Source organism: Podarcis raffonei, chromosome 1, assembly GCF_027172205.1.
Source record: "Podarcis raffonei isolate rPodRaf1 chromosome 1, rPodRaf1.pri, whole genome shotgun sequence".
In the NCBI taxonomy this organism is placed as follows: Eukaryota; Metazoa; Chordata; class Lepidosauria; order Squamata; family Lacertidae; genus Podarcis; species Podarcis raffonei.
The window spans coordinates 75,530,270-75,674,448 of NC_070602.1; the positions used below are offsets into that span (position 1 = coordinate 75,530,270).

General features: G+C 41.7%; 1 protein-coding gene across 1 annotated transcript; it reads right to left on the reverse strand.

Moving 5' to 3' along the window:
• Positions 1–12,287: 12,287 nt before the first annotated feature.
• On the reverse strand, positions 12,288–73,009 carry MUC5AC (mucin 5AC, oligomeric mucus/gel-forming). The gene is made up of 49 exons (XM_053394490.1): positions 72,903–73,009; positions 69,167–69,292; positions 65,810–65,881; positions 64,913–65,174; positions 64,350–64,464; positions 63,255–63,345; positions 61,975–62,084; positions 61,538–61,754; positions 60,847–60,972; positions 59,207–59,324; positions 58,172–58,310; positions 56,076–56,186; positions 55,158–55,227; positions 54,690–54,827; positions 53,636–53,800; positions 52,711–52,805; positions 52,136–52,262; positions 50,290–50,542; positions 49,337–49,389; positions 48,849–48,949; positions 48,077–48,228; positions 47,822–47,960; positions 47,602–47,715; positions 46,860–47,042; positions 45,095–45,334; positions 44,321–44,477; positions 43,262–43,390; positions 42,008–42,158; positions 40,366–40,412; positions 40,031–40,264; positions 31,014–38,756; positions 30,571–30,791; positions 28,357–28,528; positions 27,951–28,201; positions 26,830–27,013; positions 26,179–26,374; positions 25,139–25,317; positions 24,491–24,560; positions 24,186–24,289; positions 23,360–23,391; positions 22,735–22,912; positions 21,676–21,780; positions 20,482–20,522; positions 19,108–19,230; positions 18,893–18,988; positions 17,321–17,440; positions 16,064–16,115; positions 14,528–14,639; positions 12,288–13,641 (listed from the first exon to the last, which is right to left on the reverse strand). Exons 1-49 carry the CDS (start codon positions 72,973–72,975, stop codon positions 13,350–13,352), a joined length of 14,379 nt encoding a protein of 4,792 aa, XP_053250465.1. The 5' UTR covers positions 72,976–73,009; the 3' UTR covers positions 12,288–13,349.
• Between the last annotated feature and the right edge of the window lie 71,170 nt (positions 73,010–144,179).

Below are 144,179 nucleotides of genomic sequence, written 5' to 3' on the forward strand. Positions count from 1 at the left end.
AGAGCAGGAGGGGTGTTTGTAAACCATCTATCCTGCCTGCCCACCCTGTTGAGTGCCAGAAATCCAGGGCTAGTAGACCCCCCAGAAAAGAGATGTCCACTGCATCCCCAGGCAATTGGTTCCATTCTTCAATTGGAACTCTTTAGAACTTCTATTCTTGAAACAAAATCTATCCTCCTGTCACTTGGAACTAGTCATGCTCCCTGGGGCAGCTGAAAGTGAATCTTTGCCTTCTTCTACATGACAGTTCTTCAGGTATTTAGAGAGCGCCATCATATCCTCCTTTAATAGTCTTTTCTCCAGATAAAGCCATTTCTATCAACATTTCCTCATAGGTCTTTTTTCCTTACTGCTGATCATGTTGAGTGCAGTTTTCCAATCAGCTGTGGCTCCGCCTGATGGAATTATCCTCTAACCTACAATTAACCAGTTTCCTTAACCAAAATACCACAGGGAACTTTCTCAAATGGTTTGCTGAAATCAAGTGAAATTACGTCCAAAGCATTCCAACAGCCCACTAAGCTAGTAATAAAGAAAGAAATAAGAATAGTCTGGCAGAATTTGTTCTTGGCAAATCCATGCTGGCTTCTACTAATCACTGGGTTGTTAACAAGATGCTGGCAAACTGACTCTTTTATAATTTGCTATGCTATGAAAGACTTTGCAGTATAAACAGTGACACAAATTCAGTTCTCAGATCTGCTAGTGAAATTCCGTTAAAGCAATCAACAGTTCAATATGCTGATGACAGGCAAGAGAATTCTATATAAAACCAGTATCTCCATCTTGATGCTGCAAGGGTTAACAAAGTCCTCCCTAACTTTGCCTTCCCCAATCCCCAATGTCTACTGAAATACAACATGAGGCAGAAAGAAGGGGAGACAGCAGGAGAGGAAACTACTAATATATGTTTTATCCAACTCTAATTCTTTTGTCCACCCATGTCCATTATACTGCAGCTGGGTTTACAGTATCCTGAACATCATTCCAGATTGGAATTATGGCCTCTTAAAATTATGTCTTAATGGAATGCACATGCAATTTATAATTTTTGGGTGTTGGGGGCAGAATATAGCATTTAGAAGAACCTTGTCACCTGGTGAAACATTCTTTGGGGTGTAACCATTCAGTTAGCATCATCTTAGCTAATATTTGCACATTAAGGGGGAAATAATGGAATGGGTATGCATGTATGTATGTTGCTTTGTTTGCTCTGCCTTGTAGGATTAGGTAGCTATTCAATAGTGTAGATAAATGTTCCAGGGTAACATTGCTAAAAATGCCTAGATTCTCCAGCTCAGGGGTGGGGAACCTGTGGCCCTCCAGAAGTTGTTGGACTTCAACTTCCATCAGCCTGAGACAGCATGGTTATGAAAGATGAGAATTATAGTCCAGCAGCACCTGGAGAGTCACAGATTGCTCATCTCTGCCCTACATGAGTGCACCTCAGCCTAAATGCAACAAATCAAGGATTACATCAACTTCACTGCAGTAGGATCCATTTTGTGGCTTTAGTTCATAGCATGTGCAGAATGTTTTTCTGCCAGCTATAATCCAGAGTAGTATGTACACCTTCTCTTGGACAAGCATTGGAAATAACCTGGAATCCATGCCAAGATAAGAAGATGCAACCCATTCACTCAGAGGGTTTACCTGTGAATTGTTACCTGGGGAGATCAGTCTCAAGCCCCCTACATACAGGTGGACTCTTACTAATTCCAGATGACAGCCAAGGTGTGCCAGTTTTGCATGTTAGCTTGTTATTGCGGATATTTTTAAAAATGCTTTTTGTCAGAGGATCTTGGAAGACTGGCATCCTGAAGACAGGGAGCAGATATTGATGTGCCAACTTCCTCCTTGCACAAGAAAGGATTAGCTACCCGGATATAGAGCAATAGTTACAAAACTATTCAACATTTTTGGTAACTGTAGTTGAATTAACTTCACTGATATTAAATGATCGATTAATAGATCGTTTGCTTTGTATTAAAGAATAAATAAAATTATGCCTGCTGTTGATTAGAATTTGGAAGGGTATGTTACAAAAAAGTTTTGTAGTGAAATATTAGGCTGCCTTTGTTGGCAAGAAGTAAGTTACTTAAGTCCATTGAATTTAATGGTTCTACTCTCTCAAGGGTTGAAGAGACCTGACAGAGGAATACAAGGTAATGTGTTCTTGGTAGTAATCTGGTCCCAGGTTTTTCAGGACATCACATGACAATAGTATGATCTTTACCTTGGCCCAGTAACATATCAGCAGCCAATGAACTTCTTTCAATGCAGGTGTTACACATGGTCAATAGGAAAACCCCTTTAACAGCCTTGCTGTGGCATTCTGTATTCGCTGCATCTTCCAGACCAATCTTAAAGGGAAAGCTCACATACAGCTCATTGCAGTAATCCAATTTGGAGATTACCAATGCCTGGGCTACCATGCCCAATCCTCCTGCACATGTTACTTGCAAGAAGGGGGCATCATCTGGTTGCCAGGGGATGAGGCCTCACTCCTTGCTCCACCCCTATCATTGGGCACAATGACTGATCCTAATCTGTAGATCTCCACAGGTGAACATACATTGCAGGGAGTAGGACTGGAAGACCCCAAGGATCTATTTCAGCTCTACCATTCTATAATTCTGTGAACATGTTGTCTGCAGTGAAGAAGCCTACATGTTGACATCCTCAAAGGGCAAACTGCTAGTATTGGGCAGTGTAATTTTACTCCTGGCAAGCTATAACAAAGCATTTCCATAAACTCCACTTTGCTGTAAAATATAGCATGTGGATAATAAGATAATTGCCATAAAGAATGCCCAGTGTAATCATTTGTGCAGAGCACCTTGTTTCATGTGGAGTTGTGTGAAACTAAGTCTGCTTATATCCTCCCCTTCTTTGAAGAATTTGTTCTGTATCACTGTGCTGGGAAGGCTGTGAAAAATAAAATGTCACGCAGGCGGATTTTATTTATCTTGGAGGCGGTGTGCTGACATCCTTGTATCTCAGAGACACTTTTGAAGTGACATTTCTTGATCATTGCTGGTGGCTAAAATAATGATTTCATTTACAATTGGAATTCTTCTCTCTTGATCCCCGCCAAGCCTGAAGAAAGGTATCTTTCCTAGAAATCATGACAGGGAAGGGATCAAAGGCAAGTTGCTTGGGGAGCCCTTCAGCCAGGAACAATACTTGAAAATACAGAAGTTTGATGGGAAATGCCCACTCAAGGCCACCCCCTGCACAACTTTTTGTACATGTGTTAATAATCATAATCATAATAATAATAAATTTTTATTTATACCCCGCCCTTCCTGGTTCAGAAAACCGGGCTCAGGATGAAAAACAACAAATTTAAAACACTTAATTGTAATACAATATAGAAACAGCATAAAATACAGTATAAAAGCATGAATAACAATAAAACTCAAAGTTCAAAAATCAATATGGGGGAAATGTGATGGGAGGGGAAGAGAAGTCTTGAATGTGCAGCAGGGCTGGCCTTTTCCATAGGAATTTTCCCAGGCTGTCCTCATGCCTTCACCTTCCACAGTGCTTATTTGTTTTTTGTTTTTGTTTTTAAAAATCTATCTTGCCTTTCTGCCTCAATAAGAGGCACTCTAGGCAGCTCCTAAGTGAACCATAACAAACAAACAAGCAAAAATTAAAAATACATTCAAGCCAAAATGGGGTGGGGGAATCAAAGCAGAAAAAAACTACCCATACTCAAGCTTTTTCTGCTTTTTTTTTAAGGAACCATTTTACGTTTTTATTGTAATGTATTATTTTTATCTGTGCTGTAGATAAAGTGTGAGTCACTTGAAGACTTTTGTGTGCAGCATGCAATAAATATAGAAATAGTTGATATAAACCAAACACTAATGTTGTAGCAAGCAAAAAAGTCAGGAGTAAAACCAAAAGACTTGTGGTTACAAATAACATCAGATTGGGAAATAGGGGTTCAACCTGTTTCAGAGGGAGTCACTCCATTTGAGGACTCGGATTTGCAACTTGAGGGTACCTCTTGGATTCAGCCCTGAACCCAGATGCGTAGGTTTCAGCAGCGGCCAGGAGCACTTTTGAACAGTTGAGGCTTGCTGCCGGTGCACCAAGCACTGTACTCCTGTTCCTGGCGATGTCAGACCTGACCATGATGACACACACCTTACTTATAATAGAGGCAGCTTCTGCCACTGAGCCTAGTCTCGAGTGAAGCACTGTGACTGCATCTATGTCACAGTGAGAGGTTAGAACCAAAGAGGGTCCTACTTCAGAGAAGCTGTAAAGTGCAAGTATTTTCTTATCTGACCTTACGAGGCAGCAACTGAGAAGGAATCTTTACTAATTATTAATGCTGTATAAAGGAACACTGTTATTGCAAAGGCAGGGGGATAAGATGACATGAAGAATGAATTCATTATCACACAATCTCTGTTAGTGAGCATTTCAAGTTTCATTTCATGGCCATGGTCTCAATTTAAAACTAAAAAGTGGGTAAAATACAGGACCATAAGAACTAATATGAATCTTGCCATTCAGTGGGACATTGCTTGCATCCTGGGACTCTGACTGCTACCGAAGTGTGAGGAATAAAGTTCAGTGCCTGATTTATTGCTCCCCCTCCTCTTCCGCCCATGGTTGCCACATATAGCTCATTTCCATAGCTCATCTCATCATCTTTTCACCTGACAGTCGTATTTTGAGAAGGATTTCATGTGGATCCTGGCTGACGCACTCAGCCTTGGTAACATGGCACAGTGTACAAGCACGTCACACTGTGATGCAGCCAGCGCCACACCTCAAATAGGCTGGTAGGCATGAGGCAGGAGGTCTGTCTGCTTCTTTTGTGTGATTTCTGTTTGCCCAGTTTACTGCTACCTAGTCAAGCTGAAGTTGATTAAAGAATTTCAACGTAAAGAGAAGCTGATGTTTCTCTTGGCTTCTAGATAATGAAAGGAAGGATAAAGTTGTCATCCAGGGGTGCCTGGTACCCACCGGGACTGGTAGGGTGAAAGGCAGAGAGATCAACAGTGGGTGGAACCAGGGCTAACTACAGGCAGATCCAGCTAATTCTGGTTTTGTCTGCATCCTCCTCCCTGCTGAGTTCTACATGGGCAAAACTGAGACTAGGGAGGAGGAAGCTGTCAGCCTGGTTGTAAGTAAGAAGGCAGGCAAGAGGGACTAGTTAGAACAGACTGAGGTTGGTGGAGCAGTGCCCCATTTGCTCTAATTGCTGTTACTGGTAATTGTGGTCCACTGGTCCATTGCTCCATTACTGAATAGGTTTTCACCCACATTCTGACATGTTCCTGAGATTTGCAAAGAATTTCATAGCAACAAGATACTCAACTCCCATAGAATTTGTATGCTTCCCTTTTCCTTCAAGACTACACCCGCTCAGAATTTGTTTTGTTTTTTCAAAACAAGGGCCATAACTCAGTGGCTGAGCATCTGTTTTGCATGCAAAAGATCTCAGGTTCAATTCCTGGCATCTCCAGCCGGGACTGGGAGCCTGGGAGAAACCCCCGTCTGAAATCCTGGAGAGCTACTGCTAGTTAGAGTAGACAGTACTGACCTAGAAAGACTAATGATCTGACTAAGTATAAGGCAGTTTCCTATGTTCATCAGACTGAGGGTAGATTTATGCTGCTGTTTTTTCATGGTGAGCAGACATAATTTCTCAGTTTGGCCACAAGTGAACTGTGTGGCATGTTGAGCTATTCATAGGACCTCAATCTGGCTGGAACTTTGCCAGAATACCATGGGGAAAAATGATCATACAAATTCACTTTCAACAGTGGTTCTCTGGGGAGTAGAATCGTATCACACAGTCATACCCTTCAACATGCTGAGTCCCCAAATAGGGATACACATCTTCCTGTCCAGGCTCCTGTGTGAGTTGTATGCCCCGTGTTAGGTGACAGAGCCCAGAAGATGCACTTTTTTTCAGCACTGTGCTCTCACAATGTCCCAAAACTTGCATTCTGGTGCACCATGTGAGATTGTGGCCCTGAAAAAAGTGTGTTTTTTTTTCCTGGGCAAAATCTTGGCACAAAATCACGAGAGATCCAGACCCTCCAAGTCTCCCTATTTTCCAGGGACAGTCCTGGATTTACAGAAGCTGTCCCGGTTTTTTATTTGATTCTGGAATGTCCCACTTTTCCTTAATATGTCCCTATTTTCATCGGAGAAATGTTGGAGGGTACGGAGATCACGTTGCCCAAAATGACCGTTGTTCTCTAGCGGGGGGGACGGGGACGGACAGGGTGCCTCGGTTTTTTCCAGGACACTTGTGGGGTATGCATAGTACTGGCTGATGGGGCAGTGTGGGTGAGCCATCCTTTCTCACTATGAGTCACTGCCAGTTACGAAGAGGAAGAGGGGTGAAGTAGCAGGCAGCTCAGTGTGGTGCTGGGGCTTAGAGACAACCCACTGCTCCTGCTGCTGCGCCGGCACTGTGTCAAATTCCCTGTAACTGGCCACAATGCACAATATTAAGAAGCCAGGTGGGCAGTGCCACAATGGCGGCCTCTGCTGGTACCACAGGAAGCATATTCAATGTAAACCAGCTCTTAGTGACAGACGGCTGGAAAAAGGAGAGCTGTACTGAGTCAATGCCAATATAGTAGCAAAACTCCCTAAAATTTTAGGGGTGGCAGTCCCCAGAAGGATCCCGGTAACACTTTGCAGCTAATGAAGGTGCTTTTGTCAGCCCTCCCAGTAAAAAGAGCAACAGGTAGAAACAACCAAGTTGGAACTGAGCACTTTGTATTACATGAATGGTCTCTTTTGTTAAGTAATACATAGTACCTAGCAATAGATTGTGGACTGGATGCCAGGGAATAGGTTTTGGATGGCTACATGGCACTGCTGTCCTACAATTGTAAGCAATGTGATATCCTTGGGGAAGGTAATTCAGGGTTATTTTAACTAGGGTTTCAATTTTTAATTGGTCTAATTGGTTGATTCTTTAAATATTGATGTTGTTGATTTTTTTTGACGTACCAATAGCACGAAATAATAAAGTTTAATTAAATAATAAAGTTTAATTAAAAACGGGAGGCAATTAACTGGCAAAGTCAAATTTTAATGGGTGGGGGTGAACATTCAGAGCACACATCTGTTGTTCCAGCTATAGTAGTTCTGACCATTAACTGTGATACCTAATAAAAATAAAACATTGTCACAATGGGCCCTTTCTTCTGACAAAGATTAGCAACAATTTTCATTTAATTAGTAGTAACTACCAACAATACCTCAAAAAGGCATGTCTCTTAAAGTCTTGGTAATGTACAAATTTAATCTATTAATGAACTGATCAGTTTATTAAAAGGCAGATTATTAATCAACCTTTTTTTAAAAAATCACAGCATAATTTTCTGCAATAATACAAGTGGTGTCAAATCTCATATTTACAGATATTTCGCTCTCATATTAGTTATATCTCTTACTTACAGGTGGTTCTAAGTTGTTGCCGAATATCTGACAGGAGGGAATTCTAAAGGGCAGCTGCCACCACACAAAAAGACCATTTTCTCTATCACACGAAACAGACTTCTCAATAAGGTGGTATCTGCAGGAAGCTCTCTTCTGCAGGGGGCAGCTATCACTTGGGTGTCTGAAAGGGGAATGATCTTTTAGGTGGTTGTTACCTGAAGTAGACACCTTCATTTGTCCTAATCCAGGATCACTTCTCCACCATCCATTTAAAGCACCCTTAAACAACTTTAACAGCCATGGCTTTCCCCCCAAAGAATCCCGAGACCTGTACTTTGTTAAGGGTGCTGGGAATTGCACCCTCCAGATGTTGTGGACTACAACTCCCATCATCCATGACCATTGTCCATGCTGGCTGGGGCTGATGGGAGTTGCAGTCCAAACTTCTGGAGGGCACTACATTGGGTATTTCTGTCCTAATAGTTTCAGTTTCTTGGGCTGCTAGAACAAAGATCTTTTATGAGTTTTCTGACAGATATATTAAATGTCACAAGAAACTTCATACTGATGTAAATACTGATACAGGAGCTGGTCACACACAGTCTTCCAATGTCATGGAAAAGAAATCTGAGAAATAATCGTTTGGGTAAGCAGTAGCTTTTAAACTGATTGCTAAAGCAAACAAATTGCAACACCATGAAAAGGAAACAGGTGGTTTTATTGTGCAATACTGGAATGGTAAGTTAAAGCACGACAGTGCCAGTGCTCATGGTACTATTGCCACCTCGGGGAGATATTCCCTTTTGAAAAGCCAACAAATATATATATATATTGCATACTCATACATTCAAAGTCTTAGAAATGCTCTGTGTCCGTGTCCTGATGTTAACTTGTCAGGTGACTGTGCATTTGATGGCAGTGTTCATCTTAATGTTGCCAGCAGTGATCAACAACTGTCTAGTTTTGTCAGTGCTGATCTGCACTTTTGGAAGGAGAGTTCACTCATATAAGAAAGCCAGTGGCCCTTCTAGTCCAGCATCCTGTTCTCCCAATGGGATTTTAAAGCAGCAAGGACTATAAATCAACCTTATTATTATATTTCTCATTCCAAAAACCAAAGAAAATGAGCTTTTCCCCTTTGTTATTTTTTGTTATTATTTTTGCTTCCTTTCCCTAGCCTTAATAATACCTTATGAGTTGTGTTACTTGTTATTGAAATGATAATAATAAAATAAATTGGAGCTGCAAACAGTGGGGCTTACTTCTGAGTAAATGTGCATAGGATTATGCTCCACACTGTTTGTTTCTTTTCCAAAGAAAAGCAACATGACACATGGTTTTAACTGTCTTAATTTCCTGAGAATAGAGTACTATCAACCCCCACTTTCCTTATTTTGCAGAGAGCGTGTTTTTTTCTTTGTAGATGGCTTCTCCATTTTATAGAAAATCTAGGCCAAAAACAGAGTAAGGCTACATATAACGAATGTTACAGGACAACCTTATCCCTCGATGGCTGGATGAGTGGGATAAAATGATGTACAATTACCTCTCTGTTGTCCTATGCTGGTGGAGAGGAGTGCTGCTGGTGTGTGTGTGTTTGTGTGGAAGGGGAGTGGGTTCTGCACAGGCAAGCAATAAACTACCACTAGTTGCCTCACACATAGAATCAATGAATTGTAGAGTTGGAAGGGGCACCAAGGGTCATCTAGTCCAACCCCCTGCAGTGCAGGAATTTCAACTACGGCATCCATGACAGGTGGCCATCCAACCTCTGCTTAAAAACCTCCAAGGAAGGAGAGTTCACAGCCTCCTGAGTGAGTCTGTTCCTGTGTTGAACAGAAAGTTCTTCCTGATGTTAAGTTGGAACCTCCTTTCTTATATCTTGAATCCATTGGTTCACTGTCTGCCTGTTCACCTGCATCTCCCCAATGTACCAGTGTAACCAGAGCACAAACTTTTCTTTTTTTAAAAAATGAATTCACTCCAATCCACATAGTGTGTCAGGAAATAGGTATCTACATGCCCATAATAATATGTAATATTTTGCCTTCTAGTGTTTGCTCTGCATAAGTACAATTGGTTAATAGTAAGCTGACAGGTAAATCATAGTTGTTGCATATACCATTGTGCTGCTTGAACTAAAACTTCCATGATTAAGTTGGTTCTCCCCCCACAAAGAGGAATCAGATAATATTCAGAGAGCTGCTGCCTGTTTCAGATACCTTTCTTTAAAAATGAATACACAGCTTATGAGAAATCATGGGTAGCTGCAGAATCTTTATGCAAAAGCCTTGAGCATGAGATTCAGTTGTGCTCAGTCACAAGACCAATGTGGCTTAAAAACAAAGCTTTTATCCCACTACATTCACATACTTCCTTTTTGCCAAAAAAGTCAAGGTAGCCTTTACAGCTTTCCCTGCCCCCATTTTATCATCATAACCTTGTGAGTTGGGTTGGGTTGGGTTGGGTTGAGAGATAGTGGCTGGTCCAAGGTCACCCAGCTTCATGACTGAGTGGGAATTTGAACCCAGGTCTCCCAGCTCCTAATCCAAACTGCAACCATTGCACAACACCAGCTACAATGTGGAACACAATTTAGAACTACTGTTAAATCAATTTCTTTGGCGATAATTGAGTTGTTCTGGGTATCTGCTAGTGTAATGAGATTATGTCTATTTAGAAAATAATTATTTTGCCTAGTAAACCATTGGTTTTGAAATCTTGGCCCTGTTTTTTTGCTGATCTCCCTCAAATGGCTGTTCAGTACCAAGGATTACACTGAGAAGATATATGTGCTGTCTGGAATAGACCTTTTCTATCAGACTTTGGTTTATTAAGTTTAATATATAATTGAATCATAAAGCGGTCCGCTTTCAGACAATTCTTTTTGAAATGTGACACTGTGGTAAATTGTGTATGCACTGCCCTCTAGTGCCCTTCCACCAGCATGTGATGGAAACATCTTTTGGAAATTTTTTGCTTGATATGTACAATGCACTAACGGTATTCCTAACTCCTTTCACCAGAACAGCTCAAGAGCTGTTTGTTAAAAACAAATTGTACATTTAAAACTTTTTTAAAAAAATATTCAAAATTATAACAAGACATGTTATCCAAAAACATATCATCCTTGTTCCCCCCCATTTTTCCTCCCTCCCCCCCCAAAACCCACCCATCCCCACCCCACCCCCCGACTTCCCTCAGTTCCAGTCTTTGGTTTCTCTAAGAATGCTGTTTTCTGCATGTTACAAAGTTGTATAGATACTCAAACTATTTAGCTGATTATTATCAATAAAAAGTTTGTGAATGTTTACTCAAAACCTGACAAGGAGTCCAGTTCGCTTTGTTGCGTCTTCAGATACTTTGTAAAGGGTTCCCATTCATCCTTAAAGTCACAGTTATCCTTGTCCCATAGCTTATATGTCAGTTTTGCCAGCTCTGCATAGTCCATCAATTTTTCTTGCCATGATTCTTTAGTTGGGGTTTCTTCAGTCTTCCATCCATGTGGTACCAGAACTCTCGCAGCCGTTGTCGCATACATGAAGATGTTTTTCAACTTTTTTGGCAGGTCTTTCCCTACAATCCCCAACAAGAATGCTTCGGGTTTTTTAACAAATGTTAAATGGAACATTTTCTTCAATTTGTTGTATATCATTTCCCAAAATTTTTTAATTACCTTACAATCCCACCACATATGATAAAATGTCCCCTCCTTTTCCTTACACTTCCAACATATATTTGAACTAGTTTTGTACATTTCCCCTAACTGCACTGGTGTTATGTACCACCTGTACATCATCTTCATGTAATTCTCCTTCAATAGGGAACAATCTGTAAATTTTAAATCAGTTTTCCATAATTTAACCCAATCTTCCATCATAATGTTGTGACCTACATCTTGTGCCCATTTAATCATAACTGATTTTACCTCTTCATCTTCCGTCTCCCATTCTAATAGTATGCTGTATGCGGCCTTCAGTAGTTTCACTTTCACTTCAATCACTTCCGTTTGAAACCTAGATCTAGTATAACTAAATCCTTTCTTGCTGTCTTCTTTATGTGTTTCATATAGTTGTCGATAATGCAACCAACTCGGAAAGTACAGTTAAAACATTTAATGCATTTCTTCCTACAACTGTATCTGGATTGACATCTGGTCTGTGTTGCCTAAACCCAAGACACCTTGCTTGTGACTAAGGACACATCAAGGCTGCCACTGTTTCACAGGTAGAATTAAATCACATACTGGATTTGGCACTATTTCACATCAATTCTGCTTCCCAAAAATGTTGGTCTTTTTGCAGTAAGGAAAGTGAAAGGAAAATGCTTTGGAAACTGTGCGATAATAATGGCTTGCTGGGATGCTTCATAACCTCCACAGAAACAAATGAGAATGAATCCTAATGCTGCATAAACTCCATGAGAACTTTGTGCAAGCAAATCAGGATGGATGCTCAATAAACAGAATGTTTGGAAATCAGCAAGAACTCAGCAGCAGACAGTATGTACTCCAAATAAACTTCTTAACTTTCAGTATAAGATGCAAGCTTCATCAGTTCACAAAGATCTTTAGTTGTTTTGGTGTGGTCTTTTTTTTAATGCAGTGGCTTTTAAATTGCTACATTTGGGTGAGCAGTGACCAATATGCGAACTGGTCCAGTTGACATCTGAGCTATGGGGGTCTGGCATAACAGCTATGGCAGAATTGTGATCACGTGTACTGCTATGCCAGGATTGTGGTCATTATACTTCTGAGGGAAAACTGGCTGCTGGTTAAACTGAATGACACATTGAATTGGTGTACATCACAAAGGCAGATCAGAGTGGTAAAAAAATAAACTGAATGACACAACAGGTGCAAAATGCTAAAATTTTATTAATCATTGAAACTGTTCTCTTTAAGAAACAAATAAAAACAGCAAAAGGTAAAGATATCCCTCAACCAGGCATCATTTGACAGATGGTGCTAATACAGAAGAAAATAGTCTATTTTCCAGAAACAAATAAATAGTAATGGTACAACGTTAAAAAATAATTCATTGTCCTAGAACAGAATTTATATTATTGATATTTACTACTTTGGTTTAAAAAGTTCTTCATATGACAATTCGGCAAATATATCTATATATCTTATGTTCATTTTGTAAACATTTATATTTTAAAAAATCCAGATCTTCATACAATTAATATGCTGATGATAGCATGTAAACAGTCTTCTTCAGCAGCAGCCATACTTCATGGGGAGTTTTTTTGTACAAAAATAGATCTACAAATAATATCTGAGTATTATAGCCCCACAGCCTTTGAGAGGTTGAAGTTTGTAGAAAAAGGAACTTGGGAAAAAAACACAAAAAAGGCTGACCAAGTTATGAAAGTGAGATCTAACTTTTGCAAAGGTGATAGAGAACAGACCATGTTGACCAATGGAACTGTAATGGAACTGGACACTATGAGTAGCTCTTTCTGCTCCAAAGTTATGGCTGGCTTGTGCTACTTGGTGGAGGAAATTCTTCTGGGTGTATTAGAAATGCCAGTGTCTGTACCAATGCTTTGTTAATATTGGCATCATAACTTCACAAGAGTTCAAGCTAAAATCCTTTTTTTGTCTCCCACCCTAACCTTTTATCATGCCAAATACTTTCCTCTCCAAGTTATTTGTAACTGCACAGTGTAGTCTCACAAAGGCCTTGCCCCAAGAAAAGTGTCACCTAGAACTTCTAATTGTTTGGCACCCCAAAGAAAAGAAAATACTTTTCTGCCAAGAGTAGATTTAGAAGAAGAGAAATTCATCTGTATGTTCAAGTTGCTGCCTTGGATACTTTTTATTTCAAAACAGCAAGATTCATTTTAATTTATCTTCTGTTAATTATTGGTGTTGGTCATTTAAAAAATGTCTAGGTCAGTCCTGGCTCCTGTTTTTATTTCTGGCCAAGCTGCTGTTCTTCTTGCTGCTGCTGCTGCTGCTGCTGCTCTTCCTGCTGCTGTTGCTGCTGTTCTTCCTGCTGCTGCTGCTGCTGTTCTTGCTCTCCTGGTGTTGGGCTGGGCTTCACATCACATTGATTGCTCACACACTCACATGAGTCAACATGGATGTATGAATATTCAATGGTGGAGCGATCAGGGCACATCAGTGTCACTTGCCTCTTGCTGGTTTTGCTTTCCTTACAGCATGCACATGTGTGATCCAATGTGTTAGCCTCAGAAGAGTATCTAAGAGAAAACAAAGAAGGCTTTAGCTGCTGCAGAATCAAGTCCACCACTCACACCCACCCGCAGTGCCATCATTCTGCTTTTGTTTGTATTGGAAACAATCAGTCTGACATGATTCATTTAGAATAGTTTGAGTACTGGTGTCCACTTAATTCTATTGCCTGCTGTCACACCTAAGTTTGCATTAGAGATAAATTGAGTTTTTGGGGAAGAATTTTTAAATACTGGGCCTACAAGTACCATTGTTTGAGTAAACAATCACTCTCAATATTATGGCCCACCTCAAACTCCACAACAAACTTATATACAAATGGTAAGATCACAATATAATCTATCACACTGCCTCCATGCTTTGAAAAGTGGGTATCTTCCCTGGACCAATCTCCCTCTATCAAACCATTTAATATTAACAAGTCCCTCTGCCTTACAACTTGGGCTAAACAAAGTTCTGAATAATTACATCTATGATCTTTAGACAGACGGGAGGTACCTCTGGCTAAGAAAATATCTGGTTCCAGAATCTGATTGTAATGGGTGTACAAATTTACATTGTTTACTCCCATATGTGCATTAAAATCCCCTGCAGTGATAAACACTGCAGTAGGATATAGGGATTCCAAAGATTCTATATAGTTCTCTAGGTCTATCCAGATAGTATTTACAGTAGTTTTGTTTTTTGTTGTTTTTTGACAAGAAAGTGAATTGCCTGATGTCACCTGTCAAATGAGTACATAATTGAGCTCAAAAATGAAGTGCTCTGCTTCCCAGCACAATTTTCCATGTCTTGCTAACCTGGACTTTAACTGAATGACCCCTGGACTATTTATTGGGTTTTAGAGTTTTAGAGTTCCCCGGGGGAGGCAGCAATGCCCACTTTTCTACTTACATTGAAGAACTGCCACAGTGGCCTTCGCAGTACCGTAATTCGACAGGTTCAGTAGCTTCACATCCATTATGTCTGATGAGACTTGTGATGTTCTTTGGAATACAATCTCCCGCTGTGAGAGGGGAGAACAACCAAAAACAAAAACCATCATAACTGTGTGCTCACAAATACTGCCTAACAGAAGACTGAGTAGGGTAAGGTGGTGTGTGAGTGCACATGTGCAAACTGTCAAAACTGGCAAGGAAAAATGAATTGTAGGTCCAGGGCTTTTTTCCCAGCCGGAACTCACTGGAACTCAGTTCTTGCACCTCTCAGGTGGGCACCATTGCCATTATAAGAGAACAAGGGAGGCATTCAGGCTGAGTCCTGGCACCTCTTTTTCTAGAAAAATAGCGCTGGGTAGGTCCATCATAATAAGAACCCACTTATTAGAATCATCAGAGATCGCAAAGAAAGGACAACAACAAGATGAAGAAAAATAATAAAGGACTTCCTGGATTGAACTGGATAGAACTGATTAATTAATGCAGTAAAATAAGTGATGTCTGGACTCATCCGGAATTTTGGACTCGTGCGGAGCTTGATATATGGGTACCCCAAAAAAATTTAAAATTTGGCTGTATAATTTGGAACCAATGTGATTTGAATAATGTGATGTGATTGGCCTGTTAATAAAAATTATTTTAAAAAAACCATAATAAGAACCCACTTCTTGATGCACTGGAATGTCAGGATGGGAGGAAAGAACTTGATAAACTCCTGAACTGATCTAGCCTAATGCCACTAGCATGTTTTGACAAAGAAGCCTGTGCTATACATTTGACCACAAAGACTTCTCGCTCCACAGTACTAGTCTCGATGTTCACACCTATGCTGCAAAGGTGCAGAGGAAAATCTTAGCACTTTCTCTCTGCACAGATAATTTATTGGCTCACTTCCTGTCTGACCGTAGCAAATATAAGCAAAAACACAGTCTACTGCAGGGGTGTGGAACTTTTTGTAGAGGGCCTTTTCCCCTCAAGCATAATCTGTTGGAACTACATATTGGTGGTAGTGGGCCAGAGTCAAAAGTGGGTAGGGCTTGAGACAAAGGTAAGGGAGGGGCACAGCTTTCCCTCTCTTTCTAACACACTTTTCATTCTCTCTCTCTCCCTTCTTCTCCAGAGCGATCTCAGCCCTGAATGGGAAGCCTGGACTTTGAAAGTCATCTAATCTTCCTTGCTGTACTATACTGTATTGTTTTAATTAGTGTTTTTATGGAGCAGTCGAGTAATTTCGTTGTCCCTGAGAGGGGGCAATGACAATAAAGATATTATTATTATTATTATTATTATTATTATTATTATTATTATTATTATTAAACCCTTTCCCCTATTTTTCTCCTCCTTGCCACCCATGTGAAATTAAGTTATGGACCACATGAAATAAGGACGTGCACAGGTAGTGCCACAGATTACCCACCCCCTGCTCTCGTACATTGGGGGGGGGGGGCGTTTTGGTGTGCAGGCTTATTTTAACAATTTTGTCATAACTTACGTGGAGGTCCGCACACCTTGCAGCAGCCATCTTCACTCAGTCTCACATTCTCCTGAAAAACCAAAATGGGTTAGATGAATTTACAGATAACCTAAACGATTATTATTCTCTGAACAAATGCAGTTTCTTTGTGGCCATGAGAGACCTTCACCATTGCCAGGACTCCCTGGAAAAGTGTGCACAAAGGCAGGTAAACAATATTTGGGCCCATAGACTCCAAAGCACATTGTCTCCCACAATACAGTTAATACCTTCTATTAATTTTAAGCACTGTAATTGGGATGCTTGAAGATTTTTACTGGGCTGTATTTTTAAGCACTAATGCAAAGATTAGAACACAGATAGCATTCTTTTTTTTTGCAGTTTTCTGAATTGTGATGCATTTCTGCACTTAAAACCATGTAAAATGTATATTTCAGGTTAGAATATGTACAAAAATGTTTATGTGCACATTTGGGGTAAACTAATCTCTCAATGAATAATTCATCACCTGTTTATTAGAAGTTATACCTTAAATTTCTTACTGTGCACAGCATTGCCAACTATTATACAATTCTGTGTAGTAATGCTCCTACTCTCTCCTGCTTGGTATTTTGCTTCATCTTATTTACTATCCTTTGTCTAGGTTCCTTTAGTTTTGATTTATTGTTGTATTATGGTATCATTGAAAATTTATATTTTTTATGAAATGCATACAAAAGTATGTATTTCAAGGGGAAATGTATACAATATTTTGTGGGGGAAATGCATATTTACATGTGTTTAATAATGATGACAATGATGATAACAACAATAATAATAACCCACTTTTTAAAAAATTCCCTCCCCGCAATAATAATCCACTTGATACAGAATCAGGATGAAACACTTATTAAAGAATACATGTGAAACTGACATGGAACAAAATTAGACTATTTATACAGCCCTAAACAACAATTATATAACTACACGAGCATTTCATTTAGCATTTACAGTATCTAGTGAATCACACTTCTCAGATTGCATTAAATAAAGTAGGGAACTGAAGAGATATATGAACAGGAACTTGATAAGGGCCCAAGTCTGACTCTGTTAATTTAGACTTGGTTTAGGACCCTTGCCTATCATAATAATTCCAAACTACCTAAACAAACCCATATGATTTATGCATTTTTAAAAAAAAACATACCCTCATCCAGCTTTCTTAGATAAACCCTGATCTCACTGAGTAGATAATCTAACAGACACAAAGACTTTTGATCATATTGGTAAACTTACAGGTGGGCAGTTAAGTGGAGCGCAGGGTCTTTTGGTAGGGACAGGAATATACTGGTCCTCAATCAATTCACATTCATAAGTTGTGCAGTTGTTTCCTGGATGATGCCAAATCTCCCCAGGCTGAAAAAAGTCAGAGTTATAGTTATGTTATTAGAAGCTGACACGTGATTTTTATGTCCTTCAAAGGGCTTTGATTGTATCACTAAGATAATACAGATAGGGTAAAAAAGCAAAGGAAATTTATGATAAATTTACTATAATAAGGAAAGGTCATTATGAAAACTATGTGGGAAAGAATATAGCTTTCATATTCACAGCTAGGTTTGCTTGCCTCCACTCAGCTCTACTGAGCGACCTTTATCAAACTCTAACAGAACATGTCCTCTGCTTTTGCCATCTGTTTTCATCATTGTGCATATTACACAGATGAAGGAAGGAAGAAACCCCATGTGGATTTGTTGATACAATTGAGTGCCTTCTTTCATTGCTTCATGGTCTCTGGTTGTCTCAAATGCACAAATACACACATTCTCTCTCTCTCCATGCCTATCTTCATGACAAACTGCACTGTGAAACAGTTTGGCATCACTTTGCTAAATGTGACTTCATTGGCCTCCCTGACACAAGGATTTGACCATATATAAACCCTTTAGCTCAGGCACGTGGAGTCGGAATTCTGCCCCCAGATACTCATGACTGCGTTCTGTCAAGAGAAACAGATTGTGTGATCAAATATCTGAAGGCATAGCTTGGTCACATGTGGCATCTTACTTTCAAGCATTCTCTCTGGAGTGGGATGGGTTCAAGTGGTGGATGACCACATGCTTCCCACACTTTATGGGGAGGGTGGTAGGTCAGTGGCAGAGTTTCAGCCACAGACTCAATCCCATGCATCTCCAAGTAGGGCTGAGGGAGAGCCCTGCTTAAAAATTTGGGTGTTTTCCCCTTAAGAAGGTTGGGAGAGAACATAGGCTGAGTGGTACCGAAAAAGGAAAAGAAATTCTGGAGAGCCAGTGAGTTTAGACAGTTCTGAGCTAGACAGACCAATGGTCAGACTCGGTAGAAGGCAGTAGAAGGCTCCAGGTTCAATTGCTGGCACCTCTCAGGGATTTCAGGTTGCAAGTCTAAGACTTAGGAGAGTCCTTTCTAATCAGACTAGGCAACACTAGGCTATATTCATTAATAAAGCTACAATAAAAACTACACTTCAAATTAAAATAAGGCATTGGTATCTCCTTCACAGAATGTGGGGAGTCAACGCAACATTGGCTATATGGGCCAACCATCTGATAGGGCAGCTTCTTTTTTCTCCCTTTTTACTATTTTTATATAGCACAAAGTTTCACAAGCCAAAAAGATTTATACTAAAGATTTGCACTCAAAACATCCAATGGAGCAGAAAAAGGCAATGGTAGGAAAAGATAACTATGGGAATTTAAATGCAGATCTATTAATTATTGCTTCAGTTAATATCATTCATGGCCTCTAGTAAGCTTCCACTCCAAGCATGAGAAACACAAGTATGACAGAACATGAGATTGCATGTATGGGTATTCATAAAACATCAGCTACCTTGATAACCTGAACACTGGATCCCTCTTTTATAACACATGCTACCGCTGAGCATTTACCACAGCATTGTCCAGGGATTTCCTTGTATTCTTGGGCCTGTATTTGAGAAAATATGGAAAGAGATTCATAAGATCAAGGAGGTGAAATAGCTAGGTTTGCAGATAAATTCCTGAAAAGCTGGCAATTTGCAAAAACAGTTTGTAACACTAACTTACCACTGGGCAGTTTTTGTCACATGCTTGTGACACACATTCCACCGTGTTTATTTGGCTTTCTGGATCTTGCTCAACAGAACATCTGCACGTTTCACAGAGGCCTCTTGGAACAACTGCTCCAGGCTAAAGAAGGGCAGAGGAGAAATGGTCCTAAATAATTCTAAACTGTTTTCATAAATCAGAAATATCACAAATGTATGCAACTGGTCTTCCTCCACCAACAGAAAGCCCAATGACCCAGCATAGGCTTCCATGAGTGTCATGAGCACGGAAGTGATTCAGTGATTCTCTCTCCTGCTATAGCTTCCTGCACCACCTGCCATGTTGTTCTGTGGGGATCCCCAACCCTCTGAAGCATATTTGGGGCTTGGGAGGGGGGCAAGTGACACACTAGGAGGGGTAAAAACTGTAATTTGCTTTTCTTTCTGTTCTGCTGACAGAAGCACCCACTGGATCATAGAGCTTTCTGTCAGTGAAGGATCACCAATTGGATGCAGCTTCTTCATTTAATCTTGAGTATACAAGCTCATTTAATTCTAAGAATGCTTGAAAATGTGTGGATTGTCTTGCTTCATCTAGCTCAGGATTCTTTGAAAGAACCCCAGCAACCAGCAGGCCCCTTTTCAACTTATGAACCAAGGTGGTTTTTTCTTTCTACCGGGATGCATAAATGTTTCCATGAAAGGGGTATATTTATCTATGGGTTGTGGAATGGATTTGGAATTGTTAATCTGGGATGAAAAAGAAATGTAGGGTTTCTAGTCCCTTCCTTTTGATCTGAACTGATAGGCAACTTATTTAAAGGGGGGGAAATTCTGCACCTTAATGCAGGATACACTGAGAATTCTCTTGGATGCTAAAGTATTTCTACTGTGAAAGCTTATAATTCATAGTTTGAATCAAAGGAAGATATGCAGGGTTTTTCCAGTAACATCATAACTTCTAAAAGCTTTTCATGGAGGGCTAAACACACTCACTATTAATCCACATCAATCAGAGGCACCAACTTCTGCAGCACATTGAGGGCAAAGATGCAATGTCCTGACATTGCGAGCACAACATCACACAACATGCCGACATTGTTTCATGCCCAACTCCACCAATATGGGGGCCCGGCCCCCTCAACAACAAAAAGACACCGAGGGGGCCCACAGTGCCTATGGCATCAATCATTTTTGTGCAGATCATTTTCTTAATAAATAATTTTATTTTATTTTTAAAATAATGCTTTATGTATATTTCTTTATTGATTTGTGTAATCTAGTTTTGCTTTATTCAGACGTGGACTGTTTTTGTGAGCAAGTGATTTATACATTTACCAAACAAACAAACAAATTATTGCTTCTAGCATTCATTATTATAAAATGTACTTACTTTGTAGAATATGTCTTTGTCAATACAGCCGGGTATTTTCACTGTAAAACAGAAAGGTGCAATGGAATGAATCTTAAAATTTTCTTTTCAGTGATAAGAATGGAATATTGCTGTGTATGCTACAGAGTATGCATTTTAAATGCATGTAAAACACATTCTCAGCCACAGGCTCAAATAATTCTGGAAATGGTAATTTGCCAAGGATTCTGGGAATTGTAGCTCTGTGAGAGGTAAACTAATGTTACCAGGATATATAGTGTGTCCAGAACCTTTGAAGGCAAACAAGGAAGTACCAATGTAGCTGTGATTCAAATGGTTTCTTGATGAGTGTGCAATGGGTTCTTCCAGTAGAGTTGTTTGAGGAATTCAGTCTTTTAGGAAGTCCAATACAAACTAACCTGATGTGCACCACTCATACTAATGCACAGATCAGAATTTAACTATCCACCAGATTTCAAACTTCACTGAAAGCCACAATGCAGTTCTCAGTAATTTGAATATTTCAAAAGATACATTTAAATACATATTTTGAGAGAAATATATATCCTAAATAATATATGGTTTGGGAGAAAATTTGTTTAGTAAATGTAAACAGGTATTTAAATTTGAACATTCATGGTGATTTCATCTGAAAATGCAGGTCAGCATGGAAATGGGATGGTATGGGTTTATGGGTACACACATGTGAAACTGATGTGGGCAGGAAGTGGATGGATCCACCCTAATGTCTACTCCTAGTAACCATGCCAGGATCAAGTACACAAGCAGTAAGGATTCAGCTTGAGGTTCTGCAAACCCTACCTTATGCAGGTTTGCAGAAATGTGTGTGTATATGTTACAAAATATCCTTTCCCAAAAGAAAATCTTACAAAATCCCCCTATTGCAAAAGAAGCCCCAACAAAACTGGGACTTGCCAGCAGCAGCTTAATTGACCAGCTTCTCAGCAGATATGAGATATATAACAAATTAAGTATTTGCTTCTTCAGAACAATTTCAGGATTCTTGCAACAGGAAATAAAAACAGTTGAAGAGGCAAAATGGCCACTGGAATGCCAGCTCATAGCATGGGAGGTGGGGATGGAATATGACTCATCTGGAGGGTGGGGAGTTGTAGAGAGAGAGGAAGAGAGAGGGAAGGGGGAGGGGAGAGAAGTTTCAAATACTCCTGAGAAATGTCATGTTTCAGTTCTTACCACAAGTGGCTTTAATGCAGCAATCTCCTGGCAGCTTTTGTTGTTTTAATTCATATCCTACTGGACAGGTCTCAACAGATTCAGGACAGTAACTAGTGTTGCATACTATATAAGACAAAAAAAAAGAAAAAGCCATGTAAGAAAGTCAGGATATTTTCATTATAACAAGAACATACAGGGCATTTTTCAACACTCCAGTTATGTCCAGAGAAACATCTGCTTCCATTATAACAAGAACAAGAATGTCTGAAGAAGAGGTGTGAATCTCTACAGGATGTTTTCAGGCTCCAACTCCTAGCCCCTGTGGCCAATGGAGATGCAGTCTAATAACAGCTGGAGGGCCACAGGTTGCCCAACTCTGCCCACCAGCACTCATGTAGCATGGATAGATTAACCACTATGCCACATGATTTGTGGCACAGGGCTTCAGTCCAATTGTAAGACCTCCTGTGGTGTAACTAACGGGAATTTACCTAAGTGGAAAAGGTACCCATTTGGAAGTGGTTGCTTTGAGCTATTTAAGCATCCAATATTGCAGAAGCAGAAGGAAATTAAGCATAATGGACCTTTTCCCTTTTGCCTCCTCCCTCTTCAATCCCCCGTACCCACACAAGCCTCTTAAGCCAACAGGCTGAGAAGTGATAGCCTCTTCTACTAGACAGCATGGGATATGTGGAGTAGTCACCTTTAAACTCACCAGGGGAAAGGACAGGGTATGTATGTATGTATGTATGTATGTATGTATGTATAAAGAAGATTGTGTCATTTGCAGTTTCAGTAGGAGGAAAGAATCACCCAAAAATGGGCAGAGAAAACTAACATTGGTACAAGATTTCTCCAACTGATTCTGGGCATTTCCACCCTCTCACTCAGATAACATTGCCCATAGTATTTAGCAGTCCCCCCACCATCAGCCCCGGAAAAAGGCTTTTTAGGAGGTTGCAGGAGGTAGAAAGGAAGGGAAGGGGAAGATCGGTCGTGTGAGCTGTCTTCCGCTCATGCAGCACTGGATTGAAGCATGATATATTTTGTTTCAAACAGGCAAGAGATTGTACTTACCACATTTCATCTGAGGACAGCATTTATCTTCAGGTGTTGTGACACTGACAGGCACAAAGCCTTCAAATTCACAACGTTCTGGGACAGGTGTTGCACATATCTTTGGTGTACACTGCACTTTAAGAGTATATTTTTCACAAGTACACTCCTGGCAGTTGCTGATCCAGCTTGCTCCAGGCTGCAAAAAAATAATTTTAAAAATTGTATTTAAAAGAAAATAAGATACATCATCCCTAAATTTGCCTTGTCAGAGATCATGTCAGAAAGAGTGCCATCAACATATATCAAGGCTGTAAATACTTAGCTGAATAATCAGTTTAATTACTTACTCAATTATTTTTTACAAAAAGGGTGCCTCCAATTAATCGGCTGATTAAAGCCATAATAATTACTGTACAATCAGGGGACGGGACGGGACCATAGATGCATCTTAAAAGAGGCACTCTGTACTGGGTGAGACCCCTCACCTTCTGTTCTACTCAATTCACTACATCATAGTTGTAGCGCCCCCTAGGCTTGGCACCCAGCACAGGGGAACCAGTTGTGCTGCCCTGAATTGGCCTCTGCTCCCAACACCTTCTGAGGTGACCCATCCACATTTCATGAAGTACATATTTTTAGTTACCTCTTTGGGCATCCCGTCTGGTCCAGTACAACCTGAAAGAAATGTAATAACAGAGATTTTTTGCACTGCTGTTCCTCAAGAGTCCTGGAGCAAATTTAGCTACCTGAGCAAACAGGCCACAGCGCCATCTGGCATTGTTATCTGGGTCAAAGGGCAGTGGAAAGGTGCTGGGACTGTGAGGTGCTGCCGAGACTGAACTGTACCAGAAAGAACAACAAAAGTTCTTGTGGTGCCTTAAAGACTAAACAACTCTGTGGGAGGAATTCAACATAGTGCTAGTTAAGTCAGCATAAGCATTTCTTGACTCCTTCAGAGCCAGATGCAGGGTTGCATGGAGGGAGGAGAAACAGGGAATGCCTTGCTGCATTGGTGGAAGACCTTGTGCAGGCTTCTGCTAGCACGGCTCATTCGTTGAATCCTGCCTGTCATTTATAATTATTTAAGCTGCTGCAAGATTCTTCAGCTATTTTTGTTGCAACAGACTAACATGACTATCCCTCTGGAAGTTGTGGGCATGAAAGTTGTATCTACAATAGCCGGGGATGTCATGTTTGAAGGATACATGGAAATTCCTCATTGTATCAAGACTCTATTTCCTTCTGAAACTCGTGCAAGGTGACCACTGATCACATAGCATTCTCTTGAGTGATTATTACTGCTTATTGAGTTACTCCTGTTGTTTCTGGAAATCACTTTCTCTTGGGTTTCTAAGGGTGCTTCTGTCTCCCTGCTGAAGCTACCTAGATTAGGCTGACCTGAATTGCAGCTGAGGAACCCTCCACTCCATATAGTGTTGCTGCAGTGTCCTTGAAACAAAAACACTTACCACATTGTTCTACACAGATATCATTGTAGGAGTTGAAGAGCTTGGTTCCAGGAGCACAGAAGCAACCTTCAACTATGCCAGTGCCATTATGCTGACTAGCCCTGCTGCAGAAAGAAAGCATGGGTTACGGTCATACAGCACCCTTTTGCATTGTGAAAATTCAGTCTGTGCCTTGAATCATCAGCACTGTTAAGAGCGTGATGACTCTGAACTGAGTTCAAATCCAGCATGCTATTGACTACATAACACTGGCTCCAACAACTGGAGTGAAACAGACCTAAACAGAGATTCCGTTCTTTCCTTACCTATTATCACATGTGGGAGGGTTGATAGGGCCACATGGGTCATATACTTTGCCTTCAGGACAGCTGTATGCTAAACATGGTGAGAAAAATAAACCAAGGTGAACATAAAGACATACTTTGATACACTTTACATTTACAGCTACTGCAGCTACAGTATGACTTTCCCCACACTCTTTCTCTCCTTTTACTGGTAGTTAATGGCATGGGAGGGTCTCTTTGTTAAAAAGAAGCAAACAGAAACCAACACCCTAAAATTCTAGCCACATTTCAACATGTTTAGTTGCCATATATTCTGCTTCTATTCATATAATTGTTTTTATTAGATATGCTTCCTGTGAACATGATGGCACATTCCTGTGATCCTAAAGACAGAACACTATACTTAAATGAACCAGAAGGGCCCAGACTCTAGATCTCATTTGGACATCTGCCCTCTTAAAGCCTCAGTAAATGTATAGCTGAAGAGGTTCTCAAAGGCTGAGAATGTCCTCTCATCTTTCTGTATTTTAGTCATTAAACTACAATTCCCTAAGATGGATCTATTTACAAAAATAAAACTGACACATGCAAAGTATTTAATAAACAAGGCTCCCATGGCTGTATAATTTGTGGAGAAACTGTGGCATTGATTAACACTCCAGTACTTACGGCATGAACCATTAGTCTTCGCTCTCCAGTCAATGCAAACACCTTTAGAGGCACAGAGTGAAGCATATATCTCTAAGCCTGAACACTGCATGGTGGTATTGACTATGTGGCAAGAATCAAAGGAGCAACCTTGGTGGAAGGGCTTTGGAGGTATGATTTGATGGCAATCAGAGAAGACTCTGTAAAAAAAAATCACAAAGACATGATAATCAGGAAAGACTCTGTAAAAGATATCATAAACACTTGACATGAACATACATTTTTGAACATGACTATTTTCACTTCTGGGATTTGAAGAGCTGGAAAACAGGATTTTTAAAAAAGGTTTCTCAGGACTGAATGTTCATCATGGTATAGAATTTCACGCACATGAAATTCAGCTTTCACTAATTTCAATTATATTCACAACAGAATTGTAGCTTTCTGGAAGAAAGATGTGGTATGGTGCAAAACAAGTCTGCTTTAAATGCACAGCAAATGAGTTGATTGCATCAAAGGTCTCCCAGGAGCCTTTTAAAAAAAGGGTTGTCGCAAACTAACTTTCAAACAAAGTTTCACAAGCCAAATTTCCAATAACAGCAACAAGAATATTATAACTTAGGGTTGCCATACACCCGGAATTTCCCGGATATAGCTGGGATTCGGTCAACAACGTTTGTATCCAAATTTTCACTTTTTGAAATATGGCAACCCTATTATAACTGTAAATTGATTTTTTTCAGTGAATTTGTGGGTTTGATATGCAGGCTTGAAGAAATGTGAAGCTAGATGTGTTAAGACACCCTCCGCCCCGCAGACCTTTATAGTAAGAGGTAGGGCTGTCTAGAACTTGAGCTAAAGGGCCTTTTATATAGCTGTGCTCTTGTACAGAGAAATCCTATGCATGTTGGCTCAGAACTACATCCCACTCTATTCAGTAGAGCTGACCCCGAGAAAGTTGTGCATCAGACTTTAACATTATTTCCCCTTCTCCTTCCATAGGATACTTTTATTATATTATCTAAGCAGGAAGCATACATTAGAACAATTTTCCAACTTACTCGCTCAGAATTATATCACAAACAGGGGAAGGTTTGCAAGGTACTGCTGGTGTTGGTGTGACAGGAAGTACTGTTTTGTTTTTGCAGTAGTTCTTCTTCTCATCATCGACTTTCCAATGGGGAGCCATGTAGGGACAACTAGTTATCTCGCCAGTTGGTAAGCGACATTCATCTTTTCTGTCATTTGTACAGGTACCTGGGGGAAAACAAAACAGAATCAGAACAGAATTGAAGGTAGAGAGTTTTATATATTTGCAACAAACTACGCAGTGTTTTGCATTCAGTGCGATGCTAGAATCACTGAAATACATAACATTTAAATCATGCTATTGATTGAAGAAACATTCTCCTTTCTTTTGAAGCAAATGTTGTGCTATTCCATTCTGAGTTTTCTCCCTCTCCTTCTCAAAATTTCCAGCAGTATCCAGGATACCTGGCATCCAGGATTTGGGGGGAAATAAATGAGATTTTGAGGAGGAGGGGCAGTCAAACAGAGAAACCAAGGTGCTTTTTGAAAACAACAAAAGTGAAACTAAAATGAAAAACATGGTTCTGACTTAACTTTAAATTGGTAATTGGTTCCAAAGAGTGAACCAATGGTTGACGGAACAACATGGATTTTCACGGGAGTAAAGCATTATTTTCCCTTACCACACTGTCCTTCGGTGTTGTTGCCAAATTTGCTATATGGAAGTTTTATTGAGAAGATCAAACCGCTGAAGGTGATGACAGCCCCAAGCTCAGGAATCTCAACTACCATGTTCACACCAACCATGGAGACAAAAATGCCGTCTTTCTGGAAGCCTGGGTTGACAATCTTACCATCGAAGTAGATCTGTAAATGAGATTAATGTTGCAACAATGAGGAATTCTCTTTGCTTTGCTATGCTTTTTTAAAAAGTAATTTATCTACTTTTGTAGATATGTTGTTAAATTATTTATTATGGAATTTATATTCCACTTGCTCTACAAAAATAAAGTACATGAATTGAATCTACACAAACAGCACTTCTGCATCCACATAAGATGTTTGACAATTTCCCCTTCTTGTGATAGCCTACTGTGTCTCAAGGAATACCACTGCACAGGGTCCCCTGAATGTCTAAGAAGGAAAGGAGGAGTGTGATTGTGTTAGGAATTGTGAGACTGAAAATCACTTTGAATCCCAGTCTTGCTGTGCTATTTAATATGTACAATGCTGCTTTTCACAGCTGACACACAGTTCAGATTTTTGTTCACAAAACGTGTTGTTCACATTTTATCTGACTCCTTGTGTCCCTAAACTAATCTAATGTAAGTGAGTTGACTTGCACATAGCCTTTTTACAGTTGGCCATAACTAATCTAGGAGAGATTTCACTCTGTTGAAGATCAATAACATTTTCTAATAAGAATGAGACAGCAATGTTTTAACTTCAGAAATCTACATTTCTGATCTTGCAGTAAATTTCTGAGTACTCAGATGGGGGTAGAAATATAGGACAGGCTTACCCATGCATGTTCATCATCTGAAGACTCAGTCCTCATGTAACCCAGGGACTATAACCCCCATCAACCTCAGGCAGGACCAGATGAGTGAAGGCTGCTATACAGTACACCTACTGAAAATTCTAAGACATAGCTAATCATTTACTCTTGAGTGTGGGCTTTGTCTTGGGTTTCCCTTTACTCACTAAAGTAAATATGCCTAGCTCCTTTAGTCCTGTTGCATTTTCTATAAAATAATACATCAAAAGAAGCAATTCAAGTAGTGTACATATTATTATTTTTTACCTTGTTAGCTTCCACACCATCAAAGAGTTTGCGGGTTAGCACTACCACTGAAGTTTTGTAGTAAACAATGATAGACTGAGGGCATGAAAGTCCATCTTCAGCATCACAGAAGTAATTATCAATTAGAATCCTGAAGTTGTCGTATTTAGGTGTAATCTGCTGCACCAACACATATGTGCAGTTGTCCAGGAAAGTGTAGTACGTTCCATCAAATGTGATATAGTGAGGATCACCCCAGCCGCTACAAACACCTGATAAATTAGAGGGGGAGATGTTAACCATTAGGACTTAAGTTAGACTTTAAGAAAAGCATAAACAATGACTCAAACAAGAGTATGTTTGAGGTAATGTTTGCACCATGAAAACGGAGTCATGAGTGCTTCTTTAGAGATTTATTTTCACTCACATTCACATTCATAGTGATAACAGCAGCCATCTTCACTGAAGACTTTGATTGGTGGGTACCCATTTTCACAAACAATATTCCTCACTGGTGGACACTGTACTTGCTTTACAGAAATTTTATTGTTTCCCTCACAAGTTGATACGGTGCAGTTCGATACCCATTTGTCGCCAGTCTGTGAAGAGAAAGACATTGTTGCCACTGACACATAAAGGTAGGCCCAGCTAAGCTTTATGTACAGTTTTATATATAACTGATAGGCACTTCTTCTTTGGTTCCTGCTTATTTATACCATTTATACATGTACAAGTGAATGCATCCTACTTCAGAAATCTCCTGGTATCTAGTTTTCTTCAGCACCAACCAATCAGAGGTTAACCATAGAAGCTTTGCACCTACATCAAGGATGGGGAACCTGTGGCTCTCAAGATGTTGCTGGACTCCATCTCCCATCAGCTAGCATGGTCAATGGTCAGGGATGGTTGCAGTTGTAGCCGAATAGAATCTGGAGGGCTAAAGGTCTCCAGCACTTGGTCATTTTGATGCTGCCAGCTGTCAAATATTGTCCGGTACTAAACACTATTGCCTATTATTGAACTATCATTATCAAATATTTGTGGTGGTATCCAATGCACGTGTTCCATGAGTGAAAGGATTTCTACTTGCACACACTACCCCCCTCTCCTCATCCCATGGTCACCTTCCCCAAATCCCTCCAGGTCAGCAGGTAGGGGTACGGCAAGAGAAGAGGGAGGGAAAGTACTGTTGTGCAGCCAAAAGTCATTGCACTGGCAGAATGAGTGTGCTGAATACTGCCCTTTACACCACTGGAATGACAGTTATTGAATATTATTAATAAAACACATTGGGTTGTATCCAATTAAACTTTAGAGTAGTCCCATTGAAATTAATGGACCTATATTAGTCATATCTATGAATTTTGGCATGTGTAGTCTGGGTCTACTATGCAAAACTCCTTAATCCTGCTATATTTTTTGTTGAATTACTTACGTTCTATGTACAAAGTCATAAATAATTTCTGGTTCCTTGGTTTATTCCACCTGTCTTAGTTTGTTTTTGTTTTGTTTAACATCTCCTCCAAGGCTGTATCAAGTGATTTTAACACAGGCTACTGCACATACCTTTTCTGCCCCATTGGCCCCCAGCAAATACTCTTAAATATTAAATACTATTGCATATCAGCTACCACGGCACAGTTAAATAACAAATATTGTTTGGTGAATATTCAGCAAATTTCCAAGAATACCCTGTTAATAATAATAACAACAACGTAGTCCTGTAAATGCCTCTTTGGAAGTAAGTCCCACCGAAACACATTTCCAGCTATGTGTGGACTGGATTATAGTCTAAGTGACATTAAGATTTGCAGAGGAGAATTGTGAGAGGGATTGTTTGAAGCAGTTGATTAGGCAGTTAATGGTCCAGATTATCATAATTTTCACCACATTATATGCATCGTAACAAATTCTTCTGATTTGCATTGATTTCTGATTTACACTGAATCAAGCAGAGCCACTCAAGGCCACAGAGTCTGGGCATTCCCCTGCTAAAGTATTCTTGTGAGGTCCAAGCACTTCCAGGCACCTGGTTATGAAGCCTCAGCCTATGTATCTCCTCAGCCCGACAACCGCTTGTCACATGACAGATATTAAAATACCTGGATAGTCACTGGGCAACCTAGGCAACCCATTTACTGGATTTCCCAAGAGCACCTCTGGCTTGGACTTTTTGAATGCACATGCTAAACCCTCATCATGGGGGGTGGGAACACCTTAGCAAATATTATATTAAAAGCCCCCAAAGTCATGACATGTGGGGGAATCATGCAGAACTGATCTAGAGGCAATATCTTCCTACACAATAAAGAGAGAAAATCCACCACTATTCCCACACCTGTACTGCACAAATAAGAGGGCTCACTTGATACAAAGTTTGAAAATGTCCCCACCCCCAGGACTGGAGCACTCAGGTTCGGAGCTGGTAAAACTTCATGGATAACTGGAGTTACACCCCTACACAGCATTCAGGTGAATGCAAACCTAACCACGAACCAGCCAAGAGATAAGCACTGCGAAGAAGTAAGGCTAATCCCTTTTGCCCTATTGAGTATTTCCAGGTACCCAACCTGTAGCTTTCTGTGCATCAACTTCCAAATGGAAAACATTATTTCAAATCAAGATGAAAAGAGATTGGTACCTTTAAGGGTGGTTTAGCATCTGGGCATCCAGGTTGCTCAGTGGTGGTAGTGGTAGTGGCAATGGTAGTGGTGGGGGTGGGGGTTGTGACAACAACTGTCGGAGTGGGTTTTGGTGTTGTTAGTTTGCATGGACCTTTGGATCTCTCAACAGAACATGTTTTACTACAAACAGCAGTGAAAAGGCAACCATCACTGTCTGTTTTATTGTAAATCGTATCACCTACAAAAGGGAATCAAAGAGTTAGACTGTAAATATTTCTAACATACAAAGTAGTAGCACAAAATAATGAAAGAATAATGAACAATGGGCTGTATTAAAGAAAGGAGGGTTTAGCAAAAATGTGGAAAAAATATGCAAATGAATACATAAGCAATATTATTTTTATAATTTTAAGTAAAAAATGATGTGCAAAGTCCATAGAAATCTACATTGGTTACTTACCACGTCTGTAAATGGTTTCATTAATCTTGCAGAAACAGGCAGTTGGTGTTACTGGTACTGTCGTGGTTGGTTTGGGAGTGGTGGTGGTTGGGATGGTTGTAGGTGGGCAACGTGGGTTTACTTCACAGCACAACACCCGTATCTCATAATTCAAGCACTGCCTGAATTTCCCAATTTGCTCATCATTCTTGCAAACCAGTCCAGAATCAACATTACACTCAACTTTCTGACCAAGCTGGTCAAGGCGGAGGTCAGGGTGATTTTCAGCCCTGCACTGGATGTTTGATGGCTTGGCACAGATTTTCCCTCCTACAGCCCGAATTTTGTTATACGTCTCAATGTCACCCCCGTTAGGTCCAGATGTGGGATAGTCAACATCAAACCAGTCGGTCCACTGACATATAGGTCCACAAGTTGTTGTTTCTGGAGAGGTGGTAGTCGTCTCAGTAGTGGTGGTGCTGACAGGCACAGTGGTTGTGGGCAAGGTGGTTGTGCTTACTGGCCGAGGTGTGGTGGTTGTCGTTGTTGGTTGTGTTGTGGTGGTTTTGGGTACTGTAGTTGTTAATGGTGTTGTGGTTGTTGTTTCTGGAGCAGTAGTGGTTGGTTTGGGAGTGGTGGTGGTAGTGGTGGTTGGCTGTGTTGTGGTGGTTATGGGTGCTGTAGTTGTTACTGGTGTGGTGGTGGTTGTTTCTGGAGCTGTCGTGGTTGGTTTGGGAGTGGTGGTGGTTGGGATCGTTGTAGGTGGGCAACGTGGGTTTACTTCACAGCACAACACCCGTATCTCATAATTCAAGCACTGCTTAAATTTCCCAATTTGCTCATCATTCTTGCAAACCAGTCCAGAATCAACATTACACTCGACAACTTGACCAACCTGGTCAAGGCGGAGGTCAGGGTCATTTTCAGCCCTGCACTGGATGTTTGATGGTTTGGCACAGATCTTCTCTCCTGCATCACGGATCTTGTTGTATGTCTCAATGTCACCCCCGTTTGGTCCGGAAGTGGGATAGTCAACATCAAACCAGTCGGTCCAGTGACATATAGGTCCACAAGTTGTTGTTTCTGGAGAGGTGGTAGTCGTCTCAGTTGTTGTGGTGGTGACAGGCACAGTGGTTGTGGGCAAGGTGGTTGTACTTACTGGCCGAGGTGTGGTGGTGGTGGTGGTTGTCGTTGTTGGTTGTGTTGTGGTGGTTCTTGGTGCTGTAGTTGTTACTGGTGTGGTGGTGGTTGTTTCTGGAGCTGTCGTGGTTGGTTTGGGAGTGGTGGTGGTTGGGATGGTTGTAGGTGGGCAACGTGGGTTTACTTCACAGCACAACACCCGTATCTCATAATTCAAGCACTGCTTAAATTTCCCAATTTGCTCATCATTCTTGCACACCAGTCCAGAGTCAACATTACACTCGACAACTTGACCAACCTGGTCAAGGCGGAGGTCAGGGTCATTTTCAGCCCTGCACTGGATGTTTGATGGTTTGGCACAGATCTTCTCTCCTGCATCACGGATCTTGTTGTATGTCTCAATGTCACCCCCGTTTGGTCCGGAAGTGGGATAGTCAACATCAAACCAGTCGCTCCAGTGACATATAGGTCCACAAGTTGTTGTTTCTGGAGGGGTGGTAGTCGTCTCAGTTGTTGTGGTAGTGACTGGCACAGTGGTTGTGGGCAAGGTGGTTGTACTTACTGGCCGAGGTGTGGTAGTGGTGGTGGTTGTCGTTGTTGGTTGTGTTGTGGTGGTTTTTGGTGCTGTAGTTGTTACTGGTGTGGTGGTGGTTGTTTCTGGAGCTGTCGTGGTTGGTTTGGGAGTGGTGGTGGTTGGGATGGTTGTAGGTGGGCAACGTGGGTTTACTTCACAGCACAACACCCGTATCTCATAATTCAAGCACTGCTTAAATTTCCCAATTTGCTCATCATTCTTGCACACCAGTCCAGAGTCAACATTACACTCGACAACTTGACCAACCTGGTCAAGGCGGAGGTCAGGGTCATTTTCAGCCCTGCACTGGATGTTTGATGGTTTGGCACAGATCTTCTCTCCTGCATCACGGATCTTGTTGTACGTCTCAATGTCACCCCCGTTTGGTCCGGAAGTGGGATAGTCAACATCAAACCAGTCGGTCCAGTGACATATAGGTCCACAAGTTGTTGTTTCTGGAGGGGTGGTAGTCGTCTCAGTTGTTGTGGTAGTGACTGGCACAGTGGTTGTGGGCAAGGTGGTTGTACTTACTGGCCGAGGTGTGGTAGTGGTGGTGGTTGTCGTTGTTGGTTGTGTTGTGGTGGTTTTTGGTGCTGTAGTTGTTACTGGTGTGGTGGTAGTTGTTTCTGGAGCTGTCGTGGTTGGTTTGGGAGTGGTGGTGGTTGGGATGGTTGTAGGTGGGCAACGTGGGTTTACTTCACAGCACAACACCCGTATCTCATAATTCAAGCACTGCTTAAATTTCCCAATTTGCTCATCATTCTTGCACACCAGTCCAGAGTCAACATTACACTCGACAACTTGACCAACCTGGTCAAGGCGGAGGTCAGGGTCATTTTCAGCCCTGCACTGGATGTTTGATGGTTTGGCACAGATCTTCTCTCCTGCATCACGGATCTTGTTGTACGTCTCAATGTCACCCCCGTTTGGTCCGGAAGTGGGATAGTCAACATCAAACCAGTCGGTCCAGTGACATATAGGTCCACAAGTTGTTGTTTCTGGAGGGGTGGTAGTTGTCTCAGTTGTTGTGGTGGTGACTGGCACAGTGGTTGTGGGCAAGGTGGTTGTACTTACTGGCCGAGGTGTGGTGGTGGTGGTGGTTGTCGTTGTTGGTTGTGTTGTGGTGGTTTTCGGTGCTGTAGTTGTTACTGGTGTGGTGGTGGTTGTTTCTGGAGCTGTCGTGGTTGGTTTGGGAGTGGTGGTGGTTGGGATGGTTGTAGGTGGGCAATGTGGGTTTACTTCACAGCACAACACCCGTATCTCATAATTCAAGCACTGCTTAAATTTCCCAATTTGCTCATCATTCTTGCACACCAGTCCAGAATCAACATTACACTCAACTTTCTGACCAACCTGGTCAAGGCGGAGGTCAGGGTGATTTTCAGCCCTGCACTGGATGTTTGATGGCTTGGCACAGATCTTTCCTCCTGCAGCCCGGATCTTGTTATATGTCTCAATGTCACCCCCGTTAGGTCCAGATGTGGGATAGTCAACATCAAACCAGTCAGTCCACTGACATATTGGTCCACAGGTTGTTGTTTCTGGAGAGGTGGTAGTCGTCTCAGTTGTTGTGGTGGTGACTGGCACAGTGGTTGTGGGCAAGGTGGTTGTGCTTACTGGCCGAGGTGTGGTGGTGGTGGTTGTTGTCGTTGTTGGTTGTGTTGTGGTGGTTTTTGGTGCTGTAGTTGTGACTGGTGTTGTGGTTGTTGTTTCTGGAGCAGTAGTGGTTGGTTTGGGAGTGGTGCTGGTGGTGGTGGTGGTTGTTGGTTGTGTTGTGGTGGTTTTTGGTGCTGTAGTTGTGACTGGTGTTGTGGTTGTTGTTTCTGGAGCAGTAGTGGTTGGTTTGGGAGTGGTGGTGGTTGTTGTTGTTGGTTGTGTTGTGGTGGTTCTGGGTGCTGTAGTTGTTACTGGTGTGGTGGTGGTTGTTTCTGGAGCTGTAGTGGTTGGTTTGGGAGTGGTGGTGGTTGTCGTTATTGCTTGTGTTGTGGTGGTTTTGGGTGCAGTAGTTGTTACTGGTGTGGTGGTTGTTGTTTCTGGAGCAGTAGTGGTTGGTTTGGGAGTGGTGGTGGTTGGGACTGTTGTAGGTGGGCAACGTGGGTTTACTTCACAGCACAACACCCGTATCTCATAATTCAAGCACTGCCTGATTTTCCCAATTTGCTCATCATTCTTGCAAACCAGTCCAGAATCAACATTACACTCAACTTTCTGACCAACCTGGTCAAGGCTGAGGCCAGGGTGATTTTCAGCCCTGCACTGGATGTTTGATGGCTTGGCACAGATCTTCCCTCCTGCAGCACGGATCTTGTTATATGTCTCAATGTCACCCCCGTTAGGTCCGGAAGTGGGATAGTCAACATCAAACCAGTCGGTCCACTGACATATAGGTCCACAGGTTGTTGTTTCTGGAGAGGTGGTAGTCGTCTCGGTAGTTGTGGTGATTGGTACAGTGGTCGTGGGCAAGGTGGTTGTGCTTACTGGCCGAGGTGTGGTGGTGGTGGTGGTTGTCGTTGTTGGTTGCGTTGTGGTTGTTTTGGGTGCTGTAGTTGTTATTGGTGTGGTGGTGGTTGTTTCTGGAGCTGTAGTAGTTGGTTTGGGAGTGGTAGTGGTGGTGGTTGTCGTTGTTGGCTGTGTTGTGGTGGTTTGGGGTACTGTAGTTGTTACTGGTGTCGTGGTGGTTGTTTCTGGAGCTGTAGTGGTGGGTTTGGGAGTGGTGGTGGTTGGGATGGTTGTAGGTGGGCAACGTGGGTTTACTTCACAGCACAACACCCGTATCTCATAATTCAAGCACTGCCTGATTTTCCCAATTTGCTCATCATTCTTGCAAACCAGTCCAGAATCAACATTACACTCAACTTTCTGACCAAGCTGGTCAAGGCTGAGGCCAGGGTGATTTTCAGCCCTGCACTGGATGTTTGATGGCTTGGCACAGATCTTTCCTCCTGCAGCCCGGATCTTGTTATATGTCTCAATGTCACCCCCGTTAGGTCCAGATGTGGGATAGTCAACATCAAACCAATCAGTCCACTGACATATTGGTCCACAGGTTGTTGTTTCTGGAGAGGTGGTAGTCGTTTCAGTTGTTGTGGTGGTGACTGGCACAGTGGTTGTGGGCAAGGTGGTTGTGCTTACTGGCCGAGGTGTGGTGGTGGTGGTGGTGGTTGTCGTTGTTGGTTGTGTTGTGGTGGTTTTTGGTGCTGTAGTTGTTACTGGTGTTGTGGTTGTTGTTTCTGGAGCAGTAGTGGTTGGTTTGGGAGTGGTGGTGGTGGTGGTTGTTGGTTGTGTTGTGGTGGTTTTGGGTGCAGTAGTTGTTACTGGTGTGGTGGTGGTTGTTTCTGGAGCTGTAGTGGTGGGTTTGGGAGTGGTGGTGGTTGTCGTTGTTGGTTGTGTTGTGGTGGTTTTGGGTGCAGTAGTTGTTACTGGTGTGGTGGTGGTTGTTTCTGGAGCAGTAGTGGTTGGTTTAGGAGTGGTGGTAGTTGGGATGGTTGTAGGTGGGCAACGTGGGTTTACTTCACAGCACAACACCCGTATCTCATAATTCAAGCACTGCTTGAATCTCCCAATTTGTTCATCATTCCTGCAAACTAGTCCAGAGTCAACATTACACTCTACTATCTGATCGAGTTGGTCAAGGCTGAGGTCAGGGTGATTTTCAGCCCTGCACTGGATGTTTGATGGCTTGGCACAGATCTTGCCACCCGCATCTCGGATGTTGTTATATGTCTCAATGTCACCCCCGTTTGGTCCAGAAGTGGGATAGTCAACATCAAACCAGTCGGTCCAGTGACATATAGGTCCACACGTTGTTGTTTCTGGAGAGGTGGTAGTCGTCTCGGTAGTTGTTGTGGTGACTGGTACAGTGGTCGTGGGCAAGGTGGTTGTGCTTACTGGCCGAGGTGTGGTGGTTGGTGTCGTTGTTGGCTGTTTTGTAGTGGTTTTGGGTTCTGTAGTTGTTACTGGTGTGGTGGTGGTCGTTTCTGGAACTGTAATGGTTGGTTTGGGAGTGGTGGTGGCACTGGTGGTTGTCACCATTGTAGTCCTTTCTGGTGTCATTCTAGGCAAAGTCGTGCTTACTACCACAGGTGTGGTGGTTGCTTTTGTTGTTGTGATGAGACTGGTGGTTGTTTCCGTTGTTTGTGTTGTGGTGGTTTGCAATTTTGTAGTTGTTCCTGGCTTCGTTGTTGTAACTTCAGTTGTCGGCTTAGTTTTCGGTGTTTCAGGTTTTGTAGTAATTAATGGTGTTGTCCTTGTTGTGACTTTTGTTGTTTGTAGAGGTTTAGTTGTGATTGATGTTGTTCCATTTAGTAGCGGTGCTTTTGATGGCTGTGTAGTTGTCTGAGTTTGTGTAATAATAGTCTTTTCTTTGGTAGTACTTATTGGTGTTGATGCTGTTGTGGTTGTTTTGCTGGTGGTCGTTGTTTGTGAGGTTGTAGTTAAAGGCTTTGTAGTTGTTAGCGGTCTGGTTGTTGGACATGGTACAATTATTTTTTCACAGCATTCAATTCTTATCTCATAATTATAGCAAATTGGTGGAAGTTGTTCTTTGTTGTAACATATGAGTCCTTCTGTTTTACTACAAGTAACTTTTTGCTCTAATTCATTTAGTGGTGTATCAGGATATCTTTCTGCTCTGCATTCAACATTTTTTGGTGCCTTACAGACTTTGTATCCTTTGGCTCTTATATTCTTAAATGTATCAAAATCTCCATCATCTGGTGCGGATCCTGGGTAACTTATATCATACCACTGTGACCATTCACAAACTTCCTTTGTGCATTGTTCAGGTGTCGAAGGGGCTGTTGTTGAAATTGTTGTCGTTTCTAAACTTTTTGTTGTCTCTGGAACAGTTGTTACTGTTGTTGGTGACTGTGTTGTAGTTGGAGGTGTTGTGGTTAGTGTTGTTGCTTCAGAAGTAGTTGACACTGTGGTTGTACCTTTTGTTGTAATGTGCGAGGTTGTTGATGTAGTTGTTGACACAGTTGGATGTGTTGTTTCTTTTGTTGTGGGTGTGGTTATAATTTTAGTTGTAGAAGGTGTTGTTTCAGTTGTAGTTTCTGGAATTGTAGTGGACGTTGTGGCTGTAGTAGTTGTGGTTGTAGATTTAGTAGTAGAAGGTGTGGTTGTGACTGTTGTTGTTTTTGGCTTAGTTGTCACTATTGATGTAGATGTTGTTTCTGGAGTTGTACTAGTAACTGTGGTAGTTACTGAAACAGTACTTGTGCTTGCTGTTGTAGTTTCTGGAGTGGTGGTCAAGCAGTCAGTATAACAGCAGTATACTTTGATCTGATAGTTATAACACATCTGCAAGATTCCTGACTGTTCTTCATTTTTGCAGACAAAGCCAAATGTCACATTGCACTGCACAGTTTGTCCAATTTCATCAATAGATTTCTCTGGATATTTCTCTGCCCTGCATTCTATACGTTCAGGTTTTTGGCATATATCTTTTCCTGCAGCCTTAATGATGTCGTATGTTTCAAAATCCCCTTTGTTGTCCAAAGTGGGAAAGTGCACATCGTACCATTCAGTCCATTTACATGTGAGTTTACAAGGTGTTGACCGTGGTATTTCTGTTGTGGTTGTTGGGGTTGTAGTTGAGATGCTAGTTGTTTCGGTTACTACAGTTGTGGTAGGTGGTAGCTTTGGTGTTGTTACAGGAGTAGGAGTTGTTACAGGAAGAGTAGTTGGTGTTGTTGTGTGCGTAGTCCCAGGTGTCGATGCAGTAATGCCACATGGTTCAAAGCTACAACACTGGATTTTGATTTGATAATTGTGGCAGCTCATTGGATGCTGATCCTTGTTGTAACAGATTAGCCCCACTGTTTTACTGCATTCTACTTTCTGGCCCAGTTCACTTAATGGAGTATTGGGAAATTTCTCAGCTCTGCAGGCAACGGCCCTTGGAGCTCTGCAGACTTTATATCCTTCTGCTCGTAGTTTTTCAAAAGTATCAAAATCTCCATCATCATCTCCAGAGCCAGGCTGGCTCACATCATACCACTGTGACCACTGGCATACTTCCTGAACACAAACGGATGTTGTTACAGGCACTGTGAGGGTAAAAAGATAAAATGGCACATTAGTATTTTCATGCTTATTTAAACTTTTAAATGTTAAGCATGTACAGTAGAAGCTGTGTGTAAGAAGGAAGTTTCCTTGAGGCTCTTCTAGACTGCCACCATTTCCAGGCGGGATTCAGTTACATACCAGCAAATTTATTTGGTGCAATTGATTTGGTGCTATTGAGCAACAAAGTCACTCCCTTCTAAAACTGGGTTACTTGCATAAGAGACTGGGAAATGCCCTGGAAAAGGGTAGGATAACATTGGCTCAAAACCGTGTTATCTAACCTCCCTGGCAAACAAATCAGAATGGATGCTCAAGAAACAGGTGGTTTGGAAGCAACCTTTGAGGGTTTAACTAAATCAGTTCATCCGACCCATCTGGACTGAACCAATCCATTGGACCCCTCTGGAACTAGTTGCTGAGTAACACAGGCTTTTAAATATCTCTATTTTCTTTTGTAAGAACAAAATGTAAAATCAAAATGTTCGAGTGAGGAAATGAGAAGGAAAAGTGATATGGGCTGCTGGGACTGGAGCTCCTCAGAGACCTGAATCAAGAAACTGGGTAGCAGCTGATTGAGATGGGAGGAAAACTGAATGAAGCACATATGAGATGGGTGGGAGCACTATGAATAAACAGGGTACTGCAAGTTGCCCAGAAATTAGTCAAAGAGAACCTGGAGTGAAGCACCTCTATTTTTCTCCTCAGCTCTTTGGGAGATTGGAAACACATCACAGGAGGGACCACAGCTTATTGGCTTACTTAAAAGTATCCTATATACATTTACTTACAAGTAGTTCTTCACACCAGTAAAAAATGCTTATTGTTTTCAAAAACATTTCATTGAAAGATTTAAACTACAGAGGCACAGGTCATATTTTGCATTGCTGGAGCTGGAGAGGTAGCCCTCTCATCCGGGCTTCCCAGAAAACACCCATCCCTTCCTAGATTGATTGGAATGGCTGGTATTCATTTCCACCAGCTCAGAAAATGCTAAGGGTAAAAACGCCCATGCAGTACCATTCCAAGAGTACCATTCCAGGAGGCAGTACTATGTCTCTGCCATAGCAATGTACCATACAGCTATGCAAAAGATGGTAAAGAAACTACAGAAATCCACAGACAACGTTGCAGGGTAATGCTCTTGAAATTTATACTCTACTACAATCTACTAATTCCAATGTGCTGGAGATGGGTTTCACTGAACAGGGTAGGGAGGGAGTGAACCATATGATTGCACTATCATCAGAGTTTTTACCTGCAGTAGTGGTTGCTGGTGAAGAGGTACTGGAAAAGTTAAAGACGGTAGTGGTTGGTGCAGTGGTGGTGGTGGTTGTGGTTGTGGTGGGTGTTGTTGTGCATGGGAAGATATTCCTCTCTATTGTTCCATTCTTACTGCAAATCGCAGTGATGCACCCTCCAATGCCATCTGTTGTGTTGTAGATGACATCCCCTGGCTTGCTAATCTTCCCTTCATAGATGCAGTGGCATTCTGTCATTCAAAAGAAATTGTCAGCATTAAACTTCTTAAAATGTAAAAGGCTGTTCCAAATCACTCACAATTCATATTAAAACTTAGCACTGAGAACATACCAAGTTCATCGTATCGGCACTCTGGTTTGCCAGCCATGGAACAATAGCTAAAAGGAAAGGAAACACATTTGAAGGTAGTTAATTTTCTTTAGTGAGCAAAGAAGACACTAACAGCCCTCCTTATATTAGTTGTTGGCATACGTCTGCCTCAAGAGACAATGGAGTGTGCCCTCGGGGGCATATACAACCAGTATAAAAGAATGTCTATGGAGGTGAAATTCTGAATAAACTACTACACTTGGATTGAGAAAGCAATTTTAGGCTTTGACTCTAATTGGTTTTACTCATTTACTCAGAACTAAATTCCATGACATCCAGTAGCAGATTGTGATCTACTGGTAGACCATTGAACGTCTGTGGTAGATCACTGTCAGATCATGGGCTCCCCCCAAAGAAGCTCCCCTAAAGAAAGCATTCCTCCTCCCTAAAAAAGCTCAACAACTTAGACCAGAACCCCCCAAAAGGTGGTAGATCACTGCCGGTTTCTAACTCTGAGAGTAGATCACAGTCTCTCGGGAGTTGGCCACCCCGGCAGTAGAGCTTCCATTTTCCAGGTGAGTGTGTGAAAGACTGCATCTTACTTGCTGTTGGAAGGAAGTTCCATTGAAATAAATGGACTGCACTTCAAAGTAAATGGAATTAAAATTGAATCATTTATCTTTTTGGTTCCACAGGGAACATCCAATGATTAACTCTAATTTTCTTTTTGTAAAAGCAGATACCCCCTTCCCCCCAACAATTGGTATATTAGCTGTTGTTTAGAAGGTGGGGCTAACTGATGATTCCCAGGTAAGGTCCTCCCCCTATTGTGTGGGCAGGTGGTCCTTCCCCCTACTTGGCCTGATCACCTTGGCAACGCCTCCCCAGGCGGGATTGGGCAACTGGCTGAGGTAGGCGGAGACCTCCAGGTATCCCACCTGGAGAAGGCGAAGCCAAGCCTGTGCTAATGGTGCCACATAGGGTCCACGGGGTTGCGCACGACCACACAAAGGGCTTACTTAATGTGGGGAGCGGTCATTCCTAAAGCTGATTTGGTTGGTTATTCATTCTACTAATCAGCATGGACAATGGCTGTGTACATAACAAACATTTAAAGCAAATCTCCCCCTGAAAGAATCTTGGGAACTGTGGTTTACCCCCAGAACTAAAATTCCCAGCACACTTAACAAACTACAGATCCCACGAATCTTTGGGGTTGGGAATGTGCTTTCAATGTGCTTTCAATGTATGGTGTGTACACAGCCCTAAATATCAGAATCTGTCCCTATATAAAAGGAAGAAGCACAGCACGTAGGATAGTAGAGAATCCTCACCAGAACCTACAGAAGAGGAGAAAGAAATTAGCTGAGTGAAAGTGAAGAAAAGAGCAGTAGTAATTTCACTAGAGCCTTCAGGCAAACTTTCTTTCTACCACAGTAGAAGTTCAAAAAGAGGTGGGCAGGAGAGAAGAATGGAACCCATATTATAATGTAGTAAGACATGCTGGAGCAGATTAATCCTAAGGAGAACATTACCAAACTTTGCCTTCTCAAACCTGTTTCTGCAGTATGAAATAGAGCATGCTATGCCTCTGCCACAACTTTAAACATTTTTACATTCACATTCTCATTCTCATTCTCATCATTTGAAAGACAAGCATTACCATGATTCACAGCTCTTTTGTGAAGGCATTTTTTCTCCTGGTTTATAGTGGTTTCCTTTGCCATCAAAGCAGCCACATGCTGGAAGATCAACACACTGCATCTCATCTTCATCAAAATAGGGCTTATCAGTTGGACACTTTGGATAGCAGCCTGTGGTAAGAAAGAGAGCTTTTACCATAGCCTGCACAAATGTTAGCCTTTAAGCTGATTTTGCGTATGGTGCTGTCACACCATAAACCAGGGATGAGGAACCTTTGGCCTCCATACATTGTTGGACACAAGCTCACACCAGTCATAGCCAGCATGGCCAAGGGTCAGGAATGATGGGAACTGTAGTTCAACAACATCTGGAAGGGTCACAGGCTGCCCATCCCTGCCATATCTTGATCTCAAGCAACTGTCATTTAGCAAGGCTGGGGCTCAGGAGAAGAGGCCATGGATGCAGAGGGAATCTTTTGACCAAAAGGAAGATTGACCTCAAGACCAGCTTTAGACATTCCTGCCTCCTTGGGTGTTCTAGCATCAAAGGAGCACATGATGCCTGCACCTCTCCACCTTGAAGAAGTTGCCTTGTCTTCCTCGAACTCTGGTCTCCAGCTTAGAGGCAAGAACTGAACCTTGGTCTCCCCCAAGCTTCCAAAGTGAATGGCACCTAGTGGCTGGGCCTCTTTTAACTGTAAGGGCTCTATGCATCAGGGAAGAAGTTAGCTTCCCAATCAAAGCAGCAATCCTACTTAAGACTCAGTCCAGGATAGTTGGGTGCTGGAACAACAGTCCAGCCTAGACTGTTTGTTTGCTCATATGTTTGTTTGCTCATTTGCCTTTTTGGACCCCAACCTCTGCTTTACTTGACTCTGTTTATCTGGACCTACTCTCTACTTTGCTAGAATGACCTCAGTGGAACCTGATCTGTGTTTTACTTTGCCTGACCCTGAACATCAGAATCTGACCTTGCCCGCTGAAACCCAATCTCTGCCTGATCTGGCTTTGCTTCTGGATCCCAGACAGGGACCAGCAGTATGTGACCTTGAATTTTCTGTGTAGCACATGCCTCCACTGGGCTAGATCCTGTCCCCTGGACTGGGACAAAACAGTAACTTCCCTTTCCCTAAACCAAACTTCCCATATTCACAAAGCATCAAGCATTTTGTTTTGGGCAACCACAGTTTTTATAACAATTAATATAAAATGAAGCTTTTAAGTTTCATGTAATCATCATTAGTAGATCAAGGGTAAGGCTACAATCCTTGTACCTTCCAAGCCTTGTAACTCATGGAGGCATTTTCCACTTGGGTTTCTGCAAGTCTTCATACAAGGAGAGCCACAAGGCTGGTAGTGCCACTCACACTCCTCTTTTGGATTATAGTAATCACAGAACAGAGCTGCAAAAGGAGGAAAGGGGTTTTTTTAATGTTACTTTCAAGCAAAGTGCATTAATTTCATAGCACTCAATACCTATCCTTGCACTGTATGCCAGTCATTTCTCATTTCTATGTTCAGTGATCTGGTAAGCAATATTAGTTGCTTGTTTTTCTAGTGTTATTATTCACTTCATCAGTCAGGAACACCATCAAATGAATTTTGTGAGCAGGGATGTCAGGAACAGACCCAGTTCCCCTCCTGCTACATCTTCTCCCCAGCTGGTAGGAGGTAGGATCAGAGATGTTGGACTGGGTGGATCACAGGTAGGATTGGGTGGTGAATGCTGGGCCTGGTGAATGGCTACGCTCCCTCTGCCAAAATATAAAAGATCTATGGTCTTCTAAACATGTTACTGTTTTTTTTTTATATATTATGTTATGTATTCTGCGTTTTTGTACTGTAAACCACCCTGTGATCTTAGGATGAAGGGCAGTATATAAATTTAATGAATAACAAGGCAGGCAGCTAGTAGCAGCAGCAGTACTTGTTCCAGGGAAAGTGTTCCTATTTTCCTTGACCTCATGGTCACAGGCAGCTATGCATTGACAGCACGGGAGACAGTAAGGAGGGGATTGGACAGTAAGGAGGGGATATGCTGAGATTTAGCACATTCTGAAGACATTTAGCTCTTGCAAAGTTAGGATAAATTCAAATGTTCATGATATGAATGTGACAAGCAGGAATCATGTTGTGATCGCGTCACTGCATTCAAAATGAATGCAGAAATTGGATTACAAAAATATGCAAACGTTCAGCAATGCTCCAACCTACTGCATGCCATCCTACCACATACCATATATGGTGCTAAAAATATAGAAACATTAGCCTACTCCTTGTTCTCACTAATCTATCTTTTTGTTATTACTTTAAAAGGAATGGGCAGTACTCACGGCAGATGTTTGGAGTTCTCCAAGAAATGCAACTGCCAGCTTCATTGCACGCCTGAGCATAGGCGGCTACAGCAGTACAGAAGCATTCACAGTCTCCCCCAGTGTCACAAGCACAGGCATCAGAGATGCAGGCTTCATAATATTTAGTTGGTTCAACCTGTTAGAGAAGGAATACACATGGTTTGATTTGTGGTTCAGTCTTGGCAGGCCATGGTCAGAGAGGGAGGGTGCATTTTCTGATTTTTTTCAATTACAGTTCTCGTTTCTCTGACAAAGTCAGCATGGAAAATTTGTGACATCAGTCATTGTTTTTATTTTCAAGTTGCACATTTTGTTATAGCAACAGAATTGCATGCAGAGGCAATTTGTTGTTAATAATAAACATGAATGCTTCCGAAACGTCAAGCGGACGTGAAAAGGTTATGTATCATCTACCATTAGTAATTGTCAAGGAAGTAATTTGTCATTGAAGCAAAGGGTATTTTTATGCATCCACAGAAGAAAAAGTAAAATTGGTTGGCAACCCCCTAAATATTAATTATCTATTAAATGTGTTAATATCAGGCATTTACTGTGCTGGGGAGCCTAACCAATCTGGGGCTCACATTTAATTTTTTCTTATCTGAATTATTAGCTGACAGAATGACAACACATTTTTATGTTGCTCTTATGCAGTGGTTGGTACAGCCTGTCCCAAGAGCAGGCACATCAAGTCTTAAGCTTGGAGCTGTTCAAGTGTCCTATACATTCTTTTAAAAATGCATTTGCCCATACCTGAGAGTGGCAGGAAGCAAACACTTTGCTGTTAATGATGCTACATTGCTTCTGGGCCCAAGAACTCCTATATGGGTTTGTAGAACAAGGATCTCTGCTGCCCGGGGCATCTGGGCAAGTGGGAGACACCTTCCAGCTGTTACCAAACTCCAGTACGTCTCCTACAACAGACTGGCTCCTGGTGGTGAAGTCGTTTATGTCATTGCCATCATAGTTTCCACAGAGGCCACAAACTTGACCCTGCAGAGAGACAAGCACAAGTTAATGAGGAGTGGAAAATTTATTTTCCTGGGATTAGAGACCCTGCATTTTCAAAATGGAATAATACTTTGGTTATTTATAGTGACTGTCATACTTTGTGGGCTCTCCCACTCACGAGGACTTTTCAGTTAACTTCTGCAGAGGAAGCTGATCAGCATGTACATGCATGGATAGATTGACTGTCCCCATTACATGAACTGATAATTTCATGTGCTCAGAGATCCTATGTACACATCAAACACATGCAGTACACTGAATTAGCACACCTATTTAAGCATAGCCTCATAACATATAAAGTATATTAAAAGTTATATTTTAGGCTTCTACAAGAACAATTGCTCCAACAGTTCCTTTTTTTTAGCAGAAAAAAATGGCATAGCCTGATTCCCCACCCACTCTCAATATTTATTATTATAATTATTATTTAAAAAAATAATTTCATTCAAAAAGATTCTTTAAAAAATACTTCTTACCATAATTACAAATAAAAAAGCAGAAACTTGAGTGATTTGTTTCTGCATCATTAGGGAGTCCTTGAGAGCAGAGGTGGTAATCCCCTTGGGTTTGATTCATTCACCCTTGGTCAAGCCTCCTAAGGCTGCATTGCAGTGATGGATGGGACCAAAAGTAGATGCAGCCCCTGCACGTTCTCTCTCTCATACACAGGCACACAAGGGAATTATTACCACTCACTTTCCTGTGTATCAAATGATCAATTTGATGACCAGAGGAAGGGCAGTTTCCATCACTATCAGGATGTTGTGCTTGTCCAATTTGGGATGGCCAGCATTTACATTTGAATGTGAATGTCAACCCTAACCATATTTTGGATATTGACAATCACAGCATATATTTTGCTGCATTATTATGAAAAAACAAACGAACCTTTATATACTATCACAGTGGAAACCAACATAGTGCCCTTAAGATGTTGTTGAACTACAACTCCCATCAACCCCAGGCAGCATGGGCAATGGTCAGGGATGATGTCAGGCACCATGTTGTCTATCACTGTCCTGTAACCAGTCCTATGCGCATTGATCATGCAAGAAAAAATAGTTCTGCGATAGAAATGATAGCTAGAATGTAAAGAGAGCCATGCTGGATCTGGCTGATACAGTCTAGCATTCTTTTCTCACAAGGGCCATCCAGACGCCCATGGGAAGCTCACCATGAGATCACATAAAGAATAATCAATAGCAATTTCTGGAGTCATACTTCATCATAATATGAAGCTAGTACATTGTCTTGTACTTTGTTTTTAATGTGACCAGTTTCTCATTACTATCAATAGTTCTTCATACAGACAAAGAACCTATGTTAAACTACTATGAAGAGGTCAAGTAAGGGGATTCATCTGATAAATCAACTGACTGGAATATTTAAATGCTAACGTTAGCTCTTAATGTTTGTCCTTTACAGAATTTCCTGGAAGAATGTTGTAGCACTTCTCTTTCATTACACACACACCCCTATATAATCTGATCTGGCATCCTCAGCATACCTTAAATTCGTCATTGAGTTTGATGAACATACTGGTTTTCTTGTCCCACAACAGGACCAGTCCAGCTGTGGTGTCAATCACCATGTAGATTCCCATGTAGCGGACCTTGAATGGCACTTCACCTCCACCAGAAAGCCTCTGTACCACTGTAAATTTTTCATCAGCGAGTATCAGCTCATAGTTCTGAAAAATGAAAAGCAACAATAAGTTGTAATTCAGCAACTTCTCTTTCAAGTAATTACAACTTATTACTAAACTGAAAACTATGGAGAGACCTGGTCTGAATAGAGATATTGGATTCTTGTCTCATTACACATGCTAAAGCTATTTTTGGTCATCTGCATACTATCCTTTGCTTTTTCCTGTAGGACTAATCCCAGTCGTTAACAGTGTCAACAGGTTTACCATACCCATCGAGTCAATCACCCATCTCCTACTACCCTTCTAAAAAAACCCACCCCACCTTCCCACTATATATAAGGATCTTCTGTTTCAGTGTATCTGAAGAAGTGTGCATGCACACAAAAGCATATACCCAGAACAAACTTAGTTGGACTCTAAGGTGCTACTGGACAATTTTTTATTTTTTTTATTTCGGCTACATCAGACCAACACGGCTACCTACCTTTACAACTTAGTTACTTTGCACTCCATGATTTCCCCATTTGTAGATTTAATATAACCCAGTTCTGTCCAGGTGCACAAGTCATATTTTGCGTTCATCTTGCGTGAACCTACTTACCCCCATGAAGACTTTAATGGCTTTTGAGCAGGTTGTCCCGGTGGTGCCACAGGGGATGTTCTCCGTGATCACTCTGAAAGTCCCTGCATTTGAATTGTTTTTACCGCAATGATCCTGTGGAGAAGAGGGTTATATGGTGTTCGTGAACACAGCTTGCCATATCAAGACTAAAGACTCTACATTTCAAAAAAGCAAGTGCTTGGGGAGAAAAGTATTATACCTGGACCAGTGTGTATTCACAGTCTCCACTGAAGCTATAGCGTTTGCCATCAAAAGTGATGTAATGACCATCTCCATAAACAGAGCATGTTGCCAGGCAGGATTCAGTGGAGCACTCCCACTTTCTGTTCTTACATGTACTGCACAGACAGAAACATGGTTAAATTTCACAGTGGGGGTTTTGTTTGATTCCCCCCCCCCATTTAGATGGAAGAGTTCAATACTTTTAGTTCAGCTTATAACAGGAGATACGTACCAAGTATTACATTTCACCTTGATGCTGTCCCCGGGCTTGTATGTGGCTTCATTGTGAATGCATGGACACTCTTCAGCAGCTACACACCCACCTTGGCCATCGGACACCAACTCCTTGGGACACATGCAGCCAGAGACGCACTGTGTGCTGTACTGTAACAGAAGATAAGGCAGCAAAAGATGTTACTTGACAAATCAATAGGTGAGAAACAAAAGTGACTAAGATACTAGACAGAGTGAAATCAGTGTCTGTCTCCAGTGGTGCATTACCAATGAAGAGTCAATTAATTAGCAAGCTATGCAAAACTGCTTCAAGTTTACTTTTTCAGAGGAGTTTAGGTGTGGAGAACTTTTCTTGAACTCTTTGAGAGAATGTTATTATAAATCACTAGATTGTGACTTGGTATATTGATACCCTTGATTTTTTAAAAAATGTTGGGTGTCCCTTGATTTAAAAAAAAAAGTTGGGTGTAAGAGTGATTCACAAGTCATAACATGGTGGTTAAACTGGTTTACCATGCCCTGCGCCTCCCTGTCTCTACCACTGAAGTACCTTCTGATGGGTTCTGTAGGCTAGCTTTCGTCATTGCCTCTGATCACCCATCAGCATGACTCCTATTTTGTAACAGGAGACCATGATGAATGCTGAGCGGTGCTGACAGTTTCATAAATTCAGGAAAAAAGTGATAACTGCAGTCATCATGGGAACAATGTAATACATACATTGAACAGGTAATTTAGATAAGAAATGGTTATAATGTAGTCACACTTACGCATCCCATGTCAAGGGTCTGACAGCTCTTCTGACACTCGGCTCCAGTGGCTCCTACTGTGGCATTAGTGCAGTCAAAGTAGACCATGGGAGCAAAACATTCTGAGAGAAAGGAGAGCTAGATGAAATCTCAGTTTGAAATTAGACATTAATCACCAAAACAGTGAGTGTATGTCATGAAAACTAGTTCAGGGCACACCATTATCAACACCTCACTTAAAAACACACATAAAAGTCTTTGTACAACGACAACATTATACTTTCACTGCCAATTTTAAGACAGAGGATGGTGGCTATCTTGGCTATGGTGCTTAGCAGATAATAGAAACTTGCATCACTCAAGGTTGTAAAACAACTCCACATCTGTACATTGGAGGGAGCCTATTGGATATTTTCAACCAATTTGCGGAGGACTCATGGTCCAATTGAATATTTCAGTTTTACAAGGTCTCTGGAACTACTATTATCTTTTTCTGTGATTTGGCTTACCTGGTTGTGGTTTCACTTCTCCAATGCACTGAAGCTTTCCCTGTGTGCAAGTGCTGCAAGAGATGAAGAATGTTTCTTACTTAAAAACTGAACCAGTTTTATGAAGAGCAGTTGTTTGCCTGGCTAAAGGACAGCAACAACAAATCCTTCATGGTGTGGAATGCTGAATTGTCACCTTGTGATCAAAAGGAAAATGTTTCCCTTAAAATAGCCTGTTAAAATGCTTTAAGAATTCCTCCTTGGTGGATCTGGACTGGGGTGAGGCATTTTTATCAGGAGTGGACAGACCTCAGAGATCCACAGGGCACCTGTGGTGCTGTTGCCAGTCTCAAGTTCTCTCCTCACCCTCCACCAGCCATTACTAGAAAGCCTGTTTTTAACAGATGCGATAGTTTAATGGTGGGAGATATAGGATAGACAAAGGGAAGCACAAAGCATAGTTAAACTATGGAATTAATTACCAGATAACATAGTGATGGTTCACAACTTGGAAGGCATTACAAGAGGATTAGACAAATTCATGGAGGACAAGGCCACCCACAGCTACTAGTCATGATGTCTTTATATTGCCTCCAGAATTGCCTCTGAATAATGTTGCTAATGAGCATGAGCTGGGTTGCTATTGCATTCATAAGTTGCTTGTGAGCTTTGCACAGGCTTCTGGTTGGCCATTATGAGAATAAGATGTTGGACTAGGCAGGCCTTTGGTCTGATCCAGCTGGGCTCCTATATTTTTCTCACATAAATAAGAAACTTTGGGGCATTTAGAAATGTGTCACAAAGGCACCTAATATCTAAGCACCAGACATTACAAAATTAAATTGACTGAATCTTCCAAAAAACAAAATTTAAAAAATCATAATTAAGGGCAGCTTAGAAGCATGGTTCTATGGAAAGAAATTTTGGCTATTCCCATCACCTCATAACAATGCTTATTTCAAACCATCACTTACCATATGACACCATTTTCATGGATAACTTCTCCAGACAGTAGAGGAGTCCCTTTGTAGTAGCAGGGGCAGCTGGTAGCAGGTACACATTTGCCACTCTCATCCATATACATCCCTTCTTCGCAGGTGCATCCATCCACGGAGGTAAACTTAATGTTGCAAGTGACATCAGGCTCACTCAGAGATCGGCAGGTGGGTTGGCAGGAAGTAATGTTGTAACGGTAAACCAGGGTTTTGGGACACATTTGGTATTTGGCTTGAGAGAGGGAAAAGAAAAGAAGTTGTTCCAGAGGTTATCTAAGCGCTACTGTGGCTATAAATTACTAGACGTCGCAGGGTACAATGTATACTCAAAAACATTGGCTGTGTGTGTTTAGATGCATATCTGTATATCTAGATGCTGGGCTCTAGTCCCAGAGGCTGGAGAAGCTTAGGATGTCTGCCTCACCATCCAGGTGTGATGGGATGTTCTGGGTACAGTGACGTATGCTGCTTTGTGCATAAAGACTGTATGAACGACTGCTTGGGTGCCTTGAATTAAATTTAACTTGCAGAAGGGAAGTTACTATTTTGTATGGGTTTATGAAAAGGAGCCTGTTCAAAACGTGACTGATCCATGTAATTTATTGGCCTTTGAATCAAGCTATGTGATTCCAGATTCATCTTTAAATCACAGCTTTGAAAACTACTCATTTGATAGTTTGTGTGTTTTTCTATCTTTTCCAAAAAATATGTCTTTTACTCCTAATTTCTAATCCAGTGCTGTCAAGAATTCTTTGGTGTAACTAGAGAGAGAAACTAGCACATGCTCCATTATTCACATAAGACTGTAAGGTTTTTTGGTTGTGATTTGCCTCCCCATGGCAAACAATAACTTTATTTCCTTCTGAACTTTCTGCAGCTCCCATAAGCCTCATCTGTATCTGCTCACCAGATTAAGACTTTCAGGAAACTACTGGCACCACTTTGGGGTTGTCACACAAACAAAGCATAGATGCTTGAAATTCCTTCAAAATCTTGTCCAGGATAATTTTGAAACTACAGCTGCTACTAACTGGCAAAGATCGGGTCCACATAAAAACCACCTCCTTGAAATGAGTTGTTTTGATTCATCAGTATTTCAGGCTGTGAAGGGGATCAAAATTATCTTGAGAGGGAGCAAATTGAACCAGGCGGCCTTGTTCTGATGTGCAGTTGGGGAAATTCAAAATGGCAGCCAACAAAAAAACCTGCCTTCTTTGCCACTTACTAGCAGGCAGCAGTTGAATTTCTATAGAAAAAAACCACACATCTACAGATGAGCAGATGTTTCTCTCTAGCAGCTCATTTTATTTGAGAGATGCAGTGGCTGAAGCAGATGCATCAAAAATAAAGTCACAAAAATGAAGTGGTGTTCTAAACAACTGCAGTATATTTTTAAACCCAAAATGCCAAGACTACTTTTTTAAAACATTTGGGTTTCTTTCTTCTTTTTAAAAAAGAATCAGTTATAATATGCATTGTTACATTATGTATTATGCACCCTGCACCCTCCCCAAACCTGTTCTTGAGGGTTGGGGGAACTCCAAGAACACATTTAGGGGGTGTCCAGGCAGGGCGGGGAGAGAAAAGAGAAGAACTTTCCATCTTGCGCTGACAGAGATTCACTTAGCACCATGTTGGATACTTAAAAGTAAGCTCCATTAATTTCATTGAGACTTACTACTAAGAAAACTTGCAAAATAATTCAGCGACACTGAAAAAAATCCAAAAATGTTGGGGTGAATAATGGTTTGGAGTTCTATTTGAAACACTTTGACAATCTCCTCTGGTCACTTGCTTTTTGGTTTACAAAATCCTCATAACTTACTACAGATGCTGGTTCTCCATCCGCTCAGCAGCACTCCCTTTGCAGCACAGGCTCTGACATAGGAGGAAAGGGCAGCACACATACAGTCCTCACTCCTTTCACAATTGCAGGTATCAAACATACAGGTCTAGGGAGACAGAGAATAGCCATTAATATTAACTCCCCCCCTTCAGGGACATTTGCTCTTAAACCTTCACATGAAGAACTCATCTATGAATTTAATCTAAAAATATGTCTTTATATTTCACACTGCTTGCTTTAAACTACTGAGGACCTGGGAGTTTCTTGAGAACCAGCTGCTTAAATGTTAACCTCTGTCTCAGAAGTTGGCAAACTACATGGCCAACCACACAGAGTGGAATGAGGAGATGTTTATATTTAGTAGTGAAGCGAGAAATGAATATGTAGGATAACATGATATGGGGATTGATAATATACATTAATGACAGAAAGTTTGGCAGAGAGTATACTGAAGCCCTGACATTGTTTATCCACTCTAACAGGTTTAATTCCCACCCCAGGAGTTATGTTCAGATTCTCATTGGCACTTCAAAGAAAGAGAATGTACAAAGTACCGTGTGGAAAACACTAGGATCTACTGCAGAGTGGCACTTCTGAAAGGGTCCATTGCTGTCCGTCAGCAGGCCGCACCAGTGCGAAGCATATTTTTCTGTACAAGACAAAGGGCAATGTGGTTTTATACATATTACTGCAGAGATAGGCAATGTGTTTCAGCCCAAGGAACACATTCCCTTCTGTGCAGCCTCTCAGGGACCTTACGCCAGTGGTGGGCAGGGCAGAGCTACAAACTTCACCTTTGTACAATAGTCTAGTTCCTTCAGACTCATGCATCCCTCTATATCCACCACCCAAGCATGTAAGAATCACTATCAGAGTTCGAGGACCTATTCCAGCCAGTCAATGAGAGAAAATACTGTATTAGAACTTGCTCTCATTGTTAACTATCTTTCTGCCTTCCTTCTGCATCATATAGTTGTGCTTGCTTGCTCAAGTCACCTATAATCATCTTTTGTCTGTCATGCCATGTTTCTCTGCTGTGGAATAGTCTGCAATGATTGTTCCAGCTGTACAAAGCCTTTTTCTCTTACGGGGAGCCATTGTCATCTGAGAGCCAGTGTGGCATAGAGCAACAAACTATGACTTAGAGAGTGTGTGTTGGACTCACCCACCCAGCTTTTAAGATCCCTAGGTGTCCAAAAACCAGTTACATTCTCTCAGACAAGCTTACCTCACAGGGTTGTTGTGAGGATAAAATGGGAGGGAGAAGAATTAGGATGCCGCATGAAGGAAGGGTGGAATATAAAAGCTAAAAAAGTCAACATGACCTTTATGTCCTTACAAGGGCAATTTCTATCATACAATAGTTAATAGAGTTAATGTGAGTTTCTGCTTAAAAAATAATTCTAAAGGGTCTTTCTAATTAGGCTGTTGGTTCAAGAGTGTCCTAGGATAAAAGCTGCAAAATATCAGTGCACATACCATTTTCTATGCTGAGAGTACATGGGTTCTCGAAAATATTTTTGATGTCAGGACAATTGGCCTGTGCTTTCCACGTGTTGGCAAATGCAGCTGAAGTTCCTTCTACTACTCCACTGGCAGCTTTGAAGTCATCTGCTTGGACATTGTTGAAGTTTCCACAGAGACCTGGAACAAAACCATGGGGACTTTAAATAACAACAACAACAATAATTTTATTATTTATACCCCGCCCATCTGGCTGGGTTTTCCCAACCACTCTTGGCGGCTTACAGCACATAAAAAATGGTAAAACATTAGACATTTAAAATTTCCCGATACAGGGATGCCTTCAGATGTCTTCTAAAAGCCAGATAGTTGCCTTGACATCTGACGGGAGGGCGTTGCCTGGTTCCCGGCAACCTCACTTCTCACAGTGAGGGAACCGCCAGAAGGCCCTCAGAGCTGGACTTTAGTGTCCGGGCTGAACAATGGGGGGTAGAGACACTCCTTCAGGTATACTGGGCCGAGGTTGTTTAGGGCGTTAAAGGTCAGCACCAACACTTTGAATTGTGCTTGGAAATGTACTGGGAGCCAATGTAGGTCTTTCAAGACCGGTGTTATGTGGTCTCGGCGGCCGCTTCCCAGTCACCAGTCTAGCTGCCACATTCTGGATTAGTTGTAGTTTCCGGGTCACCTTCAAAGGTAGCCCCACGTAGAGTGTGTTGCAGTAGTCCAAGTGGGAGATAACTAGAGCATGCACCACTCTGGTGAAACAGTCCGCGGCAGGCAGGGTCTCAGCCTGCTTTCCAGATGGAGCTGGTAGACTGCTGCCCTGGACACAGAATTGACCTACGCCTCCATGGACAGCTGTGAGTCCAAAATGACTCCCAGGCTGTGCACCTGCTCCTTCAGGGGCACAGTTGCCCCATTCAGGACCAGGGAGTCCCCCACACCCCACAGTACACCTTTCCTGTCAGGATTCAACTTTAAATCCTTGCAATCCTTCATACAGTATCACAGTGATTTCAGTGAACATCTCTATGTCTTGAGACTAATGACTAATTGACTCACTTACCACATGTCTGCTCTTTGTGGGTTGGGTCCAAGCGTACAAATAATTGCATGATGGGCACGAGCTGGATCTGTAACTGGAGGCCCAATTTTGTATCCACAACGATGAAGAAGGATGAAGGCCTGAAGATGGTGACATTGGCTGTCGAAGTGGAATATAATGAGTTTACTAATGGGATCAAACATTTCATCAGGTGTCAACTGATGATTCATATGGCTATGGCATTTGCTACAAGGGGGGGGCACGAGGGTATGTGCATTTTGCATACTTAACAATGAGGTAACAACTGCTTATGCTTAGCATTTTAACCATTTTCCCTAGTAAATGGCCTTCTAGCATAAGAGAAAAGTCCAAAATCCTAAGAACATCAGAAGAGCCTTGCTGAAGGTATCCCTCATGTTGAGAACAATAATAGAGTAGGAGAGTGAAGAATGATGAATGTCATGTGTTATCTCTGAAAGGAGAACTTACATGCTGAGATAGGCAGCTGGGAAAGGATCATATTCACATACACGACCCCAGTAGACTTGATCACAACTACCTGGCAGAGGAGAAAGGTAAAGATAATGATGAACAAGTATGGTTAAAAATATCATATGCGCTTGTTTTCCTGTTTCTTTGTGACTTTGGATGACACTGCTCATGCACATAAACTTCCAACAAAATCCACATTGTATTGCATCTGTAGCAGTGAAGCCTCTGACACCAGTTGATTGTGCTGGAAATGAACTGTTCATGAATGCTCCAACTGCTCAGGAAACAAAGCTGCTAGAATGTCTGGAATAACTTTTATGAGGGAAGGGACAACTGTCAATTGACTGGAATTAAATCCTCACCCAGCTCTCTATGGATCAGAGTAGGTTTGTGGGGCAGTCTGGAGAATGGGAAGAATCACAAGGAGATAAGGAAGCAAAGGGAGGGAGGGAGAAACCGGAAGCAAGTTAGTTGAAGGAAGAGAGCACTAGGCCAAGAAACAGTAACCAGAGGAAAGGATAGATATGGGGAAGGAGACTTGAAGAAAGGAGCATTGGAAACAAAGAAGTGGGAAGAGAAGGAAAATGTGCAAGGAAGGAAAGGTGGAGGGCTTGAGGTTGTGGGGCAGTGGGCCTGCAATATTATGAAATCTAGACTGTGAAAGGACTTACTGTAACCTAGAGGGGAAATGAGGGCCACACAAGGGGACTGAAGTTCACATTCTGATTGGGACAGGTCAGTTGGTTTATTGTTAGGAGTAGTAATTGAGACTAGGAGATAAAACTGAGCAGTTCTACACATTTTGCATAAGACTGAACATATTTGCTGTTTCACTGTGGGCGGAAGGAGTGCTTCTATAAATCAGTGTGTAATCTCCCTTTTGAGCATATAGTTGGCCTTGTTTTCCATACTTACTGTCTCTCCTCCATCTATGTTGATGGCGATGCCTTTCAGGCAGGTCTCGGTGTCTGTCAGGCCACATTTTCGAATGTCTCCCAGAACAGTGAAGGCCTTACTGTCACAGAGCTGGAAGTGAAGAACACAGAGTGTAGGCAGCATGCAATGCTTGGCTTTTTATATAACCATTACTGCATGGCTTTTGAGCTAGCTGGGTTGTTTATTTAAAATAATGACAGCCTGCTTTTCGTTGTCAATATGGGGCAACTTCCCACAATTAAAACAATATAATGTCATTTTTACAACACGTTGCTAACATGTTTTTAAAAACAAAGTATGATATAAATAAGACTAAAACGTGATAATTTAGCAAGTCAAATATCATGCCAAGTTCCTATGGAAGATTAAGAGCTTGCCTAAACAAGCATACTTTACCTTGTATTTGAAAGGCAAGGAAGATCATAGAATTGACATTTCTCTTAGAAGGGTGTTTCACAGAATAGGAGCCAGTGCTGTAAAAGGTCTATCCCTTGCTCCCATTGATATTTCATTGCAAGGAGCTAGCACATGAATAGGGCATCCTCTCCATTATCTTAATGGGCAAGAGGGCTCATGAGGTGAAAGAGCTCCCAGTGTTTTGCTGGACCAACACCTCCAGATGCTGCTGAACTACAACTCCCATCATCTCTGACTGTCCGGAAGCCACAGGGTCCCCATCCCTGGCTTAGGGCTTTATACAGGAAGTAATCTGAGGAGAGGTGCTGATTTGAAGTGAAAGCTTCTGGACTGGATGTAAACTAAATTAGTCATACTTTAGCCCCATTGAAATTAAGTATTGGCTAAGCTCAAGTCCCATTAATTTAATGGGAACTAAGTCCAACTAGATGGGACGCGGGTGGCACTGTGGGTAAAACCTCAGTGCCTAGGACTTGCCGATCGCATGGTTGGCGGTTCGAATCCCCGCGGCGGGGTGAGCTCCCGTCGTTCGGTCCCAGCTCCTGCCCACCTAGCAGTTCGAAAGCACCCCCAAGTGCAAGTAGATAAAAAGGGACCGCTTTATAGCGGGAAGGTAACGGCGTTTCCGTGCGCTGCGCTGGTGCTGGCTCGCCAGAGCAGCTTCGTCACACTGGCCACGTGACCCAGAGGTGTCTTCGGACAGTGCTGGCTCCCGGCCTCTTAAGCGAGATGAGCACGCAACCCCAGAGTCGGACACGACTGGCCCGTACGGGCAGGGGTACCTTTACCTTTACCTTTTTTAAGTCCAACTAGCCAACCTAGCAGTTCGAAAGCACGTCAAAGTGCAAGTAGATAAATAGGTACCGCTCCGGCGGGAAGGTAAACGGCGTTTCCGTGCACTGCTCTGGTTCGCCAGAAGCAGCTTAGTCATGCTGGCCACATGACCTGGAAGCTGTACGCCGGCTCCCTCGGCCAATAAAGCGAGATGAGCCTCACAACTCCAGAGTCGGTCACGATTGGACCTAATAGTCAGGGGTCCCTTTACCTTTAAGTCCAACTAGCTTAGTCTCAATCAACGTTTTGTGAGATGAGCCTTGTCAATGAGGCTGTGTCCTTCAGATGTAGCATACACATAAAATCTATAGGGACTCAGACCCAAGATTTTCCAGGCTCCATTCCATCTCCCCAGCCACTAAAAAATGTGCTTGGTTTCCCAGTCTGAGAAATACACTGCAATACTTAAACAGCAGTGAATTAAACTAGCCTTCCGCAACCTAGTACCCTCCAGATGTTTTTGGATTCCAACTCTCATCATCCCAGACCAGGGCCATGCTGGCTGGTGCTGAAGGGGGTTGTTGACCAAAATATCCAGGTTGAGGAAGGCTGAATTGAACAGTTGCATATGAAATCCCCAAAGCATGGCAACTGCAGTTCTTTCCTATGGGACTTTTGCAAAAGCCTGCTGACATCAACGTACTTATTTTATGTTGGACTCTTTGCTGGGGTTTCCTGTGTACAGAAAATTACTGTTGATGTCAATAGCTTAAATAAATCAAACCTTTTTCCTGTGACATTCTAACCAAGCCATTTTGATCCCTGCATGTGGGGATTTCTCCATTGCAAACCTCCCCAAAAGTTAAATATTGCCTTTTGGTTACCTTAGTTAAGACATAGCTACAGTCCCCAAAGACCGAATAACGTTTCTCATCAAATGTGGAGATGTGGGAGCCTCCTTCAACAGAGCACATTCCGGGGCAGTCAAGGCTGACACAGGCCCACTGGCCTCCAGTACATGTACTGAAGAGAAGAGAGTGGTGTGCATCAGGTGACAGTGTACACAAGGAAAACAAAACAAGCAAAAAAGAAAAGTACAATAATTAAAGCTAGGCTATTTTAATACACTTATTTCCCTTTCTTTAAGTGCTGCTGTAGGTTGTGGTCTTTTATTAATGAACAACTTTTCTGTAGGTAATCCAACGTTCCTTGATGAGCTATAGCAATGTTAATAACTGTTTTTGAAAGACGTTGAAACAATAAACAATAAATCACAACCCGTGTATTCCTGAAGGCTTCATATTTCAAAACACACTGCCGAAATGGGGCCCTTTAGTTAATTTTGGAATAGAAATGGATTGATGTCGCATATTTGAACAAAAGCCTCTTTAAACCTTCATCTCCTTCATATACAATATGAATGCATTCAATGGGTTGTTGTTTTTTTATTTAAAAAATGGGGTTTCTCCTCCACCTCCTCCTTCACAATGACATTAATCTGCTCTTTTAAAAAATCCTCAAATATCTCCTCTTCTTTGTGAATTTTGATGTCAAATATACCTGGAGGGATATCCTAGAAACAGCAGGATATCCTTTGAATATGGATACCTGTACTTGACATTCAGCCATATTAATTCACTCATATTAATCTGATGCCTGTCAGTTGGTGTTTTTTCAGTATTTTGTAGCTTATTTTGTTTCATATCATTTATAGTCTACCTTTCTTCTGTCACGGAACCCAAGGGAGCATCCATGTGGCTCCATGCTGCAGTGTTTTAGCATTTGACGCAATTGACACTAAAGTAGTAAACATCAATACTGAGATTCTTTTTTTAATACCACAACATTCTACGCTTGAGTCATTATTCCCATCACATTTATTTTTAGGCAATAGGAATGAGCAGATGTGGGTGTCTTACCATGCAGTGCACTGGGATGCAAAAGAAGCTCCAGGAGAATAAGTGTCTCCATTGTAAGTACAGTGACAGTCCTTCACAGCGATGCAACCAGAGCTGCTTATGTCATCGAACACAGTGCCTAAAAGAATAAGGAGGTAGGTTAGGTATCAGTTTCATTGTTTTTAAGATCTATGAGGCACATTACACCATTACACTGACTTTGGTATTGTCATGCCAGACTCCTGATGGCAACCTACCATGTTACCATTTTCCAGTAGCTCGAGAAATTGGCATTGCTGCATTATGTGGGATGTAATCCACTGGGAGCAGTCAAGTACAACATTCCTTGTTTTGCTAGAGTGGATATGCAAGGGAATGTTTGGTTCAGCCAGTCAAAACTTCCTGTCTTCCTGGCCTGGAGCATCCTTCCTTGCATGTGACTAGTAGATGGGCATGACCTTTCCAGACCTGGTAAAATGCAAGTCACGCTGCTACCTTCCCCTTTTCGACCTTCCCGTTTGTCCTGTCTGCTTCCTGCATCACCTGGACTGTACTGCTGGCTGCCACAGCAGTTCCCCATGTTATCTCCCATATGAGGTAAACCTGTTTGTACATGTGTGTAACTTTAAGCCTAAAGCCTGCCTTCAGGGATCACACTGTGCTCTGCCTGATAATGAGTAAAACTACTTTTTGTTACTTATGAATAAGACTGTGGTGTCTTTATTCTTTTAGGAGGGATTCAAAAGAAGTCTTATCAGGAATATTAGAACATATCTCAATCTGGGCAACCCAGATTGAATTGTTTATTGTCTTAAGAAACTCACATGAGTTTGCAACCAGTTTTCTGCTCTGTAAGAAGGGGAATGCACTCTAGCAGAGTGAAGAAACTTGCTAGTGCAAGTTGGGAAGGATATTAATAATCAATATATCCTTTCCTGCCACCCTCAATATTCTCACACATTAAACACCTGTAGTAGTAGTAGTAGTAGTAGCAGTGTGTGTGTGTGTGTGTGTGTGTGTGTGTTCTTGACCAGGTTTGCTTTGTTTTAAGAGCATACAAGCTACCATACTGGATCAGTTCATTGAGCCATCCAACTGAACACCCCACCCTGCCCTCATAAAACTTGACAGTCATTCAATCTCAGCAAAGTTCACAGGGATTTCTTTTCCCCTCTTTCTGCTAATACTAGAACTAAGCATCACCCACTGAAACTGAAAGTTACTCAGAATAGCACCAGCACTTCAGCATGAATTAAATAAATACATGCATTTTTTAAAAAATGAAAAAGAACGATCTTTTTGATTGTATGTATTTCTGGTTTGCCTTTCTGCAAGAGTGTATGACCTTTGCAGCAAGAAGTATTATAAGATAATTGAAAACATTTTAAAAATAAAATTAAAATATGCAAAGAAGTGTGCATATATTAAATTTTTAATTTGCCTATCCACAAAAGCACTCTATAAAGATATATAGAAAAAACAAGATCCAAAATAAATCCAAAAGTGGGGGGGGGGGATTAAGAACCACCCTTAATTTTCATAGCAGAGGATAGCAATCATGACTATCTCATTTAAAACTGTAACTGAGGAAGCTGTTTTCTATGGAAAGCTATTAATATCCAGAGCCCCTGCTGTCAGCCTAATGTTGTTTGTTGACTTACCTGGTGGACAAAAGCAGCCATCTGTACAATGATCTTCACAGAGCTGGGACCTTTCGGGATTGGTACAAGTATTAGAACAGGGGGAGCCACATTCCTGGTGTACCATATTGAAAGGGCATGTCTTGGCTGAAAGGAGACATGAATTAAGAAACATTAGATGACCCACTATGTAATTTTTGTGTTGGTTGTTTTCTTGAGGTGAAATTGCTTTAAACAAATGGTGTTTTATGTTCTGGTGAGGTTTTTTTTTTAAGCAGGAGTATGGAAAACAAGCCCAGTGAGGGGAAAATTAAGAAACTGGGTATATGTATACTAGGCAGAGACAAGAAAGCACACTTCTAATACATGAAGAACTGTTGCACCAAACAGGGAAAAATTGTGTCTTCTGCTGCCCCAGAGGACAGGACTAAATCAAATGGGCTTAAGCTACAGGGGGTAGACTTCAGTGGAACAGGAGGAGAATCTTTTTTGATGGAAAGTTCTATTCAAGAATGGAATCCATTGCATGGGGTTGGAGAGTTCCCTCTCTCACTAGAGGTCTTTAAGCAGAGGCTGGGCAACCATCTGTTGGGCTTACTGGATTTCTGTATTAAGCAAAGGATTAGGCTAGACGGCCTACAACAGTGCCCCCCACATTATGATTAATTGAGTCTGACCCAGAGAGGCGGAAGTGCCTTTCAGAGATACTTACCACACAGATCTTCTGTCCTCCATTCCATTGGCAGTCCACCAGCATGGGCACATTGCCGGGAATATTCAGCAAAGGTGTTGCAAATGCAATAATCAGTGGCAGACTTATCACAGCTGCACAAGTCTTGTACACAAGCATCAATGTAATCTTGTACTTCAACCAGTGCATTGCAGCCCATGAATGCTTCACCAGTCAATACTGTTTGGCAGACAGTACTCTGGAAGTAGGAAATAGACAGTGTGTAAAATCAATGGGCTTCATAAAGCGCCAGTTAGCTATTGAACTACTACTGATTTTAACCAATGATATTTGTAAGTTAGCATTTATTTCCAAAAGTTCATTGTCTCAGTGTCTTTTGCATTCCCTGAAGACAAAGCAAAGGGAAAGAAAATATCAGATCTCCCTTAAAAAGAAGGTACAACAAAAAGAATCCTTACAAACTCCTGACTGCAATTGCTTGCAGCTGAAGGGGCAGGATCTTGGCATTCTTCGGTGGGTCCATCCATCTTCTGCATGTTTCCAAACTGCACAGGATTCAGTTTGATGTCTGCAATAAGTATGAATAGCATTATTTTCAAAATGGTCATCCTAAAATTGTAGTTAGAGCAGGAGTAGATAGGGTACAGCCAACCCTACTGGTTCAGGGTGGCACAGGCCACATCTTTATTTTCTTTATGCCAGATAAGTTTGGCAGATGGATGTAGAAGCAAGAGCTTGAGCCCATGAGGTGACAGCCAGGTCAACTACTGGAAAGATATATTTTAAAAGTCCCCACCCCTACCCATTTACCTCAAGAAAGCCCAGATTCTTGTCCCATACCTATGCATTAACAAATTCCAAGTTGTGATTAATCTAACAGCTATAGTTCCTACTAAGGTCACTGAGGTTAAAGTAAAAACACCCACATCTGTCTGCATCATCTTGTTGGCAATCCCAACCAAGATGCCTTCCTGGCCACATCAAACCAGAAGTTGCTCAAGATCCATGGTGAATTCCCTGCTGGATGGGCTGTTATCCTTTAGGACAGATGGATTGGTGCATAACACCAAAAACAGAATGTAGGTCTGCCCTCTTTCAAACTTCCATGAAGGAATCCTACCCACGTCTGCCTTGAAAGATCCTGCATCACAGACTAGCACTATGTAGTGGCATAGGTCAGGGAGACAAGATATAGCCAGGTCAGAAACTTGGAGGAGGATGTTCTCTGCTACATCATTACTCTCCTTGCTTGACACAAACTCAGGAAAGGGCCATAGCTCAGTGGTAGAGCAAGTGTTCTACATAGAGAAGGCCCCATGTTCAATTCCTGGTGTCTCCTGGTAGTACTAGAAGAGACCCATGTCTGAAACCTTAGAGAGCTGACACCAGCCAGCATAGACAGAGCTAAGCTAGATGGACCAATGGTATAAGGCAGCTTCCTATGTTCGTATATTCGAAGTTGGGAGCCCCATTCCCACATTAAAAAAAAAAAATACTCATGTTTTAAAGATGTAATAGACCATTTACAGAATTAGCTACAAAAAGACAGGGAAAACAAAGACTGCAATTTTTGCAAGAGATCACTTCAACAGACGAGCCTTGGTCCTTTTAAAATGCCACACAGCCTTTCACAAGTGTTTGCCAATATAAACATTGCCGTCTTACAAATGAACTTTCAGAAGCAATAACAACAGAACTGCCTGTGTGCGTTGTTGTGGGGGGGGGGTTGTATACTTACTGTTAGAAACAAATTCATTGAAAGTTGAGATTCCATTGAAGTCTCCACAAAGTCCACAAGTCTGATTAGCATATTTCTCATTCAGTTCAAGCTAAAACAAATGGGGGAAGCAAGAGATAAGTATAGTGAAATCACAGAGTGTTGAATATGATGAATAAAAATGAGAGCTGATGGCTGGTTTTGCATGAGAGTGGTGAACAACTGATGTATAGATGAACCCTGATTGAGCTTGTAAATATTTACTACCTGACTGAGCTAATTTTGAATGGCTCATTTTGATTACTCTCTATTCTTAGAACAGTTTCCCCTTCTTCCTTGAACCCTTCCCCACATCATCTTCCATGTTGGTCTGACAGGCTCCCCAACCCCCTGGAACAGATTTGAGTGGGGGCATGTGGGGCTGAAGAGAGAAGAGGGAAATGAAAAAAAAAAAAGGAAGCACACTCATCACTTCTGTCTGTAGGAGTGTCTGGTTAGTGCAATTCTGCCCCTTCAAGTTTTGATCCAACCCACTGAATTAAGATATTAACATGATGAAACATAATGACCAGACCACCAAAGAAATGATACAAGAACTCAAGAGAGCAAAGGGATATACTGAATAATCATTCTGGTTCACAATATCAGGCATGACTTATGAAGTCACTCATGAGTAAACTGAAACAAAAACAAACAAACCCCTTTTTTAAAAAATCTCAAGAGTTATAGCTATCTTTACATTTCACTTTTAAAATAGTATGAATTTAAGTGTGGGATTGTGCTTGTGCTTTTATCTTCTAAACTGTGCGGCTCAAGACCTTTCTCTAAAAGATATGCACTCAGGAATGCTGATTACATGAGAAAAGCGATTAATTTTTAGCAACAGCTTTCATCTTGTTTCCCCCCTCTTTACTAAGAAGAAGGTAATCTTGCATTAGGTAATCTTCGATGCCGAATACAGGCAAATTTGTTTTTTCCTAATTTCAAAACGAAATGGAGGGCATCACATCTAAACTGCAAATACTTTTAATCACCACTTACTTGCTAACAAACACATGATAAATAGTGTCATGGTTGTTCGTTACAAAACAGCATATTGAGCATTCATATTCTTACCAGAAGGCCATCCTCTTGGTTCCACATGATCACCAAGCCTAGCTTGGAAACAATTTTCAGGTAACCTGAGACTGTCTCCATCAAGATTCCCAAGTGGCTGTAGGGCAGCTGGACACTGGAGATAAAGCAAATTGCAACTGAAGGTGGCAAATAGAAAACCTCTCGATGACAAAAACCTAATTCATCTTTTTAAGAACATTCATGGCACCCCTTCAATATAAACAGACACATGGTTCAAGCATATGAAACTACCCCATTCTTATATGACTTGAAGACTGATGTGGCCCAGGTCTAACCATGACTATTCTCATGCAAAGACACTTTTCTCTTAACACTTTCACTTATAAATCAGCCTTATTCCAGCACTTTAGGTGCCTGATGATAGGATCGTTGCTCTCTGAAAACACTGGAGCCTGTGAACTACAGCTACAACCAATAAAAGCTGTGGCATTTATAACCCACCTTGGACTATGCATAGCTGTTTGCTCCTGTACCACACAGCCACTCTGTGTTGTTGGCCCCAATAGCATTAATAAGGTCGTTAGTAAAGTAACTGAACTTACTGTTCTGCATTGACAGTAATGGAGTGTGGCGTCAGTTCAATGGCTGCTCCATCAATTTTTATGATGATATGGCTGATAATGGCAGCATTCTCAACCACAGAGCGCCTTATTTGGACGTTGAAGTCTTCATAATCAGATTTGCAGTGGGAGGAAAAGACGTAGTTGCAGGTGCCAGGGAAATGGTAGATGTCCCCATCAAAGGTCTTGAAATGGAAGTTGCCCCATGTGCTACACACTCTCCCATTGTGAGCAGAGTTTCCGGCTGTGGATTCAAAATAATCTGTAAGGTTCTACCCAAATCCTTCGCTCACCCACCCACCCACCTATCCATTCATCCAAGAATCATCCTCAGTTTATCTTCAAAATCTACATTTCTATAAAATATGGCCACATGGTATTCTTTTATTTGCGCTTGATCTGTTGTTTGATCTTGAAGGGAAGCCCATGGGTTGTTTCCCTTTCCTTTGTTTCTCCCTAGTCCATTTCTAACCGATATGATACTAAGGTTCAGTTTTGCAATCTTCCTTTCTGGAATACAGCTGCTAAAGAACCTTTGAAGTAAATGGAATGGAACTTGAATCAGTGGGAGGAATCCAACTTCTTGCTAATGGAATAGTTCCGTCAAGGAAAGCATTTCAGCTTGCCATATGTAATAACCCCCCTCTCTTCCACCCCACCTCCCCAACCCCAATTTGGGCACTCTCCCAACTCGCCAGAGCCAATGGCGGTGGGGGAGGACACAGGGGAGATGGGGAAGAGGAGCGGGGGAAGAGCCCCATTGCACAAGTGGAAGTCCTTGCATAGGGCTGCCACTGATAGGACTCATTTGTTGAAGTTCACCCAGTGAGTGGAAGATTATTGTCTAAAACACAAGAATGTGGTTTGTGGTTCACTTACCTTTCACAGCCAGAGTTGTTCTCATGGGAGGGATGATGGTCACAGGAGGACTACGAGATGGTTTGACAAAAGCTGATGGAAATAAATATGATTACAGCTTGTACCAGCATTTCCATAATGAAATAATAGAGAGATATCTCCAAATCAATTTGATGAATAAAGCTCTAATGCAGCTTCCCCCTGCCTGGCGCTCTCCAGACCTTCTGAACTACAACTTCCACGATCTCTTACTGTTGGCCTTGATGGCTGGGGCAATGAGAGTTCAACTATGATTCTCAATTCCCCCCCCCTTTCTATTCTGGGTAGTGTGGCTTTTAAATGCAAATTCTAGTGAGCTATTAAAGGATTCTAAGGTAGAGGCCAAGTGGCTGGTGATGAAATCCTGAGATTTGTCATACTGATAGCCCAATTCTGTGCATAGTTTACCTGAAAGTGATTCCCCAGTGAGTTTACTGAGATTTCTTCTCAAGTAAGTAGGCACAAAATTTCTGCTTAAAATTTTTTTTCTTAACTAAGTGTTCGGATATGCACATGAGGAAAGTATTGGTGTGACACTACCTACCACTTTCTGCAGAAATAAAATGTCAAAAGTGTTCTGTCAGAATTGGCACCAAATACAACTTGTCAAAATAACCAAAATGGTGCCAACTTTACTCATGTAATGAGGCTTTTCTCATGTGGGGCATACGGTAACTTGAATATGATACCAGCCTCTTCCAGGTAAAACTACACACATTGTAAATTAATTGCTTTCCCTTTGCTTTGTGAAAGGGCATCACATACACTGTGAGCAACGTGAGAGGGATTAAATCCTTTCACTGTGTTTGGCTCAAACAAAATGTGATTATATTTTATGGAATATCTTGTTTCTGAACTTGCATACAAAGAGATTTGCGCTGGATGTATCTAGGCATAACAAACAGCAGGATCTATAATAGCATGGTCTTGGTTTGGATTACATGTAACATGAAGCCATCATATGTTGAATCAGAGTTGTTTGTTTGAATATTCAAAGCTGTAGTCAAACAGATTAAGCATGGTTTGTTTTCTGGTCACAAACTATGGCACACCATGGTTTGTTGTTGGCTTCTCAGCCATGGCTTATTTTAACAAAGGTTTGACATTTTGTCCAAACCCAGCAGCCTTGCTGCTTTACCTTGGTTCATTTGGCCATCCTGCCTGAGACAATTGCCAAGTTACAGAGGCAGAAGGCTAGAAACAAAACATACTTTGGGAAAATAAACTGTGGCTTGCTTACTTGTCTATAAGATGATATGTTGTGGTTTGTTAACCTAGCCATGGTTTAAAGAAACCATGGTTTAACTGTGTGTGTAATTATAGCCGTTTTGTGTTGCTACACTGAAGTAGGAGTTCATTAAACCTGGTGTGAGAGGAAAGGATATCAGCATTTGATGGTTTCCCACAGGCATCAGGGTGGCCACTGTGAGAAGAGGATGCTGGACTAGGTGGGCCATTGACCTGATCCAGTAGGTTCTCCTTGTCTTAGCCTCTTTTATCATTTCTGAAATCTCATTATGGGCTAGCCATGATTCAGGAATTACTTCCAGATATTCCTACATCAGTGCTTGCCCCTTTGCAGTAAAAACATAGATTCTGTTCAACACAAGGGCTATTGCAACATACAAGAAGAGAGGAGGAAATAGCGGATTTCCTCCCTTCCCACTAGAATTTACCAACACTTGTAGTTTATGTGGGACTGAGGTACCAGTCATATACAGTTTTTTATGTAAGAATTTCTACAGTTTGAAACATAAAGCTTTCTACAGTTCCCCCAGAAAGTCCCTCTTTTGTGTGTTGTTGTTTGTTGTTTGTTTTTGTTTTTTTGCAAAAATATAAAAGATAATGAGATGCAGAAAAGTTATATAAAAAAATTACTTAGTGCAAGACTTAGCCTGCCTTTAAAAGCAATACAAAACTAACTCCGTGTATCTTGGATGATTCAAAATGTGAATAGTCCTGATCTTTTATAGCTCCTACCATAAATAGAATACAGTATATGAAATGAATACCATAGTTTATTTTAAGAACCACTTTGGTTATCATTTGCATAACTTGTGTCAAAAAAATTTACCTAAGAATTCTTTAATTCTGTTTAACTGGGCAATATCCAAAGTTAGTCATACTCAGAGATGACTCATCAAAATAAATTGATGTAAGTAATTAAGTCCATAAATTTCAGAGGGTCTACTCTGACTTTGTTGGCTATTCCCCATAGTTTGTAGATTGCACAGAGTGTGAAACCCAATTAATGTTAGATTAAGGCAAAGCAAGAGATAATCACCTATTTCTCAGAACAGATAAATTTGTAAATTGCACAAAGTGATAAAAGCCAGTGTTCAACAGCACATTTAACTCTTCCATTGAATTTAAAGGGGCTTTGTATTGTTTTTAACACTCAATTGAAAGCCGCCCAGAGTGGCTGGGAAGACTCAGCCAGATGGGCGGGGTATAAATAATAAATTATTATTGTTATTATATTACAGACTTTGGCTGGGTCATGGGCTGTGTTCCTTTCTGAATCTCTTTAACTTTGGCTTCTCCCTGTCAGTTCTGTTCAAGCTGTCATTGTTACTTTAGCTAAAAGGGAGCCAGTTTTTAAGCATATTGTGTAAAATGGACAATGTGCAATTTATTGTAGAAGCGAAGGTGATCTAGCCGGTGAGCCATGCAAACAGCTTTCTCTAATTATTCAAAAACACAATCTAACATTCTTAGGCATTTCCAAAATGATAAAATTACTATGCAGATATGCTGGACCTGTCCCAGTTGGAAGTGATGCAGTTTAGAACTTCTAAGCACAAAGGGATGTATTTAAATGTCCCACTATCTTGGGTGTACCACATGGGTGTACACCCATGCTCACACGTAATATATTTGTGTGCTGCGCAAACACCTATGCAATACAAACATAGTTCTAGATTAGATACCTGCCTCACATGAGGGTGTTTGCTTGCTCTTTGACTGATGGAAATTAGCATAATCTCAAGATAAACAAAACTTTATCCACTGTACACTATCTAAGAATCAAGCCTTAACACCCTACATGTTCCCAAAGATAACAAATTAATAGCTTGAGGAGCTCAGTTTTCATTTACAGAGCAAAAAGGAACAGGTGCAACTCAGAGGGGTGTGCAAGCAATCACTTTGTGAGCTAAAGCAGAAAACCTTTAGCTTCAGTATTGCCTCATCTCTGCCTACTAAGAGGCTGGGATGCAAAACTATGTAGGAATTTAAAGCAGAGACCAAGAATATGGGAAAGACGGAAATAATTATGGCTTGGCAATTGCAAGCATATCTGGCTAGCGCTGGAGTCCAAATGAAGTTAGAAACACCTACGGTCATCATGTGTCGGCTGCACAGATGGATAGTCGTAATTTGACTGCTGCTGCTGTTGATCATACTGCTGGTCTTCATACTGGGATTGCTGGTCTTCATACTGGGATTGTTCAACCTGGGTGTTGACTGTGGCAACAGTTAAAACAGTGAGAAAGGGACTGCAACAATTCTGCTAACTAGCAAAAGGCAATGGCACAGGATTTGACCAAACTTTAATTCATTTCTTCATTAAAAATATTTTTGCCTGGCCCATCAACTTAACATCTAACAAGCAAAACTACATAGAAAACATCATGGGTGGGGGAACTGGCATCAGCTCAAAATACAATTTTCAAATCATCAACCAGTCTCCTAAAGCCATTCCCTTCCTCTTTCAAAAGCCCAGCTAAACAAAGTTGCTTTTAGCATGCTGTCTGAAACCAAGAATGGAAGGGGCTATGTAAAATTCTCAGGAAAGGGCACTCTGAAGTCTAAGCATCAGTATTTTAAAAGACCTGTCCTATGCTTCAGACCATGGAGGCATATTGTGCATGGGTGTCTCAGCACACAGGCAGGCTCACTTACAAGTAGGCAGGCCCACAGATTTGATCTCATGCTAGCAAAATGAATTTCAATAGAGACAAATGTCAGGTTCTACACTTAGGCAGGAAGAACCAGCTGCACAAATTTAAGATGGGGGACACCTAGCTTGCCAGTAGTACATGTGAAAAGGATCTAGGGGTCTTAGTAGACCACAAGCTTAGCATGAGTCAACAGTGTGATGCAGCAGTAAAAAAAGGAAAAGAAAAAGACCAATGCTATTCTAGGTTGCATCAACACAAGTATAGTGTCCTGAACAAGAGAAGTAATAGTACTGCTCTGTTCCACCTTGGTCAGACCACACCTGGAGTCTTGTGTCCAGTTCTGGGCATCTCAATTTAAGGAGCATATTGGAAAGCTGAAAGCTATGCAGAGGAGGGCAACCAAGATTAGCAAGGGCCTGGAAACAAAGCCTGATGAGAAATGGTTGAGGGAATTGGGTATGTTTAGCTTGGGAATGAGCAGGCTGAGAGGAAGGATAATAGCCTTCTTCAAGTATCTAAAGAGCTGTCACATGGAAGATTGTTGGGTTGAAATAAGATGGACCAAGCTTGTTTTCCCCTGCTCTGGAAAGTAGGACCTGAACCAATGGCTTCAAGTTACAAGAAAGGAGATTCTGGCTAAACATCAGTAAGAACTTTCTGATAGTAAGAGCTATTCAACAGAGGAACAGACTCCCTCATAAAGTTGTGGATTCTTCTTCATGGGAGGTTTTTAGGCAGAGGTTGGATGGCCATCTGGCAGGGATGCTTTAGTTGAGATTTCTGCATTGCAAGGGGTTGGACTAGATGACCCTCAGGGTTCCTTTCAAGTCTACAGGTCTATGATTCTACGATTATCTGTGGCTTTCCCATTTGTAAAGCATCAGATGCTTTCAGTTGTTAGAGAGTTCACTCCACTGGACAAAGCATGTGCTTTACCACTGAGCTCTGACCCTTCCCAGCAGAAGCAGAGTATCAAGGCAGCAGACCTTTCCCACTCTCCCCCTCACGCCACACAACTGATACTCTATTCAGATTTGTACTGCATGAACATGGAGGTTCCACTTAATTATTATGGTTAACAACCTGCTCTCCCTGACTGGTTTTCTGCTCTTCTTAAGGTGATGAAGGACTTTCTCTTATCTATCCTGAATCAAGTGCTAATCAGTTTTGTTGGGTAACTCCCTGTTCTGGCATGAGAGAGGGAGAAAATACCTCTCTGTGTCCACTTTCTCAACACAATCCATGCTTTTGTCAATCTCTAGAATTCACCCTTTAGTTACCTTTCTTTTCTGAAGAAAAAAGCCCCCTTCTTTTCTGAGCTCACGTTTCCTGAGTGGGAAACTGCTCCAACCCATTAATCCCTTGAACTGACCTTGCCCAGTTATTGAGATAAGGTGGCCAGAACTGTGCAGAATTCACGTTCACCCACACTTCCCCTTGTCCCATGCCTAGAAAGCATGAGTCTCAGGAGTTTTCCACTTGCCAGACTGCTTTCCCTAGGAAAACCTGCCCTTTCCCACTGAAACAGAGCAATCATCAATTAATGGAAAATCCAGTTGACATTTGCTGTGATTCAGTTGTAAGGAGCGAGTTTCCCCGGAGGAAAGTGGTGGGACAAGATAAGTGTGGATAGGTCCTTCCAAATGCAAGTACACCACAGACTTATATAAAGACACTGGTGTGGATCAAGAGACTTAGTGGAGCAGACCCACTGAATGGGGCTTATATTGGTCCGGAGGAACTTTACCCCATTGATTTGAAAGAGAATAAAGCATGATTAACTTAGTCTGGATCTAACCCATTCTGACACATTGCCTGTTCTATTTCCAATCCCTTTCATAACAAAACCCTAAGATGGATTTTGCCCTTCAACTGCTGCAGCATCCTGAGTTGACCAAATTATACCAAAACATGAACCAGTTGAATCAGCCTTGGGCAGCTTCCTCTTCTAGACCACCCGCCTTTAAAACCCCCCCCCCAAAAAAAAACCCCAACAAACTTTCCCTTACTTGCATACAAATCATGTGCAATTCTCCCTGAAACAGCTGTCCTGAATTCTATGCTATTTATTCAGTATAAATGGGTAGGAGATCTTAAATAAGACAGATTTGTAATGATAGTGATGTAGTTCATTCCATGTAGCCTACACCAGCTGTCCTGTGGTGAAGTATTCACTGTATTTTCTGATGCCCACATAGAATATTGTAGCTGTAAGTGGAAACCATCCTGTTTCAATACACATTTGCAATTGAAGGGGAAGAGAGAGAAGTCATTAACTCAAGAACACTCTCTGTGGATGCACTGCTGAGGAAATAACTGGCTCTGGGCTTGCCTGGTTTAGTTTTCAAATAGCTATGTATTGTGCTATTTTCAGAACCTAGAGTTTGCATCCATTTTTGCTCTAGGCTCAGAAAGAAAATGTGAATGGAACTGGTTGACTCTTGAAATTGTTCTCCATCGAAGATGCTGATAGAAGGAAAGAAGCTTTCAAACCTGTGTTTCCCTTAAAAGTATTGTCTCATTTTCGCAGAGCATTTTAGTTCCATGGATCACAATGGTATGTCCCTTATTTCAGAATACTTTGATTCCATGGAAGGCCACAGAAAAATGCTCCACCGGCACAAAGTCCTATTCTGGTACCCCTTTCTGTATGGCTGATCTCAAACATAACTGGATTTAAACTGGAACTCAGTTCATCAAAGTCAGCAAGAGTTTTGCTACTGACTTCAAAAGGCTTAATGATGCAGTCATATGGTTTTACAAAGAATATATACAATTCTCTCTTTGTCTTATTAACCTGCCAGGTTTGCTCCTTTCAACAATCACATTTTACAAACCTCATTTGTGCTAGCAAAAATCAATCAGTGTCTGAGCGTAAAAGATGAAACCAATTTTTAATGGCTTTTATACTGAGGCTGATCTACTTACTGATCATGGCCTATTGATCTACCAAACGACTGCCTCAGGGCACTGGGGCAGTTAATTTTGTATCCCTGAAACCTGAGCATATTGTCTTTAGAATGGTGATAGGAAAATAGAGGGCAAATATATTTAAAGTCCTGATTAGATTTAATGAGGCAAAGCAAACAAAATCACTGTAAAGTCCTTCGGACCATGGAGAAAGCAGGCACTAGCTGTTGCCCAGGGAATGAAGTTCTGTTAAAATTTCCTACCTTTTTGGCATGTTAAGGCGATCACTATCATTGGTATCCATAGTGGTATCCTTGCCCCCCTGCCTGTCCCCATCTTGGCTGGGATTCGGCAACAGGTACCGAACGACAGGCTTCTGAGGAGGCACCTGTCTTTTGATGACTCTTATATAGCAGGAGTGTGGACTTTGGCTCAGTTCCCAGATTGTTTCACAAGTTTCCTAAGAGGTGGGGCTTCAGAGATTTTTAGCAGGTGCATAGGTAAATAGATGATGCTCCCCCCCCTTTTTTTTTTACTCTGTCAGGGGCTGGCCAAGTGTATTTGCATCTGGGGAGGAGTATTAATTTTAAGGGACTTTTTTTTCCTGTGAAGGAACTCAGGAGGAACAAGCAGTGGAGAACATCCTTCCCTTGAGGCTAATTTTCATTAAAACATTTTTGGAAGACCTGTAAAACAAATGTAATTTTGGAATCCTTAGAGGAAAGTGGTTGACTTACAGTGTGTGTGTGTGTGTGTGTGTGTGTGTGAAAAAATTGTTCTAGAACATATCTCATGATTGCGGCTCGCATAATTTCAGAAGAGCTTTTGTGTTGATTGCTGTGTTTGCTGGGAATGGCATGATAACTCAAAATTACATGAAGATTAGCAGCCCGAAACTTATTTATTTATTTGCACAATTTTTGGACTACCTTTTCCATCTAGTCAGGAGTGAGTGCTAAAACTAACATTCATTGAAATAGATCATATTAAATAAAAATAAAAACAGAATAAAAATCAAAGCCAGGGCTGGCCCAGGACATTTTGCCGCTCCAGCCCAAACTGAAAATGCTGAATCCACCTCTTACTCCACAGCCACCATTATTCCAAGGGAATAAAAGGAGCCAGAGAGCAAGTGTGGTGTAGTGGTTAAGAGTGGTAGTCTCGTAATCTGGGGAACCGGGTTCGCGTCTCCGCTCCTCCACATGCAGCTGCTGGGTGACCTTGGGCCAGTCACACTTCTTTGGAGTCTCTCAGCCCCACTCACCTCACAGAGTGTTTGTTGTGGGGGAGGAAGGGAAAGGAGAATGTTAGCCGCTTTGAGACTCCTTAAAGGGAGTGAAAGGCGGGATATCAAATCCAAACTCTTCTTCTTCTTCTTCAGAGAAAAGCAGGTGGTAGGTGGGTGGGCAGTGGGTGAGTGGTAGTGGATGCACGGTGGCAGCACCCATCCCAGCTGTCTGGAACCTGCCACCCTGAGGTGATGGCCTCAACACACCTCATAGCCACACAGCCCTGATCAAACTGCTTCATAGCAATAGCCAGACAACATAGGCCATACTGAAAACCAGTAGAGATTAATGAATGGCATTGTCTTTTTAAAAGAAGTATTGAGTTTATGGTAAAACATTATTTGGGAAAATGCCCATTTCAAGCTCCACAAGTTGAAGGGTAACTGTCTGCAGTAGGAAGCCCCCTGGACTCATTGTTTAGATTTAGAACCCTCATTATATGCACCTCAATTGCGTATCTCAAGTATATGGGTGGGTACACATTTAGGAAGGCCTTTGCAAATGGAAGACGTGACAACTCCTCAATCCTTCATGTTTAAACATTCACATTTCCTCAGTTTGTGTATTATTCTGCCCAGTAACCCCCGGCAGATCAGATCTTTGCTATTGCCAAACAGGTAGCATAACTTCCCATAAATATTTAGATATACTGTATAACTTCCCATAAATATTTAGATATACTGTATATCTATCCATATGGTATACATAGAAATGAAAAGGGTCTCACCTCACCATTTTTTCCACATAAAATTTTATGAGCCTGTTTCCCACGTTGCACAGCAGAAATATTTTACCAGCTCTGTAGCTTTACAGGAATTTATTTTAAGAAGGTACCATTGTATTCAGAACAATGTAAATTGTAGACAGTAAGCATTTTTGTAAGCAGGCCAGTGGTTTTATTTAAAGAACTATTACCTCTACCTGCTAGGCTTTTCGATACATGGCATCTCTTGTTGCACAAAAACGAGCGCTTAATTCAACAGATCTAGCCCTGTAAGTCATGTTCTTGCTGAAGGGGATTTGTTTAGGCTTGGCAAATTTGTTTGAGATGGGAGAGGGTGGTGAGACCTTTACAAGGTGACAGAGAATGTAATGTTTCCCTTGTACACCAATTGGCAGTATAATAAATTTGCACTCTACATAAGAATAGCTCAGCAGAGACCATCAATCACCTTTTGCTTCATGAATCAAAACTCTGGGAAAAACCTATTGGCTGGATTAGGGTTACAAGAGATATTAGACAGAAAGAATGAAGCCCAAACAAATGTGGACCGTGTCACAAATTACTCAATAAATTGGATTGTCAACAAGACTCCAAATTACTGGAAGGAAGTGGATTATAATAGGAGAACAACCCAACCAAATACTTTCATATGAACAGTGCAACTCATTTCTGAGCTGTCTTTCACTTTAAGCATTTGTGTCTGTCAGCTAGAGACATTCCAGCCAGACAGGCTGATATGCATTCTATACTCTTTGTTACAGAATTTATGGATGTGAGCTCATTTACCACGGAATCCAGTGGTAAAGCTTGGACTGAACCACTTCAGGCTGTGCAGGCAGAACTAACAGATTAGCACATAACAACTGACAACTCTCTGATAGTCAAAATGAAAATTGGGCAGAATCCTTTACATGCTACCTATTCTGCTAATATATACTGGCAGTCTATGAGCAGAGATGTGTGCAAAAACCAACCATCTTAGAATAAATAACACTAATTAAATACATCTGCATTTTTTAGTTGCATAATTTAATTTGCTGTGAAGGCAAATTATGCCATCAGTAGATTTCTTAAATAACATCCTTCAGGCACAGTACACCCATGTGAAAGGCGCCATTAAAAAGACCTGTTTCCATGGGCAGTCTGATTCTGGGATTTGGTTCATATGGCAACATCGGAAGCAGAAATATGAACCAAGGGCAACTAAAGTGTGGCTTTGTTGCTGGTAAATGCCTGTCCCTCCATCCATTATGTTATAGAATCTGCTTCTATGGTTTCCATGGCCCATAACAACCCAAAGAATGCCACACATAGCGATGGGATCGGGCATTCTCTGCACAGTGGCATAAAAACCATTGAGCATGAAGAGTCAGGTTCTGCTAGCAGTATTCCATAATCTTTGGTGGATTCAGCCCGCAGCCCATGGAGGAAACTTGCATTGAGAAGTTAATTTGTAATTAAATCAACGGCAACTTTAGACTGGCTAAATGTAAGCCATTCTTAAAACAGATGCACAAAAATAACTCAGGTGGAAGATGTTTCCATAGTGCTTGCAACTGATTCCGATAATGACTTCACTCTCACTTCCTGCTTCCCCATACTTTTTACTTCAACTCAACACATCTCTGACCTCCTCAGTTGCTGAAATGCATTCAGGAAACCAGTTGACTGAAGGATTTTAAATATAACAGGCTGCTCAAGGCATCTCCCATTAATGTTTGTGAGGGAGGAATAAATGTCAAGGCTGGCAATGGGGAAGATGCTACAAGAAACAAAGCAGTCAATAGTGCTGAGCATTTTGGTCAGCGGCAAGCACTGTGGCTCTGAGCAAGACAAACCAAGTGGCCATTGTTCGTTTTGTGGCCATTGTTGTTGTTTGCTAAAAAGAAATAATATGAATAAACCAAGCACAACATGAACAAGAATCCAAAAACAACCAGAAAGTATCATCCACATATACACTGTCTATTGAAGTTAGACAGGTCCCAACATTATACACATTTCATCAGATGCTAAAAACTCCTGTCTCTGTTCCCTAGAAGAATGGGTTGACTCACAGATTTCTTTGGGGGAACTGTGTTTAATCTGCATTATTTGTTCTGTTTGTATTGTTTTATACTGATACCATATTTGCTCAAGTTTAGTGGTCTATAAATTTTCCACATAAATACCAAAAGCAAAATTAGAGTGTTGTCATCAATGGAATTAACAGTACAAAAAACATAGAAAAATCAAGTACTTCCAACCATAAGAACGACAAGTAACAATTGACTACATCCTCCTGAAGGTACTTCAGCTGCAAGTGGCTGTTCAAAGGGCCATGGGATATATTAGATCAACTTCTCCAATGCCAGAGACATTAGAAGCAGAGAACTGGTGATGGACAGAGGCAGCCATGGAAACCTCCAATACCCTAGTCCAACCAACATCAAAAGTGGAAGATGTCAGGGATGGACCAGGGATGTGCTGAGGAGAATTAGGTAAAGAATCAGGCAAGCCCACACTCCCCAGGAAGGCGTACTTGATGCCATCACCATTGGTTTTTGACTAATATTTCTATTTCTGTTACCCCCTCAACCATGTAACACTAACACACACATACACACACACTGTTACTTTTATTCATGTTTGATAATTTTGTTAATATCTATTGATTTTATGCTAATCACATAGAGGATTCTGAACGAAGCTGGCCTTTCTGACCCAGCAATTGCACACATTCTATGTGCACATTCCTTTATGGTCTAGGAACAGTGTGCACAAAAGGGCACTGTGGCAGCAGTTCCCAATAGCTGGTTTCTTCATCCAGTGCTTGGAATGGCACATATAATGATTTGGTACTGTCAGAGCTGATTGCACAAAATCTCAAGTCCAGTCCTTAGGACTCTGCATAGACCTGAGGCCAACGGATACAAGCCAGTGGTTTCACACAATGAACATAAATATTAGCAGAGCATCAGCTAATACAATTTATCATTTCTACATGAGCGCCCCAGCAGCTCAGTAGTTCAGTGGTAGAGCATCTGCTGTGCATGCAGAAGGTCCCTCTTAGGTTCAGTCCCCAACATCTCCAATTAGTACTGGGAGAGACCCCCATCTGAAACCCTGAGTTGCTGGTCAGTGTTGGTAACACTGAGCTAGATAGAATATGGTCTGACTTGGTATAAGGCAGCTTCTTGTGTTCCTGTGCGCAACCATTCTGGATTGTAATCATTATGTACATCCTCTTGGAACAACAGTAAAGTTTAGAAATACTAACTGATACGTCATTATATCTCCTCCAATTCTTCATGACTTGGATCATATACAAACTGAAATTCAACCTTAAGATTTTTCTTCTTGCCTTTGTAAAGCAAGATGCACCTTGTACCTGGGATAATTTATATGAGTTGTGTATTCAATGAAATAGAATTATATTGTTCAAAGAAATAATTAAGGAAAAGCTGTAATTAATGTAGCCTTTATTACTTTCAAAGCAACTCGCGAATCCAGCAACCAACTCATTTGACTGAGAACCAAACAGCATCTACAAAGTAAAACGCAAAGTAGGGTGAGATTGAAATCAATGGGGCTTACCCCCATATAAGTAGGATTAGGACTGCATCCTTACTCAGTGCTAGGCCAACACTGCATTTACATAGGAAACTGCCTTATAATGAGTCCAACAACTGCAGAGACAATGATCTGCCCACCTCGCTCTTGTCTGAATCAGCCCATCTAGGTGTGTTGTTTACATTGACTGGCAATGGCTTTCCTGGGTTTCAGGCAAGGGCCCGAGTTTTGATCATATGGATTTGCTGCTGGGATTCAATGTAACATCGTCAACCTATGACTTTCTTTAATATTTCACATGTGTCCATATCACAGGAAATCTGATTATCAGAAATCTGCAGAATGAGTGACTGTTTATAGGTGTAGATTGTCATTGTCATGGGAGAGGGATTCTGAGGAATGAAAGAAAGAGGAAGAAATGTGATTGTTCAACCACTTTGCAATGTCTTAATTATGCAATGAAAGCATATAGTTCTTAGTACCTAAATAAACTGGCAGAGAAATAATATTTTAATATTGGACAGTAAAAATACTGAAATAACTGGACTCTATTTGCCATAGGATGGGCATCCTTTTTTTTTAACTTTCATACCCCTTTTCCTGGCCATATAGCTTAACATTATCCACTGTGTGATTCAGCACAATTGTGCCATAAGCTACAAAGGCAAATGCTACTGACATGTTTCATGGTAAGGATCCACTTGGCTGAATCCTAAAATCCATGAGGAAAGCACCTCCATCAATTCCTGTTCTTCACTCCCAACAATCTCTTGAGACCCCCTCCAAAAATCTGTTCCGGAAGGTGTGGGAGACTTTTTGGAACATCATGGCAGATGAAGCGAGAAGAATTGGCAACAACAACAAAAAAATCTATCCAATTTCCTTAGTGGTAGGCTCTGATGGATTGCAGTCACCTCTATGAACAGAAGGGCTCCTTCAATTTGTGGGGAAACTGTGGTGGATCTAACCCACTATATCAGTTATAAGGGACTTACAGCCCTTCAGTTGCTGCTGGACTGCAACTCCCATCATGTCTGACCCTTGCCCAGGCTGACTGGCTGAGGTTGATAGGAGTGAAGATGTTGATAGGAGTTCAACAAGATGTGGATAGGCACCACTTCCTCCCCTCCCCCTTGCACTAAATGGTGCTCCTGTCTTATCTGTCAAAACTTAACTATATAATTCAGGCTCTTTCCAGGTGCTAATTGTTTTAATTAACTGGGGGTTATAGAGCTTAATTGGTTTCATCAACAAGGTTCTTAGAGCTTAATTGGTTTCATTAACAAGATTTTATAGAGTTCTGTGACAAGGCTCTTACACAGTTTTGCTGCAAGATTTCTTCCAGACCAAAAGAAGAGTTGAAGGAAGGTGTCTAGAGGTGAGGTTGTCATTAAGGGAAACTATAGTTACTGCCTGAGGTTTCTGACCTAAGTCCCCCAGTTCCTTTCCTTCTTGGACTTATCCCTTTCCTTTAACTTTGTCTGTGGTTCATCCCCGCAGATCCTGTGAAGTTACTATTGCAGGTTGTTCCCCCATGGTTTACATTTGCTTTCCAGTAGATAAAGCCTTCTCCTTTGACTCTTGGTAGATCTTTTTCTGAAGTGGAGGGGTAAAGAAAGTTCAAGTTTTTAAAAGCAGAGCTGAAGAATTTAAGAAAAGAGAGCTTGAAAGGGGGGAGGGACATATTTGCAATGTGCTTCAAGATTTACTCTTTATAAAGGGATTTAGATTTTACAGTAATAATGATCAGAGAACTGCCACTTCTGTGCTTCTGAAGGGTAAGCAATGAGACTGGATCAGACTCAAGGACTGAAGTAGACTGCTCTTAGGTTTAGTTAATTCCTCTCATTATCTTGAGAAGCAAAGAAAGGACAAGTTCTGGACAATCACATCCACCCTCCCCACAAAAATCTGCTCTGGGATATGGATTGTATAACTTTTTCTACTTTTCCAGAGATGCTCAATGCATTAGGCTTCTATGCAAGATTCATGAATAGAAATGGTTTAAGAGTTGCAAGTCTGAGACTTTGGTCTGGATTGAGGATCATGAAGAGGAAGTGTAAGATTTCCCTAAAGCTAAAAGTAGGCATTGCACATTTAAAAAAAGATTTAAAAGAGAATATTCTGATTTTCTTTCTCTTTCTTTCTCTCTCTCTTTCTCAATGGGTGAGGGTGACATGAAAATGTATGATGTATGCACCTAGGTTTTACAAAAGGCAAGAGACCTGTTATATAATTCACCCCAAAACAAACCAATCTGAATTCCCATTGATTTCAGGGAATTAAACATGTTCAGCTCTCAAAGAGTACTCGACTGGATGGATGATGCCCAGTATTTGTAAAGGGAGTATGTTTGTTTCCATTCCCACAGTACTTTTAGAGGTATGCCCCCACTTGCTTAAAGCTATTTCCTATCTTTTACACCCAAAGAACTCCCACTACTCTATAAAGCCAATAAGAAATGTAAACTTAATCAGAAAACTGCAGATAAAGTGCTGAAAAGTGTTATGGGACAAAAGCAGTATTGTAATTGAAACATGTGTTTGACATGTATTTACATTGTAGGTGTGTCTATAAATGTTAACAGAGACCCCCTTGGAACTCTTATCCCTTATCAATTTCCTTCAATAGCATTTATTGTAATAATTAAGGCACTGGACTGCTCAGCAATCCTCTGGCATGTTTTCTGAATGGGAGATAATACTTGAGATATATGCAACACACCATTCAAATGTTGCTGACTATAAGAGAGATGGGTTTCATCTTCTATTTATTAATTGTAAGTTCAGCCAACTTTTCAGCTAAAGACTGACTCCCAAGTGACAAACAATTAAAATACAATACAAAAAAAGACCATTTCAGATGTGTCCAGGCATAATGGAAGGGTGCTTAAATACTGCTGTCCTGCCTTGATGGCCTCACTGATGGCAGCTAGTAACTGAAGCAGGAGGACTGCTGCTGCCGCCCAGCAAGGACCATCCTGCTGAGAGCTTGAGGGCCATGCTCCTGCCTCTCTCTACCTGGGCCAGCAAGGACTTTTTGAGTTTGTGTTCCTTGAGTTGGGCAATCAGGACAGATTAGGGAGTCTGCTGGTTTACTGCCCTCCTCGCTACCCAGCAGTCTCCCTGCCTGAGCTGACAGAGCTGGTCTCAGAGGCGGTGTTGAGGACTCCCAGATTGCTGGTTCTGGGAGACTTCAATATCCACGCTGAGGCAGCTGGCTCTGGGGTGACTTAGGACTTCATGGCCACCATGACAACCATGGGGCTGTCCCAACATGTCACCAGCCCAACACACATGGCAGGCCACACTCTGGATCTTGTCTTCTTGACTGGGCAGGAAGAGGGTGATTTGAAGGTGGGGGACATTGACATCAGTGCCTTGGCATGGTCAAATCATTTCCTGTTGAGATTTAGGCTGTCCGCAGAGATAGAGGGCTTTTAGATAGGTCCACCCTCAGATGCTGATGGATCCAGTGGGATTCCAAACGGCTCTGGGGGGTTTTCTGGCTGAAATTAATGGTGTCCATGTCAAAGCCCTGGCTGACCTCTGGAACCCCCAAATGGCTTGGGCTAGTGATACAATCACCCCTGAGTGCCCTCTCCCACTATGTGGAGTCCATTTGGCCCCCTGGTATACTCCAGAGCTTTAGGGCAAGGAAACAAGGTGGGAGATGGCTTGAACACAAGTGGAGCAAAAATCATAATGAATGAAACTGCACTGGTAAGAGCTCAATTATTGAGTCTACCTAGCAGCAGTGAAGGCAGCAAAGAAGACATACTTTGCTGCCTCCATTGCACCCTCATTATGTCGTCTGGCAGAGCTTTTCTGGGTTGTAATGGGGTCTTTTACAGGCTGCTCCAAAAGAGGTAGTAGACCCAAAGGTAGCTCAATGTGACTAGTTTGCAGCATTTTGAGGATAAAATTGCTTGCATCCACTTGACTTTGCTGTTATAGCAGATGAATCTCAAGGGGTGTCCAGAGCACAGTCTAGTCCTGTTATCTTGGATGAATTTCAGTTGGTAAGGCTTCAGGATGTGGACAAGGTGCCCAGATTGGTCAGGGAGACCACTTGCACTCTAGACCCTTGCCCCTCTTGGCTAATAAAAACCAGCAGGGAGGGAACAGCTGGTTGAGCCAGGGAAGTGATCAATGCCTCTTTAAGAGAGGGGGTGGTCCCTGCCTATTTGAAGGAGGCAGTGGTAAAACCTATCCTTAAGAAACCTTTCCAGTTCAGAAAACCTAACTAACTACTGGTCAGTTGCCAATATCCCTTTCCTAAGCAAAGTTCTGGAGTGAGTGGTTGCAGACCAGATCATCCAAGTAGGCTTTTGGAAGAAACTGACTTTCTGGATCCATTTCAACTGGAGTTTAGGCCCGGTTTTGACACAGAAACTGCTTTTGTCACCCTGTATAATGACCTCTGTTGAGAGAGAGACAGGGGAAACATGTCCCTGTTAATTCTACTCAACTTCTCAGAGGCTTTCAGTACCATCGACCATTGTATCCTTCTGGACCGACTGTCCGAACTAGGGGTGAATGGCACTGCTTTGTGGTGGTTCCAGTCCTACTTGGATGATCGTTCCCAGAAGGTGTTGCTTGGGGAATGCTTTTCAGCCCCGTGGAACCTTCAATGTGGGGTTCCAGAGGGCTCAATCCTATCTCCTATGTTGTTCAACATCTACATGAAAATGCTGGGTGGTTTAGAGTACATTGCCAGCAGTATGCTGATGACACTCAGCTCTTTACATCTGCAGTTGAGGCAGTGGAAGTGCTGGACCAGTGTCTTGCCTCGGTAATGGACTGGATGAGAGCCAGCAAACTGATATTCAACCCAGATAAGACTGAAACACTGTTGGTGGGTGGTACCCTAGACCGGGAGAGAGATCACCTGCTCTTGATGGGCTTACACTTCCTCTGAAGGAGCAGGTTTGTAGCTTGGGGGTACTCCTGGATCCTTTGCTGTCACTCGAGGCTGAGATGGCCTCAGTGTCCCGGAGTGCCTTCCATCAGCTTCGGCTGGTGGCCCAGCAATCTGGACAGGGATAGCCTAATTACTGTTGTCTATGCTCTGGTAACCTCAAGGTTAGATTACTGCAATGTGTTATATGTAGGGCTGCCTCTACCTGGCCTCAGATTCAGAAACTTTAGCTAGTGTGGAATTCAGTGGTCAGGTTGCTCACCAGAGCAAGACAGTCTGAGTATATTACACCAATCCCGGTCAGACTGCACTGGCTACCAATTATTTCCAGGCCCAATTCAAAGTGCTGGTTTTGAACTATAAAGCCTTAAACGGCTCAGGACTGTAATACCTCAAGGACCACCTCTTTCTATATGAACCTACCCAGACTCTGAGATCATCTTCTGAGCCCCTTCTTTGTGCGTCTCCTCCTTGAGAGGTCCAGAGGGTGGCAACACGAGAACAGGCCTTCTCTTCAGTTGGCTCCCCATCTGTGGAATGCTCTCCCCGGGGAAGTTCGCCTGGCACCTTCATTATACACCTTTTGGCGCAAGGCAAAAACGTTCCTTTTTAACCAGGCTTTTGGTTGATTGACATCCTATGCCCTTTTAAATTCTGGTGGGGGTTTTCTTGGGGGGGGATTATTGGGTGGTGGTTGTTTTTATTTTGATTATTTATTTTGTGGTTTTATATTTTGATTTTATTCTGTGAACCGCCCTGAGACCTCCGGGTATTGGGTGGTATATAGATTCTAATAACAATAATGAGGAGGAGGAGGAAGAAGAAGAAGAGGAGTCTGGCCACCCCCAATTTGTAACAGTATAAAGAGCACTTTTCTTTCTTGTGGGGTGGAATGTTACGCTTCTATGGTTGATTCTTAGGAAGGTTAGAAACTTTTAGGATAGGTTCATGTTAAAAGGTGCCTTTCCTGGCCACTACCAATGCAATGTGGAATATTGTGTGCCAATAGCCTTTCATGAGAGGTTTATCTCATGTTAATATTGACAGAAAGGGCTGGTTTGAGTTGTTCGCCTTATCAACACACCTTTCTTGATAAAGCCCCAATGGTGGCTGTAAGTATTCCATTGTTTCCAACATCTTTGTAGAGATGTGCATAGGCAGAATATTTTTTTGTGCTCTGGAAAGAAATAGAATGTGAAGATTTCCTATCAGTATGCCATAGCAAGAGCTTGGATCATGGGAGGTTTTGAAACCACTGTGGCCAGCCTGCTAAAGCCCTCTCTTTCCTTTCCTTCTCTTCCTCTACACCTGGGAGAGAATGGGAAAAGGTAAATTTGCTTTTATGGTGTGGGTCTAGATGGTATGGAACACCTTTGTATGCTCATTCATTCACTCTGATTCACTAAAGCAAATGGGTGGGAAAGCCTTTCAGTGCTGACAATATTTGGTTTCAATTCAATGCCTCTGAGAAGCTGATTCTCATAAAGTAGTACAAATCTGGAGTTATTTCTCTGACGCTAGTTGTCTTTAAGGGGGCGCGATGCAACATTTGCTGGAAAATACAGTGTTCCTATGTTTGGCCGGGGAGGGTGGGAGGGTCCCTAAGTGATGGTTTCTGAGATGTCTTGACATGTGTTTCTGATAAGCTGGTTTGACAAGCTTATAGCAGTGGTGGGCAACCTCCAGCCCATAGGGCTAATTAGGTCTGGCATGCGTCCCAGTTTGGCCCATGAGGATGTCTGCTCCAAATCACACCCATTTGCCCTACACCTGGTGTCATATGTGTTTGACAGGAGATTGAAAGGCCCTTACCATCCATCGAAGAGGTCCACTCCTGGTTTATGGAAACCACTTTGACAGTTATTCAGTATAGTACATAGAATCATAGAATCACAAACTTCCCATCAGCTTTCTCTTGTGTACAGGTGATTCTTGCATCTGAAGGCCTTGAAGTGCTGGCAGTATGGATTCTGCTTCCCATTTAAAAAGACTTACAGCACAATTCAACACAGACTTTCTTAGAAGTGCATTCCATGCGGTAGTGAGTATGGATAGGATTGCAGGCAAGAACCTTGCAAATCTTTAGATAAACTTCTGTCAGTGACCCAAGAGGAAACTGAATCTGAAGTAGTATTTCAAGATCGCAAATTTCATTCCATGAAGACCTCCCCACTCCCAATTCTGCTTTTTAAACTGGCATATAGCATAGCTTTCAGGTTCAGTTAGTAACCCAAAGATTGCCTCTTATTTTCAAATACTTCCTTTATTTGAAAAAAACCTGCAAGCTCATGATTCACAAAGCCCCATAAACAGTTTTAGTTCTCTTTGGTTTTGAAACATCGTCTTAGAGACGTGTGCAGGAGGAAGGGACATACAACATAGAAAGCTGCCTTATACAGAATCAGACCACGGTCCCACCTGGCTCAAGACTGTCTACACTAACTGGCAGCATCTTTCCAGATCTCCAGACAGGGAGTCTCTTCCAACCAGGAGTGGAGGAAGGGGGCGGGGGGGTGTGTCTGCCCTGGGTGTCACCACTGAGGGGGGTGACAAAATGCCAGGTGGCACTCAGTGCACCCGAGCCATATGTCTCTCCTGGAAGTGACGTGGTGGCTTGGGCGCCCGCAGGTTGCACGCTGCCCCAAACGGTCTGCCCGCCTCCTCCTCCTCAGCTGTAGGGCAGCTGAGTAGGAGGAGGCAGACAGACTCCTCGGAGGCCCCACGGAGCATCCTGCCCTGGCTTGCCCTGCCCCACAGGCGGTTGGCCCTGCCCCCATGGGCATGCCACCCCAGGCACCCAATCAGCTTGCTCCACCACTGCTTCCAACCATATCTGGAGATACCAGGAATTGAGCACGATACCTTCTACATGCAAAACAGATGCTATATAAATTTCCTGAAGAATCTGTGTGTATATGCGTGTGGAGAAACCTGAGCTTTGCAAGGAAATCCATGTGCTGGGAAGCTTACAATATTAAAACACAAAAATACACAACATAATAACAAACAAGACAATACCCCACCCCCACTGGTTTAAAAGGCCATCATTTGTTAAGTTAGCCAAATGCCTGGGAGAAGAGGAATGCTTTTGCCTGGCTCCTAAAGATATACAACGAAGGCACCAGGTGGGCCTCCCTGATGGGAAGTGGTCCTAAGATGCCACACTTAGGTAGATGGCTTGTCAGTTACATGATTCAAGGTACGCTGACCATTGTGCTGTGGAAAATAAACTTGCAAATACTGAAAGATTAAGAGAAGGAATGCAGGGGTATATGGAATGTGGAAGATACTGGGCTTTTTTAAAAGAAAGAAAGAAAAAAAACTTACAAACCAGATTGGTGGGATTCAGTACTTATAACAAGTATTAAAGTGTGGCCAGTGAGTAATATGTGCACAATCTCTAGTGTTTGTCCAAGACCAAGATGCACTTAGGTGGAAGCTCTTTTCAGATGAATGTGACTTCATGTCAAAGACATAAATACATTTAGGAATGAGAAGTAGGACAGGAATCGACAGGCTGGCCTCTCAGTAAGAATATCGGTTACACCTTTTTCATGAATTAATCTTGGAGGAAGTTATCAATTACTTCCTTTCCAGCAAAGAAGCTGGTAGACAAATACTCTCACCGGCAGCTTCTGCAGTGTAATGAAAGTGTGACCAAGACCACCATCCCCCCTCTATGCTTCAGAATTAGATAACTGTTGCCAGCATCTTTGCTTAGAGCTTCAGAAACACAGTATTTAAAGAAGTTGTGATTTATGTTGGCTCCCACCTAAGCAAACATAGCTAATGAGAACATGGTTCTTGAGAAACCTGGTCAAAGCCCACACTGCAAAGGCATCAATAAATAAACGGAGCTAAGTGCATTCACTGCTGTTGTATAACCAGCAACCACTGATTCACACTGCAAAGTATGAACACAGGAGATTAGGAAGGGCAAACCCTAATAAAATCTTAAATACACAATCTGCTCTTGGCAATATCTGGAACAGGACCCAAGTGATCTGAGCAGTCTATCATGTAATAATAATGGCGTGGGTTGAACTTCAACAGAGGGTGAGAGCCTGAACAGAGACGGCTATTGTCACACAGCCCACTTGAGCTACTGGAGGGCAAGTTATTTTCCGTTCTTGTTGTATCTTCAGAACAAGGCACGAAAGCTGCTAGCTGGGTTTCATGGTGTGAAAGCAGTCCTTAATGAAATATTGTGTATTTGAGACAATGCTTGTGCTAGTTGGCATCAAAGAGTACTTTGTGCCTGTTCAGCCTGTGAAAAGAAACTTCTGCTAAGTGTGCTGAAATAGGTCAAGATAAGGATCTCCTTATGCTGTGTCCTGCATTTTCATTCCAAAACAACCACAAAGTATAAAAGCCTACACTTCATCAAAGTGCTATTTGACAACAAGCCTTGCATAGGAATGTAGAAGAAACTTTCCTCAAAGCGAATAAGTTGGGCAAGTCAGGAGAGAGTAGTTCATGTTTCACTCAGTCACTTTGAGGGCTTAATTTAATTCACTGGATGCTTTACAGCCAAGATGTCACGTGCTTGCAATGTTTTGATGCATGGACTGCCAACCTGTGGCTCAGGGGCCACACATAGCATATATAGGCAGGGCTTATGGCAGCAGGGCAGGGCTTATGGCAGCAGGAGGGATGCAGGTGGCGCTGTGGGTTAAACCACAGAGCCTAGGACTTGCTGATCAGAAGGTCGGCGGTTCAAATCCCTGCGACAGGGTGAGCTCCCGTTGCTTGGTCTCAGCTCCTGCCCACCCAGCAGTTCGAAAGCACGTCAAAGTACAAGTTGATAAGTAGGTACCGCTCCGACGGGAAGGTAAACGGCGTTTCCGTGCGCTGCTCTGGTTCGCCAGAAGCAGCTTAGTCATGCTGGCCACATGACCCGGAAGCTGTACACCGGCTCCCTCAGCCAATAAAGCGAGATGAGCGCCACAACCCCAGAGTCAGCCACGACTGGACCTAATGGTCAGGGGTCCCTTTACCTTTACCTTTATGGCAGCAGGAGGTGGCGGACCTGTGCTCCTAGCTATGAGATACAGTTGGACCTCTCCCATCTCTGTCTTTTATTGTAGCACGTGAAACCTTGCTTGCATAAGTCACCCACAGGTATTTGTTCTCCAAGTGTTCATGTCTCCTCTGCCCAGTGCATCTGCACTTTGTGGCACATTGGTAAACTGGATTTCTATGTGTTGTGGCAGAACAGGAAGCTAGCTAGATGACCCCATGTTCTGCAACATAGAAACAAAGCTACTGTGATGCAAATTATTTCCATGAGCACAAACTGATGGGAGGCCAGCATGTGCTACTGGACATGGGATGCGCAATGTCTCACCACTTATTTCTTGTTGGTTGGAGATTTGATGCTTCCACAGTTGTGCTAATCGCTTTGAAAGGAGGATTTCTTCTGTACTAAGTAAGTGGAACACAAATGCAGCAAAGAACTCACAATGAGAAACAACATCCAGGAGAGATTCACATAGGGACAGTAAGTGGCCATTAAAAAACATTTTTTAATAATAATAATTAAAAAACCCTCCTCTAAACTAAAAATCTAATTTCATTCAGGCACCTTAGTTAACAAATGAACATCACATTTTGCATCCCAAATGTTGGTGAGAACCTTTAAATATGTTTGCAAGAAAGACTTCTAATCTAAACATCTCCAGATTTTTTGAATATTAAGTTCAATATTTTACATCAAAGGAAAAAGGGAAACATTTTATGTTTTCCTTTTCTTCTTCTGACATATAAAATGGAGATCATGTTAGTGTACACTCTGCAATTTGTGTGTGTCAGGGTCTGGGCAGAGGAGGAGGAATGGTGGAGACCACCTCCCCATCCTAACCCTTCCAGGGAAGAGGAAGAGGAAGACAGTATAGATTTACAACAGTGGTTTGTGGGAGGTCACAGCTCAGAGGCAGATGAGGGGGAAAGTTGGGGAAACATGGGAGAGGAGCAGCAGGCAGAGCCGGAGCAGCAGCTGGCTGACACATAGAAAGCATTCAAGACCCACCATCTCCCAGAAACCGGTGAACCTTAAAAGTAGGAGAACAAAGAGCTCAAAGACAGATGGCACTTAGCAGCACCCATAGAAGAGAAGATGATGATAATGACAAATGAGAAAGTGGGAGAAAAAGAGGGTGGAGGTTCACTCAGGACACCACCATTATCCAAGAGGCTGGGTTCTATAGCCTCTCACTGTAAAGTTTGAAATAAAAAAGGACTGTAATAAACTTTTCCTTGTCTTTATACTTTCCTGGGCAACCAACTGGGAGCCGCTGACAGCATCCTGACAGTGTTGTGTGTTTTGGTTGGCATTTAACAGCATTTGGATAATTGTTTTAATTTATTATTACCTGCAGAGAGCTTTTAAGATGGGTGGAGTGCAAATCTTTTTTAAAAAAAAAAGTCAGATGTGACCAAACATTAAGAAAAGTAGCACAATTAGCGAGGAATTCATCGATTGCACCATTGCAGCAGCAGAGACCTCTCCCGCCCCCGCCCCCCATCAACAAGTTAATCATGAATTGCCCAGAAGTTCAAGCAGGAAGTTCAAGAGAAGACAAGAGAGGCATGCAAATTGTTGGCTTTAATCATTTGCAACACACACTGGTAATGCAAACACAAGATTTAGAGGGCAACACAACAATTCAACAACCCACCACAAGTGCAAAGGCACCACAAGAAGGGTACTAGCAAACAGTTCAAAGCACCCATGATGCTATTCCAGCAAATAAGAAAAGCCTATACAGTGGTACCTCAGGTTACATACGCTTCAGGTTACAGACTCCGCTAACCCAGAAATAGTGCTTCAGGTTAAGAACTTTGCTTCAGGATGAGAACAGAAATTGTGCTCTGACAGTGCAGCGGCAGCAGGAGGCCCCATTAGCTAAAGTGGTGCTTCAGGTTAAGAACAGTTTCAGGTTAAGAACGGACCTCTGGAACGAATTAAGTACTTAACCCGAGGTACCACTGTATAGTACAATCTCTCTCTTTGAAACTTGATTTTGATTTTACTGTGGTATTGCTGCCATCTTCTTATACTCGTTTTAGGTGTTGTATTTATTGTACAGTTGTTTTTATGTGTGTTTTCCTTTGAAGAGGCACGCATTTGTGTGTGCATCTACAAGAAGGCAGTTTCTGCACATGCTGTAAAGGGAAATGAAGGGCAGGTGGGGCTCGTCAACCTGGGAAGGTAGCCCATCAAGGAGAAGGAAAACTCTGATCCTAAACCTCTGCTGCCTTGCGGCTATACTCATTTGTGAGAAAGGCTTTGGGAGTAAACCCTGAGGAACAATCCATACGCACTGTCTTGTGGGACATCTTCAGGAGAAGAGGCGAAGGAGTAAACCTATGGAGTATCTGCAGCAGCACAACTGGACACTTTCATCTGTCCCAGCCACAACAAAACATGTCTCTACAGCCACAGCGGGCTCTGTAACTCTCCAATCATCTGACTTCATCTGCAAAGGTGCACTCCTCCATTGTCTACCAAGACAGAGGGAAGCCAATCAGATTATCATTGAAAACTCCCAAGTTTTCTTCTGTCTCTCACAGTTCATGAAGAGGCTGTTCTACCTGCTCTATATCAACACCCATAGTCATTCCACAGTTGTCCCCTGTCCCATCATTTTCCTCTCAATTTATTGATACTGGTTGGCCTGATTTAATAACTGTGTTTACAACTGCCACCCAGAACATATCAGATCACTGGATCTCCTCTTGATTTATTGTTAAATGAATGACCAATGACACAGAGAAAAGAATCCAATTAAAAACTCCTATGCTTTTCACAATGCTATTCTGAGTTCAGACTTTCCATTTAATTCACCATGCTCACCTTTTCCTGGAAATGATGCTGAGAAAGTTTATTTGGCTTTTTAAATTACTGCTAAAACCTAAACCTAAACATTTGAGGCTGCAATCCATCACCGTGGGACAAGTCTCTTAATAACCTGGTTATCTGCCAGTGCATTTGCACCATGCTGACCTTGCCAATACCCATCTCCTTCTCCCAGTATGTCATAGCAATGCTGGTGACAGGAAGTCAGGTAAGTACTACTGCCCCACCCTGCCTCTACTGCATGTGGAGACAGTAGGCTAGCTTGGGGGTTGGGGTTGGACTGGGTCACATGGCACATGGAACTCTGTCCTCTAACATCCTGCCAGTGCTACCCATTCTCCAGCATCTGCTTCCTGTGCCAGTTATCTCCCTCAGCCTAATGTTAAAGCCAGTCCTGCTTTGTGTATGTGTCCCACAAAATATTTACTTACTCTGCTAAATTTGCATTCTGAGGTGCTTATTCAGGAAGAATTATATGTGATATTTTTATTCAGTCATCCGCTGGTAACATCTCTCCATAATTTCTAGGGAAAATTCCTCTGTGAACATAGATGTGGACATGATCTAGATCAATGAATCAAGCAAACCTCATAAACAACCTGTCATGAACAACCATTTTTCTTCATGAAAAGTCCAGTCCACTGATATTTCAGTGACTGAGGCCAACACAATAACCCTTTAACTGAGGGAGGAGCGGTAAATTAAATACAGACGGCTTTAGAAATAGGCTGGCATGAGGTAAAAATGCCCAGCCTAAACTGAGATTGATGGACCCAACATGGGGTCACTGACTGAAGTGCAATACTGTTGCCCATATTACTTACTTTTCTATGACCTGAACATGGGACTTCATTTTTTTATTATTAGAAAAGGGAGAAACGACAGTGTAAAGATTATAAAAGATAAAACAACATATCATTGTTCAACAAAAATACATAAACTGATACCCGCATGTTCAGAGAAATGTTGTGATTGACATATGTGGCTTGCAAGGATTCTAAAGATGACTGGTAGATTTAAACAAAGGAAATAAAGCCAGGCTAGTAGAAAAAGAAAATAAAATAATAATAATAATAATAATAATAATAATAATAATAATAATAATAATACATTAGGAAAAGAGGTAGGCTCCAGCTTCAGGACTGAATTTCATACATACAGTAGATTGAAAACTGAGTGGGCAGGTGTTGCAGTTTCATGTATAGCAAAGTGGTCATCTGATTGTTCAGTGGAGAGAAAATGTTTGCACTATACATTGAAGGGTGAATGGAGAAGTTCCCAAATAAAGTACACAGCTACCTATGGAAGTTTGTCTTTGATTTCATTTTTCTGGTGCCTCTCTAACGGCTTGGGTTCTTATGACCAGATTTACAGCAGACTTCAGCGCCTCCCTTTCATCCCCCCCCCAGTTGTCTTTCATAGATTGCATTGTCATGCATTTTAGCATGGATTTCCATCACATCAGTAAAACTAGCAGCACGTCAGCGCTGAATAATGGAGCACAAAATGTTGGGTGCAAATAAATGGCACACTGAGTTGAGTGAAAGCTTGGATCCTGGGAAAGGGGTACCTCTTTGCCCCAGGCCCTCAGCTGAGTAGATATCTGTGATTATTCTGCTTTGCTGTGCCCTGGAGATCTGTGCTCCTGTTTCATTATTCTGAAATTGGTAGTGTAATGGTTATAGGGGTTGCTCGTGCGTAAGTTGCCGCCACTCCTGGCTAGGTTGCCTGGTTAAACCTTTTCTGTCTGGACAGCTCTTCACTTCGTGGCTGTTTCAGTCGCTAGCAGAATCCGTCAGTGGGCGTTTCTTGAACTTCTTCCAGCAAAGAAGTTCTTTGACGCCAAGTCTACGCCTACTTTCCCTGCGCGGAGGTCTTCTGCGCAGGGTGGGTGTGGGTAGCGGAGGACCCGTGCTCTCCCCGCTTGTCTCCGGCGAGGAGTCCTGGAGCCCCCTCGCCGATTCCCCCATCTGCCCCCCTTTATCCCTGGTGTTACGTTGATTTCCTTCCCCAGCCGATGAGTTGCCTCTCTCCCTGCTGGGCCCTTCTCCAGCATCGCTTGGGAGCCTTGCCTCCGCCTCTCGCTCCGATGTCAGTTCCCTGACAGGTAGGTTTTGTGGTTTAATTTTATGATTGTAATTGTACATTGCACTTACTTATGGTGTTTTGGTATGCCACCCTTGGACCATTTGGTGAAAGGTGGGCTGCAACCAACCAATGGTTATTTCAATCATTTTTTCTGGAAATACCACAGTGTGTCTTGGTTAACATTTATTTTAGGAACTGCAGTAGTAAATCAGATGAACATCGGAATGTGCAATTGAATGCACATAAAAATATGGAAACTCACCATTAAATTCTATTTGATGCACATCTCAGAGGCGCTTTTCCAGATGCCATCCTTTTCTTTCAACAGAATGCTCGTTCAGATGCACATCATGCCCATTCACTAGCTGGAGTGTGCAAAATAAATAAATAAATGTGCTTATAGAAATCATTTGAAAATAGATTCTCCCATTTTTCTCCAGTAAGCTTGCTCCAGTGAACTAGTAGCGGTAATCAGAAATGAATCAGAGACAGACGAAAAATAAAACAAATTGGAAAGATTTATTTAAATCAAAGGCCAGAAATGATGAAAGTATGCAAGCAATGAGTGAAACATGAAAATGGAAAAATGTATGAATGAAGTATAAGAGAGGAATTTATATAAATGAACAAATATTAGATTGTTAAATAAAAATAATGAACAGCTACCAACAAAATGGGTTTTTGAGAAGTGTCCACTGCCCTGGAACTCAAAGCTGCTACATTAGTACAAATTCTATACTGCTGCCATTTTTGGAAATGCTACTTCTCATTTGATAACGGCCAGTTAAATGTTATCAAAGTGCCAACTGACACTGAAATCATTTTCTTGCAAACCTGAGTAAATAGTACTAGAAGTATCAGTCCTCCTGCAGACCTTGTCCTATCTGGCTGATGACAGAACATAAGAGGCCCAAATGCATTTCAAATGAGCAATTTTTTGTACATTGTTCTTTCTTAGTGGAGTACAAAAAGACTTTCCCCTTGCAACGGAGAGCTGCACCGGGTAGCTTTGTTTTTAAATACATCTAGTTTTTACACCTACTTTCTGTTCTAAGATATCATGTTTCACAATTGCTATTTGTCATGTTTGTAGGTTGTAATTTTGTATGTAGTTAGGCAGCACATTATGTACTGAACACTGAAGTTTTAAAAGACTGGGACCTGGCAATGGATTGCAACTCATTGTAAGGAAACTTGGTAATAATGTATTGTTGTGCATCACCCCAGTCTCTGAGCGGTGCAAGATTCCAGGTGTTCCTGGGTTTGTGTTTCCTTTGGGATGAGGCACAGCAGAGACTGTGGTGTTTTTAGCGATGGCTTATTTACACATATATACAACCTGAGCCTGTGACATAGCTGTCAACATTCCCCTTTTTTTGCGGGAAATTCCCTTATCCCAGCTCCGTTTCCCGCTGCTTCCCGCTGCTATCCCAGATTGTTAGATATCCCGTAGACTGTCACCAGGACAGGTGAGGCTGCTGATCCCTTATTTTCAAATCTGAAAGTTGACAGCTGTGGCCTGTGATGGACAGGTTCACAGCCCAAGACGTCCCCCATAGCCACAGCCTTGGATTCCAGCAGAAATTAGGCATGGCTCTCTCTCTCTCTCTGCCTTTCCAGGCTGCAGCTTTACTTCCACCTTCTAGCTCACATGACTTAACTCTTCACTCTGGCCTTTTATCTAACTAACAGACAGTTGGTTTCCGATCGGAATTTTTTCTGGTGCTGGGCAGAGACCCAAATGTTTAAATATTTGCTAATGTGTTTTGCTATTATTATTATTATTATTATTATTATTATTATTATTATTATTAATCAATCAATCAGCCCCATGGCTGGAACCTATCCAGGTAATTCTCTCATGCTGAAATTTATCTTTTGAACTCTTTTGATTACCTCAACGGCCTAGTTCTAGAAATTCCTGTTTTCAGTCTAGGAAATGTTGAGCAAACATTTGATGCAATGATAAAACAGGACCTTCAAGATTCTTAAAAAGTTATCTGAATTCTCTTCACTTTAAATAAGGATCATTGCAGAGCATATTCTTAACCAAAGAGGTTTAAGTAGTTCTAATTTCCGGCTGTGAGGCAGGAAGGGGGAACTCATGAACTACTAATAACCCTGTTCCCTTCTAAATGCAGATACTCACCCATTTTCACAATCCAACCTTTTGGGGAGTGATATAAAGTATATCATGTTCATGGTTATACATAGAAAAGGGGTCAACCAGTTTAGTACTACTCCTAACTAAAATATTTACTTTATTTGCTTATTATACACTGGTTGTTCATTATAGACTCCCTACAAGGAGTTCTGGTGTGAACAACACAAGAAAATTCCAAGGCAGAATCCCAGGAAGGTAACTAATATTAAATCTGCTTCACTTTAAAGGCAGAGCTACTTTAATGATTGTTAGACCAGGGCTGGGGAACATTAGGCCTTCCAGATGTCGCTACACTGCAATTCCCATAGTGCCTATTGGCCATGAAGGCTGGACCTGATGGGAATTGTAGTCCAAAAAAAATATCTGGAGGGCCAAAGGTTCTCCAGCCCAAGTTATCTTTCATCTTTTTAAAAAGTAGGTATAATCTGCCCTCTTTTTAAAAAAGTTCAGAAGAAGTACTTTGATCATAAAAGAGACGTTCTGCCTGATTTGAAGCTTTCTAGCAATTATCTGTGTCCTTCATTCACTGGCTAAGGGCAGACATTTTCCTGTATGTCCCTCTTGTGCAGGGGTCAGCAAACTTTTTCAGCAGGGGGCCGGTCCACTGTCCCTCAGACCCTGTGGGGGGCCGGACTATATTTTGGAAAAAAAATAATGAACGAATTCCTATGCCCCACAAATAACCCAGAGATGCATTTTAAATAGAAGGACACATTCTACTCATGTAAAAACATGGTGATTCCCTGACCGTCTGCAGGCTGGATTTAGAAGACGATTGGGGCGGATCTGGCCCCCAGGCCTTAGTTTGCCTACCCATGCTCTTGTGTGACATGGAAAATACCAAGTATAGCTATTCAGCAGTGAGATCCTAAGCTGAAGGAAAAGGATTATGCACCATCTGAAGTTGAAACTCTATTCTCAGGGGAAACATGTTGAATTCAAGCCAGCCAAGTTAGCGAAGTTCAGAGGAATTGGCCACCCTCCAGGTGCCCGGCTTGAATTCTTGTTGACCTCCCTGCCAGCGACTCCCGGCAAGACCAGGGGAGGTCTTCAATCGGCGATTCTTCCCAACGTGAAGAAGAACACACCACTCCTCCCCCTCTCCCATTGCCAGGGAGGGGAAAGAGACAGACAGAAATATATTTACATGCTTTTATTCCTGTCTTTCCAGCAGTACAGAGAAATCATGTCTGTACCCTCTCATCACCAACTGCAGAGAGAGAATGACTCCACCCATGTACTTCCAGTACAGGGTCATGTGACACTCTGAGCTAACATCCGGTGCTCAGTGCACTGAATAGACTGTCCCTGGTTCCCACGGTACAGTCCCATAACATCAACATCCTGTTTTCAATTCCAGCCACCTGGAGCTCGCTTCTGCATTGCTCCTTTTTCGTAACATCCTCCCCCAAAAGAATCAATGCGTGTTGCGGCAAGCAAAGCGTGTTCCAGAGAAGAAAACAAAAAGTTGTTATACACATAACATTCCCCTGTTGTTTCAGTTCCACCCTTGGAACTCCCCGCCACTGGTTTCCCCAGTGTACCTCTCTGGTTGTCTGGCTTCCAAGGAATGAGTGCATCTGCATTACCTTGGCTAGCAACTCTCTGTTGTGTCTTTGTCTCTGACTTAGACACAGCTCCAACCTGTCCTCGGTTGTGTACAACAGCAACACATGCAACAGCTAAGTTAGCAAACTCTTTTGAGTACCTCTTGGGTGGTTCACCCTTTGTAACTCTCTCAGACCTACGTATGAAGTGCTGATCCTCTCTGCTCACTGGTTCAGTCTCAGGACTCTTTGGAGAACCAGTTCCAATAGTAAACAGTGGTTCATCCTTCACCTGTGAAGGCCTATCCATTGTGTGAGATTTCCTCTCAATGACTGTGACAACTGAGCTCTCCGAGCTATCACTGTCACTCTCAGTTCCACTGTAATCTGTAAAATCAACATCATCATCTGAATCATCCTCTGTGGGAAATGTGTGTACTATCACTCTCTCCTGTTCAGGAGCACTCTCTAGAAATTTTGTGAGAATCACCTGACCAGATTCAGACAAAATTACTCTGTAGACACCCTTTTCATACCCCACAAAAATGCCTCTGGCATTCTTTACTCCACCTGGAGCTTCTGTCCTCACATGAGACCCAAAAACCTTGAAATGGGCAACAGAAGGTTTCCTATGGAACAGTTTCTCAAAAGGAGAACTTCCCAACTCTTTTGAAACCTTTCTCATCTTTGTATAACAGAACGACATTAGCGACTCGGCCCAGTACTCATGTGGCAGATGTGAACTAAGCAATTGTGCATTCATCCCCTTTTGCAATTCTTTGTTCACCCGTGCACAGACACCCCTGTTCCACGCTTCCGCTGAAACAGCAACCTTGTGTCTTATCCCTTTCTTCTGCAGGAACCTCTGGAAATCCTGTAAAAGAAAAATCTGCTTCTCATCTGTGAATAGACAATCAATGTTAGCATCATGCATATTTTTAACCTTGTCACAAAACTCCTGAAACCTCTCCAAGGCTTCGTGTGGCTTTCTCAACACATAAATCCAGACAAAGTTAGAGAAATGATCCACACACACAAGATAAAATCTTGCATTGCCTCTAGATGGTTCTAGAGGACCAATCACATCAGCATACACCCGCTGAAATGCTCTGTTGACCCCGGTCACCTTCTTTGTCACACCTGCAAGAGAAACTAGGTTAGACACAGATGAATTACATTCCATGTAATCACTTTGGTCAAAAGTCAACAAATATAGTCCATCTTTCTCTCTGGCAGAAAGAAACAACTCTCCATCTTTGTAGATCTTGCAGCTCTCAGCATCATAGGACAGTCTCAGTCCTTTCTTTGCAATCTGTGAAACACTCAGCAGATTGAACTTCAGCTCAGGAACCAAGTAAACATTGTTTATAGTCAAGTTCAGACTCTTAAGATACACAGTCCCTATCCCGGTCGCTTCCAGCTCCTGACCGTTGGCCTGTTTCACAGCGAAGCTTTGCTTCTTAAACGTTGAAAAGAGTCCTTTGTGTGGGGACATATGAACGGTACTTCCTGCGTCGATTACAAACGAGTTCCCAACATCTGGCGTGGTTCCTTTCGCCATCAAAGCCTTTGCAGGTTTCACCGAAGACTTGGTATGACCTTTGCCTGACGCCTCAGGCTTTCCTGAGCGGCCCTTAGCTCCTTTTGGCTGGCGTGGCTTCTTACAGTTCCGCTGAAGATGCCCAGCCTGTCCACAATTGTAAAATTGGACAACGTTCAAAGCTACAGCTTTATCTCCAGTAGCCACATAAGCGGGGGAATTAGAACTCCGTTCCTCCCTCCCCCTGTCCTTTACTTCCAGTGCAGCAAGTCTGTCTTGTTCATTCAGAACCACCGCACACACCCTCTCCGCGGTCAAATCTTGAGCCGGGAGGGAACCAAGCTGACTGGCAACCGTTTTGTAGGTCCGATTTAGGCTGTTAATCATCATGAAGCAAAACACTTCCTCCTGCAGACGGAAATTGCGTTCAACCATCTGCTGGCGCAGATATTTCATCTCCGTCAGGTGCGCTTGAACATCTCCATCAGGCGCAAGCCTCAGATTGGTCAGCTTCTCAAAATACAGCAACGCTGAAGAACCAGCATCTCTCTGATGTGTTCTACGCAGCGTTTCCCAAATTTCTCGCGCATATTCCAAACCCTGAATATGCACCAATTGGTCATCCGACACACACAGAATTATAGCCGTTCTGGCTTTCAGATTCTGTGACTCCCAACCTCGGGTTGGTGCTGCAGGGATTGGGTTCTCAATCACGTCAAAGATCCTCTGATTCTGCAGCAGGGCCTTCATCTTTATAGACCAAGATGAATAATTGTCATTAGTCAGGGGAGGTGGATAGGGTAACCCTCCCCCCTTCTTGGTATCCATTGTGAACCCAAGTCTGTGCTCTCTATGTCAAGCCTGTAAAATCCAAAAGTTCTCTTTTGGCTGTTTACTGCTTCACTGGCAGGCAAACCGCACGCTGTTTTCAAAATCCTTGCACAGCTGCGTAGTCAAAACAATTCCTCTTCCCAGGCTCTTTGACTGAGCCAGTAACTTTCCAAGCCTTCTGACTGTCGTTGCCTAGCAACCTGCTCGGGACGGGAATCTTATCTACCACAAGAATTCCTGGTATGCAGCCTTTTGCTTTCAGAGCTGTTTTTCTCAAACGTAGCTCTCGCGTGAACCAGAGAATAAATCTTTCTGCGTTCACTCTCTTTAGCCCGAATACCTTTTGGGCTCCGTTGCCTGGAAAACACTCCTCTCGGTGTCCAGCTGTCTGTTCAGCTTCTGGCTGCAGGCAGACGCTTTCTTTATCTTCTTAGGTGCAGAGGATGGCAACGATTCATCGACCTCTCACCTCTCATGCTGATTCCCATGGATCAGTAACCATCGGCAATGCTACCAAATGTCGAATTCAAGCCAGCCAAGTTAGCGAAGTTCAGAGGAATTGGCCACCCTCCAGGTGCCCGGCTTGAATTCTTGTTGACCTCCCTGCCAGCGACTCCCGGCAAGACCAGGGGAGGTCTTCAATTGGCGATTCTTCCCAACGTGAAGAAGAACACACCACTCCTCCCCCTCTCCCATTGCCAGGGAGGGGAAAGAGACAGACAGAAATATATTTACATGCTTTTATTCCTGTCTTTCCAGCAGTACAGAGAAATCATGTCTGTACCCTCTCATCACCAACTGCAGAGAGAGAATGACTCCACCCATGTACTTCCAGTACAGGGTCATGTGACACTCTGAGCTAACATCCGGTGCTCAGTGCACTGAATAGACTGTCCCTGGTTCCCACGGTACAGTCCCATAACATCAACATCCTGTTTTCCATTCCAGCCACCTGGAGCTCGCTTCTGCATTGCTCCTTTTTCGTAACAAAACAGAGGGTGAAATTTAAGATTGCACTGCTGCTAATGGATTTGCAACCTGTCTGAGACTGCTTGGAGCAGGCACTGCATATATGAACCAATGTCTCTGTAGCAGGAACCCCCCCCCCAATCATTCAGTTTGTACAAACTTCACACACACTCACACTCACACACTACATACGCGACGCTTCTGTTGTAAATTCATAGAAAATCAACCATACATCGGATTTGCACTGTTCCACTTTTATTTTACTCCATGAAGGAAGGACTACAAAATGGGGAAGGTTTGATACAGGGCAGCCATAATCCCTTGACCATACCAGCACATCCACAGGAGCCCTGCCCAGTTGCTATGCCAACCCTGATGGTCCTAGACAGAAGACCATCAAGATCACAAAGAACTTGCATATGGGAGTGGATTCAGCACAGACTGGAACAAAGGACAATAATCAGCTCTTCCCTCTGGGGGCAGGAAACTGCAAACTCCCCTCTGTCACCTGGAAAGTACTCATGGGGAGGGGGAAAGAGGGAACCAGCCAGGTGACAGGACACTCAGGTTACCACCACAACTCCTCCCTCAACCCCTCCTTTCTGTGATGAAGGTGTGATGTTTCTGGGGGTGGTCTTGATCCACAGGGTGGCAATTTCAAGTCTTTATAAGACATGGCACACCATTTTTCTGGGTCCTTCCTCACTCCTGCAAGTGAGGGGAGCACCCTGTTGCAACAGTTCAATAAAGGCCAAGCCTACAGTCTGCTGTTTTGCTCCAAGTAATCCTGGTTGGTGTCTTTGTTTTTGTCCAAGGGAGCCCTCGGATTTTTCCGTTAACATCTCCATATGAAGAGTGGACACAAAGGTGTCGCAAGGATCCTGGCAGCTGCAGAAAGGTTGTCATGATCACTTGAATTGCAACCGGTGTGCCAAAATTGGGAGATGCTCCACACTTTAATTTCACTCTTAAAAAAGGTAAAGGGACCTGTGACAGTTAAGTCCAGTCACAGACGACTCTGAGGTTGCGGCACTCATCTCGCTCTACAAACCATTTGTCCACTTCTGCAGACAGTTTTTCTGGGTCATGCGGCTAGCATGACTAAGCCGCTGCTGGCGAACCAGAGCAGCGCACAGAAATGCCGTTTACCTTCCCGCTGGAGCGGTACCTATTTATCTCCTTACACTTTGACGTGCTTTTGAACTGCTAGGTTGGAAGGAGCTGGGACTGAGCAACGGGAGCTCACCCCATTGTGGGGATTTGAACCGCCAACCTTCTGATCGGAAGCCCAAGAGGCTCAGCACCACCCACATCACTCTTAGGGGTGGGTAAAAAAGCTCTGAACAATCGTTTCTGGAAGAAACAATGGGATATAATTTGCTTTCCATACAGGTTGCACATGTTGCACAGAAAGGCAATGGGCCACTGCTAATCTGCCACTAGAGGGCACTCTCTTAGGAAGCACACACATTCATCAGGCTCTATACACATAATTGATGTTGCCTTAATTATGTAATTGTGTCCCACAATTGTGAAACACTTATTGCTATTGACATTAGGCAGGCATCCTCAATATTTTTTAAAATATTGCTGTTTAAAAAATAAGAATAAAAACATTCAGCAAGCCTAACCAATCAAATAATGCAGTTACTTACATTAGTGTGTGTTTAGAAATAATTGCAATACTGATTTTTATCTGTGTTTTATTGATAATTATTTAATGTATACAGTGGTACCTCGGGTTACAGACGCTTCAGGTTACAGACGCTTCAGGTTACAGACTCTGCTAACCCAGAAATAGTACCTCGGGTTAAGAACTTTGCTTCAGGATGAGAACAGAAATCGCGCAGCAGTAGCACAGCGGCAGCAGGAGGCCCCATTAGCTAAAGTGGTGGTTCAGGTTAAGAACAGTTTCAGGTTAAGAATGGACCTCCAGAACGAATTAAGTTCTTAACCCGAGGTACCACTGTATTTGCTTCTTAATAGTTTTGAGGGTTTTAGCTGTGTTTCATCTACAGTTATGTACACCCTTGTGAGAGGTTTAGGACTGCTTCATCAATCTTTCTAAATAAATAAATTAAATAGATATATGTGGTGATGCCTTTATTGTACAACCAGAGCCGGTTGGACTGCACAGCAAAGCACACCATCCATTTCCCAGAACATTGGCTAGAAAATGGCATCACCCTGAGAATATAGAAGCTGGCTACCCCCAGTCTACATTGTTGTCCCCCATTGTGTGCAGCAATGAAATTTATTCTCTGCATTGTGTTAGCGGAGTGACTCATTCTTTGACCTTACAGAGAAGCTAAAACCCTGTGATTCCACGGTCTCTAACAATGAGGAAAAGCCCTCCTTTGCTGATAATGTGATTAAGAGGTGAGTATTCTGGGTGAGGCTGTGAGCTTCCCACTTTCTAATCACTCCTGGCTTCACGCTATACTGCTTTGTGCAGTGATCTGGCCTTCAGCAAACGTTTGCTGCAAAAGATTCTTAATGCACTTGAAGATAAATCGCCCTGTATTTGCTCACCTTGATACTAGGTGAGGCCCCTCTGTTTGTCGGATTCAGTTTTCTAAAGCCTCATATCAGGATATTTTGCTTTTCCATCTGATGCCCTTTATAGAGTTGCTCTATTCTCATAGCCTAACATACTCAGTTACCAAAAAATAGCAATGTGTTTGTTCATAGTTCATTACACTGATGAGTCACTTGCTTCGTTATACGTTAGCAATGTTCACCGACAGGATATAGTTTAGAAAATTAGGAGATCCAAATCCTTGTCTTTGTTGAAACCAGTAGGACCCTATCTAATGTCAGCCAGTTTGCACAGCTAGATGCTTGGGTTCAAAATGTCTGAGGCAAAGCCTACAGGGTCTTTTCCTTGTCAAATTTCAGCGCTTTTACACCCCACCAACTTCAATGGAAGAGATTTAAACACAAGCTTAACTCCAGGACTGAGCTGAAATATCGGGCCCCACATTTGCAATGTTCTCTGCAAAACATGCCTCCATTTTCAGCAATAATTGGAGGGGGTATGTATTGTAAAACAAGTCAGAGATGCTCACCTATTTAGCTGAAGAACAGGATGCCCTTACTTTGATTTGGTTTTATGAGGTTGTTACATGGCCAAATCTACATAGCATGCTGGCTCCATGATTCCTTATTGAAATGATCACATGGCCAGATATTTGATGTGGATTTGGACCCTAGCAGGTGTGCAAGTGGTGGGGGTGGGGGGATTTTAACCCTTTACCCCCATGGTGGTCCCAATGCAGATCAATACACACACACACACACACACACACACACACCCTTACTTTAAAAACCAATTCACACAATTGCTAGTTTGGTCCTCACATTCCAGTATAACATCTCATGTTAGTAGATCTTCTATACTTCATGACATATAATTTCTCAGTTTCCTAGGAAGTTACTTCTTATGTTGTTTTCTGATTAATATAGCAAAAGTAGAGTCACCCACGCCTTGTGGGTGCTGATGGTTATCAGTGGTTATGTACCAATAAAGTCCGGCATTAAGACTAGGATAGGCAGATGCAGCCAGCGGCTAATAGTTCCTGCTGCCAGCTATGATCCTCACCCCCAGGCTGTACACCCCGTCCCTTGTAAAAGACAATTGCAGCAAAAATTTGCATCCCCTGGGGAAAACCTCCTGCTGTAGAATTATTGTGGGAAGGATGTGACATTCAATTTATTTGCTTATTTATTTTAATGATGTTAAAGACACAGCTCTTCATTACATAACCGGAAGACTATGGACATGATTCAGTTGCTGTTAAGTGACTCTGAACCCCATTACACAATGGGAATGTTAAACACGTGTTTCAGTTTCTCCTGTTGAAAGCTATGGAAGTCAATGGTACTTATTCTTGCTTCTATTTCTCAGCTAGCAACAGTCTCAAATACTGCTGCATATCTTTTGTAATACTTTCTATGTGTGAAGTGTATTGTCCGTCACCAATATTGACAGTGTGAGGGTGGCCATGGAAAATGAAGCTGCAAGGTGGTGATCCGCAAAGACAGTTCCAACGTCTCTCTGGAGGACTCTCCTTTTCCCCAACAAATAAACTGAAACTGAATTGCCAGAAAAGGGGTAGGATGAGGCTACGTTCCCCTCATTCAGCCTCTGACCTGCTCATTTTACAGAAGTGGAAACCAAGATTGAATGGGTGATTTGGCCAGGGTCACACATTGAGTCAACAGTGGTGGGGCTGAGCTGTGACCTTCCACACCCAAGGACAGTTAACAATCAATGGGACCACATGTACTCCTCTGTCATAATGGGTTACTGACACTACAGTACAATAAAACAACTAAGGACACACAGGTACACGCTGCCTGCTTGATTTTTTGTTTTGTTTTTGATGCAAACTTCCCCATCCATCATCCTTTATATTATAACCTCTAGGATGGTCTTAGACAGTGCCCCAGACTTTTCTGTCTTCTGAAACTTTCCCCCCATGGCACTCAACTTCTGCCCCTTTTTAATTTGTGTTATGTTACTATGTTTGATGGAAAATCCTCACTAACTGCCTCTTAATGAATTCAGGGAGGGTGGCTCCAGATGGTCAGTATTTCACAGGAGGTATTCTTGCACATACTGGAACTTTCCATTTGCCCAGTTAAACTGCATTAAAGGTTCTGTTGCCCTCACCTAGCACCACAAATCTACTTTGGAAAAGAATCAGACTTCCTGAAGTTTGGAAAGTGTCATGGAAATAAACAGAAAACAATGGGATGCACAAAGGAAGCTAGTAAGGTGCAATTAGTTGTTAGAGTGTTGGACTAGGACCTGGGAGACCAACGTCTGAATTCCTGCTCAGCCAGAAAACTCACTGGGTGACCTTGGGCCAGTCACAGCCTCTCAGCCTAACCTATCTCACAGGAGATGGTGGACTCTCAACCCCAATGAGATTTCCACTATATGGTGGCTTATTTTCAGTTACAAACAACAAAAACTTTTAAAGTAAAGAATGTCCTGAAAATGTTGTAAACCAGGCACAGGCAACCTCGGCCCTCCAGATGTTTTGGGACTACAACTCCCATTATCCCTAGCTAACAGGACCAGTGGTCATGGATGATGGGAGTTGTATCCCAAAACATCTGGAGGGCCGAGTTTGCCTATACCTGTTGTAAACTGTCTAGAAAAAACTTTGTTACAGCTGAGAACTAATGATACCTAACATTCACTAAAATTAACGTTTTGTGAGATGTTTTTCTTACCTCATTAAGAAACCTGCAAGAAAGCTGTCCTTGGTGGTTTGTGGCAACCTACTGACAGCTAAAAAACTTTCTTGACCATTCCCAGACCATTTGTCTATTTAAAAATGATGATGCATTTTACTACCCTTATTTCCTACTATTGACTAGGGGAGTAGACACAACCCAATAGCAAAATTCAATGCATTTCTAGGACATTTAAGGCTACAAGTGATTTTTTTGTTTCCATAAGAAAAATAGTAAGTGGCAGCTGATTGAAATTTGGGAGCATTGTGAGGGACAATTTGTAACAACACCCAAGAAGGACTACCCTGTACACAAAATTATGTGTGAATTTTGCAATGAAAAGTGTGTCAGTGGGAAGCTTTGAACTCCACAAATTTCATGAAGATTAAGGGTGATTTTTATTGTGTTTTTAATTTAAGAAATATAAACACAACTATCATCACTGATCAAATGTTTACAATGCCACTTTACTCCTTTGCTCTCACAGCATACAAGCAGTGCCAATTTTTGAACAAACATTGACAATGAACTGCTTCAATGAAGTTCTCCCTCATTAACTTCACCAAATTTGCCTTCATTGGTCTCAGAGGACAGGAACCAAAGAGGCTCAAGCAAAGAGCTTGAGAATTTTGCCAGAATTATGCCAGAATTTTTTTGACTTCTTCCTGTACACAGTCAGCTCACATATCACATTGCAAGCTAGTTTTGGGGGGAAACCAGCAACTCTCAGTTTTGAATTTCCACTTAGCCAAAGCCACCCTTGGTTCACAGCTCTTTGAACCCTGACTTGTATTTCAAAATTTGATTTCTCCTTTTGGTAATATTTCTGAGAGCCCTAGATTATTTTTTAAACAGCATGCCACAATGAGAAAGATTCAACAAAATTGACTAGATATAATGCACTTCTGATGTGTGCATGCTTTTTTAACTACAAAACTTACATTTCTATTCCCCCTGCAGTCCGTTACAAACCTGCTCAATGTACATCACTATATGAGACCTATTCAAGCAAAATAAAACTACAAGGGAATAATATTTTTCAAAGTCTAGATTCATTAGGTAATGGTTCCCCATTTCCCCCAAGTCATAACTCAAGGTTTGGTTTTGAAAAAAAAGAGAAAATCTATAAGACCTTTAATGGCTTGGTTCCTTCATGCTTTGCAAAATACACACAAAGTTTCAGGTGCCATAAATTATTTTCCCCTTAGCAGTTTTAAAAAGTAAGTTGTTGCATTTACAAGTGCAATGGTAAAACACGGAGGGGGGTTAGTCTTTAAATGCCTGCTTATAGGCAAAGTGATTAGTGGCCCAAGTATGGAATAAATTGTAATTCTGGATTAATGAGCTGAAATAATTGATTAATTGGCAATAGATGCTTTCCCTGTGACCAATGATAATAGATCCATTAAAATGTAGGATGGTCAAAATTAATCACTTTTTAAAAGAAATCAATTCTGTGCCAAGAAGGCCTAATTATGTCAGTGGGAATATGTCAAAGGCTAGACGCTTCCCTGTAAACTGCCCTTCCCAATTTGAATAGGACTTTCTCTACCAATCTCTACTCTGCATTACTTACCAGACAAGGAGGGGCATGTGCTCTAGAGAGGCATTGGAGACTCCTGTGCATGTCTGGCTCATCCAAACATAATGAAAGCTGCAGTGCTCAAAATGCCCAGATGCCCTGGATATGTCAGGCATGCACAAGTGACTTTGGGGGTTCTCTGCAGCTTGAGCCCATGGCTTCCTGGACAGGACCCTCTCTGCTCCTCTCTACGGGTGGTTTATGTAATGGAAAGTGCAGCCAAGTAGCAGAGAGAAGGTCCCATCCAGGTCAAGAGCCCTAGCATGTTTCAACTGATATCATAAAATTCTGTGTTCATATAACTTGTCTTCAGCTACCAAGAAAGATTTGTGGGAGATATAAGAAGTGTGCATTGAACAGGCTTTCCATTCCAAACAATAGATTTGAGTATTGCAGTGTGCATACGCCCAGAACGGGGATTTGCGGAACCTGGACTCATGACCATGACTTTTGACTACAAACTTCATATGAATACTCAGCAACGCACTTCTAGGCTCTTTCTGTGCATTTTCCCAAATACACAAAGTTCAATATGAAAGAAGCTCTGGCCTTAAATTGACTCATCTTGGTATTCTTAGCACTTTTGTTTGCAGATCAGATTATATTTCAAATAGATGTGACAGACAGACGTATTTCTCTCTCTTTCTGATCATTTATGACTCATGCAAATGTGGATTGTTTCCTTGTGTTGTAACATCAGTTGGTTATTAATATCAGTTATGAAAGACCACCTCCTTTCCTTTTTTGCTGAACGTAATAGAAGGAAATTCCCCTTGATGTCTGACATCAGAATGGTGTTTTTACTAAGTTGTGCCTGTGTGAGGCCATGAGTACTAACAACAATATTAAACAAGGATATGATGCAGCCTACAATACACATGGGCATGTCCTGGAATTTTGGCACCAATGTTCATTTATCTTCATTCTTCTCTAGCTGAAGTCCTCTGTCGTACGATTCTTGCCAGATAAAGTGAGAGTCAGAACTGTGATGAGACTTCCTTCTAGGTGCAGACTAAACAAATGGTGGTGGTGGAAAGAATGTCAGAGATTCAGACAAGTGAATATATTTGGCAACCCCCCAAGTGACTGCCCACTGAAGCATTTGAGGCTACTGGTAGACTGACTGTGGGAATTCTGTGGAAATGCTCATTGTTGGTTTCACCAGAGGAGGGGGATGGAATGGCCATCGCTCATAAGACTCCTTGAAAAATGGCAGTTGTCATTTCACAAATTGCAAGAGGAGCACATGTACAGTTAACACACAGTGCTCCAGTTCACTGGTGCCTCCAATGATACCCCACTTCAATCCACAGTGCCCAGTTATCAAAACAGTTCTATAACAGTTCAAACCTCTCAGCAGCATAGTCCCTGGGGAGACCTGGGTTGTTGTTGTTTTTTGGGAGGTGCTCTTTTCTCTTTTTTCCCTTTTTTTTAGGTGAAAGACTGCAGTTCCTTAAGCATTACCTCCTTGGAGAGAACATTCCACAAGCAGAGGGACATCACAGAAAAGGTCCATTCTTGTGTTGCCACCTTCTGGACCTCTCATGGAGGAGGCAGATGAAAAGGGCCTCAGATGATGATTGCAGGTCAGTTCATATGGAAGGAAGTCCTTGAAATCTTGCGGTTCTCAGCCATTTAAGGCTTTATAGGTCAAACCCAGCACTTTGAGTCATCTAGGAGAGTACCATTGTGATTTGCCACAACAGCTTGAAGAGCTGTTTAAGCTTAGAGTGGGGGAGGAAAGGAAATCCCAGCAACAAAAATTGGTGGTGGTGCAGGTGCTTTCCCAGCTACTTTGCCCAGGATGCCTCACTCTAATATTGGATCAAATCTGTGTGCATATATCTTAATGACAGCATGAATGTACTTCTCTCAATTTGTTGGCTTAGGGCTTGTGAGCCCTTTCATCCTCTGTGTGTGTAATATGGCTTTGAGAGCTGTATGTTAGTACAAATATATATATTTAGGGTAATCTTTGATAAGTCTCAAAACCAGAAGCCCAGGTGGTCATGTTGTATATATTGATAAGCTGAACAGTCACTGTTCCTTACAAAGAAGAGTTGTGCTGAGCCATTAGTAGCTTGTGAACACACATGAGATAACGCCAATAGATAATGCTATTTTCCTGATAAGCATTTGCCAGAATGCAGCAGAGAACCAATTTGTGTGGGTAGTAGTGGTAGCTACTTTCACTCTGCAGTGGGGCTTTTGGGGGCAGGGATGAGGTACAAAATTGGCCATTTCTGCCTACAGCAACTGGTTGATACATCTTGGCGAGCTAACAGTATAGCATTTGGCAAATAGTAAGTTAATTTAAAGGGACGCGGGTGGCGCTGTGGGTAAAAGCCTCAGCGCCTAGGGCTTGCCGATCGAAAGGTCGGCGGTTCGAATCCCCGCGGTGGGGTGCGCTCCCATTGCTCGGTCCCAGCGCCTGCCAACCTAGCAGTTCAAAAGCACCCCCGGGTGCAAGTAGATAAATAGGGACCGCTTACTGGCAGGAAGGTAAACGGCGTTTCCGTGTGCTGCGCTGGCTCGCCAGATGCAGCTTTGTCACGCTGGCCACGTGACCCGGAAGTGTCTCTGGACAGCGCTGGCCCCGGCCTCTTAAGTGAGATGGGCGCACAACCCTAGAGTCTGTCAAGACTGGCCCGTATGGGCAGGGGTACCTTTACTTTACCTTTAAGTTAATTTAAATGCTTTCAGATGAATTATCAGGAAACCTATGTATTACCGGTAAGTGTTTACCCTGCAATCATAGTGTGTTGACTTTTCCCATGTTTCTACAGAGAAAGGAAGTTCTGGGTTGATAAGTGCAGCCTTGGTCTTTGTCTCCAGTGCAGAAAAACCAAAGATGCTAATAGGATGTAATGATGTTACTGTTTCAAAGGTTTAGTGTTTAATGATTGATGATAAGCAACAGATTTCACTTTCAGTCTACTGTCATTTGAGAGTTAGTGTGGTCTAGTTGCTAGAGCAGCTTTCCCCTACCTGGCACCTTCCAGATACCTTGAACTACAGCTCCTATCAGCATGCCCATACTGGCTAGGGGTGATGGGAATTGTAGTCCAAACCATCTGTACAGCACTAAGTTGCCAAAGGTTGCACCAGGGTAGAGAGTGGCCAAAATACAAATCCCAATTCAGTCATGAAGCTCACTGGATGATATGGGATCAACATCTCAGGTTAACCTACATATTTGAGTTTCTCAGCCTATCCTACATCACACAATTGTTTTGAGGATAAAAAAGGAGGAGTGAGCCATCTATGTCACCCTGACTTCCTTGGAAGAAGTACAGATTGTGTGTGTGTGTGTGTGTGCGCGCGCGCGCGTGTGTGTGTTTTATGGGGTTTTTTTGTGGGAGGCAGGAGGCTGTACACCAAGACCCTTCTAACTCCTGGATCCAGCCAGTGTTAAAATATAAGCCTGGTTGGCTTCCTGATGAGGTGATCACCTGGGTGACAGGCCATTAAATCCAATGATGTGGCTATGGGAGAAACAAGACCATCTTGGGGCGTTGACGCTGTGAACCCCTCCATTGTAGGCTGAGGTTATATATGTGTGTAAATAAACCATGTATACAACACACATTCTCTGCTGTGCCTTATTCCAAAGGAAACACAAACCCTGGGTAAGCACCCACAATCCCTGAAATATCACACCACTCAGAGATTAGGGTTGTGTGTGTGTCCATCCAATCTCTCTGCTGGACAAACAGCAGAAGGTAACTATGGCTACCAGGTTTCTGTGTTCCATAACTCCATACCACTATGGGACAATCTTTCTCTTATTCATTAGGCATATTTGTGTTGTTTGTACACCTTGTATGAAACAAGATCTTCTTAATTATATAGTTGTAGACAAGTGGGTAGAATTTTAGTGTGTGTGTATACTTTACAGATGATATTTTTTATTGAATCCCTTTTCCTGATATCACATGTCATATTAAAGCTGGGGAGATCTGGGATCAAACTTTTACTGAAAAGGTTGCAACCACATAGTTTGACTCACAATCTGAGTAATCGTTGAACCACTTGCAAGTTTTGTTCAACAATGAACAAACTCAATTAAGTATTCAACTCATATTGACTTCAAGCAGGAGGAAATGGCCATGGGAATTTACCCCAGGAAGGCTGAAACTTCGTAACCAGCGCAGTTGCAACTTCAAATGCAAGAACTGTTGTGGATGATGGGGGTGATTAAAAAATCAATCCTCCTGTCAGACTGGGAAGATCCCCTCACTCACCCAGTTAAGGATATTCCACCATTCTTCAGCAGAATTCCTTTCCTTTTAGCAAAGTAAGCAGCTCACATACATGTCAAACAAAACTTTAATAATAAAGAAAATTGTAACCATAGGTGCCAATGATAGGGGGCCCTGGGGGCCTGGACACCCACAATTATTATTTTTTTGTGGATGCTCAGCACCCACAATGCAGGCTCCAATGCAACTTCCAGTTTCTACCAAAAGCTGTGTTGGAGGTCGTGCCAGGCCTCAGAAGTGCTGCTGCATGATGTTGATGTAACTTGACGTAATGATGTCACAACGTCATGACATCATGTTATGCCGTAGGTGCCATTGGGCACCCATAACCTGGGACCCAAATTGGCACCCCTGATTGTAACACAATAACATACTATCTGAGGAAAACGAAAACAACATCAAGAGGCAAGAATGTGGCAAGAATGACTGCTGGTCTCTGTAACTGAACTGAACACCCAAAGGGAGAGGCCAATTCCAGAGCACAACACAAAAGCCCCAGCTACCAGATGCCAGACATTTTACTGATCAAATTAGTGTTTTTCATACAATTCCCTTCTCACTGTGCCTAATTTGAATTAATCAAATCTCTTATTGTGTAACATTTTGTCTGCTTGCTTAAAAAAGTAAAGGTAAAGGTACCCCTGACAGTTTAGTCCAGTCATGAACGACTCTGGGGTTGTGGCGCTCATTTCGCTCTACAGACCGAGGGAGCTGGTGTTTGTCCGCTTCTGCAGACAGTTTTTCCGGTTCATGTGGCCAGCAGGACTAAGCCACTTCTGGCGAAGCCAGAGCAGTGCACGGAAACACCGTTTACCTTCCCACCGGAGCGGTACCTATTTATCTACTTGCACTGCATACTTCCAAACTCTAGGTTGGCAGAAGCTGGGACCAAACAATGGGAGCTCACCCTGTCATGGGGCCTCGAACCACCAACCTTCTGATCAGCAAGTCCAAGCAGCACAGTGGTTTAAACCACAGCGCCACCCATGTCCTAATTTGAATTAATCAAATTTAATTTAGGTCGGAGCTAAACAATACAAGTTGAAAGCGTTTGCAGATGATCTAGTTTTAACTTTGCAAGAGCCAGACACTAGTATGAAAAGAGTTTTGGAGATAATACAAGCTTTTGGTCGAGTGGCAGGTTTTAAGTTAAATAAACAAAAAACAAAGGTACTGGGAAAGAACTTAACGGTGGAAGAAAGAGAGAAGTTTCAGAGTGAAACTGGATTAATGGTAGCAAATAAGGTGAAATATCTAGGGGTTAATCTAACAACTAAGAATGTGAACTTATTTAAAGATAACTATGAGAAATGCTGGACAGAAATTAAGAAAGATTTGGAAATATGGTCAAATTTGAGACTTTCCTTGTTAGGCAGAATTGCTGTTATTAAGATGAATGTTTTGCCAAGAATGTTGTTTTTGTTTCAAACATTGCAGATTGTGGACAGAATGGACTGTTTCAAGAAGTGGCAGAAAGATATATCGAGATTTGTCTGGCAGGGTAAAAAGCCCAGAATAAAATTTAAGATATTAACTGATGCAAAAGAAAGAGGGGGGTTTGCCCTGCCGGACTTAAAACTTTACTATGAAGCAGCAGCTTTTTGCTGGTTGAAAGACTGGCTACTTCTTGAGAACACAGACATTTTGGACCTAGAAGGGTTCAATAATAGATTTGGTTGGCATGCATATATATGGTATGACAAGGTAAAAATTCATAAAAGCTTCAAAAACCATATTGTTAGGAAAGCATTATATAATGTTTGGATTCGTTACAAAGATTTGTTGGAAAATAAAACCCCTAGGTGGCTGTCACCAATGGAGGCTAAGGAAGTTAAAAAACTTAATATGGAATCTAATTGGCCAAAATATTGGGAAATTGTAGAACAAGAAGGTGGAAATGTGAAATTACAGAGTTATGAGAAAATGAAGTTTAAAGTAAGAGATTGGCTACATTATTACCAGATAAATGAAGTCTTCAAACAGGACAGGAAAATCGGCTTCCAGGTGGAGAAGTCAAAGTTAGAAACAGAATTGTTAGAACCCAATACGAAGAACCTGTCTAGAATGTATAACTTGCTGCTGAAATGGAATACACAGGATGAAATGGTTAAATCAGCTATGATTAAATGGGCACAGGACATTGGTCATGACATTATGTTTGCTGACTGGGAACAGTTATGGACCACCGGTATAAAATTTACGGCATGTAATGCCTTAAGAGAGAATATTATGAAAATGATTTATAGGTGGTACATGACCCCAGTCAAGCTTGCAAAAATTTACCATTTGCCCAATAATAAATGTTGGAAATGTAATGAAACTGAAGGTACTTTCTATCACCTTTGGTGGACGTGCCCAAGGATTAAGGTCTTCTGGGAAATGATATATAATGAAATTAAGAAGGTGCTTAAGTGTACCTTTTACAAAAAACCAGAGGCTTTTCTCCTGGGCATGGTAGGCCAATTGGTGTCAAAGAAAGATAGGATGTTTTTTATGTATGCTACAACAGCAGCGAGAGTTCTACTAGCAAAGTATTGGAAGACACAAGAACTACCCACACTGGAAGAGTGGCAGACGAAGGTGATCGAGTATATGGGATTAGCAGAGATGACAAGCAGAATCTGTGACCAAGGGAAAGAGACGGCGGAAGAAGATTGGAAGAAATTTAAACTTTATCTTAAAAAATTTTGTAAAATTATTGAGTGTTAAAATGTCATGGGTAAAGCATAACAGATTTGCAGCGATAAATGATTGGATAGGAAAGAAAGAGGTTACAGAAAGGAACTAAATAAGTAATTGGGACCAGGGGTTGCTGAAAAAAGTTCAAAACAGGGATGCAGAAAAGGGAGGCATGGGGAAGTCGCTGAAATTGGGTACATGAAAAAATTTATGAAATTATACATGTTTATATGTTTGTTTGTTTGGGTTTGTCTTTTGTATTGTTTTATATTATATGTTGAAAAACCAATAAAAATTTTATTAAAAAAAAACAAATTTAATTTAGCACGTAACTTCTCAAAACTTTCTTTTGACAAAGGCTTTGTTAAAATATCAGCTGTCATTTCCATTGTTGGACAATACTGCATTTCAATAAATCCCTTCTGGCTCAAATCACTTATTGTGTAACATTTTGTCTGCTTGCTTAGAATGTGTACTTATCTTCTCTGATTGCACCAATTTCAGACAACTCTGATTGTCTTCCATAAGCTTAAGGGGTTTAGAATCCGGCATTCCCAGATCCTCTCAAATCTGGTTAAGCCATTGTGCTTCTTTCCCTGCTTCTGCAGCAGAGACATACTCTGCTCCTGTTGAAGAGTTAGCTACTGAATTTTGTTTATGACTAGTCCAACTTACAGCTCCATTCCCATATAAAAACACAAACCCACTGGCAATATCCCCTTTAAGCTTGCCCAACTTTACATCCATCTCTTCATCCTAGCCCACGGTAATGTCTGGCATTGCAGGCAGCTTTGACATGCAACAAGTGTTCCATCAAACACTGCGGGAACACATGTAGCAGCTTGATTTGTTTTTGAGCAAGTCAGAAGTCAAAGGTGGACACCAACACTTGCAGGAAATACAAAGAACTAGAAAGAATAGACTGTATTGCAGTTGCCCTATCTTATCCAGCAAAGAATATTTTGTTAGACATAATCAGCTGGCAAAAATGCAAAGATAAACCAGAAACAGTAGAATAGCTGCCCTATCTTATTCAATATTGAATATATTGTCAGACATTATCCAGAGTGCCAAAAAATCCAACGGCAAACCAGAAACAATAGAGTGTATAATAATGGCCCTATCTAATCCACTATAGAATATCTAGCTAAACATAGTCAAGTTGCCAAAATCATTCACCACTAACCAAGCAGGCAGTGCCAACCAATCAATAAAGAACCACCCTTTATTAAAACCCCTTATGGCAACTTTAAGGATGGGGCAAATTGAGCAATGACCTGGCACCCCACAATTTAGAGGACGGAGTCTTGTACTAAAGTCTGCTTGCTGCTTTTAAAGTCAGTAGGATTGCAAGCAAACAAGCCCTTCCCTACAAAAACAGATAGAAGTCCTTTCCCCATTTAAGACAGGTCCATCCACACCAACTTCCTTGGTCGGGAGCTGTCCTTATGCCTTTTTTCCTGTACATGATAGCAATTTTTTAGGGTTTTGTATTGTTGTTTTGCTATTTCTGTTTACACAGGAGAGGTAATGGCTTGTTTCAGTTTTGTTTATGACTTGCATTCGTGTATTTGCAGTGTGTTGACTATTAATACATTAGTCTCCATTCCAGTTGTAATAAAAATTGACCACAAGGAATGTACTACGATACATTTATCTATGCTTTCATTGCAACTTTGGGTATATAATCATTCTGTTGTGGTCTATAGCCAATCACATTAAATGCTGTTCTATTCATGTAAAGAATAAAGGGTAAATTTATGTCTAAGTTGCTTTCAGACCTTTAAGGGGCTCAGGGGCCCTCAACCCTAGGGCCAATACTGCGCACGGAAACACTGTTTACCTTCCCACCACAGCAGTACCTATTTATCTACTTGCACTTTTTGGCGTGCTTTCGAACTGCTAGGTTGGCAGGAGCTGGGACTGAGCAACGGGAGCTCACCCCATTGCAGGGATTCAAACCGCCGACCTTCTGATCGGCAAGCCCAAGAGGCTCAGTGGTTTAGACCACAGCGCCACCCGTGTCCCTTGCTGCAAACTAGAAGGCACCTTTACTCAGAAGTTACTCAGAAGTAGAACTCATTAAACTCAATGGGGTGTGTGATCTTGCAAGGGTGCTTGCAGCCACATGGTGGAATCCTAGACATGTTTACATCAACCACTGGGGCTCACTCCCAGGCAAGTATTGAGATTTTCTTTTTAGATAACGCAATGCACATGTATTTTGTAGATCATATCATTTTAGAAGTAGCCTTCATCCCTGTGTTGTATCTCCAGATGGGGCAGGGAAAGACTCCTGCCTGAAAGCATGGAGTGTGGCTGCCAGTCAGTGTAGAGTAGGCAAAACTGAGTTAGCTGAACCAAAGGCCCAACTCACTCTAAGGCAGCTTCCTGTGTTCCTATGTGTGTGGGAGAAGGCCATCATTTTAAACATTTGTCATATTTTTTTTAAAAAAAATACTTAAGTAATCAAAAGTGTTTTCTTTTGGTTTGCTGACTAATCAGTTAAAATTACAAATCTACAAGACTCTACGAATCTCTTACTTTCACCCCACAACCAAAAAAGTAAAAGAGCATGTAAGTCCATCCCATCAACCAGAAATGTAGTCAAAAAAATAGAATCATCTGAGGAACACAAATAAGTTCTCTAAGAAATAAGATCAGTCAGTAATAGTTGTTCTTCCGGACGTTTCTGAAGAAATATTTGAACTGTCATCCTGGATTAAACTGGACAAAACTGCAAAGGCAGTCACAGTTCACGTTGACATAAATCATCATGTACATTCAAGCAGTGGTATCTCTTTCAGAAAACCTGCTGAGCTACTTTTAATGCCTCCAGCTATGTCTGGTTGTTATTATATCTTTCCTATGATTGACTTCAGAGCCATGACCTAGGCCCATGAATCTTGTTTTCTTGTTTAAAAGCAGTGGGACTCAAGTAGAAATTAACAGTATGTAAACTACAGGAAAAATACTACTTGTGGAAAAATACAGTGCTACATTTCCAAGGCAAAAGAATTAGCAACAGTTTCTGATATCTGCAACCACAGCCTTACCTTCATGAACAATCTTAAGCCATTCACTCTATAAGGACTCCCCGCCCCCCCGCCCCCATCCTGTCCTCTCCTCTGCTCTTCCGTCCTGTCCTCTCCTCTGCTCTTTGAGATGTGCTAGCAGGAGAGTCAGTAGTCTTGCCTCTTGGTAGAGAGGTAGACTGAAAGGCAAGCCTCTCCCAGGCCTTCATTTCTAGGATTCTGCCTGACATTCTTCATGGAGAAGGCAATCCAAATGCAGGGCTGGCCCAAAACATTTTGGTGACTGAGGTGAACCACAAAATGGTTCCTCACTTTCTGCCAGGAAAGAAGGGGTGAGTGAAGACCTACATCAGGAACATGGGGAGAATAAAGATCTACATTGGGATCTTCTGTCCCTGTGGATCCTGCTATCTGAGATGGTCACCTCACGGGTGGGCCAGCACCTTAGGGTGGTATCATGACCTCATGGCCTGACTCCCCTTTTTGGGGAGTGAAGCAATAACACTTGCAATTAATTACCTGAACCAGTGTGTGTGTGAAGGTGGGGAATAGACAGAAAGTTCTGTCTCCTCACTTATTCCTTCTCTTTTAGGTACTACTTGTTGGTAAAGTAATTATGTCCTGTCAGACTTTTTCTTTACTCCTGCAGCTTCTCAAAGTTCAATTAGCTAAAGCTAGTCAGTATGAGTTAGCATGTGCTAGTGTGAACATCTTGGCCCCATACAGGCCACAGTAAACCCTGCACTCAGAATGCCTTTGTTTACTTTGAGTAATAAACCTTAATTTTATTCTTACAACCAACAGTCTTACCAGTCTTTTTATTTCCGTATTCAATTACAATATATTTACCACATTTCAGCACCCTTCCTTAGAGATTCAAGTGCAAACCCCTTGAAACTCACATATTGGTCAAACACTTAAGAAAGCAGGTCAGGAGCCAAAGAACAAAGGAGCTTATCAATTGTTAACTGGAACTGGAGATGAAAAGAGGGACTTGCCCTGACAGGTGGCCTGGGAAATCCCCACTGCGTCAGAAGCTTCAGTGTAGGAGAATCTCATTCTGCCAGGACTTCTCCAATCTGAGGAAGTGGCATTGCAACACCCGGAACCTCTGCAGGGGTCAGCAAACTTTTTCAGCAGGAGGCCAGTCCACTGTCCCTCAGACCTTGTGGGGGGCCGGACTATATTTTGAAAAAAAATAATGAACAAATTTCTATGCCCCACAAATAACCCAGAGATGCATTTTAAATGAAAGCACACATTCTACTCATGTAAAAACACGCTGATTCCCAGACCGTCCACAAGCCAGATTTAGGAGGTGATTGGGCTGCATCCGGCCCACGGGCCTTAGTTTGCCTACCCATGTGCTAGTGGAACCATGGTCTCCTTCTGCCCCCCCAACACATACACTTTAAAATAAAATGGTTGAAGATTCAGGACAAACCAAAAGAAGTGGTTATGGATTTTGCTAGCATAAGACATGGTGATGGGTGCCAGTTTAGTCAGTGTTAAAATGGAATTAGGCAAATGCACAGAAGAAAAGCTGTCAATGGCTACTAGTCATGATAGCTATGGGCTACCTCCAGATCGGAGCCAGCATGCCTCTTAATTTCAGTAGCTACAATAGGAGAAGGGTAGAGCCTCACATTTTGCTTGTGGATTTTCCAGTGTCATCTGGTTCATCAGTGTGGGAAACAGGATGTTGAACAGTTGATCTGAAAGCACAGGGCTCTAGTGTTGTTGTTTTTAATTTGTTGCAAGTCACCTTAAGTGTATGTGTAGATGGCACAGAGGACTTTCTGTGATGCATACTCTGCAATAGATTCAGGAACAGAAATACAACTGCTTAAACTGAATATAATGGACCCATGCAGAATGAATTTTTCTCTTGGCTGGCTAGGCAAAAAGCAGTTAAAGCATGGTGAACAGCTATTTGAAACGCAAAGACTTGTGACTGCTGTTGACTCATTCACACATCAAGATTAGCCGTCTACACTAGCCTTGTTAGTGCCTTATCTCTTTCTCAGTATAACTTTGTTCTGGGTTTGGAACATTCCAAGAAAATGTGGCTGTTTAAGATCTTCTTGATATCTTTTGAAATTATACTGGTAAGCAGGAAGCTAGAGCCTCAATTAGGTGTTGGGGGTTGAAATGTGTGTGGGCTGAAAACGGGATGGGACAGGGGCCCCAGGCATGCAGTCTCATATTTAGCATAAATTCCTATACAGAGTTACTAAGTTCAACGGAACCTGCTTGGAAACCTCCTTGCAATCAGAAGCCCTAATTAGTTGGGGTGTCTGATTGGAGGGAAGTTTCTAAGCATATTCAGCAGAACATGCTTAGAAACCCTGTGCAGACCTTTCTGCTCAACACATGGAGGTCTAAAAATACGTGGTGCTCATAGCCATAAGGTTTTGACATTTTGTTATAGCCTTAGAGTTGGAGCCTGCCTGAAGCTAAGAGAGGCAAGTGGCACCAGAATGGAATCAGACAGAGGCAAAGTGGAACGTCAGGAGTTTGAAGGTGGTCAGGTTCTGAAACAACCAGGTGCAGAACACATTGTGAGGGGCTAGTAAGCCAGATACCACACCAGGCAGATGTGGATCAGAGGCAGGCCATGGTGAATGATGGAATAGCAGACAAATGCCAGGGCTGCATTCTCTCATGGACATTTCCCCAACACTAGATCAAAGAGTAGAAGAGATCTAATAGAAGGTTGGTAGAATCCCTGCTGGCTTCCTAGGTATTGTGATTCTTCTTGGACTGACTAGCTGTGATTCCTCTTTCTGCCAATGTCAGGGGGACAATGTTGTGACTAGTCAGTCCCTGCCCCTGTGAGCTGTCCTAGTAGTGCCTGTGCTTTGCTCTCTGATTCTTTGACTCCAAACTGCTGGCTCCTTACATTATGTGAAGACCCTACCCAATCAGACTTCCTCTGTTCACTTAAATAGGGGATAATTGTGTTTATAGAAGGAATATATATGCTGAGCTGCACCTTCTTTAAGTGAATGAAGAAACTCTTGCATATGTAGAAGCAACAGAGATCTCACATGCATAAGGAAGCCACCCAAACTGAGTAAGAAATAAAAACAGCAATTCTATTTACAATGTGGAAGGATATCCACTTCAATGGCAAAAGTCAGAGCCATTATTTCCAGAGAACTTTTGCTCACTTGATTTGTTCCTGTTTCTTCTGTCTGTATGTTTTTTCTATCCGTAGGAGAATTCTATGTTTCTCTGACTTCACTTAATTCCAGTCTGAATGGATCTGTAGACAGTATGATAAAGACATGCACCCATTAAATTTAAAGCTCATAGACATACCAGTTTTGTAACATGTTTGTGAGAAACCTATTTGTAGAAGGAAGATAGCCAAGAGGCTGAATAACTGTCCTCATTTGACAATCTGGGATTTATGTACCTAGAAAGCTGTTGGTATGTATTTATGGAAAGGTTATGTAGACTCCAAAGACTATATAAATACTCAGCTGCAGAGAAAATATGTTTTGACACATTCATGTTTTATGTTCGTAACCCGAGGCAAAGGTTAGTAGCAAATATCTCACAGGAAGTACAAAATGCCTTGCCACATGTTGGTTAAAATGCTGTGAAACATAGGTTTCATTTCATTTCATTTTTTTATAAATAAACTGATTAGGAATTGGGCAACCTTTGCCCTTTCACCAGTATGGTGATGCATACTCTGGTTTCTCTTCAGATCGCATAAATCTTTTGCCTTTTATCAGTATGGTGATGCTGTTGGCCCAACCAATTGATAACATGGGCAGGCCATCAAGTGATGTGCAGGGATCACAGCAATGGGGTTTTCACATCTTGACATAGCCCTAGTGTCAGAGACTGCCTTAAGCCATGGGAAAGGCTGGGGTGGAAGAAGAGAGGCAAGCATCACCAGAGGGGAGGTGGGCAGGCAAGCTCGAACACCAGGAGCGGCTGCGGAGGCTGCCTAGGAGGATCAATAGAGAGGGCAATCTTCCTCACTCTGCAGTGTTCCTTGGCAGAACAGGGAGCTGGCAGACTCATCAGCAAGTGTTTAATTGGGGAAGGGCTGTAGCTCAGTGATAGACCACCTGCTTTCGATGCAGAAGTTCCCAGCTTCAATCTGCAGCACCTCCAAGAAGGACTGATGTCTTTCTGACAGCTACTCCCAGTCAGTGCAGACACTTCTGGTCTAGATGGGCCAATGGTCTGACTTGGTGTAAGGCAGCATCCTACTGCCAGGGACCGTGCTGGGGAGGGCTGCACTGAGGAGGAATGGTGGGAGCCACCCACTTCCCCCTGCTCCTGCCCCTGCTCCTGAATCTTCCCAGGAGCAGGAGAACAGTATAGATTTGGAACAGTGGTTTGCAGAGAGGCATAGTTCAGAAGGCAGAAGCTGGGAAATACTGGATGGGGAACAGCTATGAGAAGAAACACTGGAAGAGAGAGGGTTAACAGATTCACAGTCGTTGGACAGCATTCCTCTGATCTCCCCAAAGTCCCAAAGAGCTCAGAAAGTCTCAGAATAGAAAGCACAGAGGTTACAAACTCAGATTACAAGACGTAGGAGTGATGTAGATTAATAGGGACGGAAGGAGGTGTGATCCTTACTTGGGAGCACCGCCATTTCTAGAAGATGTGTTCTTTGTTCTCTCACAATAGTTTCTAACTAGTAAGACGTTCATTTCTTTGATCTTATCTACTGCCATGGGGGGGGGCTATTCCCCAAAGCCTGACACCTACATTCCTAGTACTGTTTGACATTCCTGGATGAAGGTGTATATTCTCAATCCACAAAGACTCAGCACAAACACCTTTCACTGGGGGCAAAAATACCATGCAGCCAAGAGTGAAGTGATTCCTTCATGCCCAAATATGAAATGGGGATCTAAGTGGTGCTCCAGTGTCTACTCGTGGTTGTGAGTCCTGGGAGACCTGCTCCATGCCTTGGAGAGTGGGGCCCTGACTGACTCCAGCTACAAAAGCTGAAGCTGTCAAACAGACTCTAGGACTGGGGTGTTGTTTGGAGGTGGTTGTTGGTGGGGTTTGTTGCTGTTATTGATAGTAATTGTTTGTATCTTTGTTTTAGGTCTTATTATGATTAATGTGGTAATTGTTCAATTGGTTGTGTACTATTTGATGTTTTATTGATTGTTTATGACTACTTCTGTTATGTTTGTTAATTATGTAATTTTTTCATGTTGTAAGCCGTCTTGAACATGGTTTTAACTATGGAAAGACGGCATGCAAATAAAACGTCGTATGTATGCATGTACTCCTGGTGCAATATTGGGAGAGGGGTAGAAGCTTCTGAGACTTACTGTGGGCCAGTATATAACAAGTGCTCCGCATTCAAGCTTTGCAGAAAGGTACTGGAAAACAGAAGAGCAATTTCAGCCGAAAGCTCGCTCAGCAGGATTTCAAAAATTTGTTTGGATTTCTCAGATATTCCAAATGCTTCTCCTGTGTGGCATACAGTGTGTGAGGTTAAGCAAGACGGGGTTTGAAGACTCGGCTGTTTAGATCCTGTATTCCCACGCCTGAAAATGATCTAACAGGATCTGGGTGGCATCAGGTTGTAGAAGCCTGAAATAGACTTATACAAACTGCTGTAAAACATATAGTGAATAACTTTAAAATGTATGGTTTTAAAAGGGGCTTGGACAAAAAGGCTATCAATGGTTACTATCCCTGATGGTTATGCTTTGCCTTCACAGTCAGGGGCAATAATGCTTCTGAATACCAGTTGCTGGAAACCACAGGAGGGGAGAATGCTGTTGAGCTCAGGCCCTGTTTATGGGCTTCCCACAGGCATCTGGCTGGTCATTTTGACAACAGGAAGCTGGACTAAGTGGGCCATTGGCCTGACCCAGCAGGCTCTTCTTATGTTCTTATGATATGAACAGCCACAGCAGCTTAATGAGAACTGGATTTGTGAGATGTGCGGGGAGTATTTGCTACCTCCATGCAGTGCTGTGTGTTGGAGGGTATATTTGTTTGTTTGATTTAAGAATTTATACCCGACTTTTCACCATTTAGGTCTCAAAGTAGAGAGAGGCAGCCCTAATGTAATTATATTTTATTATTTATGAATCCTACCTTTGAGATTTAAAGGTGGACCAGAAACCAGGGAAATAAATAAATAATGGACAAGGACTGAAGTGGATGGCCTAGCCCATGATGGCCATGAAGTGGTGGCTCAGGAACTTGCCACCATTGGTCCAATATCATACAGAGCATTGATGGGCTGATTGGGGGAGATACATGCCGAACTAGTGCGTTCTTTTCCCTTGGACCCCTTATGTGGAAGGACAATTAGACCCACATCAGCAAATATGCAAATGCCATGGAGTATGTGAGACTCAACTTTGCCTCAGCATTCACCACATTCATGTGTTGTAGTTTAATTATGTTATAAAAACATGGATACAAACTTTCATATCGTGAGACATTTCCATTGTGTTTCTCTGTGCGATTTGTTTGTCCCTGGCTCGGGTGATTTAGATGCTCAGCAGATTTCCTGATTTTGTGTACTGTAGCCTCTAGCCTGCATTAAATTTAGTCTTCCATCCCTGACTAAGAAGAGTCAAATGCTTATGAGACTAGTGTTGTTTCTCTAGTCACCCTGTTCTGCTCCATCTCCTCATAACATGAAGTTCATTATCTGCAGAGTAAACGTTTCAGTTCATACAGGGAAGGGTTTTCCTTTCCCTCTGCATGTAGTTCTGTTCCTATCAAGATGGCTCTTTAAATGCTGAGCCCACTATACGCTAGAAGAGTACGGAATATTAAATGCCCCACTTGCTTTCAACAGCATCAGTGAAGGAGACAATGTTATTCTGCTATTTGTTTGCTGAAGTTATCCTCTGCAAGAAAGCATGACTGTAATGTGATGGATTCCAAAAAAGCCTAGGGAGCAGGGACACTCAATAAAGCAACTCAAACTGTTTGAATAAGCTAATCCACACCATCCTGGCTACGTACTTTGCAAACAAGCTGCGTGGGTTTCCATTTGCAGATGAGCTATTCCTAGGTGTGGGCATTTACTATTTAAAGCAATGTGGTCTGTGGGAGATTAAATGAAATGTCAAAAGAGGTAAATGGAAAGGAGCTTAGTGGTACATTGAGCACTGCAGGCTCAGTCACCCTCTGTAGAGCTGCCAAAAAAAGCTCAAAAACTTTTGGGGGGTTTTCTTTAAAAAACAGTTTCGGTGGTTTCCTAAAAATGGCAACCCTACCTTCTTCATCTTTTAAAATACAAAGGCGGACTAATGTTTTATTGTATTGTATTGCTTTTCTAATGAACACTTGATTAGACAGTGTTTTTCATACTGAGTACATTATTTTGCAATATAGTGGTACCTAAGGTTAAGTACTTAATTCGTTCCGGAGGTCTGTTCTTAACCTGAAATTGTTCTTAACCTGAAGCACCACTTTAGCTAATGGGGCCTCCTGCTGCTGCCGCGTCACCAGAGCACAATTTCTGTTCTTATCCTGAAGCAAAGTTCTTAACCTGAGGTAATATTTCTGGGTTTGCGGAGTCTGTAAACTGAAGCGTATGTAACCTGAAGCGTATGTAACCCGAGGTACCACTGTACGCAGCATTGAATCCACTATGTGGACTCACCCTGCCTGCAAGAATACTATTCCTCCTCTGCCAGGCAGTTTTCTGTATTCTTAATATGAGAGAACTATGAGTAGAAACCTTAAGTAGAGATCTCTGTGGATCACTCTTTTTGGGTCGTTGGGCATGGCTGGTGGAATGTGTCATGTCTGAGAAAGCAATGTTCTGTTTGGGCACAAAATAGTGAAGTTGCATTTATCCGCCCCCCCCCCTTTAACTTTCATTCCCACTGATAAATTGTTACTATGAATCCTTCCAGCACTGTACCCAAAACAAGAATGCTAAGTATTGTAAGGTTAAATACAGACAGGCTGTACCATTTAAGACTCGCAGAGTTGGTAAAAAATCTTTTGTTCCAGTAACTTAACAAAACGTTTTGGAAATTCCTTTAGTTCTGACAGTTAAAACATTTTCAATGTGTTTGGGCCTATACTTACCATAATAGCTGCATGAAAGTAAAAGGTACTTCATGAACAATATTCTTTGACAGCACCAAACACCCAGGGTGCTTTCAGACAAGGAACATTGCATTAGATTTCCTGGTTTTAATGCTGGCACTTCTTTCCCATTTTCTGATGTTCCTTTCATACTGCAGTATGTGTTGTGTTATGTATCTGTGACTTTTTGACCAATATACTGACATGTAACACAAAAATGAACGTCATTGGACAACATCACTGCTCCCTCACCCTTTCCGCACATGTGTGCTTCTCTTCCCTCATGGCTCACCCATGAAAATGTCAGAAAGAACTGTATGGCGATATACTGTACTAAAAAGTGCCACTTTGCTCCTGAGATTTCAGGGGTTGAAAACAGGTTATTTCTGGAACCAATTGATTTGGAAATGATAACTAAACCTTGAAGTTAAGGTGGAGCTATAAAAAGAAAAGAAAAGAAAAGAAAAGAAAAGAAAAGAAAAGAAAAGAAAATATCCAGCTTCCATGGCTGAGAGATGAGGTGTATTAGGGGATGAGCTCTATGGGTGTACTTAATAATAATAATAATAATAATAATAATAATAATAATAATAATTTATTATTTACATTATTCAGTTTTGATTATTAAGTCAAAATATCAGGTTTGGTGTGATAACAATATTTCCTGAAAAACATTTCGTGCAAATACTAACGATTTCTCCCTCTATTGTTTGATATGACTGTTCCCCCTGGCTGCTATTGCTTCAGCAGCACTTTTAACCCCTGGATCCTGCTTGCTTCTGAACCAGTGACATGAATGATCCCAGCCATTCAGGGATCACATACTGAATGAGCTGATGTTACAGTACTATATAGATAATCAAATTTATCTGCTATGATATGCTATGATAACAGCAGGTAACATGAATAAAATGTCTAAGCAATACAAATATTAATATTTCTCAAGGAATGCTGCAGAATAGAGAAATATGCAAACTTTTATCCTGACAAAAAATAATAATGAAAAATAATCAGCTTAGACTGCTGATCTCAGCTCCTATTTAGAAAACCACACTTATTTTTGCCCTTTCTCACAAGGAAGGAGGAAATCAGACTAAGATCTACTTAGGTTCAGAAACTACAGCAGTAAAACTTCTTCCTGGATTTTTGCACTTTACCATTTGTATATCCATAAATTAAACCAGAAATTACAGTAATATGGACGTCTAGGGATGATGAACCAGTTGAGTGTTTGTCATAATACATTTGGGTCATAATACATTTGGGTTCCACTTTACAAGTGACCCAGACCCCATTTTAAGAGTAACCCTTGGCATAAAAATCCTGCTCAAACTGGATGTGTTATATTGCAATTCCAGCATTTGTTGTCTGCCGCACTCCTTGCAAGTAGTTATGGCGGTGAATTTCAGAAATGGGGAGTGGGGATTCTGAAGCAATCATCTGGAGTTTGGAAACCCATGACCCTCAACATGATGTTCCTGTTCCCAGCCCCTCCCTATATTTCGCTCACAATCGCTTGCCACCAGCACTCACAGCTGCCGAAGTCCTTTCTCTCTACACTGCACACTTTCTCAAAGAAGTTGCGAGGAGAGGAGAGGAGAGGAGAGGAGAGGAGAGGGGAGGGGAGGGGAGGAGAGGAGAGGAGAGGAGAAGAGAAAACAGCAGCCAGGAGGGCTGGCAGAAGCTGGGGGTTTTCACTGAGTTTGCTGCATTACTATCTGGTTCCGTGAGGATGCTCAGAGCCTGTACTGCTAATGAGAACTGAAGTGTTGTGTGCAGGTGTATTTGAAATTTATTTTGGGTTGTTTAACAGGAGATGAAACACAAATGCAAAGTTATACAACGGATCCAAGAATGCAGCAAACATCCTGGGAGGTCTGTCATGCAACACTAAACAGTAAAATTACATCTGATTTAAGCTGAGAAATTCCTCACAACATACCCCATGCTTGAAGGTCCCAGTGTGTTAAGCCTAGGCCTGAGACAGCTATGTCATGGATTTGCTGGGTGCCCTGCGTAAGTGTTGATCAATTATGATCTACTGGGAAATGGAGGTACCAACGTACATGGAAGGAATCCTGTTGAGTTTCAAGGCAGTGTGCATAGCATTTCTCCATGGTTCCTCAATAGAAATAAACAAAGACCTATCCCTGCAGGCCTGCATCTGTCTGTCTGTCTCCAGACTGGTTTGAGGGTAAATATGGCGGTAATTGTGAACCAGTTTTGCATTTAAAAAATTGCCCTGAAAATTCATCTATCCTTTTCAATTTTTTTAAACAGGGAAGTATATTATATGCTATACCCTCTTTCTCCCTCTGGTGGTGACAACCAGCAATTTACACCTGCTTTTCTCCATTTGCCTTGAGAATCATTAGCAAAGCAACCTCAGCCAATTGCTGTTATGTGCTTTGAAAGGGATCAGTGTTGTTCTTCCAGTCACTTGGTCTCACTTAGCCTGATGTATGGATCAAAGGGATGCCAGCTATTAGCAGAAGTTTAAAAGATTAGTGTTTGGATCCCGGGTTTTGAAATAACCCTGTAACCTCCCAAATGGGTCTTTTCATCTAATATGAGAAATGAACACGACTTCTCCTTTCTTTTTAAAAATCAGTTCTATTTAATTTCTGTCCCATGTTTTTAAATAAAAGAAAACCCTAAAAAGAGCAAAAATGTTTAAAGCACAGTAGGCAATCAGACATTTAAAAAAAATACAAACCACATATTCACGATTATAAATATAACTATGTGAAGCGAAGGAATTTCTCCCTCATCTATAACCCCTATTCCAGATTATTTGTCCATCTGCTTGTATTATTGATATTATTATCACCGTAAGGTCCTGGGGTGGATTACAACAATTCAAAAATGAATTATTAGATATGAATAATGCAATATTCACATGCAATATTAATAATGCAATATTCACATGCACATACACAGAGGGTGGTGAGAACAACTGGCGTCTGTTGAGTCTACTGGAATCTTGTATGTGTACATGGTCCTCTTGCTGCAGATGGGCATTGAAGCCAAGGGACTGGAAATAACATGTTTTGCCAAGTGAGGGTATTCTTTCCTGGTCTAGTGTTATACCTCAGTGGAGTTCTCATGCATACTGGCACCCACATAGTCTCATTAATACCAACCCATCACAAGGGAAGGAAACATTGGGGAGTACTGATGCAGGACTAAGAGAGGTCTGTTTGTTCAGTAAAGGGGTGAATTAGTCACCATGTTTGGTGATCAGAAGTAATGGTTAACTTGGACACAAGATATGGGAGATAAACAATTTATTAAAGCAATCTCAGTTGTTGCCCAAATTGTATACGGTACTATCTATATATAAGCAACATATGATGCAGTATATGACTACAGAAATTGCAATAAAGATACTTCAGGGGAAATTTACAGGAAAAGGGAAGGTGGAAGAAGAGAAAACTGAGGAATGGTGGGATAAAGTGAAGGAAGTTTGCAGCAAAAGTACTATGTAAATTATGCCAACCATACATATATAATTCAGCTTAGCTCTCCTGCAGTACATGACACACAAAGGCAACTTGCACAAAGGTCTCCCATTGCTTGAAGTCTTCCCTGACTCACAATTGGATGAGCCTAGATTATTTTTCCAAGCTGAGCAGAGGCAAGGGCCTGAGGAATATGGAGGAAAGCAAGACTTCCTGAACCAGTTTCATGCTAGGGTGAGGTCAGGACCCTGAACAGGAACAAGGGTAAGCAGTTAAGCAACATTTCTGTAATGGAGAGTACAAAGAACGAGCTGCCTCAGAGCTACCTTTATAGCCTGACCGAAGGCTCACGAATGAAATCCTACTTTCTGTGTGCTGCAACATGCCAGTTAAGGGGCCAAAGCCCTTTGGTGCAGTTGTAAGCTCCTAGATGGTGAGACTGGGCTATGAGGACTTGGTTTGTAGAGACTCCACAAGGATTTCTTGACTCTCAGAAGCATCAATAGTTGATTATTCATAAGGCTTTGAAGGGCCAGGTGCAGAATCTGATACCAGTGGGATCTCCTGGATATGAGTCCATATTCTCCTTGGGTTATTCCTGCTCAAGGCCTCAGTGGCCAGTGGTCATGCCAGACAGAAGAACTGAGGAAATGTCCATCCTCACCCCTGCAGTGCTTGCTGCCCCTCACTAGCCCAACCCCAGAAATCACACTTCCCCTAACCTTACAGTCAGGATGACAAGAGGACCAGCAGCCATCTTAGTGGTTTTTGAAAATAATTACCATCCTTATTGAGACATCTGTGCTTGAATTAGGAAGTAAAGGGAATTAACGTGTCTTGCATTTGGGCAAGTTTTATATATACTTCAGTTATGTTTATACGGAGGACTCTGGATCACAGATGTTTGGCCACTGAAGGGGACTTTATGTTGAAACATGTCCCGATTGTTCATCTAAGGAGCACATACTTTTGAATGGCATTTGGCCTATAAGCAGAATATAGGAATGCATTATTTATATTTGTCTGTAGCTTGTATTTTATTTTACAGACTTAAAAGTTTAAGGTGGTTGTAAAAACTACTGTGAAGTGTTTTACCTCAAGTCAGCCTTTCCAAAAGCAACAAGAGACACTCTCTACATTCTTGAAGATGAAATTATTATGATTTGAATTAGCATGAAGAGTGAATTGATCCAGTTCCATGCAACCTTGGAATAAAAATGAAATTGTTTACTTTTAATAGTCACATTTTAAATTCACAAACCACTACTCATTATATTTGACCCAGATGAGAAACACATTTCTTAAGCTTTACTGGTTGTCTGGCCATGGTCATTTTATACCATGTTGATTGCTAGAATCCTCCACGGATACCATTATTCTATTTTCAGAGGATTTAAGAAGCATTTCTGGGAAATGGAATGGAACACTTCACACAAGCATGTGGTGCAAGTGAGTGAGTGAGTGAGTGAGTGTTTTAGTTGGGAAAAATGACTTGCAATGTTGAGGCATGTGTTCTGCTTTATCAAGATGTTTAGTAACAAACTTTCAACTATGTGTGCTATATACAGGTGGTGGAGGAGAACGATGCTCATGTTCAACATGGATCATGTTGCTCTTCTTCAGAGTGGGCCAGAGTGGGACTTTCCCTTAGACTTTACATTGATAAAATATTTATAAGCTACAATTACAGAGCACCTGCTAGTGAAATGGGGAAAAAAATATATTTCTACTTCCTCTTTGGCATTAAACAAAACATTAAGCTCAACAGGGCTTTGAGAAAAGTGTGTTGCAAATCCGCTCCAAGTATTTGCTTATGTCGACCACACCATGACTCCTAAGCATACACAAAACGCAAGAGAAGATTGGTCAACAAATTGAGTAATCCCATGTAAATATGTGTGTGTGTGTAACCCTTCATCCTAATATCTGCAAATATAAACTAAAGAATATTCATTGCTGCTCAAACTACGGTCCTTTGGATAGCATCCAGGATTCTGAGGCACTTCTTGACAGGGTTCAAGAGTGTGAAACCAGTTTAAGAATACAAAAAAACCCCACCCACATTAAACATGTGATTTTAAAAGAGATCAGTAGTAGTAATAGATTTTACCTAAGTTCACATTCTCTCTCTCCCCACCCTCCTCTCTATATATATTCATTTGTCTGAGCAAGTAAGGATAATGGCTGCAACCCAGCCTGAAGTTAAGGGTGCTGGAAGTGAAAAGCCTTAAGAATGTCAAAAACTTTGTGTAGCTTTATGGCTAATCTCTTTTAAAGCACACTTGAAGCATGTGACTCCCCACAAAGAATCCTGGGACCTATAGTTTTTTGAACGATTTGTTACAGGATTCTTTGGGAGAAGCTGTGTGCTGTAAATGTGTTTTAAATGTATGGTGTGGATGTGACCATTTTAGGTAAATATGTCAGGATTTCAACTGATCTCTGTGATGCCAAGTTCCGTCCCAACTAGGGATCTGTCAACTTCTGTTTCTCTTAGTTGCTCATTTTTCCAGTCTTAAATTTAGCTCTTCAAATTTCTGTATCACTTTGTGATTTTTTTAAACAGTTCTTGGGGGGGGGTCAGCATTTTAAAGGGCACAGCTCCTGATTGATTGATTGATTGATTGATTGATTTGCAATCAGTTAGCACAAATAGAATGCATTTTTGTGTTATTTTCACTTTAAAATACATTTTTTGCACACATTTCTCCTAATATACATGTGCTGAGTACAGAAAGGCATTGCCAAATTGGACAAAGTGTGGATTTTGAAGAACAACTGTGTTTTGGTTCTTGCGCTGTTTCAGGAAGTGTGAATAAGGCAGGTTGAAATCAAAATGCAAACTGAGCTGAATTTCATTCCCTTTGCTGTGAATCAGAGAATCACAGTTGCAAAGATTAGTGTTCTCTTAGATACTGGTGGGAACAGAAATACTACTGTCCTTGTTTGCATGTAATGTTAAGCCATACCATAGCTTAGTGTGAACAAGTGAATCAGGAGGTGATGTAAAATGTCTACACTTAATACAATTTAATAGAACACGGTATGACGCACAATAGCCAGGTGTGTTGAGAAATAGACTGGTAACATACACAATGGCAAGCCAGATAGTGCTTTGACTGGAGAATAAAAAGCAAGCAGTAATCCAGAAGTATAATCAATAGCAAGCTCTTTTCTTTTTCTTTTTTGCTTTTACAAAACGGTGTGTGTGTGTGTGTGTGTGTGTGTTAAATCTCCAGTCTTTCTGCTCACATCCAAACTGGTAACAATGAACAGTTAAGCCATATTCTTGAACCTTTAAATGGGGCCCTTGCAAAATGAAATCAGAACTCAATCTCTGCTGTTGCTTTGGGTGAGCTAGAAATCTGAAGCAAAACATACATTTTGATGCACTAGATATATGCATTTATCATTGCTTTATAATAACCAAAACTAAATGTGGCAAATAATTAAAACTAAATAGAAGATAAGCACTATTTTAGTTTTAGGGTTGCCTCACAGTTGCCTACCATGTAGCTGGGATGTAGCAATTTAAGCAAGGTGCTAAGAAGAGAAGGAAGGGGTGAGGAACATGAATCACGACAATTAGCACCCTTGCTGGTCACGTGGTGTCGCAAATATTCCAGGAAGGCACACATACTGGGCTTTGCTTGGTGCCACAGCTTGGCAATACCCAGGTAATGATGGGCATAGAATGGAAGGTGTGCCGAATCCGCTCCATGGAAATCAGGGTCTGGCCGCCACGGCAAAGGCGGAGACCCACTAAAAACCACAGGCGGGAGAAGCCTGTGGATGTGGGATTCGGCTGGCACCTTTTGCGCCTCCCCTACTCGCGGGGAAACCCGGTTTTGGGGATCCGGAGCGACGTGGGGTGAGCGGCGCGGTGCTGCGAATTGACTGCTTCTTTCACGGAGTGAAGCCGCATTGCTGTTGCCGGAGAGCGCTGACTTTTTCCTGTGGACAATTGGACTTTAAACAACTACCCGTGAGTAGAACCGAAAATTGGATCTTTAAACATCTTAATTTGGCACCGAAACGGGAAGGTTTCAAACAGGAAGTCCGCCTTCCTCTTTTGTAAATAGATTGAAGCAAAGACGCTGCAAGCTAAAGTCTTGGAAAGCCTTTCGTAAAGGATTAAACTTCCATCGATTAAAATCATTAAACCCCCCTTGGAAGCAGGAGAAGAGGGGGGAAATTTTGGATCGCGTAAGCCTGCAGGAGAGAGTGATGAAAATCAAATTACCACCGCTCTGAACCTGGAAACGGGCTGCCAGTAAGATTGACGTCTTGGGAGAGTTCATTGACTGTGAACAGAACGTATGTTGACAGCTAGCTAAATAAGAGAAATATATTGTTTCCATTGTCCTCTTCTGCGTTTAAAAAGGAGGAAAAGTAACTGAAAATTGAAACTAACTTTATTGCTTGAACTGTGCTTGAAAGGATTGATACAAGTGGAGACTGTTTCCCTCTAGAGGGAGCTTTTGAAACTGTTACAAGAGTGGAGCTGGGAAATCTCCAGCTGCAAGATAAGAAACTGTGAGAATCAGGGATTGACCTTGGACCATTTAAGAATGTCGACAGAAGAAGCGTTAGTGACTGCATTATGTAAGATAAGCTATTCGCTCAAACAGCTCCACAAGAAGACGGATGTTATGACTACTAAAATTGGTAACTTGGGACAAAAAGTGATTAATTTGGGACAAAAGGTGAACATCAATACAGAAATTATTCAGGATCTGACACAGGAATCTACTTCGACAGGACAAATTGGGGAGAAGACGAAGGAGAAAGTTGTTGTTGTTGAACCTAAAGTAATACAAGTGGGAGCCCCAGCCTTACAGAGGCAAATTGAGGACTATAAATTGAGGCCTTTTATGATTGAATCTAGAAAAAGTCAGATTTTGAGGATCGGAGCCCTGCTTGGACTGGAGAAGGAAAGTTGGATAGATCCCTTCATGCAGGGATTTACTGACCTTTGGGACCTGGATTTGGGTCAGGAGGTGATTGGAGTTCTGGGGGCCTTTGGATTTGGAGGAATTTTGAAACATGTCCTGAAATACTATATGGTCCTTAGTTCTAACTATGGAGAGTTGGCTGACCTGTCGAGAAGGAATAAAAGCATTGTTAGGTCGGAGTCTCCCCTAGATCTGCTCTTCAGCATCAAAGAATATGAAGAAGACCTGCAGAAGGGACTTGGAAAAGAGTTAAGAGCCTCGGACAGAATATCTCCAGGTTGATGGACTATATGGAATTGACGGAAATGACTGGCAGAATCCGAGACCAGGGAGAAGAGATGGTGGAAGAAGATTGGAAATGTTTAAAGTTTATATATAGAAATACTGTAAAATTAATGAGTGTTAGAAAAATGTTGGAATGAAATTTTATGGCTTTAGTAGAAATGTTATAAGGAGTTAAGCATAAATAAGTACTTTAGCGTTAATGGAAAATAAGGTTAAAAATATGTTAAGATATTTATATGACAAAAAATAGAGAAAGACGGAAAGGAATTGCAGAAACAATTAACAGAAGTGGAATACAAAAAGGGAGGTGAGAGGAGGTCGATGAAACAAGGGAATGAAAGATAGAGTATTGAAATGGTATGATGTATGTTTTTAAACTGTTGTTTTTTGTTTTGTTTTGTTTAATGTGTTAAGGTTGCGTTTTGTATTGTTTATATATTGTATTGTATTGTTTTTTCCTCTCTTTTGTTTTTTCTTCTCGTCTTTTTTCTTCTCTTTTTTTCTTGTAAGCTTTAAAAGTAATAAATATTATTTTAAAAAAAATAGAATGGAAGGTGTGCCAAAATTATTACTAGGGTATTACAGCTTTGAGCTCCTCTCTGCTTTTAATTCTGGGTTCATTGTTTCCAGTAGGGCTTTTTCTTCCTAAATGAGCAGCCTTTTTTAGAAAAAAAAGACTGTACCCACACACTCCTGCTTCTGCCTGATTCAGTGTGCATGTAAGAAAGAGAGATGTTGCCCACTTCCGGCTTCTTCCTACTGCAAGTTGAGACAGACAGACCCACAGACATAACAATGCATTTTAAAGTTACTGCCCGCCTCATAAAGTTTGTCCATTGTGACCTCATACTGATGCTGCTTGCCTGATGAAGAGAGAAAAAACTGACCAATGTGCTTTTTCTATACCTGCTACTCAAGTGAAGGTGGCAAAGAGACATTGGTCCTCATGCCCACACACTACTGACCACTTTAATTAGAAAGGTGCCCTTTGTACCCTAGACTAGGTGGAAGTTTCTTTCTTCTCTCCCATCTTCTGATGTACCTCTTCTTATGCAGGTAAGAAGGCATGCTTTTAGGACACAGGATGACTTCAAGCAAGAGTGCCTGTCTGTGTCATGTCTTTTTCTTCTTTGGCGATCACTCGTAGCCAAGTAAGATTGTCTTCCATAAACACGGTTTTAACAATGAGTCTGTAAGTGACTGTGGTATGGATTTGCCAAGCATGCCTTTCTCTTAGCACGTTTCTCCCTTGCGTCCTGAGTTCGAGTGTCTTCAAAGCCCAGGACACCTTTGGTAATGGCTGTTCTCCAATTGGAGCGCTCGCAGGCAAGTGTTTCCCAATTGTTGGTGTTTATACTACATTTTTTTAGATTTGCCTTGAGACATTCTTTAAACCTCTTTTGTTGACCACCAGCATTATGCTTTCCATTTTTAAGTTTGGAATAGAGTAGTTGCTTTGGAAGACGATCATCAGGCATCCATACAACATGACCAGTCCAACGAAGTTGATGTTGAAGAATCATTGCTTCAACACTGGTGATCTTTGCTTCTTCCAGTACACTGGTATTAGTTTGTCTGTCTTCCCAAGTGATGTGTTGTGTAAAATTTTTTGGAGACACCGTTGATGGAATCTTTCAAGGAATTGGAGATGGCATTTATAAGTGGTCCATGTTTCACAAGCATACAGTAAGGTTAGTAGTACAATAGCTTTGTAAACAAGCATTTTGGTTTCCCTGCGAATGCCTCAAACATGCTGCACTTCAATTGGAAGAAAGCTGAACTCACAGAGCTCAGGCGATCATGGATTTCGGCATCAGTGTTTGCCCTTGTGGAAAGATAGGTAGGAGAAGTGATCAATATTTTCCAACGTTACACCATTTAGTTGGATTTGTAGCACTGCAAAGGGGTTATTTTGTACTTGCTGGTGCAGCACTTTGGTTTTTTGGATGTTGAGCGGCAGGCCAAGCTTCTCATAAGCTTCTGTGAAGATACTTAGGATGGTTTGGAGGTCATCCTCTAAGCGTGCACACACTACCTTGTCATCAGCATACTGAAGCTATGACGGAAGTTACGGTAACTTTACTCTTTGCTTTCAGCCTGCTCAGATTAAAGAGCTTTCCATCTGTTTGATGTATGATTTCTACTCCGGTGGGGAGTTTCCGTTCGACAAAATGTAGGATCATGGCAATGAAAATAATGAATAGAGTTGGAGCGATAACACTGCCACTCGCTACTAATTTCTCTAATGAATGAGAGCCCTGAATAGCAAGTAGCCACTATGTAGGGATGTAGCTGCATCTGAAAAACAACTTGAGAAGGGTTATTGACATAGAGAACAATGGAACCAAAAGTAAATGTTTTAAATTAAATTAAAATAAATAAATATCAAAAGTGTAGTAAAACAGGAGAGGCCATAGCGGGTGGGGTTGATGCAGCAGACTGGTTTGTCTCATTCAGGGGCAAGCTTTGTGACTCCATTTTGCCTTTTAGAAGTGCAGCTGTGGTTACTGGATGTTTGCTGACCACCAGTTATTAAGTTCTGGTCTCAGATGGAAGATTGGGAGGCAGGATAACATAGTTACACTGAAAATATAAGTAGGGTTTTTTTTTTTTGCCCCAGCAGGCTTTTAGACCTTAATTCCTGCCAGGACATCAGCTTGATCCTCTACCTCTCTGCACTAGTCTTGGAATAGTTGCAACATGCAGTGGGAAAGCCAGTTTGGTGGGATTTTTTTTTTATTTATTTACAGTGTTGGGTTACTTAAAGAGCAGAACATTTTGTTGCCTGAATTCTTGGAAGGGTTGATGGAATCTGTAGACCTCGTGAGTATGCAAAATTGCTGCCTAACACACCTAAAATTCCTAAAGCTGAATCCATTTGAACTCTTTTTATCCAATATGCCCCCATATTGGATAAAACATATTAGGTGCTCTGTCTGTGTTCCCACCTCAACAGTAGTTAGCCTTTCAAAATAGCATTTACACCAGTCCAAAGTGCTTGCTTTTTAAATATTTTTAAAATATTTTTTATTTTTATAATGCTTTTTATTAGCTTTCTTACGTTTTACAAATTGTTCCATTTCTTACTAACAAATAACAGACACACACACAGAGAGAGACACACACACACAAAATAGGAAAATAAAAAAGGAAGAACATCCATCCATACACCCATAAGTTCTGAAAAGATAATTTATGCCACCATATTCTTAATTCCCAATTATTTAACTTTCTCGATGGACTTCCATCTTCCTCAATGCGAGTCTTTCTTATCTTTTTGTTAATCTGCTTATTTGGTCATTTTCCCATTTCCTCTGTTATCTATATGCTATATTTATAATCTGTCAAAATATGCTATACTTATAATCTGTCAAAAAAACTAAAATCATGGCCACTGGGCCCATCACCTCCTGGCAAATAGAAGGGGAAGAAATGAAGGCAGTGAGAGATTTTACTTTCTTGGGCTCCATGATCACTGCAGATGGTGACAGCAGTCACGAAATTAAAAGATGCCTGCTTCTTGGGAGAAAAGCAATGACAAACCTAGACAGCATCTTAAAAAGCAGAGACATCACCCTGCCAACAAAGGTCTGTATAGTTAAAGCTATGGTTTTCCCAGTAGTGATGTACGGAAGTGAGAGCTGGACCATAAAGAAGGCTGATCGCTGAAGAATTGATACTTTTGATTTATGGTGCTGGAGGAGACTCTTGAGAGTCCTTTGGACTGCAAGAAGATCAAATTCTGAAGGAAATCAGCCCTGAGTGCTCACTGGAAGGACAGATCCTGAAGCTGAGGCTCCAATACTTTGGCCACCTCATGAGAACAGAAGACTCCCTGGAAAAGATCCTGATGTTGGGAAAGATTGAGGGCACAAGGAGAAGGGGATGACAGAGGACGAGATGGTTGGATAGTGTTCTCGAAGCTACCAGCATGAGTTTGACCAAACTGCGGGAGGCAGTGGAAGACAGGAGTGCCTGGCATGCTCTGGTCCATGGGGTCACGAAGAGTCGGACACAACTAAACGACTAAACAACAACAAATAATCTGTCTTGTAATTTGCAAAAATTAATCAAAGCATGTCCAGGTTTTGACTTGGGGACACTGTTTTTTTAAAATATTCTTTATAAGTTTCCCACTCCTTTTTGAACTTTTAGTTTGGCTGTCTCCTAATTGTCTCTGTCATTTTTGCTAATTCTAGATATTTAATAAAGTTTATTCTTCCATTCCTCTTTTGTAGGTATTGATTCTCCTTTCCATTTTTTTGCAATCAGCATTCTTGCTGCTGTTGTAGCATATAGAAATATTCTCCTTTCTTTCATTTAGAATATCTGAATCTAAAATGCCCAAGAGGAAGGCTTCTGGTTTCTTTGTAAAAGTTTGCTTAAACGTTTTTTTCAATTCCTCATAAACAATGTCCCAGAAATTCTAAATTTTTTTGCAGACCCGCCACATATGAAACTATGTCCCTTCTGCCTGTTTACACCTCCAACAAGTATTAGATCTCATTTTATACATTTTGGCCAGTTTGCTGGTAGTTATATACCACCTATAGAACATCTTCAAGAAATTTTCCTTTAGTGTATAACAGGCCGTAAATTTCCGTTCCTTATTCCATAATCTTTCCCATGCCGGCAATTGGATATTCTTACCAAAATCTTTTGCCCACTTAATCATTGCTTCTTTCACCTCTTAGTCTTTCTCCTCCCACTCTAAAAGAAGCTTGTGCATTTTAGATATTACTTTTCTTATTTTGTATTAATTCTTTATCTAATTTTGTTTTTTTTAAAAAAATGATATTTATTAAAATTTTAAAAGTTACAAAAAGAAAGAAAAAGAATTAAACATAACAAAACAAAACAATACAATACAAAAACAAAAATACTACATATACATAACGAAAACAAAACAAAAACATTTAAGAAAACACATCCAATACTTTCAATATTGTTATCTTTCATTTACTTGTTTCAGCGACTTCCTCACACCTCCCTTTTTTGTATTCCACTTCAATTAATTGTTTCAGCAAATCCTTTCCATCTTCCTCAATTTTCTGTCCTATAATTTATCTTAATACATTCTAACCTTATTTTTCCCTTTAATCCATTTACAATCTATTGTACTTAATTCTTTATAGCATTTCTGCTAAAGCCATGTAACTTCATTCCAACATCTTTCTAACATTCATTAATTTTACAATATTTCTGTAAGTAATCTTTAAATTTCTTCCAATCTTCTTCCACCGACTCTTCTCCCTGGTCTCAGATTCTGCCAGTCATTTCCGCCAATTCCATGTAGTCCATCAACTTCATCTGCCATTCTTCCCAGGTGGGTAAATCTTGTGTCTTCCAATACTTTGCGATGAGTATTCTTGCTGCTGTTGTTGCACACATAAAGAAAGTTCTATCCTTCTTTGCCACCAATTGGCCGACCATGCCAAGGAGAAAGGCCTCTGGTTTCTTCAGGAAGGTATATTTAAATACCTTTTTCATTTCATTATAAATCATCTCCCAGAATGTCTTAATCCTTGGACATGTCCACCAAAGGTGAAAGAATGTACCTTCAGTCTCATTACATTTCCAACATTTATTTTTGGGCAAATGGTAAATTTTTGCAAGCTTGACTGGTGTCATGTACCACCTGTAAATCATTTTCATTAAATTCTCTCTTAGGGCATTACATGCCGTAAATTTCATACCTGTGGTCCATAACTGTTCCCAGTCAGCCATCATAATGTTATGTCCAACATCTTGTGCCCATTTAATCATAGCAGATTTCACCGTTTCATCCTGAGTGTTCAATTTCAACAGCAAGTGATACATTCTTGACAAGTTCTTAGTTTTGGGATCTAACAATTCTGTTTCCAATTTTGATTTTTCCACCTGGAAGCCCAGTTTTTTATCCATGTTATATGCCTCCATTATTTGGTAGTAATGGAGCCAGTCTCGCACTCTATTTTTTTATTTTTCAAAACTCTGCAATTTTATTCTGTCTCCATCTTGTTCCAAAATTTCCCAATATTTCGGCCATTTGGCCTCCATATTGAGTTTTTTCTGAGCCTTCGCTTCCATTGGTGACAACCATCTTGGGGTTTTATTTTCTAACAAATCCTTGTATCTCATCCAAACATTAAACAGTGCTTTTCTAACAATATGGTTTTTAAACGCTTTGTGTGCTTTAACCTTGTCATACCACAAATATGCATGCCAACCAAATACATTGTTAAAACCTTCCAAACCCAGTACGTCAGTGTTTTCAAGAAGCAGCCATTCTTTCAGCCAGCAAAATGCAGCTGATTCATAATAAAGTTTAAGGTCTGGCAGGGCAAATCCACCTCTTTCTTTAGCATCAGTTAATATCTTAAATTTTATTCGAGGCTTCTTGCCCTGCCAGACAAATCTAGAAATATCTCTCTGCCACCTCTTGAAACAGTCCATTTTGTCTAGAATTTGCAATGTTTGAAACAAAAACAGCATCCTTGGCAATACATTCATTTTTATCACTGCAATTCGGCCTAACAATGATAACTTCAAATTTGACCATATTTCTAAATCCTTTTTCACTTCAATCCAACATTTTTCATAATTATCCTTGAATAGATTCACATTCTTGGCAGTCATGTATTTCACTTTCTTAACCAATGTTAATCCTGTCTCCTTCTGAAACTTACCTCTCTCAATCACAGATTTTTCTCTAAAACCTTAGTTTTCATCTTGTTCAACTTAAAACCTGCTACCTGACCAAATTCTTGAATCAATTCCAATACCCTTTTAATGCTAGATTCTGGCTCCTGTAAAGTCAATACCAAATCGTCAGCAAAAGCTTTCAGTTTGTACTGTTTAGCTCCCACTTGTATACCTTTAACCAATTGGTCCTTTCTAATCATATTTAGCAGAACCTCCAGGACCGATATAAAAAGTAATGGAGAGATTGGGCAACTTTGCCGTGTTCCTTTCTCAATCTTAAATTCTTCTGTCACTACATTGTTCACAATTAATTTTGCCTTTTGTTCTGAATAAATTGCACCTATACCATTTTCAAAACCTTGACCTACCCCCATCCCCTGTAAATTCTTCTTCATAAAACTCCAAGAAATATTATCGAAGGCTTTCTCCACGTCCACAAATATCAGAACTGCTTTAGTATTAATATTCACTTGTAATTTTTCTAAAATGTTAATTATGTTCCTCGTGTTGTCAGACAAATGTCTGCCCGGGAGAAAGCCCGCTTGATCTTTATGGATTTCTTCTACAAGCACCTTTATTAATCTCTTAGCCAAAATATCTGCAAAAATTTTGTAATCCACGTTAAGCAGCGATATGGGGTGGTAATTCGTAAGTTGTGTCTTTTCAGTCTCTGTTTTCGGTATAAGTGTGATGTAAGCTTCCTTCCACGACTCTGGTGCCCTCTTCCCTTCCAATATTTCATTACAGACTTCCTTCAATGGTTGTATTAACCATTCTTTCAAAGATCTGTAGTATCTTGAAGTCAAACCATCCGGTCCTGGGGATTTACCCAATTGCATATTCTGTATGGCCCCTTCCACTTCCTGATCCGTTATTTTATAATTCAACATTAACTTGTTTTCCTGAGAGATTTTCTGTAGTCCCATTTATTTTCAGAAATCGATCAATGTCCATTTATTTCTGCTTCTCCTGTGTGTATTGTTGTTTAAAGTAATTCTTTATCTAATTTTGATTCTTCTGTTGCAAAACCTTCCCCCCCCGTCAATTAAACTTCATTTAATTGGTAATATTGTAGCCAGTCCATTAGATGATGTCTGATTTCTTCGAATTTTTTCACTTTCAATTGATTATCTTTTTCTTCTAATAGGGTTAGGGCTTTGTACATGGCCCAATTTGTTTCCATATTTTTTTCTTTTCACTGCAATGACCTCCAGAGGGGATAGCCACCAGGGAGTTTTGGGTTCCAATAAATCTTTAAACTTCTCCCATACCTATATAGTGGCTTCCTTATGATATGATTCAGGAAGCCTCTATGAATTTTAACTTTTTCATATCCCAGGTATGCATGCTACCCAAAGCGATTATTGAAACCTTCCAAATCTAGTAAATCTGAGTTCTGCAATGTCATCCATTCTTTTAGCCAACATAAGCAAGCAGATTCATAATAAAATTTCAGGTCTTTAAAAATATACTTTTCCTTCACCTTATCACGTGTTGTTTGAAGGTGGTTTAAAAAATAAGATTGGAATAACAAAACAATCCAAAGGGTTCAAGGGAGGGAGGGCTCCAAGGTGGAGGAACCACCAAAGGAAGAGCAGAAAAATGGAAGGGTGGCACTTTATCTTCTCCCCCTTTTCCATGTCCTTATAAAAACAGCTCCTCCCATTAGAAGGAAATATAAGTACACTGGGATTAAGGCCAGCACACTCTCCTACCCATTCTGTGTGCGTCAGAGGAACAGGAGAATCTATTGGACCCAAAACCTCCACCAGCATACTCCTTGAATGTTTCTTTTCCCCTCCTGCTATTGTCGGGATACTAAAGGCAGCAGAGGAGATTCCCATGGTGGTAGCAGCTGACCAGGTGTGGTGCTGCCATTTTGCTAGCTTCCTGGCAGGTGGGTCACTATTGTTTACTGAGAGGTTGAGAGGTGAGCTTATAGGGAGCTCAGTGGGGCACAAACACAGTGGCAGGAATGCTGTTCTGCCTGACTGAGACTGACACCTTGCAAGATGGCTGCCGAATGCTTGACCAACTCTAAGAACTCTGCATTCTTCTGATACCAATCTCTGGACTTCCGGGTTTGCCGCGGCTCAACTCCAAACACACGTTTCTTGGGCTCCAGGAGACATGCACTCACCGAGGGGGTGAAACGGGGGTTGTAAGGCTTCACAACCCCTCAGAAGGTTCAGGAGGGCTTCCAGACCTTAGAAGGATTCGTTGTGATGTGGGAAGGTCTCCAAAAACAGACCTAGAGGTTCGGGAAGAAGACCACAGGTGTTGGTAACAGCGTTCCCTCCCCCCGGTGAGAAAGCCTACACTGTATAAAGCAATTTCACCAAATTTCAGGCAAATTTCACCGTTTTCTTTTTTTCAGAAAGTGTCTGAGGTGAAAAAAAGTCTCAGTAAGTTTATTGGTTTTTGCTTTGGGATTGTTGTGGGGGGGTTGTGTGTGTTGATGTTTATCTCTCTCTCTCACACACACACACACACACACACAGAGAGAGAGAGAGAGCACAACACAAACACACACACCCCAACACAAAATGATTCACTGATGTACATTTGGGGCCCATAATCAATTTTCTAATTGAAAACAAAAAGGAACGTGAGCCAACAACAACAAGTATTTTATTGATTTTTGTCACTTTTTTGACCCACTTTTCAACATATTGGGATGAGTCATGTCCCATAGCATTTTTCAGAGGAAATGTTGATCCTGGAAGGCAGTCTTCTTTTGACAGCATATCCTTGGTTTCTGGGACACTTCATTCCCACAAGATACATTGGAATTTAGCTTACAGCTAGAAAAACATCCCCCCTCCCATTTATTCCTAGATATATAAAAATATGAGACCATCACTGTACAGCTTCCAGTGGAGGATTTGCAGTTGCCCCATCACTATTCTGGATCTGCATTAAGTCAGGTTGGGGGAAGGGAGCACAAGAGGAGTCGGGTTGCATAACAGCAGAAGAAAATGATGGTTTTGAAAAACAGCAGAAGTTTGTTTGATTAAAGCATGGTGTTGAGGTACACAGAGGAAATGGCGGTTTTAAACAGCAAGTTTGAGAAAAGGAGGGACAGGGGGAAACAGAGGGGAAAGTGATTTACTGTAAGCAATGGCAGAAGTTTAAACAGAATGAGGAGGGGTAACAATGGGGCGGCAGTTTAGAACAAGGTTTTTGAGTACATCATAAAGGTGTAATGGCATGTATGAATGAGCATGTGTACATAAAGGGGGCTGTGGAATAGGGGAGAGGATAAGGCAGGGAAATGGGTGTGATCTGGGTGGAAGGGAGGGTTAAGAAAAGAAAGGAGGAGGGTGGAGCAAAAGAGAGTGTGAAAGTAAAAAAGTCATGCATAGTGGGTACAAAAAATGACAGAGTAGGAGACATGGGAATGGGGCGGAAGCTGAATGTTTCTGTAGAACACAGAAGCCAACTCCTAGAGCCCAAGGGGTCTTTGCCACCCCCATAAAATATTTGAAGGAGCCCCCCCCCCCAGTTAATGGACATTGCCATTCAAATGGTGTGCATGCTCCACATCAATTATGCAGGGTGAAACTTACCTGCCCCTGCCCAAATATTCTAGCTAGCACCCCTGCTGTACAGTGGGAGGCGGTGGCTTCATGACTGGGCAGAAAGTGAGAAGGGTGGTTAGTATTTGCAATGCATGGGAAGAAGAAGATGCAAGAAGTTAGCATGGAGGTGGTCTGTGTGAACGGGGGATTGTGAAAAAAGAGAGGGAGGAGGAGACAATGAGGCATGAGGCAAAGGTGAGAATGGATGCAAAGCCGGTCTGCAGAATAG

Coding starts and splice junctions, on each gene's coding strand:
- MUC5AC (XM_053394490.1), bottom strand. CDS start 72,975: ATGGGGACAGGCAGGGGGGCAAGGATACCACTATGGATACCAATGATA. Junction 55,228..56,075: donor ACATAGATGGAGGAGAGACA/GTAAGTATGGAA, acceptor CTCCTCTGCCAG/GTAGTTGTGATCAAGTCTAC. Junction 30,792..31,013: donor TGAAACCATTTACAGACGTG/GTAAGTAACCAA, acceptor TCCCTTTTGTAG/GTGATACGATTTACAATAAA.